Source organism: Argiope bruennichi, chromosome 1, assembly GCF_947563725.1.
Source record: "Argiope bruennichi chromosome 1, qqArgBrue1.1, whole genome shotgun sequence".
Classification (NCBI taxonomy): Eukaryota; Metazoa; Arthropoda; class Arachnida; order Araneae; family Araneidae; genus Argiope; species Argiope bruennichi.
The window spans coordinates 84,378,467-84,508,461 of NC_079151.1; the positions used below are offsets into that span (position 1 = coordinate 84,378,467).

Here is a 129,995-nt window from a genome sequence, read left to right on the forward strand (position 1 = left end):
TTTTATTTATTCTTAAGCAATAGAATTTTAGCAAATAATTTTACATCTAAGATTCGATTCTCTCTGTATAATCTTAAGACTTAAAAACTTTTATTTCAGGATTCGATCTTTCGTGTCACATTTATCAAGCTTACATAAATTATTCAGGGGTTTTCTTAACTTCTAAAGCTATAAATATTTTTAACTATGCATGCGCAGTATTTGGCATAGAATAACTAATCAAATCTTTCCTCTACAGATATAAAATCTCATTAAACCTTAAAATAGATAATAATTTCAATAAAATTCTTACTATGTTTATTTTTATAGCTTAATACCGAATTTTTAGTTTATTTATTTTTAATGCAATGTGATAACTCATTGCCACGTTTAATTTCAGAGTAATGTTTTTGAGGAATTTTTTAATACAGTAATTTTTTTTATAAAACTTTAATCAGATTTTTCTTTCTCTCTCTCCTTTCTTTCTTTTCTTTTCCTTTTTAATAATTGTGCCATGGATTACCAAGTTATTTTCTTAAATTTAACTCGATGTTTCCAATTATTTGAAATAATTCTTTAATACATTGCATGTCACGTGTAATTCTTTTCAAATAATACTCATTCTTTCTGGTGAACACCATTTTATTTTCGGACACATTTTTTGTGCCACTTCATGTAGACTATTACAGATTAGGACACCTTTCACAATTGGTGCCACGTCCAGTTCACAGAATCGTTCTTACACACTCACTACGTTCAGACACATAAAAAGAATTAACAGAACTTTGTACTCGACAGATACGCCATCTATCGGTGTGAAGCTGTAACACCACGAAACGCTTATGTGCGACACGGTAATATTTCTCAGACGCGTCGCACACATATGCAGGACGGGCATTTTCATCTTCTTACGCTACATCGCAATATACTGAGCACTATAACAATGTATTTCATAAGGGCGTTTGATATTATTGTGTAGGAACATACCTTTTAATCACGGGATGTAAAATAATAAAAAAACGTTTTCGATATCCCTCATAAACAAGCGGCATCGAAATAAACTAAAAACTGATAAAACTCAAATAAGTTAACTAAAACATGTTTGATGTAAATAAAATGAGATTTACAAAATATAAACACGCATGTACCACTGGGAAATATTACCAATTCAACCATGTGTTAAAAACAATGCATCTTTAAAATTGTTTTTGAAAGTATCGTTTGTAAGTGCAAAGCTAATATTATGGGCTGAAGAAATTTGTCGTTTCTCCCTTGATTTTTCTTATACCAATTTACAGTGAAATAAATTCGTTCCAGCCTCAACAATATTTAATTAATATATATAATCTCTATTCGCCTCTCTGACTCTTCCTCTTCCATCAAACAAGCTTTTTTTTTCTTTTGTCAATAATTTATATCATGGCATTTTAATTATTAATGAAATTAAATCCGGATTTTTCTCATTCAATTTAGTGTATAGTAATTTTAAACTATCTACTATTAGGCATTTCAGAACACTAATTGTTTGATTGTTTTTTGCTGTTTTATAAATATGATCTAGAGAAATATATGATGAATTTGAAATAAAGTTGTTTACAAATTTAAGTTTATATATTTCATATATTAGTCATAAGTTATACATTTTGAAATATGTTGTAGGTTTTTAAGTACTGTATTTTTAATGTATTTCAAATTTAATAATTAAACAAATTATATCACACTAATCATCTTTGACGACCAGACCAAATTATTTTTGAGGATTGAAAACGATTTATATGGAATGTTTAGTTTTAATTTTAGCGTGTTATTTAATACGATTTAGACATGAATTTAATTAAATCAATCTATTACAAATGACTGGTTGACATAAAAATTGTATATACTACGAAATAAAAGTGGAACTAAAAATTCTACTTTGAAAGTATCGCCTAAGAAGGCAAATTTAATCTTAATTTTAACCCTTACAAAAGCACCTTATTGAGTGTTTTGATCAGCGAGTTTAAATTTCCTCATAACACTGTTTCAAATAGAAAACAAAATAAATTTTAAAAAAAGATATTAAAAATTTTAAAAAAATTGTACGAAAATGAAATTGATATCATTAAAAAGAAAAAAAATTGAGGTAAAACAACCAGCTTCTCGTGAATATGGGAAAAATTTCAGCCAAAATCTATCAAAACTCGCCAAATAAGCTACAAAAAAATTTAAAGGAAAGGAGATTGACATATTTGGTGACTTATTGCCTTAAAAAAGTTATAACATAGCACCATAAGCCACCATACATCCGATTCTCCTTCCTGTACGGCTATTTCTTTTAATTATAAGATAATGCAAAACCATTTTTATAAGATAATAGATTTGGAAGATATGAATATGAATTTCCACAGGAAAGTCAAAGCGATTATCAACCTGGTGACGATAAAGCCTATTTTCGGCCTCAATTCAACTTTATTTGACGCTTGTTTTTATTGCCTTAATTTCTTTTACATTTTATTTTCTCTGAATGAAAGGGTTTTTGGACACACGGCAAGCCTACAGCTGAAAAATTCTAATAATATCTTGCCGGTCCATTAATTATTTAAGCTAAGGGTTTGATGGTTGGGTTGACGGGGCGCCTAGCCCTGGCAGGGGCTTATCCCCGGTAAGGAGAGAGTTCACAGTGTTTTGCTGTCTATACTTTGCCGTAGCCGTCTTCGACGAGATTTGGAGATGGCGAGTGTCAGGACTCATTGTGATTGTCTGATATTAGGGTGAGGGTGCGGGGGTACGCTGCCATTTGGCTTAGTAAGTTTTTACTGCATGTGAGCTAGAATTGGCTATTGAGATACTGTTTAATTTGAGTTTGAAATAATAAAAGTTAGGAAGAAAAACTAGAGGCCTGAGATAAAATAAAGTAGTATATTACGGGGTCTTCTAGAGTTTGTAAATGGTTTATATTTAGGGGTTTTAGCTATTGCTTCATTTTCATTCTTATCCATGTTTTTAAAGAAGTTAGTGGCTAGCTTTTTAATAAATTTTTTAAGAGGGGGATAGTCTAGGCATAAGTACATATTTGTATTGGGCATGTAGTATTTCATATTGCAGAAATTTCTTATTAAGTTATTTTACTGGCGTTCTATAAGTCTAAGATTAGTCTTGGCAGCATATCCCCACACAGGGCAGGCAAAAGTTAACACTGGACGCAAGTAGGCAGAATAAAAAAAGCATTTTATTTTGTCTACTCATTTTGGAGTTTCGAGAAATTAAGGGATAAAATTTACGAGTTAGATCTCCAAACTTTTTAGCTGTTTAAATAAAGTGGGGTTTCCAAGTTAATTTACTGTCTAGAATAACGTCTAAATATTTGCATTCCTTAGACCACGGGACAATTTGATTTTTAATTCTAACTGGCTGGAAATTCTTTTTACAGTTATTTTTATTAAAAACTATAGCTTCAGTTTTACTAGCATTTATTTCAATTTTCCATTCGACGAACCAGTCCTCAACAGATTTAATATGTTGGTTTAAAGCTATGGTAATGAAATTTTGATTTTTGTTTCTAGCTAGTATTGCAGTGTCATCAGCGTACATGCACAACATAGTGTTAAATTGCTTGGGGATATCATTAATAAACAAGGAAAATAAAATTGGTCCTAGTTTAGATCCTTGAGGTACACCTGCAAGAATAGGTTTTACTTCAGAAAATTCATTGTTTATTTTGATTTTGAAGGATCTGTAACTAAGGTAACAAATTATAATTTTGATTAGGTGTGGGGGTATGTTGTAATTAATTAGCTTGTAAATGAAGCCATCTTGCCAAACTCTGTCAAAAGCTTTCTGAATGTCAAGGAAAACCGCTGCAGTTTTTTGTTTATTTTCAAAACCTTCCTCAATGAATTCTACTGCTCTAATTAATTGGTAGGTTGTAAATAGGTTACGGCGAAATCCAAATTGTTCAGGTATTAGTATATTATGTTCTTCTAGGTAATTATTTAATCTATTGAGAATTATCTGTTCAGCAATTTTGCTGACAAAGGGGAGTAGGGATATGGGTCTATAACTGCAAGAATCAGTTGGGTCTTTTCCTGGTTTTAATATGGGGATAACTGCAGCTGTTTTCCATAACATGGGAAAATGTAATAATTTGAGAATGCTATGAATTATATTAATTAAAAATTTTAGGTAGTTGTTCGGAAGTGTGTTTAACATTTTGTTGTTAATACTGTCAAGGCCAGGGGCTTTTTTGATATTAAGTTTTTTAATATGATCCTTTAATTCATCAGTTGAAGGAGGGAGAATATCAATAAACTTTTGTGGCAGTGAGTCGAAAAAGCTTTTGACTGTATTATTTACATTATGTTCTGTGGTGAAATTGCTCAATTCATTAAGCTGAAATTGTTTCTCAAGGCTAGCTGCCAGGCAGTTCGCTTTTTCTTTATCAGTTATTGCAATACTAGCAGGGCCTTTAAGGGCCGGAATTTTTTGTTTTTTACTTTTAAAAGTTTTGACAAGTTTCCAGATTGATCCGTCTTCTGTGTTAATACTAATTAATTTGTTTATAAATTCATTGTTTTGAATTTTATTGTTAAGTTTTTCAATTTTCTTATTAAGTTGGTTCATTAGTCTCTTGAAGACTGGGTCTCTAATTTTTTTGAAAATTTTTCCTGGCAAAGTTCCTGTCCCTGATTAGGTCTCTAATTTTAGGATCAATAAAATTTTGACTATTTATAAAAGGGGTGGTGGCTAGATTTTTTTGCGTTAATAATTTGCGATTCGAAGATGTTTACAAAATGGTCAAGTTTATTTGGGTTTGTAAATTCATCAATGTTTGGGGTTTTTGATTGACTGAGGGTTAATTTAAAATTATTCCAGTTTGTTTTATATTTATTAAGATTATTGGGAAGGGAATATTTAAAGAAAAAATTTAGTAAGATGGGATTATGGTCAGAGCTAAGTTCAGGTAAGGAGTACCCAATTTCATATGGGTACAGGAAGTCTTTAATTAAGATGAGGTCTATTGTATTGGCTGACTGAGGTCCAAATCTAGTGGGGGTGGACGGTGCTATAATGTCTAATCCAGCCTGAAGGGCGAATGATTTTAGGGAATTACCTTTTGGGCAGTTACGCTTACAATCCCAGCTAACGTGGTGAGCGTTAAAGTCTCCGCAAATTATTTGATTAGGTCCTGTTTGCATCAGGTTTTCGATGTCGAAAATAAAATTGGAATTATCTGCACTAGGGGGATATAAATAGAGATTAGGGTTATTGGATCTTAATTTTTAAAATTTAGTTTTACCACGCTAGCTTCTACATGTTGTAGTAAAGGTAGGGGAACCTCACTGTCAGCTAAACCGTTTTTAATTAAAATTGCAGTAAGGCCGCCGGCATGGTTAGCTCTGTAACTGTAATATGAGAAATAGTTTGCCAGGAAAATTTTTCTTTGTGGTCTAAGGTGGGTTTCTTGCAGTAGGATAACATCGGGGTTATACTTATTTATAAAATTACAAAGGTCAATTATTTTATTGTTAATGCCATTTGCGTTCCAGTAGACTATGCGAAGGCTATTGCAGGAGAAAATTAGTTAATGACAGGTTGGGTTATCGAATGCCTTCATGACTACATACAGTTTTTCCATAAGTGTTTGCGGTTTTTAGTTTTTTAACCTGTGAGAAGAGTAACGGTACTCGGTCGTTAGCTTTTTAAGTTCTTTCATTGCTTCTATAATGTCAGCGAAATCATTGCCTTCTAAAACGGTGTTGTTGGTTTGTTTGTGACCATAGGTTTGTGGCGTCAGCTCTGGTGGGCTTGTGTCGTAAGGGTGTAATCGAAGCGCCATTTCACGATGGCTTGTGTTTTTAAAAAGACCTGCAAAACTGACATTTGACCTGATCATAGTTTGGTTTTTGTGAGAATAATTGTCCCTATTTTTTCTCGCAGACTGAATTTTTGGGAAGGCCTCGCAGCCGCGGTAAGATGCTATGCGTCCTCGTTTGCCGCTTAAGCGAAGTGTTGAATTAAGTGCTGCCTTTTAACGTTCACTGAAGCAGTCTGAAAAGTTTGAATGACACTTTATTTAAATTTCCCTGTTGCTATTCGGCAATAAGTAGTAATATATGCCACGTACGTCAGCGTTATATATAAATTTGTTTTGGTCATGCACTTACACAGTTGTTCAGTAAATAGAGCTAAATCATGAAATTTTCATGCTTTCTTTGTCAATGGAACAACCAAGATAGAAAATAAATTAAATTAATAAGGAATGTCAAGTTATTAAAAAATTCGATCTTGCAATCAAAAGTACTGAAAAATCTGGTTATTCTCAGAGTTAAAAAGTATAGTGTAAAGTGGTTCAGTGTTAAAAGTAAAGCGTCTCAATGTTAATTCATAAACGGTGTTAATGCTTATGAAACAATTTATCAACTCATTGTCAAAAGAAGAAAACTCCAGATACCTAAATGACCCACAAACCGACCAAGAAAGAAGGATCGTGAATCCAGGGGTCCGAGGCAAGAAGAGACGGGGAGAAATCTGTGAATGTGCGGGTGGTCCATATGATCGTACTCTCCTCTGGGACTCGACGGCTTTGGAGAACAGTTTTTAATTTTATCGAAAGCAAGACTGAAAGAATGCGCATTTGCAGCATTAAATGCCAAGAGAAAGAAAATTCTCAGATGAAAATGGGAATAAATTAAAGAAAATATTGATACATTTTCAAAAATGTATTTCACTAGCTTTAATGGGAATAACAGAAGCGAAAACTACAAATATATAATAGGGAAAAAAAATTAAAAATTTTAAGATATAATATGAGTTTTCAGTCATTTTCTCCGTTGGGGCACCATTATTCTCCAAAAAAATTAGACGCAATATAAGATTTTAAAAAAGGATGTTAAAAATATAGTGTAGAAAAAAATGCGTTAAAATCCTCTTCTAAAAAGAAGAGGTTTTTGAAGGAAAGGAAAAAACGTTATTGTAAGGACTTTTTAATCTTTCACGTATATCTATTTTTCATTTCATAATTATTTGAACTATAAAATTAATGTCTACAATACGGATTAATGAACTAAGTTAAAAATTTCGTGATTTTATTTTTTCCCCTTTTAGAATATGCAATCTCTTTTAATTAAAAAAAATCCTATCCGACAAAAAAAATGATATTGTTTTTTTAAAAAAAATTTATTTAGACTTTTTTTTTTAGTTTTTTTATGTATGTATAGTTATATACAATTAGAAAAGGTTAAAAAATGATACATAAAAAATAGAATTGTTAAAATATATTTTTAATTTAATATTTAAACCATTTATCTTGTCCTTTTGCGTTCTTCACACTTCGACATTCAGCTATGAATATAATTTAAAATAGAATTTAAAAAATTGTTGAAACCTGTCATAAAGTATCTTGTTTTTATTGAAAAAATGTCATTTGCATTTTAAAACACGCAAAACTGTTTTCGATGATAGATTCCTCCCCCCCCCACCATTTCTAAAGAGTTTTTCAAAATAAGCTTACAGCAGCGAACTCGTTAATATTAGATCATCACTCTGTCTTCTCACTGTATATTGTTACGCAGAAGATTATATGATAGTGCAATTTGAATGCGAAATTCTCATTACGGAGAGCACATTAATTTCTTAATCAGTCAAAATACCGAAAAGCACTTAAAATTGATAATTGATAAAATTTTCAATAATTAATATATTAATTATTGAAAAATATATTAATATTATTTACAAATAACCAATGCAGTGCAAAATTGTTTTTAACGATAATTACTAACAAAGGACTCATTTTTAAGAAATCGTATAATTTCTAATTATAATTTTAATTGATATTCGGGAAAATGCCACGAAATGCATATTTTTTAGCATCCAAAGTATACCTGAGTCAAATTTGGTAGCTATGGGTGTAGCGGTCTGTAGATAGACACTGTTTTTTATTCGTGATTAAGATAAGTCTTTTTTTATTTTATTTCAATATTTATAAACAAAATATCTTACAGCAAATTATTTAATTATTTAAAAATTTATTAGCTAAAAATATTTTTTAAAAGGCGCTAAGTTTAAATAAAAAAATTAAAGGATGATACAATAATACATTTAATTCATATTTTATTTATTACAAAGAATTAACCATAGTTAAACAAAAATAACGAATATAAATTTCATTGATATACAATATAAAAAGGTGCAAAACATTTTAAGTTACCTCCAAAACATGATTTAAAGTACATGAATGACTAGAAACTAAATCAATACAAACTTCTACAAAGACTATAGTAAAATAAGAAACTTAATACCAAATAATACAGCTGTAAACACAAATTTCTAAATTAAGTATGGTCAAAATAAGAAGCATTTAAAAAAATGAAAAACTTGGACGGAATAATTAAGCATTTAGAATATATGATATACAATGCCATTTCAGAAGTACATATTTTCAATTCGAGGAGATGAGACTTAATGGATGATTTTTTTTTTTTTTTTTTCCACTATGAACATTTTCATTCGTGCTCTTTCATCGCTTTGATTCCATCTTTTTATAGATTTTATTTTGTTGATGTTCTCCTTGCATATACAATATAATTTTAAAAATGTATGCACAGTAAAACGATTTTCTCGAATTTTTGTTTAAATATAACATTATATCATTGATTTCTTGTATAACACAAGTAGCCATTTATTTGCATTTTCTAAGGCCAATAATTTAATTTTAGATATAAAAAAATTCTTTTGATTTGGTAAAGGAAATCTAACAGGGCCAACTGTATTGATTCTTTAATTTATTCGAAAAATTCAAGTGATTTTCTTTGGCTATCTTGGACAATAAAAATTAGAATCTGTAAAATTAAGTACTAAACATAAATGATAAATAGAATCTTACAAAATCTTAAGTATAGAAGAATTTATTCTTATAAGCATGAAAATATTTAAGACATATTAAAGTTTTTGAAATGCCTGACAAAATTCGATGACTTTAATATAAGAATTTTATGACTTTAATAATATAAGAATGGCTTTGTATTTATTAAAATTACACTGTTTAAAATTTGAGCATTAATTTTGCACACAAGACTCAGAAAAAAATGAGATGCTGCTTACTGGACTAGTATTTGATATCCTACGATAAAAATTATATTAAACATTCATCGCAATTTTATTTAAAGAAAACTGTTGGTTTCTAACACACATTAGATGATGCAATAGATAAAAAGCAACTCCTGTGTTTCAGAGTTTATTGCAATTTTCAAAACACTCTTTTTTCGGTTACATTAATTTGACACTTCAAAATCAGTTGCTGTTGACAAAATTGGTGACTAATCTGTTCACTTCTTGAGACAAAAGAAGCCAAAAACATAAATATACATATTAAAAAGAGATTTATTAGTGCATCGGTAGAATTACTGATAATATCGATTAACACTCTTCAGCTACTAATCGAAAATACAATTTATCTAGACAGTTTTTTTTCCCCCAATCTATAACTCTAAAATAATGGAAGTAATATCTTCAATAAAAAAAAAATCGTTGAATTCATTTAGGCTCAATATAAAAAAAATTTAAACACATAAAAAAATTTATATTTTATAACATTAATTATTTATAATACAGGAAAAAGTATTCAAAAGAAGTTATTTAATTGAGAGTACTACATAAGATTAACAGTAAATTAGAACTGCATTAAATAAGTTTTTCTCCAGTTTCTTTGCAGGTTAATGAAGATTAGTTTAAAAATCGTCAATAGCTCTGCAGCTGTCCAAAAAGTAAATATTTTCTTGGCTTCCTTGAAAACTAATTTCCATTTTAAGTAAAACAAAAAAATTAATGTTTAACAATCTACTGAGCTCATGCAATGTGTCATTGGTTTGAATTTAGCAAGTTCTGATATCTCTACTGAACTATACAGTAGCATCTGCATGCTAACTGCATCAATGGTAACATGCTTGGTCAACACTGCATAAAGCAAATTCTAAGAAATTATGTCATCTAAATGTAACGACATTTCGTTCAAACAAGTTTTCTTAATAAAACATTAAAATTTTCATCAGTTTTATTATTACAAAATTTTATATTTTGTTGGACGGTCATTGAAAATTCAACATTTGTCTTCTATAATTATCTATTATTATCAAATTAATTCCTACAAGGTGATATGTATATAATCAATTGCAACCATAATAATATATTGCAATCTGTCTATGTATTCATAACAAAATAGCGTTTTCTGAAAACTAATTTCGAATAGCTCACAAACTAATCCAAAAAAAACTACAATTTCAATTGAGCGAGATAAGGGAATTCTTGCGTATACCTCCTACACTGTAAATAATAAAACCATAACAAAATAATCTTGATGACTTTCATATGGCTCTCAAATATTTGCTTTTCTATTATGAAAAGTTAAAATCATAATAAATATATAGAAAAATGCTTTCAAAAAATAACATGACTGTGTGTGTGTGTATTTATATATATACATTTGTAAACTTTCTTTGTGTTGCTTTTTCAATAACCACTTTACATTCAATGGTCATTATGACTAGAGATGCTTCATATATTTCCATAGATCATAAGTCAATGCTGCCTTTTTTTTTAACCCTTTCTAAGGCCATGGGAAGTATACTTCTCACCAAATTTATCAATCTTTGTATGAAATTATGTAGGTTGGCATAAGTTCTGACACATTTTTTTTAGTAAGTCAGAAACTTAGATGCTTCAGTTCTTTATCTCGGACAATAATAAATTAATCAAATTAAATTTATCTAATAAGCTAAATGAATCCCTTTTCTTATTCTAATTTCAAGCCTAAAAATATTTTAACATAATATGACTAGAAAAAAATGGCCCTTTAAAGGGTTAAACAGAAAATGACTGTTATTATGAACGTGACTTTCGATGATTAAAAAAATCATTAATGCAATTCATTTTCATAAAATCTGTAATGGAAAAAAAAACTTAAATATAACGTTTAGCAATGAATTTTAAGACTTCAGTAATAGGCACGAAAAGTTCTCATCATACAAAGAAGTATAATTTTGAGAATTTCCGCAGGAAATCGTATTAGCGGCATTCTAAAAGATATTTACATATTAGACTGATTACATATTTATGTGATCCTAATTGAATTTTTGGAAGCAAAAATTCCTATTTGAATTATTATCTAGAGAAGAATCATTTTATTTAAGAAGTAACGAAGGGGAAAAAGCAAAAGGCCAAACAGAGAATTCCAGAAGCAAAGTCTGAAATCAACACAGGAGTTTCTTATTGCTACATAAAATTTCTAGGAAAACTTAAAGAATAATTTCATAAATTAATACTTTTGATCACCTCACTACTAATAAAAATTCATAAATGTAATAATAATAAGCTTTTCTGTAAATCAAAAGTGTAAAAAAATTCTTGGTTAAAGAAAACTGGCATATTTTTCATTCACTTTTCTATATTATTCCTGTTCAGTGAAGAAACATTTGAATCCTCTTCATCAAAATTTTCAGGTGGAACTTTTTCGACTTCAATCAGATCAGATGATGATATCTCTGATAGGCACATTGGACAGGTTTTGTCGACTGTCAAAGACCTAAAAATGAAATAGTTTTATAACCAAAAACTTGTTTACTACATTTTGAAAATAATATTTATTATAACAAGAATTTCTTACCTAGAAAATTCAGCCAACATTCCAGGAAAATGGCATTTGGGACATAAGGCAATATCACTTCGAACAATATGGTGTCCCTACAAAGTAATCAAGTATTACTATTATTAGAAATCACTAATACATTAAGTGCCAAGCCTAATTGGACATTTTTTAAACTTGCGTTATCCAATTTAACGATATGTTCATAAGGATTTCTGCGTTTGTGATAAAACTGAATGTAATACATCATAAAGCCTCTAGTTCATTGAATTTTTGGTACATAGTTGTCCCAGCTGTAATTCTTTTAGAAATGCTTCAATGGTTCGTACAATGTCTGCTGCATGATTTGACTGTGGTTCACACCAACTATCTAACTGTACAGAAATATTTATCTAATTAGTTGATGTATGTTTGTAGTAAAGAGATAACAAATATTGTGTCATCTAATTAGATAGAATATCAGGATAAATCATGACAATCAGCATAATGTTTGCTGATATTTTGGGGGGAAAGAGGATAACAAACAATACTTAGATACATTCTTTTATACTTCCCAAGTTATTAAAGTTCTATTAACAGAAGAATAAAACTATATATCGCCAATCACCAATGACTGTTGTGACTTGAATGAAAAATGACTCTCAGTCATTTGACAGTCAGTCAGTCAGAATGAAACATTACTCTCAGTGAGTGACGCTGTCTAAAAGGAAAGTACAGTGTCAGTCACAAGTGATTAACATCGCACTTAATGAATATAACTGCGACATAATCAAAATTCAAGAATGTAAAGATTTTTTTAAACGTATGCAATGAGAGTACTTATTTTAATTCATTCGCATTCTAAAAATAATTATTTTTTAATTACATAAAATCATATTTCATTTCAACTTTTCAGAAGCAGGATGGTTTTTATAGGATTGCTATAAAACATACAAACCCAAAACGCATCCTTATATGCTATCAGCAAATTCCTTTACGAAACTGTTTAAGCTCAAAATGTAGTCTCTTTTCCCTGCTTTCTAAATTCCCTTCAGACTGCGATTCCCGCTAGTCGTAACTCATGTAAAGAAATTTTAATAGTGGACAAAAATTAAATTAATTTAGTATCATCATAAAGAATGAATTGAAATGTCAAATTTGAACCAGACTATAACATTCCATATCAGTGATAGAACTTAACAGTTTTCTTTTGCAAGAATGAATTCCTACAGATATTTTCACAAAATTAGTGGATAGCCGTCATCAATGTAGCAAAAAATTATCCATTTCATATAATTAATACATCTGGAGGATAAGAAAAACAAAAAGATGCCTAGATGCATATCAAATTATATAATGCTACAACTCTAATGTTTGCACCAATTATGTTATAAAATGTTATTTATGATATCTAATTTAGTGACATCTCCATTATGTACTTAATTTATTAGTAAGCAGATATAATTAGCACATTTCTAAACATCATACAATTCAAAGATTCATATTTAAAAAATACCATTCTTTAGTAAACCGTTTTTCATTCAGTTTACCTTAAAAAACAGTTGAAATAAAGTTTCTTTCAATGTCAGTATGTTTTTGAGTCTTAATGATATTCAATTGGAATTATTATATAACCAATACTATATTTTGGTTTTGAAACTTTGAAAGAGTATGTTATTCTTTATGCATATGCATTAAAAATTATTTGCTACAAATATTATTATTTCGAATTTTAACAAAATATTTAATATGCCAAATGTTCTGTAAGTTTTATATAGTTTGGCTAAAAACTTGCTTGTTATAAGTAAAAAACTACATTCATGTAATCATATGTAAATACTCCATACAGCAAATAAAGAGATTAGTGAGTTACAAACTATTATCAACTATCTGTGAAATGGAATGAGTGCAAAACGTTTTCTTCTATGCCTCAGGTCAAATCTTCCCAATACATTACGAGTTCAAAAATATCTTGACCTGAATCTATCTATCTTTTATAGATAGATTCTATAAAGATAGATAGATGTCTATCTTTTATATCCCTTATCTAAATATCTATCTTTTACCTGAATCAGCTCGTCTAGCCTTTCCATAAAAATTTCAAAATGTCTAGATACTTTTGATTGCATAGTGTATTAGCTAATTGGTACAACCTATTTACAATAATCATTAAACAGCAGACTTTTTTTTTATCCCAACTTAGCGTAAAAAATTATTTTAGATAGTAATAATTACTAAAAAAATTCATATTGGACTTTCTCTATTATTTTTACTTACCTCTCATATTAATAAAAATAACAAAGTAATAAATAACATCTCTCATCTAAAAGAGATATTTGTAACTTAGTATACTATTATTTGTATAATAAAGAAAAGGACATTGAACTTACAAATGCCATATAAATATATATTTAATAATAAAAAATGCAGCTCAACAAAGCGATTATCGAAAAATTTAGACCTTCAGATTAGACATTTCCAATTAGGTGTATTTTAGAGTGCATTTCGTGGTTCTGTATCATTTACTTCAATATAATCTTTATCTTATCCTAAAAATTAAACTATTATCCTCATAGTGATGGCAGTCTTATTGACATTTCCCCATCAAAAGGGATTAGTTTTTAGCTTTGTAATATGCACATGCAGTTACTGCTTATTTAAACAAATAAAATTTTAGGAAAATTGAAAAGCAAATGGGAAGTCCTCTATTGTTTTTTGTGATAAAATTGTATTAGAAATTATCTACATTAATTATCTAATTTATATTGCTACTAACATACCGTAATAATACAATATGGTAAATTGTATTTGCAGTGTTCACAATATAAAGTAGTTTGAGGCACTTCAGCATCACAGTAAGGACAGGGCATATTTAGCTCCTCCTCTTCTATCTTCTGATGCTTCCTGCAATAATATTGCATTTGAAATGATTGAAAAAAATAACATTTAAGTATACTCTTGAGAACTGTGGAAATGATTTTTAAAAGCAAAGAATATAAACAAATTTAAGATATGGATAATAACATTAATCTGTAAAAAAAAAAATGACAGATATTATAACAAAGATAATATTTGATTTCATAGAATAAATCTTCAAAAATAAGATCAATTATTTCCCATTTATAAATACAGATTATTCAGAATGAGAAATAAAAATTTAATTTTAATTAATTGAATTTAGACACAATATAAATGTTAGCAACTCATTAGACTGATGATATTTACACAAAAATAATTTATGACAAAAAAAATTCATTTGAAATTTTTCCAGTTTTTCTTCTATCCTAAAAAATATCAAATAATTTTAAATTCAAAATCTTAATTTTCCACTAACGAACAAAAATGGTGAAACACATATTTTAACAGCTATTTTGTTTCTTTTTTCAAAACTAAAATTTCAAAATCTCTACAAATTTGTGATGCAATCTTAGATAGTGTAGTTCGAAGAACTAAGAAAACTAATTGTTGACTATACTAATAATATTATTTGATATAGTAAAAAATCAACTAACTACTTTACTATAATAATATTACTCAATAATGCTATGGAAGGTTTAACAAAATGAATCTAAATTAAGAATAAGCAGACCAAAAAAATTGGTGAATGAATGCAAGTTATTATAAAACTCAATAAGGACATTATTTTACAACCTGTGGTAGGTCAAATAGCACTAAGTTTACCACAAGCTTAACTTGCCCATCATTGATTTAAACCCTTAATACAATACTCATTCTCATTTAAAAAAATAAAAATTTCATATTAATGCTAAAGCCAACAATTTAGTAAATTTATTTTCCAGATTAATAATTTATTTTTGTCTTCTATACAGAAAATAGGCATATTAGTCTTTAAAGTATGTTAAAAACCATATTACAAACAGCTTACTTCTCAAAGCCAAGGAAAAATTTAACTAACCTTACAACATTTTCAATCTTCTTTTTATATTTTGGATCGAGTTTCGATCTGTATTCCGGTCTCATCAGCATCACAGCCGCTTTATGAGCAGATATGTACAGACCAGCCTTTTGGCACTCGAACACAGTGGTGGTTAAAATCTGGACATCATCTGTGAAAAGCAAATAACAATTTTTAAAAATGCTGCTTGGGATGATAAATGATGTTAGCAGTATATTATCAATACAAATATATTAGTAAAAATAATGCAAACTGTATGTAGAACGATATTTTAAAAATGTTAGTATATCAAATGTTAGTGAATTATTTTTTAGAAAGTTCTGATCAGAAAATATTGATAATGGCAATACAAAGTAACAAATAATATAAAATAATGAAAATATTTTTGGAAGGTACTAATAGTTGTTAATCATTTATAGTTAAATTCTAATACGTGGTAGCTTTGCTACAAAATGTGCAGATTAGTTTGAGGTAAAGTCTTATAATTAAAAAAAATACTTTAATACCATATTTCTAAAAACATACCTATAAAAATATAGACAATTAACCATTCTGCAAAATATTATTGTACTAAAAAATGTATAAAAATTATTAATATCACAAATTAATAAAAAAAAAGCATTTTAAAAATCAGAAACATGTATGTCCTGAGTTATAGTGTAATGTATGCTTTCAAAATTTTGAATAATATTCACTAAATGAAGTATTATACTTCTTATAATCATTCATTAGTCATCCAAAAAACTGTTTACTTACGGCGTGGAAATTTGTTCAGATTATTTGAAACTCTGATGAGCATTCTAGCACTTTTCATATGATCTCCCCTTTGCATATGCAACTGAAAAATTAACATTTATAAAACAACCCAGCTAAAAAGCAAAAAATACCAGAAAACTGAAAAGAATTAAAGTAAAATTCCAAGTGAAAGTCACCTTAGCAAGACTGTAACTGTGTAGTAGCATTAAACTGTGGGACATTCCAATTGGAATCTGCATACCTTTTTCCTTTAATTTTGCATACATGCCGAGTAACAGCAGTTTTGCCTTCTTATATGTACCTGTATAGCAATAATTCACAGTGAGCAAACTATATTTTATCTTAAATACATTATTATAATTAAAACTGTTAGGTAACAGTCAACAGTTGTAAACTAATCTTTTACAATTGAAAATTACTTATCAGCATGTATAATGGTAGAACAGAAAGTTTTAAAAGATATCCACTTTTTCTAGATGGAGATACTAGAACTTATCTCATTTGTTATTTAATCATTGATATATTGTGCATAAGAGAAATATGAATGATTATCAAGTTATAATAAAACAGTGCCATAAATATTTTGCCTTTTAATTATGCTAAGCAATGAAATTTTTCCATGTAGAAATAAGATTTTTTTTTCAGATTATCAATTATCTCCATTTTCCTCACACATTACAAAAAAATGTACATTTCTCATTTGCAGCTTTTAGTAAAAACTAATTATGATGAACGATTATTTGTTAAAATTAACTCCAGTTTTTAGTAAAATAAGAAATTGTTAAAGATTACAACAATTCAACAAATAATTCATCATAAAATTATACCCGAGTTTTGTTCTGCATTTGCCATGATGACAGCTATCCTAGCTGCTTCTTTAATCTGTCCTAAAGAAATGTAAAGATGATAGATGTGTTGTAGATCCTAAATTTAAAAAAAAAAAAAATCATGCTTATGAAGACTAAAATTTTTAATCAAGCACAACAATACATTATTAAAATGCATAAAAATATAAATATAGGCTTCTCATCAAATCCATTAAAAATGACATTTTATGATATTTATTAGTAATACAAATTGAAAAGAATTTTTTAGCACAAAAAAATAAAATATTGATACATCTATCTTGACAAAATCATTTGTCATTAAGCTTCAAAGAGACATATTAAACGCAAAACCTATTGTTTCTCACATAAAATAAATGTTTCATATTGAAATGAGATTAATTATGTATCTCTGCAGCTTTAAAGTCAGAAATTCATCAACCTTCTTTCTTTCACAATTAGCAGCACTACAGATGTCCAAATAGTGATAGATCGCTTATTGTTCGATTGTTTTCTAACTAGTCCTCCAGGTGGTTTCTTAAATAGGCAAAGATGCCAACTGTTTAGGAATTCTATAACCTTAGAATATCAGAAGGTAACAATTTTTTTTCCTCAGTAATTTGCAAGGACCATACATTCAAATACAAATTAAAATCAAGTAGCATTCAGATTTTATATTATTATTATATTTTTCTTTCATGTTTTCAAATTCTAATGCAAATTTGTCCTTTCTTATAGTTAGGTGATAGCGACCAGAAATCAACAATTTTGGAAATCTTTGTATTTAAGTATTTTGAGTATATTATAAACACTTCGCATTTTTTGTAAAATTGTTTAATATCACTTTTAAATGTGAGATAATGAAGTCATTTTTCTTGCAGGTGGCATGCAATTAAATGTTTAAATATTTCAATTTATTGTAGTATTTATTTCTTAAACTTACATTAATATTAAATTAAAATCAATAATAAATATCTGATTTTGGAAATTTGAAAAAGAAAAAAAATTTCCAAAACTTTGACTAAGAGCTCCTACAGAACGTAATGTAGTCCTGCTAATCATGTATGTTTCCCTTAATACAAATTACTAGTTTTGGATATCTTTATTACTGAACACCCAGTATACAAGATGGTCAAAATTAAAACATCCATACTCTGTAAAGGCTCAAAATTGTTGAACATACTATTCAAAACATGGGGAAATGGATTACGTAAAAAAAAAAAAAAAGTTCCAGAAACACCGATAGATGGCGCTTCACAACAAAAAATATGTTGAACAGACTCAAAATACACATCTGTAGTACATTTTATTCGAACGTATCAAATATTCAATCACAAGAAAATTATCGATGTAAGGGAAACTGCTCAATATGGTTCCCTTCTTCTAGATGGAAAATCTGCATTCAGCTTTCAGCTGGTCAGCTTTTTCAACTATGGATCATAATTAGTCGATTGAGATGCTTCTCACATGCAGAGTGATACTATCTTTCAAGATTTTTTTTAAGTGTCCCCAAAGCCAAAAATCACAAGGAATAAGATGTGTAGAACGAGATGGTTAGGTTGCTGAAAATGTGCCAAATGTTGCCGAAGAAACTGCTGCACAAGAGTCCAATGTGTGGAGGTGCTTCATCTTATATAAAAGTAATTGAATCAAGACATTGGCGCTGTTGCATTAGTTGTACAGCAAAATTTTAGAGAATGTTTTGGTACCTCCTGGCCCTTTGCGTAAATTCTCAAGTCGACGAAATTCGCGAGGTGAGCTGCAACATTTCTTCTGCTTCATAAAACTAATTCACAAGAAAAGCGCGAAGCCATGTTAAGATTGACATTTTTCCAGATTTATCCTTTTTATGCCTATAACAATAGCAGCAAACCAAGGTTTTATGTAAATTTTTATGCTTAGAGTGCTAAATAGCAGTTACAATGACAGTTTTGGTTCCTTCACTCTTTTTATCTTTTTTTTTTCTTTCATATCAGCAATAGAAATTAGAAAGAAAAAATTCCATACCTCATGAGTGTTGTGTGTGTGTGTGTGTGTGTGTGTGTGTGTGTATGTGTGTGTGTGTGTGTGTGTGTGTGTGTGTGTGTGTGTGTGTGTGTGTGTGTGTGATTACTTGTCTTTTTAGCATATTTTCTGTTGTACAGCGCCATCTATAGGTATTTCTGTAACTGTTTCCCCATGTCTTGAATAGTATGTTCAACAATTTTGGAGCCTTTATACTGAGTAGTTCGCTGTATAGAGTTCAAAGTATGGGTGTTTTAATTTTGACCACCTTGTATAAGACTCAAAACTGATCATGTTTGAAAATTGTCATTAATATTTTAAAGATAATCCACGTTAACATTCCATAACACAATGAGCAATTATTTTTTATCCTCATATATACATTAGTGATTTTTTCTCCTTGTTAGTATATGTACCCAAGGTTACACAATGGATCAGTTGGAGGTTTGTGAAAGTAAGTAATGGTGGAAAATGTAAAAAAAGACTAATATAAAATAATTAAGGGGAAAAATAAAAAAATAAAAAATCTAGAAATTTGCTTCTTTCTTCAAGCAACTTGCTAACTTTCACTTCTTCAAACAAGAAATGAAAGTTATGCAAATCCAAAAATTATTGAAATGAAAAACTGTAGAGAATAACTTTGTAACAAGATAAACATTTCAGAATTCCTTTCATAATGGAAGCAAACTACACGGAATTCATCAGTGAAAGTTTTACCGTGCACGAAGTAATATAGATAGTATACTAATTAAAGGATGATACTAATTAAAATGAAAAATTCACATTTCACTATTTCTGTCTATTTAAAAATATACCTTCTGTTGAAGTTTTAATAGTTTAAAAAAAAAGGAGGAGGAGACTAACCTTCACTGTTCCATCTGTTTCTCCCATTATATGGGAAACTAGTTGTTTGGTTATTTGTTCATCTTGGGCTTCGCCAGCTGCTTGAATAGCAAGCTCAATAGCTTTGTCTTCATCTTGACCAGATACATCTAGAAGAAGTTTCACAGCCTGAAAGTTGATAAATTACCTACATTAAATTTATTAATAAGATTAAACTTTTATGTACAGCAAAAATGAATAAACAAAACACATGTGCTAATCTTTAGTTACGAACCTTCTTATACCTCTGAGCAAGCATAAAATACTTTCCAGCAAGTAGATAATTTCGTTTTGACTCGTAGTAAACAGCAATGTTGATGAAATCAGATGGATCTCTGTCATTACCGATGGCATCAGCGTACACTTCCATATTATCTGTCTCTTGTGCCATTTGTAAAGCTTCATTAAGACAATTTGATATTACCAAGAATTTAATAGCAGAAGCACTATCATTATGATGCTGAAAAAACCTGAAAAAATCATTCATTTCAAATCAGAAAACGTTTCAAGTATCTCCATACTTTGGTTATCAATAATGGAAGAAATCTCTGGATAAAATATATTATTTACAATGGAATCGATTTCAATTTTAATGCAATAATGAAAAATATTGTAATAAAATATAAATAAAAATCTGTATAAAAAAATCAATTGTCCTCATAGTAAAGATGCTTTTTTAATTGCATGTTATAATACATTTTTTTTAATAATCAAAGAAAAAATAACAATGTTTTGCTTACTTTTTAATTAATTAAAGTTTCACAAAATAGTCCTAAACAGTACATATCACATCCCAAAATATATTTATATCAAATTTCATAGTGCTAGCAGTTTGCTTTGCATAATGCCAAACACATATATTCTCCTTTATTAGTAGTAGAGAAGTAATGTATATTGAGAATAGCTTTTTTAAGCAAATTATATCCCTTTTTAGATAGTTTTAAATAGAAGACAATATGAAACATAAGCTTCACAAACAATTTATAGTTTAAAACCTCATAAAAGTGGCAAAAATTATAAAAAAATAATAATGCTATTAAGTAAGCAAATCAAATAATTTAAACAAGAAAACTTATTGCACAAAATAAAACTAATTAAATACTTATCATACACATTCTGAAAATAAATATGGGAAAAACAAATCTTACATTGCAACCATCCGTGCCCCTTCGACAGAGTTGGAGTTTTTCACTATCCTTACAGCTGAATCAGGATCTCCTAAGTGGTCCAAATAAATCCTATAACATTTAAAATTATAAAATAAAAACAAATAACTACATATTAAAGCAGCTATTCTTCTCTTGGCATTAGTGATACTAAAACTTGCCTTATTGCATCTGCATATTCAAATGCATTTTCATATGCTTGTGCAGCTTCTGCATAATTACTGTCCCCTTCTTGGGCTTTAGCATACTGTGCAAGGATTTTGGGGGAAGAAATATTAGGTAGAAGTTCCTTAACCTTCCTCCTGCAAAGAAAAAAAATCAAAAATAAATATGAAAATTGCTGATCTTGTTTATATTAACATTTAAAGAATATTTCAAAATGGTTAAAATATCTACCTTCAAAAAACATTATAAAGATGCACTCAGTTTTTTTAAGCAATTTTTTTTTAAAGTTAAAGCTATGAGATCTAAATCTGGAATACACATAAATAAAAACACTGTTTTTACAAATTAAGTAACAAATTATACAAACATTGTAATGATTAAATAATTTTTATTATTGACACATATGCTAAAAATTTCTTCAACTTATCAATGCTGATTAATTTTTTTTAAGTATGTAAAAAGAAATTTTTCTAAACTTCTCAGATATCAATTATTTAAATGAAGGCTGAAAATTGAAATTTTCAAGCATATTCCATCGGCATACCTAACATTATGTAGCTAAGCAAAGAAATAAAGTTCTAATTTTTGAAGTCAATTTAAAAAAAGAATTTTCTTTAATTAAAAGTAAACAAAAAAATCTTTAAACTTTAAATCTTTAAAAATCTGTAAATCTTAAACTTAATAACACTTATTTCACATTTATAATTACACAATTCAGCTACACATAAAGTCCAAAAGCGTGAAGCTAAAATTGGCTAATTAAAGAAAATTTGGAGAAATAAACTTATCAAATATAATGAGAAATATCTCAAAAAAAATCCAAATAAGTTTTTTTTAAATAAAAATTAGAACTATCAATGAACAAAATTATGTCTTCATTTTGTATAAATTACCAACGAAAGGATTACAATCAAATACAAAAAAATTTAAAATCTTTGATTAAACTACAGTTGTAATATGAGTAATTTTAAAAATATATAATGTTATATGGCCAAAGCAAGATTACATTTTCTGAAGAACTGACAAGAAATACACTGGTTGCTCAAAATAATTAAGGGATATTGTGAGTTCAGTATGAAACAACTATATAAAAGACAACTTTTTTTAACAAAATTGAAAAAGAAAAGGTTTAAAAGGAAATTTATAATGTTTACAAAGTTGGGAATATGTAAAAAAAAAAATTTCTGTGACGTAGAAAACTACGTATTTTAAATTAGCAATGAACAGCACCCTGCGGCATTCCTTCAGTATGAGGAGATTTTTAAAAATTGATACGTGTTGAATGTTTTATAATAGTGAATGCTATGTTTCAGCAACATGACTAGATGAATCGGTATCTTGGAGGGTAATTAGTCGTTTATAGGCTGCCCTAATACAATCCGTTGTAGCGCAAGCTTTAGCAGTTTCTCAAAGGGATATTCCCGACTATGGAATCGGTTTTTGGAAACTGCAAGTGTTCACCGAAGATCAGGACAAGGTCGTACGCCTGCGACAACACAAAATGAAGATCAACCGCCAAAAGAAACCGCACTATGAATGCCACTTTGTTGCAACAGCACCTTCAGAGCACTATTGGTACTAGAGTTTCGACTCCTACTATCCGAAACCGACTCCGTAATGTGGTTTTTTTTTATGCTACAACGGATCTATGGTTCTATGGTTTGTGTTTCGTTAATAAAATCCCACCGTGCTGCCCGCAGAAGGTGGACACAAGAATATCTCAGATGAAGACGAGATGAGTGGAGCAATGTATTCTTCACGGACAAGTCCCACTTTAGTGTACAACCTGATAATAGTCGGATTCTCATATGGAAAGAACCTGGACCTCGGAATAATCCTGCATTTGTGCATGAAAGTGTTCGATTTAGTGGAAGCAGGGGTGATATTCTGAGCCCGTATTTGTATTAATGGCAGCGCCGACCTGTACATTATCAGAAATAGAGCACTAATGGCTCAGCAATATAGGAATGACATTCTCAGACCTGTTGCAGTCTATTGCGCTGCTGCAATCGGGAATGAATTCATTCTTGTGGATGATAACACTAGGCCACATCGTACTCAGCTGGTGAACAATCTTCTTCGTGACGAAGGAATTCTTCGAATGGATTGGCCAGCATATTCCTTCAGATATGAACCCAATATAACACATTCGGAACATTCTTGGGAGAAGGATTGCTAGTCGCTCATCATCTCTAGAAACAATACTGCAGCTGGATAGCTTTCTTCTGAAGGAATGGAAACGAATACCCCAGTTCCTTATTGATAACCTCATTGAGTAGATGCCTCGTAGGTGTGCAACATTGCTTTCGGTCAGGAGAAACCATACACCTAATTAAAACTCATTTCTATCCACGAAATCACATTTTTTTGTTTGTTTGTATATTATGCACAAATTGTACTTTTTTTATTTTAACTCTAAATATCATCAATAAAATTTAATTATCTGGTGCTTCTTTCCCTTTCCTCATACCTTACAACATCTATACATAATAAATTAGTCATGAAAACATTTCCTCATTTGCGAAGAAACAGCGGAGTGCTGAACTGCTGTGAGCATCGAGTCCTGCTGTCTACCGTGGAAGCAGCATCGTATCTTTTGTGTAGTAGCCAGTTGTGAGAAGTAGTGAGTCGGCAGCTAAAGCGAGAAGAGACAGCGAGAAGTTCAGCTGTTTCGGAGAGACCGTAGAGAGAAGCTCCGAGGATCCCCTCTCCTGCTGGATTCTGTCTGGCCGCTTTGTGTGCTGTGGACAATTACTACGTGTGGGCTACTGTCGTCTGTAGTGTGCTACTGTGTGCAGTCCTGTGTTCGCCTCTGCTGTAAATATGTGTCGTCTGTGTACTCGTCGTCTTTGTATTAGTGTCTTCATGTAAATAAACGTCGTTGTTTTCTACTGAGGCCTGCTGATTGTGTTATCACACCATACACCCACTATCAAAAGAACCCTGCAGTGAGGAAAATCCGTAACAGTATTAAGCTTTTTCCCACAAAAAGACTTATTTCTAAAGATTTGTAAATTAGATACATTCATTAAAATTTGCAAAACAAATTTGGCTTCATTTTTATTCAAACATCAACATATTTTTAGTCTTCTTTATTCATCGATAATCTGTAGACACCACATGTTTGAATTCATGTATTAATAAGTCTCAAATATTACATCGGACATATTTGAGACAATTATGCCCTCAATTAATCTAAAACATGACACTTATTTCTTTTAGTACAAAACGAATATACAAATATTATTTTCAAATTACATAAGTATTTTCAGAAATCTATAATAATAGCAACATTTTTAAGAACGCAATTGTTCATCATTTATTTATTCATGCAATTGCTAATTATTCTTGTATTAAAAAATATGTACATATCTAAAAAAATATTAAATTTATTTCATTTAACTTCTTGTTTCTCTCGCCACATTCAGCAAGTTCCTTTACTTCATTGTTAATTACACAATTGTTAATTTAGTAATAATGATCAATCTTATTTCACCTGTTATTATATACGATATGACGTTTTTATAGTTATTTTTGTTACTGTTGTTAACAAAGTGTAATTGTTTAAATTTCAACAAAGGTGCAAAATACGAACAGTCGAAATGAAGAAACAATGAATCTGTTACGGTCTATTAAACGTCATTCTGATCGTTGTGCGTTATTGAGAAATTTACTGAGAAATGCTTGGTGATAGTTTTAATTTTATTGATGAGGCTATGGCCATCATAGCATTAATCTTCTGGAGGATTTGGGAAATTATGAAACATTTCTATTTTTCCGGTTTACCAACTGTTGAAGATCTGTTTTAAGATCTCGATTTGGATCTTTATGTCGATATTTCACCTTATCGGCATGAAATAAGAGTAGAATCCATCCCAACGGTTCACTCTTATATGGTATTTAAGATCTGCGAAGCATTGGAATTGCCTGCTGAACTAGCAATCCAATAGTAGAATCTTACGCAATCTATCAATCATCAAATGTTACGATTTACCAATACGACTGGCTCCTTTTAGAACACCACAGGTAGAATCATTTGAAATCCACAAATTCTGCTTGCCCTTAGGTATACCTGCCGAATATAAATTAAGGCAAACCTAAAATTAATGCCAGAACTCTATTCGATTGCCGACGTTCTTTCAGAAATTTTTTTCTGGAAGAAAAAATGTATTCAGCCTTCCGATGTTTTTCGAGAAAAATGTCTTCGACTGCCTGAAGCTTTTTGGGGAAAAAATAAATACAGTACACTCCCGAGTATCCGACCTAATGTGGCAGAAGGACTAGTCGGATAACAAAAAAGCTGGATAGGTCGGAATTCTATGAATTCCTTTCTTTGCCAACCAATACCAGATGACAAAGTTTTTATCCAAAACTCACTGTTATAATACGTATTTTCTCAATTCTTATTGAGTACTAAGCCCGCCATTAATCTCAATATGAATGCAGCCGCGGCCCTGTGAATCATAGAAGCCGTTGCCGGTAATGTGTCGAGTTAAAATAGAAGGCTCTATACTGGTAGTTCATGTATGTTTCTATACTGCACAGCATGTTTCAAGAATTTATTAGAGAAAAGGTAAGTTAAAGGATATCAACAGTTCACATTTTAACATAAATTCTGTAATGCCTAACTTATATGCAGGAAACGTAAACATTAAAGTAAATCGTAGGCCTAATTCTTAAGAAAATTGGTTCAAGCTGATTTTATTTTTCACTGATAAATGATTACACAGATATGAAACGGTAAACCTAAAATAAGTAAAAAATTACAGTTTTTAGGTTTTGAAAAAGTTTTTAATAAATGACTTAATAGACGCCTTGCCTTCCTCATTTAATACGGTTAAAGAAAACTAAGCCGGATAGTACGGAAGCGGGATAGTCGCGAACCGGATACTTTAGAGTGTACTGCAAATAAATAAGAATGTCTTCGGCTTCGAGCTGATTTTTTCTTAAAAGACTTCAATTGCCTTATGCTCCTTGAGAAAATTAGTCTTATGATGCTTAATATTCCTTCAGAAAGAAAAAAAATTCTTCTTCTTATCGATATTATTTTTTAAAAAAAGCGGGAGGGGCTATCATCACTTTCTGCTATTTTGGAATCATGAATGCTATAGGTTGAGGGAAGGGTTGGTGGGAGAGGAACGAGAGTAGCCACCTCCATGTGCAATGGAGCATTAGAACTACATCAGCTAAAAGGCCATTCAAGCGTGAAAAAAATAAAGAATTATTTATTTAATGTCTTATTAATTTAATGGAAAGCCATACATTTATATTTCTGTTAATTTTTTTCTTTTAAAGTTTTTATTTTAATATCACATATCTTCACTATACATGGGAGAACGAATGTAGTGCATGTATTTATAGTAGCAAAAGCTGTAGTATTCTAAAATATTTGTAATAAAATTATTATTTTTCTTTACATTGGACATGGACGAAGGGATGTAAAATCACATCATAGAATCATGTGGGATTGTATATTTCACTCCTGCTTAGAACTTATATTCAATGATTTTATTAACATTGTGATAAATAAACAATTTATAATTAAATGCTCTGTTTCAACTCAGTCAACAGGGTCAGTCTTCCAAAATTCATAAAATTGTATAGAGAACTTCATGAAAGGATGGTTATTTGTTTCTGAGGGTAGAGAGAAATAGCAAGCTAAACCAGTCTGAAATTCAAATATGTGCGGAGGACACCCTGAAAAATTTCAGCTTTATTTCAGAAAGCAGAGGTTAAAAGGAGAATAACTAACATATGTAGCCACTATAGGTGTTTCATGATGAAATGACGTGTTTTGGCTAACTTTGGTCGTTTATATTTTGACAATAAGTATTAATTGGAAAAGATTTGCAATTATTTTCAGTTTAATAAATTACATAAAAATTTAATGAATATTTCATACCAGTTCTTCAATTTTATGTACAAAGTAGCAGCATTATCAACAAATCCACCTTTTTCATACAGCATTGCAGCATCAGATATTACCTATATTAAAAACATAAATAACTTTACAATTTTTATCTCACTATTGTATGTGAAATCAATAACATGATGTTAGAGATCTAATTTTAGAAGAAATAATAAAATGTATCGAACTTATTAGTTTGATAAACTAATCAATTCTAACAAAATTATTAAAATAAGTGTAATAAAAACCTTCATTTCCTCTAAAATATTTGCACATTCTTGATACAAAACAGGCTCGTTTAATTCTTCTGCTATTCCTATTCCTCTGAAAATAAAATTATAGTTGTAATACATATTTCATATTTATAATTAAAAATTATAAGATATGGTGTAACTCAAAAACAAAATCATTCTTAAAAAAACGACAAAACTTATTGGATTTTTGAATATGTAAATCAATTATTACATTTAGAACAATATGTTTTTCAAATAATTTATATAAAATATCAGCTATTAAATAGTGAGATTTTATACAATATAAGCAACATGTCACTGTTATTAATTATAAGAAAAATACTAACCATGATTACTATATGCAGGCAATGGCCAATGCAGTCAGGAAAAGCAGAATAAGTATATTTAAGTATATACATGAGTTGTTTTGCTGACAATTTTATTATAAAAATCAAATCAACTATTACAGAATCGCATATACTTATTGATATAATCCAATTTATATTCAAGTACTTAAAAAAATAAACGATTTAGATATAAAACATGACTGAAATCCTTAATTCAAAAATGAATAAATGCAACAAGTTTGTTAAAATAACAACAACAAAAAAATATGTTGCTTTTACCTTCTATAATCACCAGATCTAATTGAAGTTCTAGCAATACCAGCCTTACAAACATTAATATGGCGCCTCACCTACAAGGAAGTAAAATTCATATTCTTTTTAATAGGTGTCATTTATGATTCACAAATACACAAAATGTATCACAATATTAGATATCCTTTTAATTTTAAATTGATTTTTTTAATCAACAATCATTTACTAAATCTTTTGTACTATTTATTCTGCAAACTATTATTATTATTATTATTATTGTAAATGTAATAGACATAGGTTTGGACTGCTTATGTTTATGTGCTTCTATTATATGATATAATATAATGATATGATAAATTTTTATGTGATGATATGATAAATTTTTAACTGAATGTAGCCAACTATTGTATCAATAAGCAGGCAAATCAATTTCTAATGAGGCTTCTAAATCAGCAAATTATGTTGTTCTCACCATTTAAAATGACTTCGCTTTGGACTAAATTAAATAGGGTGATGTACAACTTTTCAAAAATATAAAAATCGATCCTTTCAGCCCTTTCAATATCAATACTTAACAGAAGTAAGATTAAACTTGGATAAACTTCCATCTATTTTGATTCTCTAATCATAACAAGAAATTAATTTTTTGAATTTGCTTGAGAATAATTTATTGGTATTTAGATATTTCGATTATACAATATAGAGAATTAATGAAAGAAAGATGAAATAAAGTTTAAATTAATTACATGTTGGCACAGCATTTTTATTTAATGCAGAAAATAATAATCTGTAACATAGAAGTTAAAGTGAAGCCAGAGTTAAAGTGATTAAGAAATTATTTTTAGAATATAGGTTAATTAGAAATTATTACACATATATAAAGAATATCCTGATATAACAACTTTTAGAGGCAGAAAATTCATGCAGAATAAACATTTATTATAACCTCAATAACCTAGAATACAGATTTAAACACAATATTGTAATAGATTTTGTACACAATATTGTAATTAAATCAGTTAGTATTATTTTCACTGTATTACAGTCACTATAAAACAATTTATCATTTGTAGAACATCTTTTAATATAGTACACCCTTTCTCAATAGTACCAGAGTAGAAATCAACTAGACTCATACTGCCATTATGAAAACTTTATATAAGCTAATAAAATTCAGTTCTTTTATTGCTGCTAATCACAGCCAATCAAGGCCAATTGGGTGATATGAGATTAATTTTGTTTTGTCTTTTAAATATATGTTTTAATGTCCAATATTATATTAAATATTAAATTAATAGTTTGAATCAAAGTTCAAGAATATATATTATAAGCAAAAAACTGCTCACTTATAAAAAGATCATAATGTGTAGAAACTTAAGCACAGTAACTAATAAATCAAATCTTGCAATATAACAAGATTAGAAATAAATTTTTTCTCTCATTTTAAGCAAATTTCCAATGTGGCAAAAAATCTTTGTATTTATACATACCAAATACTCATCACTAGATTCAATCTGCAAACCTTTTTCATAGTTATTAAGAGCAGCAGTTATATCTCCTCTAAAGGAAAAGAATACATAAAAATATATAGATATATAAAATTGCCTTAAACTAAAATTCATTTTAACTTCAAGAACAAAACAAAAGGCAATTTAAAAATTTCATATACATACGTGAATTCAAGTTGTTCAGCATATTCTTTTGAAATCAGAGGAACTTCTAATGGACTCAAAGTTGTGGCTAATTTCAAGGCAGAATCCCATTGAAAAAGATTTTTCCTCATTTCTAAAGCTGCAGAAGGCTTAGATGAAGATAAATATAAACTTTGAGCCAGTTCATAATTCTTAAAAAAGAATTCAGCTATATGACCAGCAAGAAGCTTTGTATCCTCTACCTCCTAAATAGACATTTAACAGTTGCAAAAATTATACTTTAACAGAAAGCATTAGATTTTTACAAATAGAAAAATTTATATGATAAAGAATAATAGAATACAGTCAAAATAAAACATTGTCAAATTAAAATAATAATATAATTAAATCATCTTACTTTTATTTCTTCAAGTATCATAACCTTACTTCCAGCACCAAGTTTTTGAAAAATTCTATAGGCTGAAACAGGAAATAAAATTTTTATATGAAAATATCTCAACAAGTAAAATGAAAAATGAAACCTAAATTAAAATAATTTCACCTGCTTCTATGTCTAAACTATAAAGAGCAGCTTTAGCCAATTCATTCCAATGTTTTTCAGACTTCATCAATGAAGACAAAGCATAAGCTTGATCAAATCTAATAATACAAAATATAAAAAGATGCAATGTTAAACTTTGAAATAATACAAGAAATCTGAAAATAATAATGATGATAATATTTACCTTTGCAATCTTATAGCAGTCTTGAAATTGCTATCAAGCTGGAAAACAAAGAAAAAATATGGAATTTGTGGCAAAGTATATTTCTAGCTTATCACATCATCATAAAACTTCCATTGATAAGAGACAATTTATAAAAACTATTTTAATGATGCTTAATGCATTTGAATCATTAAGTCAGCCAGCTGGATTGCTTTGATAATTATAGTTATTATAATAGCCCACATCTCATATACTCATATTTGTAGGGGGTATAAATAAATGTATACTGTAAGTAAAATTTAGAATTCTAGTAAAAATCTATCAATGTTAATGTTAGCTATCAATGCTATTCTTAATTCTATCATTGTTATGGGAGCAAAGCTCATTTATTTGGTGAGCAAGACATGCATCAAATTATACAAATCATAACATTATTAGGGTTACCAATAAATATTTGGTTATTGTGATAAAAATCATATATCATGCACAAACGGTCTCTCTCTCTAAAAAAAATCATAAGTGAAATAAATAAATGAAAAGAATCATTCAATAAGGAAAAATTTCAATAACAATATAGTAAGAGAGCAGATTCAAATCATTTTTATATGATCAAATATTTTTTTTTCTTTTTACTGAATAAATAGGTTTACAGTAAAAATAAATTTCTTTGGTTCAAAATGGAACAAATTTTCAATTACTGTATAAAAAGTAAAATTCTTAATGTTCATAAAACGTTTCCACAACTTGAGGAATCTATAAGTAATTGTACATTTGCAGATTTATATTTTTGTTGGAAATGTACAGAGCATAAAATGAATATATTAGTGTTTCTTGTGCTTCAATATGCAGCATTTATTATTCAACGTTTTTTAATAAACTTCTACAGAAATACCAGTTAATTTAATATTTTGTGTATACTGATTTTTTAAAGAAAACAATCTAAATACATAAAGGACTCCTAAAATAACCATATCATCTTCTCAACTATAGAATTTCAAGCGGAAAATGAGGATTCAAAAATAAATATTTCAGTACTATCAATTCTCAAATACCAAAACATTCCCCATTTTCGCACATATGCTATTAGGGATTTATTTTACCAAAATAGAGGCGAGATGAAAGAAATAGCATCTAATAGGTCAGAAATCAAGGTTAAGGCCTAACAAAAAATCTGAAAATGTGCACATCTTTCTGCATATCAATGCTTTGCAGAGTTAAATCATTAGAAAGAATTAATTTCAGGATTCTGAAATGAACAGAATCTAAATGTATGATTAACTTTAAAAAAAGGCATATTTTCAAAACAAACATTTATAGAACAAAGGCCAAGAGACAAAATACTTGATTAGGGTCTTGTGCATATCCATAAACATCTAATTGATGACCAGGAACTGGCATAACAGATGTTTTGCCTGTTGGAGTAAGAAATGTGATCTCTTCTTCTACTAGTAGAGCAGGGTATAAATCATTTCTTGGAAAAGAATGAAGGTGCTCAACCTTGCTTCCTGATAATGAAGAAAACATCACATAAATGTTCTTTAGTTGCCATTCAAAAAAGTATTTTTTGGCTGAAAATTTTCTTACCTTCAACACTATCACAGATATAAATGAATGTATTTGCTTTTGCATCATCAAAAGCAATAAAAACTCCCTAAAGGTGAACAAAAATAAATATTTTTAATGGATGTGTTTTATTATAGTTCACTTAAAAAAAAGCAAAGATAAAAATTTATTCCAAATTCAATATTGTATCGATTATATAATTTTTCTGAGATAATTTGCTCAATATAAAAAAATACAGTATTAAAAAAACTTGATCATTGAATATATATATTTTTTAAAAATTTGAAAAATTTGTAAAAATAAAAAAAAACTTGGTAATTTTATACAATATTTTGAATTAAAGTCATCAAAAAACTAAAATATGTACTTTATATTTTTATTTTGTGATTTACAGAGAAATACGAGATAACCATAATGTTTAAGATGCAAATCTATCCATACGAAAAAAAGCCTATTTCTAACAATCAACAAAACTTAAGCCCATGCTTATCTCTAATAACTTAGAAATTAATTGTTAGGACACAATTAAAGTGATATATAGCATAGTTTTCCATATAACAATAAATATTTGTTTCATTTCAATTATACTTATTTGTGTATGATATCATTCAGGTACATTGCTGAAATTTAGATACATTTAGATGTTTTACATATATATGAAAAACATGCAATCTTTAATCCATTACAGTCCACTGGACATCACAGTGATGAAATATTCACTGTCCAGTACCACTGGACATATTTCATTGACATAAGGGTTCTTCCTAAATTTCTTTTATATTTCACTTCACCCAACTGCTATATTTATAATCTTTGATAAATTTTAAAACTCATTTGCCAACTCTAATAAAATCAATGGACCTTAGAGAGTTAAGAAAACTTCAGTAAATAAAAAAGAATTGAATCCAAAATTTAATATACAAAATCACTTATTAAATACCAAAAAGAATCAGATAAATTATTTTTTATACACTAGTGTTTCTAATTAATCTCAGTTTTATACATGTGCAACATTCAAATTCAGTATTTTAATACAATTTAATATCAAATTAATTATCAGTTTGGAATTACAAACAGAAATATTATTTATTAAAAGAATTAAAAAAGAACTTTACAATATTACCTTATATAATGTACTGTGATTCCATAAAATATGAGTAACATTGGATGAAAAATTAGGGACAATCAGCATGGTGGAATCTAACTGCAAAATTTCAAGAATATTAAATTATTGCAATTTGTAAAACACAATCAGTAATTTTTTTTTTTAATTTTTGCTCAAGTAAGCATTTTAAAAAATCAATTTGTCTCTATTACATAATAATATTCTGAAGACTTTCTCTTCCTTTGATTAGTAATAGAAGTACTGTGCATTTCAATAACAGTGAAATTTAATAACCCTCTCAGAAAGATATCAATCTGTTTCCAACAATTGTTAAACGTTATTAAGAAAATAAAATGGCATAGTTAACAAGAAATTTTGCAAGCTAATGAAGACTAGGCAAATTTCAGATTGCAAACACAAATGGTATAAAAAACAATAATTAAAAAAACCTAAAAGTAATTTTGTAATCTTCAATTTTTTTAAATTTAGTTTTAATTCTATAGATAGGGATGTTAGGATATTTATGTCTGCCTTCATTAACTTGGTTAAATGCATACTAAAGATGCATTTTTTATAGATAAAAATCTCTTAAAGAATACATTCCCACTCTATTCACAAATAAATTAAGTAAAAATAAATGTTATTGTTAAAAAAATATTATTATTATAGAATATAAATATAGATACAGTATGCACTAAGTGGCCAAATTATTATGACAACTTCACATTTATATATAAATTGGCTAAAACTTCATGTTGTTACAGCTAGAGGATGAGATAACTTAAAAAATGAAATGTAGGACAAATGAAACATCAATTGCAGTGTTTTAATTGCTAAGAAATGGGGGTAAAACACAATTTAACTTAGTTTGAATGCAGGATAATTGCAAGTGCACAAAGCGTCAAAACCAGTATCAGTAAAACGACTGCACTTGTGAAGTGTTCGAGAGCTGTAATTATTAATGTTTACAGAGAATACAAGCAAAAAGTCAGATCTAAATGTCCGACTTGTGGCCATTATAGACTGTAGTTAACTGTTAGTACTAATATAGATTTAAGGAAAAAATTAAATCTACCTTTATTCATAATTTAGTATTAAAATATACATGCAAATGCTCGATTAGAAAAGAGATTTGCCAGAGTTGTCAAATCAAACAAACGAACTACAGTAAGTCAAATTGCAGACAATCTTGATCTTGCAAAGATCTCTGAATTAATTATTTACCAAACATAACATCGCATAGGTGATGGAAGCCGATGACTTGTTCAAAAACCTCTACTTGAACAAAAGCAGATATCACCAGTTCACAAAAGGACTGGACAGTAGATGACAGGAGAAGGGTTAAGTGGTGCAACAGATTGCATTTTCAATTGCAGTGACAGGGTGTGAAAATGGAGAAAACAATACAAAAGCATGGCCCCAACTGCATTGTCACAATATTTTAAGCTAGTAAATTAAATATTATGATTTGGTGGATGTTTTCTAGGCATTGTATGGGTACTTAAATTACTGTGTAACAATGTCTGAATGTCCAAGGGTATTAAATTCTCATTGTAGATCAAGTACATCCTTTCATGTTAATAGAGTTATCTGCTGGGGATGGATATTTCAGCAGGACAATACTTCCTGTCATAAAGCTGGTATTGTCAACAGATGATTCGAAAAGCAAGACAGTGACTTAATCTCACTTAAATGCCCTGCACAATCACCAGACCTCAATCCATTTGAGAATCTGTAGGATGAGATCAATGGAGCATTAGGCAGTTGGATTTAATACCATCAAATTTTCAAGAATTGGAAAGTGCAGTTCATCAAGTATGGTATAGAATTCCTCACAGTACCTATCAACATCTCATACAGCCCATGCAGCATTAAAAGCAAAAGGTGGTCCAATATTGTGTAGAGGGAATGGTCATAATAATTTGTTCATACAGTGTATATGAAAAGAACATCAATTTTTCTTTCTAACACACTGTGATATCAGCAATTAAATGTGGCTCATTTATAATACCAATCAAGAAAATTTTCTTTATTTTCATATTCTAATATGTATTTCAAATTTTATTTTTTACTGTGCTATTTATACTGTGCTTATTCTATGCTTAATAACTTTATTAACTTAGTAAATATTTTTTTTTCTGCTAAGTAATTTCCAAAACGCATATTGCATCTTATTATATGTTTTATGTATAAAAGTACCATAAATGATTTTAAACAAATAATTCAAATTCTAGAATGTAAATAAATGTCCTTACCGGATTGCAGATGAAAGCAGCACCTTTGGAATCAATTATAAGAATCCGTGTCCCAGAGAAATCAGGTTGCAGATCCTTAATTCCTGTGTTTTGAGGATGTTGAGTAGATACACAAAATTCCCACTCCAATAATGAAAAAAGGTGAATCATTCCAGTCTTGAAAAATACAATTTTCAATTCAAATACTGAAGAGACAGCATACATAATATTTATTGAAATATGATATTTTTTATATATATGCTATTATTTTTCAACTTCCAATATATTATTATAAAAAAGATAAGAAAAGAGAACAAACTAAATTTACTATCAAAAGGTATGTACAAACATGGTTGCTTTACAACATAATTGCTGTGAAGATTTAGATCTTTATGATATTAGTGAATTAGGTTCTGATCTCCTCTTTGAAGAACATTGAAACCAGTAGTATGAGATGGGTCAAAATGTTCTTTTGAAGTTCATTAAGCTTTGAGGAGCTTTCAAAGCTCCTCTAGAAGTTTTGATCTTCAAGCTAATTCTTCAATTTATGAAAGAAATGCAAATCTTTTGGAACTAAGGTGTGTCCTTAATGAAGAGAAAGAAGGATCCAAGTCTGTTATGAAAGAAGATCTTGTTCAACAAGTTGATTAAATGATTAGAAAAAAACAGAAGATGGTGAATCAAAAGCAATGAGTAGGCTGATCAGCATACCGAAATTCCTGCACCATATTCTTTCCTTGAAAGAAAATTTAAAGAACTTCCAAATTAATAAGGAGCTTTAAAGGAACACTAAGGTCTATCTCATATTGCTAATAGAAAAAGAGGATCCCATATCTAGTCCACCAACAAGACAAAGGCCAGCATGTTCATGTTGATTATGTTGAAAAGTAACCATGTTTGTAGAACTTTTGGTAATAAATTTATTTCATTTCTCTATTTTAGATTCTTTTTCTTATGATACATCAGAGTATTAGGAAAAATGTACTCGCAATACAATAATTGCATTAAATCACACAGATTTTTCTCTGTAAGTGGTTAATACATTTTTTTTAAAAATGGCATTAACGTGAAAAAATTTGATATAAAAACTTCTTTGGAGTTTAATTTTATTTAAAATATTATAACATATATAATTACATACATATACATTTGTTCATTTACATACACTATACATGAACAAATTTAATTATGCTTAGAGAATTCATTTGCATTATATTTTAACAATTATCATGTCTCTTAAAATATCTTAAAAGAATCAATTGAAAAAGAAAAAATTCCTCACATCAGTTCCAAATATCAGAAAATCATTGGTTAAGGCATGGCAAGTAATAACTGTATTTCTTTGGTCAGGATCAGGAAATATTCTTGATTCTCTCTCCATGCAAGGCATATTGGGTTCATCTATCTATTTAAATAGATATTTGAGATGTTTAACTGAAATATTCAATATTAAATGGTCCGAATAGCAAAGAAACAGAATTTCAATATCATATGTATTTATTTTTCAATGATTTCTCTTAATTTTTATACCTCTGATTTATTTAGTATACATATACACTGAATTCCTTAAATCATCATTTGCTTTATTCTGTAATATTTAAAAATAGATTTTTTGGTACGAAGCTTATAAAAGTACGAGAAAGAAATAGTAAAGTAGTTGAAATAGGGTTAGTGCTATTTTTTAGTGACCTTATTTTTTTCAAACAATTACAACTTCATTATCTTTGAACTTCAAAAAAATATATGCATTTAAAACTTTGAAATGTGAAAAAAAAAATTATTAAAAAATTCTTATTTTAATTTTCTTGAAAATTATCATACTTAAGACTGCATGAAATTTCATTGAATTCAGGTAAATTAGTAATAAGTCTTCAAATGGAAAAGTATAGAAATTATTCTTAAGTCAAATTAAAAAGAACATTGATTGAATAGCACCAATTCTTGATATCATCACCTCTTGTAACAGAAAATAATCCTTAAAATAAAAATATTGTAAATGAATGTTCAATTATTATTGTTGTTGTTATACATAAAAGTATTACAAACCATATGAAGTTGTATCTTGCCATCAATTAAAGCAGAAGCATAGTCACTGTTCAAATACAAACTTCTTACTGTACTCAAATATTCTCTATCAGATAAAAACTCAGCCCCTAAAATAGAAATCCAGTATATAGATATAACAGCAACTGTAAATAACATAATCATTAAAAATATTACATAATACATTAAATTGCTACTTTGTTTACAAATTCCTAATAATGAAAAATTAGTACCTGTGTCATTGAGAGTATAAAACCAGGCTCTGTTATTCATTCCAACTGCAAGATGAAAAGGCCCTAAAGCTATAAATTTTGGTTCAATGTCTATTTTAAGTTTTGTAACATTATCCTGAAAAGAAAATGTACAGGTTAAAGATTTTTTTACGTATAATTTCACAAAAATAAAAACAATTACATTCTTAAGAATTAAAGGTATTTTAGAAGTCCAAAGACTAAAAAACAATTATTACTTGAAATGAACAATGATTAATAATATTAGTTTAATAATAGTAAAGAGAGTGCTTCATTTAATTGTTTATAAAGGCAAACAGAAATTATTAATTAAAAATCTTTTTGAAGGAAAATAAATGCAGATTAAATTACAATAAGATGCACAGTTGCTCTTCTAAAAGTAATTAGAAATCTCTGAAAGTCGTGCCAAATCTCCTCCGTAAAAGATAATTAAATATTTGAATAAAATAATACAAAAGAAATAAATGGTAATTAATTAAAATTCTACTTCAGTAAAATCTTTTTCTATAAATCAGGCAAAAAAATCATAGGTACTAATTATTTTTCATGATTTCCTTTAAATTTTTTGATAGTGTGCAATTTTTGTAACCTACTAATTTGCAATGTGTTTCAAACAAAATAGGAGTAAATTATAATCATTAATTTTCATATTACATTAATACTATGCTATAACTACTGAACATTTGAGAAAATATTTACATGTGATATAAAGGTTTAAAAGAAATGCTTTTCTAGATATATATCTTATTATCCAACATGACTAGCAAAGTAAAATAATCACTATAAGATGTAACAATTTATTAAAGATGAAAAAATATTGTAAAAGAGGGAATTTCGTTTGATAAAAATATAATTCCATAGTTCTATTAACATTTTTTAATAATGAGGTAAAATTCATTGTCATCTGAGTGCAAGTAAAAAATTGCTCCATTTGATAAAAACAATTCTCCTTCATTATCATCAAGTGTAATTGGAATATATCACTAAAACTTTTGTGCAGAGTGCGTTTTAACTTTTAATTTAAACAGAGTGAAACACCAGAAGCAAAATTTTACCATTTACCTTTTTTCTAGCAGAATAAATGGAAACTTCATATAATGAACTGAGATGGGCTAACTTTTGACTAAAAACAGAACCCAAAACAGGTAGCTTAGTCAAGTATACATGCAGATTTCCCTCACTCCCAGCCAAAGCCAATAACTGGCCATCATCACTCCACTGAATTCCATCAATATATTGTTCATCATCAACAGTAATCATGTGTAGCATTTCTTGCAAATTTCGAATGTCATAAGTTTTTATTCTACAGAATGGAAATAAATCAAAGTAACTAAAAACCACTACAAATTAACTCCATTGTCAAAGTGTTTTTCAACAGAATTCTATATAATTTTTTATTCAAAATATATGTGATTTGATAAATGGAAGCATCATACAGAGATATATTTTTTATTATTAACCAGATCACATCTAAAGCAGCAATGAATAAACATGTTCCAAATTTTGAAACATTAAATAATTCAACCATTAAACAAATAAAAATTTCAAAAACATAAAAAAAATTTGCACATTATTTTTATTATTTATGATCCAATAAAATACATTTTAGAATACATAGTTTTAAAAAATCTTTAAAGAATTGATGCTTTATAACTTACTTATTATCATCACCACATCCAATAACTTTTTTTTCTGAAGCACAATAGGCCATATAAGTAAGATTATTTTTGAAACACTGCACATGACACATTTCCTAGAAATAATATCAAATAAATGAAAAATTACTTACTTGGGATAACTTAAATCGAAGTATTCACTAATTTCAAATCTCAAAAGCACTGAATGACAATGAACTTTTTTTTTCTTTTAAGTTGTTTAACTTGCATTTACACTTTATGTACTAAAATTTATCCCTGTTAATCATATATCTCTAATAATCTTTCTAAATTATTTTAAAACTGCATCAATTAATTTGTTTATTTAGGTTTATTTTTAGCAAAGAGAAAAAAATGAAAATATTTTATAAGCCAACTCTAAAATGGCTATGAATTAGAAAATTTTCACTTTATAACTTCTTTTAATATCATTCTGAAATTAAAGTTAGGGGGGGGGAGAGAATGGAAAAAAAGCATATATTTGTTGAATATGATAGTTTAAAAGAAAACAACATAAATAAAATACTAATTTTTCAGACATTTGTTATTAAGGGAATATACATAAACGTTCTTTATACTATGAGTATTTTTCCTATAATCCCAAAAGCAATCACAATGATTTTTTTCCACAAATTAAAAGCAATAGGAAATTTAAAGCAACTTTTCCGAAATTTAAAAGATATAAATTAAATGATAGTTCTATATTTTTTATCAAAATTATTGATAGAATACAATAATAATCAATAATAAATACTCAATACATTAATAACATGAAAATCAAAACAGTATTAAATACAAGTAATAAAAAATATGATTCTACTATATCATATTGCCATTATGATACAATAAGTGAAATAGCATTGTAGGATATTTTTTCACAAATTTACCAAATCTTCTAGAGAAAGTATGATTAAACTACAAGATGAACAGAACATGTGATAATCATTATTTATTAAACAGACTATTTTAAAGCATTAACATTTTTAATAAAAATATGTGGATATAAACATAATTTTTAAAAATATGTATTGTAAAAAGTACTATAATCTCTTAAAACTACAGTACTATCATCTCTTCAATCATTAAAACATTATAATATGCAAATACTTTGGTAACAGCAAAAAAATTAATCAATGTTGAAAAACATAATTAAATTGAATTATAATTAAATACTAATAAAATATTAAAATTTAATAAAAAAATATTTGTTATAAAGAGAGGAACTATTACTTGTCCTATTTCTTTGAGTAGTGTGGAAAGAACAATAAAAAATCCAGAAGAAAATCCTAAGAGAATGTATCCTTCACCATGCCTAAATAAAGATTTTTTTTCAAATCAATATTTAAATCTAAACATTAAATTTTTTTCTAAATGGAAAATATTTTAAAACAAATTTTAGAAAATTTTGATTTTTATGCAATAATATTTTTAAAAAATGATAAAATCTTGTTAAATTTTTAATTTATCAAAAATTTTATTAAAATTACAAAACATTCACAGACTGTTACCTCAAAAAAAAAGCTAAATTCAGTATACTAAGTTCAAGGACCTGCTTTACAGAGCCAAGAGATATATACATACATATATGTATGCATTTGCTTTTATTATTATTAAAGAAATTGCATTTAGCCTTAATATAATGCTAAAAAGTATGATACACAAACCAAATCTTTAGAAATTAAAAAGAAAAATTTATCTCTACATTTTTTTTTTAAATATTGAATAAAAAATATTCACCAATAATAATCTACTACACTTCCATATTTTTCTTGAAAAGACAATACAATTGGATCTTCAGGATCATGAATATTAAGGAGGAAAAGTGCTTTTCTGTTCAAAATCAAGCTCACCTAAAATAGACATAAAAATATTATTCTTAAAAATACATTTCTAAACGAATTTAAATTCTATGATCATAACTCAAAATTAATCTTTACCTAAAATATCAGATAAATAAATGAAGTGCGATGTAAGAGAACATTTTCAGTTATCAAATCTTCAATTTATCACATTTTGCTTCAATTTATAACAAAAACACATGACAAAATTCTGTTATTCTCAACAAAAACTAAATAAATTATTCCAACCAAAACACATTATAACTAAGGAGAAAAAATTATTCAACGTACAGTGGTTTCTCCACCTCCTGGTGCATCTTGCTTCATAGAAGAGAACTGAACTTGTGAAGGTTCTCCTTTCAAAGTTGTCCGGAACATGGTATCTCCATCAGCATTACTCAATGTAAAAGTCTTGTCACTTGCAACAAGAGCTAAATAATTTTGCTGACTCCATGCTCCATAGGTTATCTGCTTGTTATGCTTGCCCAAAATTGAAATTTTTCTTTAAAAAAATATATAAATAAACAAATTATAGCACATAAAAAAGACTCAAGATTAGAAAATTGAACGAACAAATTTTTAATGATTCATCAAATATGCCATTAACCATTTCATCATTGTAATAGTTTTTCTTTTGTTATTAAAATGAAATAAGTATGAAAAAAATGGATCATAATGATGGAAAATAGATCAATTTGATATGAATCATTTAAAAGAAAATTATATACCTTTAATTCAAAAAAAAAAGAGAGAAAAGAAATATGCATTTCATATTTAGCATGTGATTATGAAATGTGAAAAAAAAATGAAGTCTTCCTAATATCTTTTTTTTAATGTGTCAAAAGTCCAGTTTTTCAAAGATTTAAATACTTTTTAACTGTAAAATTGTAAGTATATTTCTAGTCAAGTAATCATTGCAATGAATTTTGTTTTTTAAATACTGAATTAATTTATCAATAATATATGAAAAATAACTTTATTAAATAAAATATAACAGTTGGAGTATATAAATGGATATTTTTAAATAATAATAATATCTCACATTATAGTAATATAAATTATTTTTCTATATAAAAACAAAATTATTATCATAATTTGTCCTGAATAAAATACAATAAAGCTGGTGCAAGATGAAAATAAAACCTTGAACTTAACTCATAAGCAATATTTTAACTTACTTTCAGACATTTAATTTCACAAAAAAACAGAAAATCAAATTAGTAGCTTATAATTCCTTAGGTAACAATAATAACAAGTGATAAAAAAACATTTTTAAAAGCACTTACTTTGATGTCCGATAGCTATATATCAGCAAGTTTCCTTTAATAGTACCAACAGCAAGCAAAGGTGCACTTTTTGACCAAACTATTAAAGTCATTGGATCTCTAAAATTCATGAAAATACTTTGTAACATAGATAATGTTGAAAACGATTCAACACACTAATATTTAATTTACAGAAAATATTTATTTATATACATAAAATACAGGAATATTAGTTATAATTCTTAAGTATGGATTCATCATATTCTAGGATTTGAAAGCATAAGAAATTTCACATTCTAGTGCTCGTTGGATATAGATTGGTCAAAGTATCTGCTCATAATCAATCTGAAATACTGACATCCAGTCACAGTTTTGGTCAAAAAAAGTGAGCAATTTTGGAATTCTATTTTCACAGAAAATAAAAACCCAGAATCACATCTGGTCATTTAAGTTTCAGCATTCCCTACATATTTAGAAAAGAAATCCCATCTGCAAAAGCCAGATGATGCAATATGTCAGAAACAGAATTATGAATGTAAAAGATTAGCATTAATTATATGGCTCTTCAAATTAAAAGAAAAAATGATATTCTAGAATTGCTTCTTCAAAAAATTGGTTAGATCATTATAATATGTTTATTTAAAGTGATTTACTTTTTAATAACTCATTAGCATTAATTTATATTCACAAGAAGCTACAATACTTTTTTCCTATGAATTAATTTATTAATTCCCTATAAATCAATAATCTCTTCTGTAATACAAATATCTTGAATAATATAAACATTTTACATATTATAGAATTTATCAGTGATAATAGAAATCTTTTCTATTATCAATGATAACAAAATAAGTTTATTTAAATTTTAAAACAATATTTGTCACCTATTTAATTACCTGGTATTCATTGATTATTTCCTTTTTTGATAACTTATTTTTTAAATTTTACATGAAATTGATAGTATAAAAAGCTAAAATGTATATCTCAACCAGCATGAGTTTCAGAGATTCTTTTAAACTAAAGTTTCAAAGGAAAATAAAAACAATATTAATATGGAAAATTTCCAAAAATCCGGATGATCAATGGGTATAGTATAATGCAAGTATGGTGAAACAGTCCAACAGGTTCAATAACACAGAACAAAGTTTATTCAACACAAAAACATGAATACATAGAAAACAAAACACAGCTGAAACATTCACAAGAACAACACCACAATAACAGCAAATAAGTAGAAATCAGTAATAGACAATAATAACAGCACAAAATGCTCAGAGAGAATTCTACAGGAAGAGAGATTCCACATAACTATTCAAGCTTATCCATCATCTACTATTCTTTATTATTTATCTGTCTATCCTGAGCTCCACAACTAATACAATGTTCGACTCCTCCGCACATGAATCAATATTGCTTCAATACTTGACTTCAAGACAACTAGGCACACATTTCAATGTTGCTCAGTATTTGCTTGACAATTAGCCATATCTCAAAATATTATTAATACAGAAAATTTTCAATATCCAGAAAATCAATAGATGCAATGTAAATGGATATATGGTGAAAATCAAATGATTCACAAAGCACAGATTCCAGACTTTTTATAATTTCCATAACAGGACAACGAAGATTGTAAAAAGATCATCTTAATTTGTGTGCATCTTAATGTATCGATCACCAAAATTGTTGCTATTTTTGGAATCTTTGATTTTGTTGCCAATGTTGTTAAATTGTCAACAAGTAGTCAACTTATCAACATTTTAACATTAATTCGTCATTCATTCAATATTCATAAAAGATATGTAAAACTGTCTTCCTTTACAGAAGACCCACTGTGCTGGGAAGCAACCTCACAAATTCTTAACAATATGCAACAATGAAGAGTTTTGAATATATGATTCAAATAAGCAAAAAAGTAAAAACTTCCTACAAAAAATGTACATGTAGATCTAAATACTGAAACATGATATTTTTACAAATTAGTTTGTAATCATTAAAGGAAGAGAAATATTAAAATGCATCCAAATAGCAACTATTCAAACTCAATAAAACAAAATTATTGCAAAATGCATACATTTCATTACTCAAAACAGATAATACTTGATTTTAAAAATTTTAAATAATTATTTACAAAAGAAGTTTTCAATTTGTAAGTTGTTCATAAAATATACAATTTATTTACTTTATAAAATTAAAAGCATTATTTGAAATATATATTACAAAATGTAAAGAGAAATATGAATGTAGAATACCTTAATCCAGAATCAACATGTGAAACTGTTCTTGTATTTGAATCCCATAATAACAAAGTATTTGAATGCTCACAAATGATGCTAAGGATTTGGCCATCTTTGTCCCATGACATTCCATTACAGATCCTAAAATTCATATAAACAATCTTAGATTATTTACAAAATTATTAATGAAGGTAATAAATTAACAATAATTTCTCATTAAACATATAAATTGAATGTTCATTAAACAATAGTTTTATTCCAAAAGGATCATAATACATCCAAAATAATAGAAAGGGAGAACTATTCAATTAATTAATAAAAATCCTAGAGATTACAATTATCACATGAAATTTTTATGTAAATAATTTCATAACAACCTCAAATAATATAAATCACATTCAAAACAGATATCTAAAAAATTTTTAATAAAACTTCTTTACAAGAGGCATTTTTTAATTTCATCACAAATTGCAAAATATATGTCCATATTTACTATTAAAGTTGCTCTTAGGATGTAACCTTCAAATAATAATATAACAGAAATAGAATTATTTTTTTTTTTCTGTACCTGTTACTTATCCTATAAACAAAAGAAATTTTAAAAGAAAATTCTTTCAAGAAAATAAAAAGCCATAAGGATATTACATTATTTCATTTTATTTCTAATTAGCTAAATAAATATTATTTTCCAATTTGTTTTTTAAATATTTGAAAATTGAGTTGAAATCTTAAGAGAATAACATGCCAGGCAAATATTTTTGATTTAAAATTTTGAGAAACATTTCTAAATAGATTATTTTTTTTTTTTTTTGGACTTGTCAATTATAAGTTATATAAATCATTAAAATAATTTTTCTTTGGTCATATATTAGTTATAGAATATCAAAAATCTTACCCAGGTAAGGATAACTCATGCTGTTTTTCACCATGTCTATCATAAATATTCACTGCTTGATCTAACCTAAAATTTCAAAGATACTTTTAATTAAAATTTCCTAAAGAGTAAAATGGACAATAGTTAATAAATAGAAAAACTTGCCCTGTTGAAACCAAAAAATTCCCTGACATAGATTGCCACAAAAACAGCGTAGGACCAGAACTAACACCTCTTCTAGGGATTGTAAATACTCTCTATAAAAAAAAAACAAGAAAAAAGATTATTTACTTCTTTTGAGTATTAAATAAAACAATAAGTATCATATGTATTAAATATGTCAAAAGCAGTTTTAGACAGTTCTAGTGATATAATGTTAAGCAATATTTTAGGAATCAAATACTAAAAATATCTCTGTTTTCTAAAGCAAAAATTATTTATCTTTAAGAGAGATTTACAGAGAGAAAAATCTAGGTAAAATTTACTAATAATTTAATATTTTATTGACAAAAAAATATAGATTATGAATACAAAATTTTAGATGATTTTAATAGAAAAGTTATAAAAGGACAATATTTGTTTATTCCATATTTTATAAATCCATATAAGTTTTTTATTATTAGATACTTTAATAATAAAATTTGAAAAGTTACCTTCATTTTGAATACTTTTTTGATATGTCTTTTTCTCTAAAACTGTACGATAAGATTTAAAAACTTCGAACAATCTGATGATATCACTACTATCATAAAAGCATCGAAAACAGAGAAATGAGAAAAGGTTCTACAAAAAAATATGTGCATTCAGAGAATTTAAGTCCATTCATAATCGGTGTAAAATTATGTTTGAAATGCATCTTAAATTTCACAGTAATCAATTAACAATCATCACTTAAATAATTTTATGATAATTAATAATTCATTTTTAAAATTCACTTCTTAAAATTTTAAAGAATTTCAAATTAAAAAAAAATCTATATTTTTTTATTAAATAATAAAATATATATTACAAGCCAGAGCGAAAGTTTACTGATTTATATTACTTCGAAATTTAATTTGAAACTTGAAAATATGAGGTTGGAATGTTTAATTCGAAACCTAAGTTGTAGTTGAAGAATGTTTTTACTGCCTTCGAAACTTAATTTAATCGGCACATCAGTTTGTTTGTTTATATCAGAGAAAGTGTCACAATTGCAGTCACAGTTAATTATTCTTCCCAAATTTATCAAACTTCTACGGACATATTTACAGTTATTTAGACATGCAAAAAATGCAATTTTTCTCAATAAATTATTAGAAATACTATTTAAGGTTTTCAAAAAAATTAAAATAAAAAAAAATTTTATTCCTACCTTTCGATTTTACATGTGCATTTTTTTACTCTACGTAATGTCAATAGATGGCGCTACAATGTCCCCGCTCTTCTGTTCATAGTTCATACAGCCGTTCAAGCATGAAAAAATATTCCCTAATTATACATAATTGTATATAATTAATGAAAAATTATATTATTTAGTTAAGTTATAAAATTATGTCAACCTTTACTTTAACGTCCTCTAAATTTATATGTACGAATTAAATTTAAAAGACAATATATATATATATAATTAATTAATTTCATATTACTTTATATTAATAAAAAGTAATTAGTTAATGTTTAATAATTATGGTTTATGAAAGAAATAAAGTATCAATTAGTATATAGATTATAATCAAATACGTAGAGTACTTAATTTTAATTCATACTAACTTTTTGTTAAGCTTAAAATGATAATATGGATCACTTTAATAAGTATTAATGTAAGGAAATTCAAACAATCAATAACACCTTCATTTTTGTTAAATTATAATAAATTTCACAAAGATTTCAATTTAGCAACTATCACGAAAATTTAAATTAATTATTCAAGGTTTTTACATTTACGAATTTTTTTCAAATTGTTCAAGAAAAATCTCTTACAAAACCTTACTTTCTTTGAAGATAATATAAAGAAGTTATATAGCTTGCTTTTATTTTAGATAGGAAGTTTGTTTTCAAAAATTACTTCAATACCTCACCAGTAAATTCTGCACAAAAGTGAATTTAATAATTTCAGTTAATGACGAAATTTATCATTTTCATAAAATAACAGGGTTCTTTCCCTTCAAACAAATCTTACATCTCATCTTCCTCTATGCTTCTTCTATTTGGGACTTTACTGCTAAAGCACCTCTAATAAAAGCTCAAATTATGCAAAATAAATTATTCAGGATTGTCGCAAGCGCACCATTGTTCATATGCAAAGATGTTCTCCATATGGATTTTAAAATACCAAAGCTCGAATAACACATTAATGAATTCCCTAGGAAATTTCTCAACCAATTATGCAATAGTAAAAAAAAAAAGGCCAATTTTTTTCACATCTTTGAAAAATTTCCATATCCTATTGCTAAAGGGGGCCTTTCACCTTTTAGATCATGTTAAAAAATTTCTCAGTACTTTTACATAATTTTACCTGCATCTCTTAAGTCATCATCGTGTCTAGCTACATACCTATTTTGCTTCTCACTACTTCACTGCTAATACTGGCGCAAAATGTTCTTAATGATTTTATTACATTTATCTGAGTAAAAGTACATCGTAACTAAGATTCAATTAAATATCCCACAATGGTATAATTTAAAAAATTAAAACAGAAAAAAGTTCTTGTTACTTCAGCTAGAATCCAAAAATTTTAGTTTACCCTGGTAGAATTCTCGAATAAATTTTGTCTTTTTGAACTATGATCAGAAAATGAAAATATTCTCAGCTTATGAACTCTTTTTTCAAACTTCGACGCCACATAGCCTGGCCTCTATTGACACAAAATATTCAAATGCTGTCTTCAGGATGCTGTACTATACATCATTCAGAATATCGAGTAATGCTGTGCAATAAATATAGTGCAATATCTTGTGCTAATAGTACAATACATAGCGTACAATATATTGTGCTAATAGTAAAGAGAAAGAGTTAAATACATTTTTCGTTTCCCTGTTATCGCACAATTTAAATTTTATTTTAAGAACAATATAAAGATTGATTAAATAAACTTAAAACACATGTTTAAAGTTAGAAACTTTAAACATTTTTTTTCTTCCTCTTTCGTTTTCAAATCATACTAATCCTCGTCCACTTAATCGTCTTCTTTCAGCTTTTTTTGAAATTATATATGGAAATATCGATTTAATTTCCCTAACAAATTCCTCATTTTTCGAATATGATTTTTCAATAGTAATTCCGGAGTTTTCTTACTAATAAATTGTACCTTATATGACTGTTCAGGAACAATCCATATCAATAATATATGGATTCATAATTTCAGCTTTTGACATATTATGACAAGAGCGATACACCTATCTTTAGTAGTTTTGTGCCTTTCATATGTGTGTGTGTGTGTGCGAGTCTGTGTACAAAGATTTTCCGATCATATTATATCAGATATTTTAAAATGCGATACAAATTATAATAAGCTTAGAAAATTCTCGCAAAAAAATGTATAGAACCATATTAGATCGAAATAACTCTATAAAACTAGTTTTTAAATCTTAAATAGAAGTTGGAATATTAAAATTGGAAATTGTATTTTTTCTTGACAAAATGTTTCTCTTTTAATACTTTTTGTGTTGAGTCAGCCTTAAAATTTTAAAGAAAATCAATCTTTATTTGATAAGTTTTCAGAGTTTGGTTTAAGTGATCCTTTGCTTATAATAATAAATTTAAGGTAAACTTTAAGTTTTTAGGCTGGAAGTATATTTTCATATATTCTTTCCATTTATAATTCCTCAGATGATGAATATATTCTTTTTAATAGAACAAAATAAATAGAAAACGATTTTTCACCCTTCAGTGTAACATCTACAATCTAAGAAATACATGTCCAGTCAGTCTGTTTACGTAAACCAGTGCTGTGAAGATAGATTGTGGCATTTTTAAATAATGCGGCAATAACATTTCATATAATTCTTATTGCTTATAAGTTATATTTATTTCATATTAAGTCATTTAAAAACACAATTTAAATCATCTCAAAAATGTAATCAATCTTATAAACTTAATAAAATCAAAACGAGTTCTTGAGATTGTTATCATACGAGAGCAACCTCCGACCTTCAGAACCTATTAGCACAAGATATTGTACTATATCTCCATGATGTTGTGCGCCATACTGAATGCCGGCCAACATCGTGTAAATATCGTAATTATATTTTGGAGTATTTTGTGCTAATCGGGAAGCTTGAGGAGTACCTAAATTATTGTCATTGAGACAGAGCGGAGGAAGAGAAATGAAGGTGAATCATTATGGCCACCATCGGCTATGTGGGACTTCGATTACCTCCCGTCATAGAAGTAGAGGTAACTCGACCTATTAGCCTTAATGTACCAATAGGAGAAACGAGAATATGTCTCTATACCCGAAACTTGCTGATCCCGATCTGAGATGCCCCGAATGGAATCTCAAAATTTATATGTGAAAATACATCCATATTTTGTAAAAATCTAGAATAATGCATATTTTTAAAAAATGGTACTCTTTTAATTTGAGATTTCGAAATAAATATAATGTCCCATTATAAGGATCATGACAAAATTCATTGAAGAATGAGGCACAGTGATGAACTATATGGCTATTGCCATATATAAGGTATTGCCATAAATTATTCAAACCTCTTTCTTTTTATCATAAATATTGCAACGTGCAGTGCCTTCGCTTAAAAATTAGAAGAATTCGATTTCCTGTTTAAATTGTTTTTAAGAGACTAGAGAATGATCGCTTAGAGAGAGAGAGAGAGACGAACGAATCTGAAGAGGACTTTGTATTTTATGTTAACTAAATAATATGCTTAATATTTTTAAATTGTTATTTTCTGATGTGCACAATGGAATAAAATCAATGATTTGAATTAAAAAATGTGGGCTTTTGATTGTGTAGTTTTGTTCATACGTCACAGCGAGTTCAATAGTAAATTGCCACTGTTACTATTAGGTGATAATTCTCTTTCCGAAGATATGTTATATTATTCCATTTTTTGAAAAACCATCTACACATGATTTTGCAATGTATATTTATCAAGTAACTACGTATTATGCAAGGCCAGTCCAAATGAAAGAGGGGAATGATTTAAAGCTGATTGGTGGGCGAAACACATTTCATACAGTAAAACAATGCTTTATTGTATTTTACTAATTATTGCATCGTATAGTAAAGACATGGTATGTATGAAAATTATATATAATTAAATTATTTTTATAAAGTTAATCTTTTAATTACACAAAAAAATCGTTAACAAATCAAAAAACAGATATAATTACTTTATAAATTTATAAATATTGCGCTTTGTTAGAATAAGATGACAATTTATTTCATTTTCTCGCATGTTTTATTGCGAATTTATCATAATTTTTTTGAGGATCTTTTGGGTTTGTTAGGTAAAATGTCTAAGGAAATTAATCATTCTTGACTAACGAATGGATGTGAGATAAGTTTGTATTGTTTTCCGTCTTAAGAAAGGCCTTTCGGCTGCTGTGGCGATGATTGTTAAGAGCAATATAATTTTCAAAACAGTAGCCAGATTTAGATATAATTAAAAAAAATTTAATATTGTAATATTAATTGAGTTTGTTGACCAATTTGTTCACCTATACGATTGACATTTTAGGTTGCTAAATTATTATTTTTTAAAAAATTTTACTTCTTTATTTGATGCGACTAAACACATAAATACAACTGAATCAGTTTAAAAGAAATTTAAAACTGTACATATTAAGAAATAAAAGTGGAAATAAAAATCCTACTAATGATTGTCAAAAGCATGCGATTAAATATTTTGATGGACGAGTTTAAAATTCCATCATATCATTTAAAAACATTTTTACAGAAGGCGTATAAAATTAAATTAAAATATATTATTAAAATTGTTGGAAAAAATTGTGTGGAAATGGAAATGATATCATTAGAAGGGTAATTATCTTCTCTCCTCTGACTGATTGGACTTTTCGGTAGCATCATGAACAATCTACAGAGCATTTCGAATGATATTTATAACTTCAATCGAAGCGTAGAGTTCATTTCAGCTGTAAAAATGGTCAATGAAAGAACAATTTGAAAATCATATGAGGTTCCACTTATAGCCACTTCCTTCTAGTAAAGGCAACAACCGAAGAATAAGAGTCGTATAGCTCAAGAGCTCCGTTTAATTTCTACATATGGTCTCTGGTTAGGCCAGGGTATCGCTTGCATGAGATTGACAGTGAGGCATTTTATGTTTTTTTTAGTTAAGATAAAGCAATGAGGCTCAATTTACAACAATATGTCATATATTCTTTGTTTTCCGCAATTTTATGTGTTAATGCATGTGGGTGTGATGGGTTTTAATGCATCAGTCCACTTGGATTAGCTTAATCTTTTTATTCTTGAATAATAAATGATGATTCTGGTGAATTTTACAACTGAGAATTCAATGATGAAGGAATTTAAATTACATGAAGATGGACAGTTGATGTTTAAAGGATCTTTCCCACCTACGCGTGGTACACTGGCATTTGCAGAGGAATTCTTCAACGCAAGAATTCCAGTTCGGCCCTTTTTCAGAGTATCATGTCTTCTCGATTTCCGGTCGCACCCTTCTCGGCGGACGTCCGTTCTTTCCTCCAGTCTAGTGAACTCTGCTCTCCGACTGCTGTCTATCACAGGAAGAACGCAGAGCGCCCTCTCGTGGTGTTAATTTACCACATGTATAAAGGAATTGTAGTGTTCAAAAATAAAATTTCTATAATGTTATTGTTCTAGAGACCTCTTAGATCCAAATTGAGCATAAAGGTTCAATTGAATGAAATACTTACAATTTTAAACTGGCTTAGACCACTGTAACTTTAATCCTCCCAATTATAGAGCATATTTCTGCTCCGTTTTATTTATAAATAATGTTTTTATATTTATTTAGACAAGCAATAAGTGCTATATCGGTATAAAAACAGATATTTGATACTTATTTTTTTTTTATTTTCTCGTTTAGGATGTATACAAAAAGGAAATATAATAATCTTAAAAATTCGACCTTGAGATTTTGATGAATCTTTGCATTTCGAACCTGCCTAAATCTAAAAATGACATTTTCGGAATTGCGCTTGTCTGTGAACAACATATTTCAAAATGCTTTGAACAAAGTGGATAAAAGTTGATATGTGATCTTTACATAAAATATGTAGACAATTTTAACAAATTTTAAACGGAATACAATTTCAAGAAATTTGTTTGTCTAAGTAAGGTATAAATCGGATAGTTGCAAAACTTAAACTAAATCTTTATCTAAAACGTAGCGTTTCAGATAAATGATCCCTCTTGATTCCTAATTTTTATGTGGAATGTATGTATGATAAAATCTTTATTAGGAAATTAAAGAAAAAAGTAGCTTAATAGAAATCAGTTCTGCTGATTATTTAAAAAAGAATTTGATTATATGAAAAAGAATTTGATTAAAAGATTGCTTTGATTATTGATTATTCTCCTAGAATTGATAAAGATCCATTTATAAAAAATCAAAATGCCGAAGATTTAGTAAATTAGCATTCATTATGGGATTCATTCTGATACTTTGTTGTGGTATAAGTGTTAAAAATTAAATACTTCTCTTCTCTAAATATTTCTGTTTACGGAAATCGATATTTTAATGAAGATATTCCCCTGTATTTTTCTCTCCAGATATTGAATAGCTTTTTGAAATTTCAATTTTTTTTTCAATCAAAACAATTTTTGTATTCAATCATGATGACAGATGAAGTTATTGGGATTATATGCAAAGTTACTGTAAAAAAATAATTTATAGTAATTCTCTCTCTTTGTAAAAATTATAAATATGGAAAATTCAATTTATTCAAATCCTATTTCAAACGATTTTTTAATTAATTTTCAACAATTTAGCCATTTTAAAAAGAAAAGACGCTTAATAATACTCAATTTGATTGAAATAAAATACTGGTAGAACTCATAGAAAAAATGAAGATAAAACAAAACACTTTGTCATGAACCAGAATAAATTGGAAGTGAGTTTTAAAATTTAAGCCACCTTATCCATTAGATGATTCTATAGTTTGTGGAGGGGTAGATTATGTAGAATACGACAATGAATAGAGTAACGGCTTACAAACATACTTTGAGTGTCCCTCCATTTTGGAGCTCTACTAACACTCAATGAACCACGCTTTTTCACAACAGTAAACAATATTTTTGTCCTCATACTATGACAACTGTGTTCCCATCAAATCCATGATTTCAATAATTGTAAAACCATCAAATCGCTTAGTTGTAATTTTATTCAAAACTAGCTAGTGGCAAATAAAAAAAAAAACCCAATTTCTTTTTTTTATATTCGTTTGCGAGTTATTGATTTTTTAAGTTGTTCTGGAAGACTATAAAGAAGAAATACAGTAAAGTATTTAATTAAGAATTGAGGTGTGGCTTAACGTGGACTTTTATTTTTCAAAATTATTCTATATTGGTATAAAAGCTGCAGTCCATACTTAGAACCATGCTATTTAATTTTTTTGATATTAATAATTTATAAGATAAATTAGAAGAATTGAATATTTGATTTCATCTACTAATTGCATGTAGAAATAATTTCTGTAGTATTTACCACGTACCGTGCTATTTAATCTTTTAATTTTTTTTTATCTGCCAGTTACAAAAATAAAAGTAATCTATTTTTAAATTAATCAAGAGCAAATTATAAAATCCATTTCCATAGCATCTTAAATGAAAGTCAAGGCAGGCCGACAAATGGCCATAATTCTCTCACTGCAAAATCTCATTAGCACAAACTGAAAGATCGAGAGTTTAAGACCAGATTCTACAAAAGATCTACTATGTATTAGGAAAGAATTTTTCATGGATCAAATATTACCCTTTGGTGTGGTGTGGACGCTTAGAAAGATTGGTATCAATTTAAGTATAGCATCCGCGGTTCTAAAACTTGAGATAGTTCAGAAATTACTCTAGTGTAGTTTCGTAAATCCAATATAATGTTCAAAAATTTTATACATTTTCAACTGATTATATAACGGCCAAAAATATATCGTCAAAATACACAAATGAGCTTGTTAAATTTTTTTTCTCTAGTGAATCCAGTATTGGAAACAATATGCTTGACTCCAAAAGTGGAAATATTAAATAATAATATCTTGGACAAAATTGAAATTAGAATTTTTATTCATCAAATTGTTTTTTTAAAAAATGCTATGATTTTTAATATTAATTTTGTAAGAATCTGAATAAAGTGTTATTTCATAAGAGTCTGAAAGAAAAGAAAAAGTTATTGCCATCCCGTAAATGTTTTATGCTACCCGCTTAGGTCAAAATTTATTTCTTTAGTGGCACTTCTACAGAGGATCCTCTAACAGTTCTTGTTGCAATGTTGTACAAGTTTGTTGTTACGAAAATCTTAGTAATTACATGCTTTCATTTCTGTAAAGTGTTGTTCTTCTGTTTAATTATGTTGCATTTCTGTTTTTTCAAAAGAAACGAACTGTTGTAAACGTGAAATGGAAACGTTCGCAGCCAAAATTTAAAAAAGTAGTAATAAAATCCTTCTGAATTTTTTTTTTTTTTTTGAGAAAAAAATTGCTTTAAAATATGTTCTTTTAAGATATGAGCTTCTGGCGCGAAATTAAGAAATTCAAAAGAATGAACAGCTGTTAATCTGATTTTGATAAGAAATCTTTATAGAGAGGTAGACACACAAACACTTTCGCATTTATTATTGAAATTCTTTTTCAAAATTGAACAAATCATACTTGTAACGCAAATATCTAAAGTGAATTAAGTGTTGAGCGCGTACAATAATAAGAGTAAAATCAACCATGCGGCATGCTTCAGACAGGAAGCTGCAGACTTGTACCCTTCTTTGCCACAATCCGGCGCCTTACTGCAGCAGTATCTACACTCCCTCGTCTGGATGCCATATCCTTTCTCAGTGCACGTTTCTTGGCAGTCGGTCTCGCACGTCCTCTGGAGTTGCACGAAAACTCCATTGATTCTGGTAATCACTCCCTGCAGGCAGAGAAGAAAAATAATTCATTCATGCGAATGATGCATTATATAAAGTTTATGAACTTAATTCTACAAAATTATTTCCTTCTTAAGGGAAGAGAAAAGTTCCAACTTTTAAAAATGGCCATTTCTCAGAGAGAAAGAAAAATTAAAAGGAACAAACCACTTTTCTTCTCAAAAGATATTTACAGAAACTTCTATTTCAAAAAATATGTATGATATGAAATACATGTAATATTATCCAATATATCATAATAATATTCAACTAAGGTATGTCAGGATTATATGACTATTTGCGGTTTGAGATCTAATTCAACTTTTACAATTCGAAAGAGTGGTCTCCAGAAATTTTCTTGTTTATTCCCTAATAAAAGTTTTATCTCTCCTCCCCTGGGATTGAAATTGTAGACATTGGAAAAGGCCATGCACACCACATGAGTACTCATGTCTTATTATCTTCCAAATCAGAAATGAGACGGGAGAAAAAAAGAAAGGGATGACATCCTGTAAATGGTCACAGTTGCGCTTGAGTATTTTCTGCTTCGTAATATACTAAAATAAATCAAATATGCATTTTGGGCACTTTTTCTATCCCAACTAAAACCAAAATTTTATTCAGGATTACAATTTTAGTAATAAATCACGTACATCAAGAGTAACAGATGACTTAATAAATCGTATACTAAATTTCATCTATCTAGGTCATTGAGTGTTTCAGTTACCACTTCAAGATACATGAAAATATACATAATGACAGATGGCCATTGAAAGATTTGGTTCGACTTTTGATAGGATCTTCCCTTTAAATGTTAAAACTGCACACTAAATTTCATTCGTTTAACTCTTTTCATTTTTGGTCTTACTTACTTTTATTTAGATAGACAAACATAGACGGAATGGCGTTCAAAAATTTGAAGAGAATCTACATATTTGATGTAAAAGTCATGCGCCTCATTTCATCTGTTTAGCTGAAATTGTTTTTGAATTATCAAGTTCACAAACAGGCATATACCAATAATACGTTTTTGTACTCATCGAGATCTTAAATGTATAAATTTTTCAAAATCTAGAGTTCGCATATTTTGATGATTATAATTTTTGTTTTTCATATACGAAAAAATAAAAAGGTATGCATGATTATATATATGCAATATTATTTTGGTTGAAGCAGAGTGCAGGTTTGAAGACATAGACGAGACGTTGTATTTTTAATTCTCTTTAATATCCATCTCGAGAAAGCAATTTATTTACAAGCAGACGCAGCGCGACCCAAAAGCAGAAGTAAGAAAAAAGCGCGAAAAAAATGATCACAAGTCTTATATAACATAAGATTTCTGGCCACGCGCCAATGGAATACATGTTTTGACCTTTGATAAGGGCAAATAAAGTATCACTTTCATTTGATACGTAGTACTGGTGGCGCATTAGTTTTACAGAGGAATTAATTAAACCGAAAGTGGAATTGGATCACGAAATAAGAGAATATTTTTAGAATGAAGTTACTATGGGCTAAATTAAGATAAAATCTTGGAAATTAATTAAATTGAAATTAGAATTAAACTATCATACATATATATGTTGGTATCTCTTTTAAAAAGATGTGTGTTAACACTCTAATTAAGGCATTTAAGAGTAACTGAATCACTTAGAAGTTTCAGCGTTCATTCAAGCATTTTTCAAAAAACGGTCTCTTTAGTATAAAAAAGAACTTATGAATATGCCCCAACAGTGCAATCAAGGCAATTAATCTAATAATAATCTTTCCTGTGGATAAGGAAATTTATATTGTTTGTTTTCTTTTCCAGTGGTTTCAGAAATCTACGTTGCTTACTTTCCAAAATGGTAAGTTATATTTTGTTTCCGTAATTTACCATGTTAAGGAATAGTTAATTAATTGCTGAAATGTAATACAATAACGAATTTGTTAGGATTCTAAATGCTCTTCAATAAGAGGAATTTTTTTTTTCAAAAAAAAAATTATGGTTTTTTCCAAAAATTACAAGAAATTACAAGATAAGCATTAGTCAGTAGTAAAAGTCATTAATGACTATGATACCTACAAACTAATATTCCTTAAAAGTTCAAATGTAAAATTAAATATTTTTTTCAAAAATTTAAAGATGCTAGGAATTTTTAATAATTACGGGTTTTTTTTTAATATTATTTTTATTTTCTCGTATATGAAATTTAGAGAAAGTATTGCAATAGTCAAAAAATTCAAACTCGAATTCACAACCAAAGATTTCGAAGCATTCCCGTATTTCAGACCTCTTTGAGTCCGAAAAACACTTTTTAACATTACGCCTGTCTATTTATCCGTCTGTTTGTGACAAAGTTAACTCAAAAACGCTTTGAGCCTAATGGATGAAATTTGGTATATGGTTTCTACATCAATTTAGTAATTGGTCTTGTAGATTTCCATCACATTTTGAGTGAAATACGTTCAGGGGTGTCTCTCTGTCTGGCTGTAAAAATATAAGTTAACACAATAACTAAAAATCGAAGAGAGATAAATGTATAAAATTTGGCACTTAGAGTTTGTATCTAAAGTGTATCTAATCTATCTAATTTTTGTATCTAATCTATCACAATTAGAACCAAATATTCCAAGGAGTTGACTTTCTGTCAATCTGCATTTTCACAAGCTTGCAGATTCAATAACTCAAAATCGCAGTGACTTAATTGTTTTCAAATTTGATAAGTGATTTTCTAATTATTATTATAGTTATGTGTCAAGTTTTATTTTAAAAAAACAAACGTGTATAAAGCATAAATTCGACTCTCGTGTACTATTAACGCATGCTAGAGATTAATCGCAGATAAAAATAGCCAAGGATCACACGATCGATTCAGTAAAAATCCTAACTTTTCGCCAAAGTTCAATATTTTATAACTATTGTTCACCAATGCCATGCTAGGTATTCGGGACCTTACCAAAGATCCAAAATTTTAAGGGGGATGAGAGGGCTAATACATTTATTAGCATAGTGTGCGAGAAAGTTTGGGGGAGACAATTCTCGCTGGTTTAACGATTATCAAAACAATCGAAATTGTTACCAAGTCAAAAATCTATAGGACAGACTGTTTGAGCTAGAACTACAAATTTGCTACAAATATACTATGAAAGATGGGTATTTGAAGCTCGGCCCAATTTTTAAAAAATTTTAATTAGAATCTTAATACACTAAAAATTAAAAATTGAAATTTTAATATTTTTCCCCAATAATTTCCAAAATTAATACTGAAACTGACTTCTAAGTCATTTTAAATTCAAATATTATCTTTTAATCATATCGATTCGGATGTTGCGGGATTTTTTCATTTTGAACATTTTTTTAAAAGGATTTTGAAGCAATATTTGCAAAAATATTTTTCCTTATTACAGTGAAGTTCAAATTACTTTCCTTGTTTTTTTTTAAAATAAATAATCGAGTTATTTTCTTGGATTGTTGAAAACTAAGTAAGAAAGAAACTTTCTTATCGGTGCACACAAGACAGTTCAGAAAAGGAGTGAAATTACAGAAGCAAGGAAGATAGTTTTCAGTTAGAAGACATTATTTTAGAACAGTCACGTTTTCACTGACACGTGACGTCATGGAAATTTTATGAATTAACACAGGATAAACAGAATAGATTTCAAGCTATTAAAATACCCTGGTTTAATATCTATCGAAATTTGAAATCTAAAAATTCTTTGCTAAAGGAACCTAAATATTATATTATGAATAAAAGAATAAATTAAAATCAAAATCAATCAATATATCTGGTAAAACAACTGACCTTCAAAGACTGATGGCTTCATTTTAAGAATCATCGTGTTATCTTCAGGTATTTTAATTATAGTTAATAACAATTATTATTTTTCGGTTTCTCAGACTTTGAATTAAAATATATTCAATGGCAACTGAAACTTATGGCATGAGTGAAGAATCCATTCAGTTAAGTAACCCTTATTATGTTTCTAATATTAACCACCTTTGGCGGTCAATTTTTCAACAAATAATTTTTTTCCATGGAATATTTATGTAAAATAGGAGATTTTATATTATTGTGGGAAGCGCTGACAGATCTCGTATCCCGTATGGCGCCATGTTGCGTCACGTCATTAATCATGTGATGCTTTCCCGCCATTATTGGCAGACGAGAGTTGGGCAGTGAGACTGCAAGACGTGCAGCTCACGATCATGTATCTTTTATGTTCTATGTAGTAATGTTTTGTCTTTTCTCCTTTAATCTTAATAAATATATTTCAAATATTAATGCTGGTCGTTGCCTTTTCCCACATTTTTGGGGGCTCGGCCTTTCTCGTGAATACCCCTAGCAAATCCCGCCAAATTGTTGAAAAGCTGTGGACGTTAGTACAATTTAAGACGTTAAATTGATGCTAAAAATTTTGATAAGAGTGGATTTTTGCCGTGGATATTTTACTGGACTGGTGAATGGACGTTAGTGCACGTTTTGGATGCATATGATTCAAGTGAAAACGTTAAAGATTCAATTACTTCGTGTTCTTGTGCAACTGTGCTGACATATATTGGCTGCTTTTAAAAAAAGGAACATTTAAGAGTGAATAATTCGACTGCTCCCAACTAGGTAGGCGCAATTTTTTCCCAAGTTTTTAATTTATAGTAAGTTACTTTATTCCATTCTGCCTTTAAATTTTAATCCTGAGTGAATGTGCATTAGTTCTGTTTTAATTCATTACAATGTCTTTAACACTAGGCGATATTCAATTAATCGCTAACTCCCTTAAATATGCAAAAACTAATTCAGTAAAATTGCTTAACTCTGTGTTAGGTTACAGTAATTTTGACCATTCTTCTCGAAAAAGTATGAGAAATTTTGAAAGATTTGAAAATTTAGATGTAGAAAAACATAAACAAGAGTTGTTGAATAATTTTTCTTTATCTGAATTTATCTCCGTTTCTAATTTATTACACTTAGAAGTAACTGAGACCGACAAAGATGCTTTGTGTGAAAATATTTTTAAAGCCCTAACAAATTTAAATGAATTTCAGAACTCGCTAAATACTAGTTTTTTATCGGAAACAGAAGAAAAACCTTTATCTCCTCAACAGATTTCTGAAACCGAAAGTTCATCAAGTAATGGGGGTAATAACTCTTTCTTCCCCATCCCCGTAACTTCAGACGAAACATTAATAAATACCAGTCAGACATTAATTACTGGCGCCAAAAGGGAATCACTCGAAAATGATCCCTCGAATAAACAAACGATGAATGAAATAAACCTTCAGTTTTGTTTTTTATTACGCGATCTCTGTGGTAGTTGTAGAAACTTCACAGGAAATGATTCCTATTCGATTAAAAGTTTTTTTATGATGTTGAAGAGAACTTTTCTCTTTTTCCTTCTTTAAGCGAACAACAAAAATTAATCTTTGTAAAGAGATTAGTTTCCGGCGCAGCTAAATCTTTTTTATTCTCTCAAAGAAATCTAAATTCCTATCATGCTTTTAAAAGTGCATTAATTAATGAATTTTCCGATAAAGTAACTTCGATTGAAATACATAAACAACTAGAAAGACGTAAAATGCGCTCGAATGAAACTTTTATGCAATATTTTATTGCCATGCGTGAAATTGCGAATCAGTCTGAAACCCTTATTGATGAATTTTCTGTTATTCAATACACAATAAATGGGATACAGGGTTCCCCTTCTGATAAAATTATTCTTTACAGTGCAAAATGTTATTCTGAGTTTAAAGAAAAATTACGAATTTTCGAAACTATCGTAAGTGCATTGAACGCAAATAATTCAAAGATGTCGTATTCTAGATATGCTAATGACGGCCAAAGACGTGATACAATACATAAAATCCCTGTCCAACAAAGAGAATCAAAATCGAATCTTAGTAATCCGACTAACAGTAAGACGCGTTGTTTTAACTGTAACAATTTTGGACATATCTCAAAGTCTTGCCCTAATCGTAATCGTGGTCCTAAATGTCTTTCTTGTAATCTTTTCGGACATAAATCTTCCGATTGTCACCGTACTACTCGGAATGACAGTTCTACCCCACGTGATAATGTCAACACTTTACATTTATTGCATTCTCCGTCGAATATGCATAAAGAGGTTGTTATTCTTAATAATACACTTTCCGGATTAGTCGATACTGGTAGTTTTTCGACACTTCTCAAACATTCTGCATGGATTAAACTAGGATCGCCGCCATTGACGAAAAACAAGATGACACTAACTGGATTCGGTTTTTCCCAAACTAAAATAATAGGTTCCTTTGAATCTGAAATTATTATTGACAAACAAAGTTTTCCTGTTTTTATTTCTGTGGTACCTAATAATTGTACTACTTATGACCTAATAATAGGTTGCGACGTAATAAATCAGGCAAATTTGACAATTAAACCTGACGGTGTTGTATTTTCCAAAATTTCTAAATCTGATGATCCTGTTGAAACTGACAGTTTTATAATGGCTATTTCTGCCGAAACTCCCACGTTTGATATAGGTCCGAATATTTCTAAACAAACTCGCAATGAGGTTGAACAGATTTTGTTAGCCTATAAACCTAACAAAACTAAAACCACGAACATCGCACTTGATATAACGCTTACTGACGATGAGCCAATTTTCCACACTCCTCGACGTTTACCCTTTGCCGAACGTGATATAGTAAATGCGCAGATAGACGAGTGGTTAAAAAATGGAATTATAGAACCATGTTCTTCACCCTATGCTAGTCAAGTTGCGTAGTTCGTAAGAAAGATGGAAAACATAGTCTGTATAGATTATAGAAAATTAAATCGTAAATTAGTTAAAGACCATTATCCACTACCATTAATTGATGTCATTTTAGATCGTCTTCAAAATGCTAAAATTTTCAGTACTCTCGATTTGCGTAACGGATTTTTTCATGTGCCGGTAAAAGAAAAAAGTCGTTGTTACACCAGTTTCGTCACAAATACAGGTCAATTTCAATTCCGTTATATGCCATTCGGTTTAAGTTCATGTCCTCCTGTCTTTATGCGATACATAAATGCCGTTTTTCGTGATCTTATTGCAAAAGGCATTGTCCTCCCGTATATGGATGACATCGTCATTCCCGCAAATAATGAATCTGAGGCTCTCGAACGCCTTAACACTGTTCTAAAAGTAGCTCGCGATTATGGACTAGATATAAACTTTAAAAAATGTCAATTTTTGTATAGTCAGATTGAATTTTTGGGTCACGTAGTAGAACACGGCAAATTGCTCCCTTCACCCTCCAAAACTAAAGCCGTTCTTAATTATCCTGAGTTAAAAAATGCAAAAGACGTACAACGTTTTCTAGGTCTTACGGGATACTTTAGAAAATTTATTCCCTCATACTCTACTATAGCAAAATCACTTAGTGATCTTCTTCGTAAGGACAGCCCCTTTCTATTTCAAGCTCAGCAAAAAACTGCGTTTTTACGCTTAAAACAGTTACTTTCTGATTAGTTCTGATTCTGAACAGTTACTTACTTCTGACCCGTTTTAACTATTTTTAATCAAGGCAGTCCCATTGAAATTCATACAGACGCGTCAATTGATGGCTTGGGGGCAGTCCTACTACAAAAATCCAAAGATGATAACAAATTCCATCCAGTGTATTATATGTCCAAGAAAACGTCTGACAGCGAAAGAAAATACACCAGCTATGAACTGGAGGTACTCGCCAATGTAGAAGCTCTTAAAAAATTCCGAATTTACATCCTCGGATCACATTTTAAAATTATCACTGACTGTAATGCATTCGTCAAAACGTTAAATAAAAAAGAAATGAATTCCCGCATTTCGCGATGGGCATTATACCTTCAGGATTTTGACTACGAAATAGAGAATCGAACCGGTTCAAAGATGACTCATGTCGACACTCTTAGCCGAAGCCCATGCTGCATGATCATTCAAGACTGTGTCAATCTTCACATTTTCAAAGCTCAACAGACAGATGAGCATATTACAGCTGGACTTCCTAGATCAAACGGTCAGGTAGAAAGACTTGATTCTACTATCATATCTGTACTCTCCAAGCTATCCATAGAAAACTCTGAGAAATGGTATAGCCATGTTGCTTCCGTTCAGCAAATTATTAATTCTACATTTCAACGAAGTATCAATTCTACTCCATTCGAAATTCTGTTTGGAACTAAAATGAAATCTGAGCATGATATAAAAATCCTCGAAATCGTCAACGAAGAGATCCAGTCTGCATTTCTCCAACAGCGTGATGAGCTCCGTAAAGATGCAAAACAACAAATCCTCAAAATCCAAGAAGAAAATCGCCGTACCTACAATCTGCGTAGGAAACATGCTCAAAAATTTCAATTGAATGATCTCGTCGCAATCAAGCGCAGTCAATTTGGCCCTGGTCTGAAATTGAAACAAAAATTTCTCGGACCATATAAAGTAATCAAAATTAAAGCAAACGACACATACGATGTTGAAAAGTGTGATTTCTTCGATGGACCATCAAAAACTTCAACTTGTGCAGAATATATGAAACCATGGTCCAGCAATATAGAACATATCACTTGAATTGTGTTTCAAAAGAAAACACTGACCATTACTTAAAGAAAAAGAGAACTATTTGCCTTCTTTTTGTGTGTATATTTGGACGATATAGACCTTGATTTTTTTTCTCTGTTTATTTTGTGTTATTATATTTTTATGTGTTCAACACTAATATTATTTTTATTTTTAGTTAGTTATTCGATATTTCCAGTGCACGCTATTGTATTGCTATATACTTATGCTGTCACGGATGGTATGACTATTTTATTTGTTTTATCTTGTGAATATTTCAATTTTACATATTATTATTTTCCTGTATTTGCTGTTTGTTTTATATATTTACTTCAATGTACTGTATACCATAAGGCGAGGTCGCCTATCCTGTCATGATGGCCGATGTGGGAAGCGCTGACAGATCTCGTATCCCGTATGGCGCCATGTTGCGTCACGTCATTAATCATGTGATGCTTTCCCGCCATTATTGGCAGACAAGAGTTGGGCAGTGAGACTGCAAGACGTGCAGCTCACGATCATGTATCTTTTATGTTCTATGTAGTAATGTTTTGTCTTTTCTCCTTTAATCTTAATAAATATATTTCAAATATTAATGCTGGTCGTTGCCTTTTCCCACATTATATATGCTATTTTACATGTAAGTGTAAGTTTCTGAATACCACGCAGTTTCCCCTGCATTCGAATCAAACATAGCAATGAGAATTATGCCATTCGCAAGTAATGAGGTTGATTAAACTTCAAGCATGTTACTAACCGGAATTACCACTCATTATGGACTTAAAAATTTTTTATCTTGAAACCTAGAGAAAAATGCAAAAGGAAAAAAACGCAGTATAGGATTTAGGTTTTTTTTTTTTTTTTCTTATTTATAATTAATTTATTAATTGATTATCGATCACCTTTACTATTATTTAAAAAATCTTTCTTGAAATTCTTCTAATTAGCTTATTTACTATATATAGAATAACTTTTGAAGAAAAGAGAAGGTTAATAAATCTTTTCAGTTATCCACATTCCTATCAGCCAGAAAATAAATAAAAACTCCTAAAAGCACAATAACAAAATGAATGATTATAAAAATGGAAAGTACTGAAAGTGAGAATTTAAAGACCGGTGGGCAAGACCGGTGGGTAGTTGAATTTCATATATTCAAACTATTAATTTAACATCATGTTTTCCTTTGTCGGTTACTTTCATTGCCTTTTTGTTTCCAATTTAATACTTCTGGTAATTAGATAAAGCTGATAGAATTCCCATTGTTTTCAGTTGGTCTATAAGAAAAATAGGAATATATTTTTCTGAATTTGTAATATTGTTTCCCTGCGCAGTTACTTACATTGTAAAAAAGAATTTTATTGAGGGTTCTAAAAGATGTCGGGTCAGTGATTTCTGGGCTTGGCGATTTTGGCGACAAAAACAAAAGTTCCTGAAACTGATTAAATTTTGACAATACTACGTTGAGAAGTGAATTTATAAAAGCTTTATAGCAGCTTCATTACCTTGTCACGGAATTACAAAATGAGTAATCAATCACTTGAGTTGAGCTCAAGTGAATAGTTGGGAGAATTGTCTTTGAGCGTTTTGTACATTTACGATTGTTTATTAATGCTTGCTTACTATTGTTTATTGCAAGAGCTGTTTTGTGTACATTTCATCTGCGTTTCGCGCCAGTGAATTCATTCTTTTGTGTAGAAAAGGGCGCTTTTATTCATTATATGTACTCTATTTACTGTGCACCCGTCTGACGAATTATGGATTTTCCTCAATAATATAAGAAAAACTTCTAAGAAGCAGAACTTATGGATATAGGAAATCTATTCTTACTATAGTTATGTCCTCCGTAATAAATAAATATCTTTCCAATGCGATTTTTAATAAATAGGCAAAGGGTAACTTTTATGGCAGGAAACATGAGAAGAATTCGTCTTCATGCTAAATCTGAAATTACATATACAATAAGAATGTGCCTATATAATGTATGTGATTTTATAACACTTTTAATCATATTAACGATGGAAACATCAACATACACAATGACATAGTTTTGCTAATAAAATAACGTTATTAACATTCGTAATCTCTATTAATAATGAAGGGTAATCTGTGGATGCAGGTGTTCTATACGACAAGCTATTTGATTTATGTTTACTAAATTTGGCAAAATAAATTTTTGAGAGTGGAAATGCATACCTCAAATATATATATATATATTAAATTTCAATAAGAGTTTCAATTGATTAAAACTGTTGGCATTTTTTCGATATAATTTTGTAAATATAGCACAAAATTGGTGCTAATATATTGCAAATATCCATTTCGCATTTTTTTTTTCCTTCGATACTTTAAAATATATTTTTGCGCTATTTTCAATAATAATTCAATGTCATTTCAACAATGCTAAAATTAATTTCAAACACATTTATTTCATCAAATATTTAATGACAAGTTTTATACATTGTTGAAAGCCAATGAAGATCATATTTATTATTTGCTTTATATATGGGATATGAGAGAATAATATTACATTACTACGAGAGACAATGTGCAGTATGAAGATATGCTATCCAGACAGTTTACGTTTTTAATGTTACTATGTTGGGGCTCGGCTCTAATAAAGTTTATGTGCACAATAAACAATATTGGGCAATCATTATAACATAAATTTAAGTTCTTTCCTAATTTCAAGCTTAAAAATATTTAAAAGAATCATGGACATCAAGTTATACGTAAGAGATTTATTTGAAATTAAACACAATTAAATATCCATCTGTCCGGGCCAAACATCCTCCCGCTGGTTTGGTGTAGTGTTGAGAGGGGGGAGCCTGCTCAGGTGTCGTCCTTGTCATCTGACTGTGGTTCAAAATTACGAGGTCCGTCCCAAAATTGCCCTAGTGTTGCTTTAAAACTGGGCGTTAATATAACTAAGCTAAACTAAACCCGGCTAACAGCTGATGGAAGATTGCTAGTAATTGGATGCATGAAATAATACTTTTTTTATCATTATTTTGTTACAGCTACAATATTGGTTATAAATGAAGCAAAATTTTAGAGTTATTGACATTTAAATAAACTATTCAATTATTAAATGGCAGTCACGAATACCGATGAGTAGTTTCACAGGCGAGAAGGAAAAAAAAAAGACGCAAATCGAATATGTAATGAGTTTCATAATAAGCTAATGATGAAACTCTGGCAGATGTTTTCAAATAAGCCTCACCAAGCGTGTTTCATTAAGGCGAATATTATTCATATTTTTTCATTATTACCAAACAATACGCAAGCTTCTGGAAACATCGATCGTGGTTTATTGTTTCAATTTTGAGCCTACGCATATATAAACAACAAACAAGTAGTTATGAAGCTGATGAAAAATAGGGAGAGTATTACTTGCTGGATATTACATACTAGGGTCATAAAAAATTAAAATTTTGGAAGAAATAATGTATAATCAATTTTAATCATTAAATTCTGCTTTTTCCTTTTATATGCAATCTATTATTTATTGTACACGTTTAGAATCAATTTTTTTAAATCAAAACTACGGTCGATTTCTTCACCCCCCCCCCCTTTATTTTCTCCAAAATCACAAGTGGTTTTTTATAAATCAAGTAATTTGTTTATACATCTGGTTGTTATCGAAACCCATGGACTTTATTCTGTCAAAGGAATAACAATCCTTTATATTTATCTAATCTAAATAAGATACGCAATGATTTCCATATTTTTTTAATATGTAAGCAGCAGCTTCATTAAAAAAATAATATGTGCATGATATTCCATTCTTTAAATCAATGCCGATTGATTAATTATCGATTGCCAAAAAAAACTTTTCATTCGAAATACTTTCTCTTTAATATGATAAATTATGTTTTTGTGCTTGTATATAATTCTGAAAATAATTTCAACCACTTATTTCTCTTATTCATTTGCATTTAATTCAATATCTCTTCACCATTTTTTCCATATTTCGTTAAAAGTAACTTTTCTCGTTATATTTTTCAGCTTTTTGCATTAACTTTATTAAGGATCTTTTAGTAGCTCTTTTTATTGTTCAGAAATTTTTAAAATGTTTCCAGGCAACTCATATTCACCCCACCCCACACCTTATTTTTTTCTTACGAAATTATTGATTTTCTTCGAAACTTTACCGTCAGATAAATAAGAATATATGTTTTATTGTATAATAATCTTAATGCAGAATATTTAGCTTAAAATCTTGCCCATGCTCAATTTATAAATAATATCGTAAAATGTAATTAATATTTTAAAATTAATTTAACCGTTACTTTCAGTGTGAAAACAGAATATTTAACTTTAATGAATATTCATTAGTTACGTTAAAAATACCCATTTAAAAAGAAAAATATGAAACCTTAAATGTATTGTTTTATTAGCTTCAGGAATCTTTTATAATAAAGTAAAAAGGATATATAGGTCAAAAACATTTACTATTTCATAGGGTTTTTTTTATCAGTAATTACATTCAAATTTTTAAAGATAATAAAGCATTTTGAAATGCAAAATACAGAATTGTGCTTTTAAACTACTAATTCAAATTTATATTCACAAGCACTATTTTTTATATACGTCGTATTATATTTTATACTGAACATATTGAATGTTTTTATCATATTTCGGTAGATATTTTTAGATCGGATTTCTTAATTTAAATCGAATAGGAAGCACAGGGGGTGAGGAGGAAGGTAATTTATGATTCAAAATTAGGCTTAGTAGGTCTCTTATTGATTATTTTTGGTATAAATTATAGTTGTCAAACTTCATTCATCTAGCTCTTAACATTTTTTAGTTTTGTTACATACAGACATACATACACAGAATCAAATTTCGTTCAAACTTGTTACACTTTCGAAATGTCATTACTATTTTTATTACCTTAGTTACAATTATACACTACTGAAAGTGTGGTTAAAATTCGCCTCTACATGTTCACACAATTTGACATGAGAAATGAGAGATAGCAAGGAAAAAGTATTTTAAAAAGTGTCGATTAAAAAAAGTTGATATTAAAAAAACATGTAGTAAATCTCCTTTATCTCACATTTTAAATTTTAATATGTATAAATACAGAGTGCCTACTTAGGTTCTGAACCTTCAATATCACTCTTATTGAAACACAGATAGGAAATTATTTTAATCATAAAAATGCCTGATGTCACGTACGAAGCGAAGAAATTAGTTACAACGCTAGCTAATGCCAAAAATCGAAATTTGCATTTTTATTCCAAAAATGATACCAGATACAGAAAAAAAGTCAAATGCAAAACTAAAGCATTAACGATTAAATATATTCATGCACATTTAAGCAGAAAAAAAAAAACTGAAAGCGTTTATTTGCTTGACTGTATTTTCCAAAGAAGCGGTATGTCAAAACTCGGAAGAAAGGCACACTTACTTGTCAGATTCATTTATTTTTCCAGACTAAGTACTTTCCTTCAGCCTCAATACATATCTCAAATTTAAAATGGAATTTCTGTTGTATACTGTGGAATATGAAAGTTAGTACGTTGGCATAAGCATGAGAAATCAAGTAATACTGCAGGAAATTGCTGGAAATAAAGTCCCAAAAAAGTCCAAAATATCCAATCAAGTTATACTGCAGTGTTTCTGCAGGAAAAAAAAGTCCAACAGGGTCAGACTATAAGGGGATGTAAAACATTTTACGCAACCAGTCCCCTACTTCATAAAATACAGTAACAATCAGCAAGTTTCAAATATAATTGCTCTCCAAACATTAATCTAATAACATATTTGATATCCAATTTCTTTTTGCATTCTCATGAACATTCTTCGGAAATTAAAATCATCTGCAATGCCCAATATAATAAAATTTTGCCATAATCACAAGATCTGAAATGGATAGCTCCTCCTTCCATGTAAATATCGCTTTACTACAGTTACTAACTAACAGAAAGCAAGATGACCTTCTATACTTATTTGCATAACATAAGAAATTGGTGTGATTCATATACTACCTAGGTTAAAAAGAGTTTCAAGACTTGACAGAGGATTTTGCAAAATTCGAAGGCTATCTACAGGGTGTCCCAAAAAAATGTATACACATTTTAGCAGCTGATAACTAAGTTATTTCTTCTTTCTTTACAAACTGAACCCATTGAACCGAGTGATGGCAGACAGACTTGAATTTGAAGAAAGGAAATTTATTCTAAAATGCTACTGGGAGTATGAAAATGTAGTATCTTTTAGAATCTTTTACATGTTGAAAATTATTCGCATTATAATAAACCCCAAATTTACAATTATTTAAAGTGTGTATACATTTTTTTGGGACACCCTGTTTTCATGACGTTACAGCTTTGTAAAACTGCAAACAAATGTACTTTTAATACTAACTATGTTAAATGTACATTTGTCTAAAAGTTTATTTTCGTTAATTGTTTATTTTTACAGCTCCGTTACATATAAGATGCCAATATTTTGCCTAGATAGTTACAATGCCGGGTTTTTTTACAGGCGATTTCCAGATTGCACCATGGTTCCAAATTTCATTATACGTAAAATATAAAGATTTCATCAAGATGGTTAGCAATTTCTTGTCGAGAATGCGTATTTTTTGGTGATTTATAGCGAGAGCTGTAAAAATAAATAATTACCACCTTTTCGCATTAAATAATTAATGCTTTACAACTTCGTAATTGACCTTCTCAGATATCCCATAGAGTTTCCGAGATAGAAACTTCACATTTTATTTCTAGGTGACCTTGAAAAAGATCTCATTTCATAGCGCTTAGGCACTTTACTACACCAAAATACAATTTGTATGGTTATGGATATCCTCTTCTGAAGATTAAGGCTCTGAAAATGGCTCAGGATTTTAATTGGCACTCCGTTGATGAATGAAAAAAGGCCGCACGTTGATATAGAACTGTATTTTGGAATATTTTCTTTTACTTAATGGACTGTAATTATACAGGCAATGCAAAATATTTGTAATATTTCCTTAAAGTACGTGATATTTCATTGTAAATGAATATCGGTCACTCAGATTCAATAAATCTGCTATTGCCCAATAGGAATTGGTTGAAAGAATCAGTCACATCAGTCAATTTTGGGAGTCTAAATAAGAAGGGTTTACTTAATACTTCTATTTAGATTAGAATCAATTTCTTTTATACATATGAATACGATATATGCAATAGCATGTAAATGTAGAAGATGTTCAATCGTCTTACTTTGCAAAATGTAGAACCGCCGCTACACTCAGTCACCTTGCTATTCAATTCATTGGGGAAAACACAGGAATGATTTTGAGAGAAGGGCTCTTTGCGGAAATCTACGTTGCATGTGTAACATTTGACTGAAAAAAAACGTGGAAAACATGAATGGATGACGAGGTTCAATTCTTACAGATTTTTGAAACGATATGAATCTATATAAAGTGAATAATCGTCTTATATTTGCATTGGAAAATTAAAAATATATCCTTTAAAAAACTTACGTTCTTCGAAATTAAGAAAGAGAAATCTAAATTAAATAAAACTATATATGAAAAAAAGAAAGAAATTTCTGCAGACTGCTGAATTTCACATTATAAAAGACAATGATAGTAAATCTCACTCTTTTTCTTGATAAGTCCAATAATTATTATTGTATATAAATTTTGTTTATTATTTATATATTAAGTTTATGATACAATAAGTTAATATGTAAGTTATTAATTTTAGGTGAAAGAAGTGATTTTTAACTGCAATTATACTTCGAGCTAATTAATAATAAAATCTCAGAGAATGCTTTTGGAAAATACTTTTATGGTTTTGTTTCAAAACGAATTATTGCTGTAAAAAGCCTCAGAAATTCGAATCACGCTCAAGGAATTATGATGATACCTGAGTAGCCATCTCTCTTTGGATTTTCATATTATATCAACGTGAAGACGTGTTTTATCTTCGATTTATTACAAGGTATACCAAGCCCATATCCACGGCTGATATTTCGTGAAATTGGGTTCAGTTTCTTGGAATATAAACTTTGCCCTGAAGGTGCACTTCCAATTTCACAATTTGTTTTCACATTGCAGTCGTAGTAAAGGATAAGATATTTAAAACGATAGCCGACGTTGCCATATCTCAAACTTATGACAGGTCATTTCGAAGTCAACAGTTACCATAGACCAATTTCATGAAATTAATTTTTTAACGATTGACTTTTAGAATAACTTCATAAGTTATTTTAATAAGGAAAGGTAACTTCTACTTGCCATATGAAAATTAGAGCATTATAAAGGCCAAAGGTTGAATGTATTTCAGAAAATACAAATTGCTTCAAAATATATTCTGCTACTATGAAAAAAAAAATGTTTAATTTTACCTACCGTTATCGATTTTTCTTTGAATTAACATGCTTACTTTTAAAGGATTGTATCGCCATGGTACGCTTAATATGATATTTCAAATTATGCATAATTTCAGAGAAGAGAGGTAATTTTTAGTGAGACTGTAGTTTCAAAAACAGAGAATTCCAAATTCAAATCCAATTTACCAGATACCCGCTATTTATGTGGACTTGGTGCACATAAAACCTGACGTCTAGGGTCGAAAGTCCGGTTCGTTTGGTGCTTTAGGGAGAGAGGCGTCAACTCAGTTGCCGCTATCAACATCTGTTTGCAGGTGAAATTACGATGTCCACTTCAAAAAAGGTCTCTTGTTATTTCAAAATGGGATCTTATTATAAACTAATTAAACATCATTTCGATACTAAGTTTACTGATTATTAGATGCAGCGACATATCCTAAAACCAAGTTTACTTCAGATATCTGCTAAAAAAGATGATTTGTTGGCAAAATTGTGAAGAAATTTTATAGTAGAACACACTATTCTTTAATATTTTCTTCTCATCTGGTATCAACCAATATAATATCAGAAAAATTGAAAATAATGGATACATATGAGAAGTCAATAGGGCGCAGAATCTCCAGCAATAAGGCTCCTAAACCATCCATTGAATACATCTATCGATTTATGTGATGGCTACATGCTGCTAGAACTTTGTCAAATCCTGAAAATCAAAAATTCGATTACCATTCCTTCATATTTTGCTCATGGGGACGATGAAAATTTCCTGGTCTTCAGTGAAATATGTACTTAAAATCTAATTTACTGAATCTACCTTACCAAAGCTATGTAAACATTTTACTACTCTTTTATTTAAATTACCTTTTCAGACCATTTTCACATTCAATCCTCCTTTGTTACGACTTGCAATGGAGTATAAATAATACTCACTTAATAATACTATTTTCTATCAAGAGGCCAATCTTTACCTTCAGCAGTAAAAACTCATTTGTTACGACTTGCAGTGGAATATAAATAATACTCAATTAATAATACTATTTTCTATCAAAAGACCAATCTTCACCCTCAGCGGCAACACAGAATCTTCTCTGCGCTGCTGGGAATATGTACAGTTGAAGCTAAACTCCGACTTGCAAACAGACATTTAAAATATATACTCCACGTCTGTGTTGGAATCTCTTTGCAACATTCTCTTTCCTCTACTCTACATAGAGGAGAAATAATGCTCAATTAAGAATAATTTTTTTCCGTCAACAGATCAATTTTCACTTTCTACAGCAAAGCAAAATCCTCTCTGAACTGCTGGAAAAATGTAGGTTAAAGTTAATCAATTTGCAAATATTTAAAAGCATATGTTTCGGAGACATGTATTTTGGCTGATTTAATATTTAAATGAAAATTATTTTCCTGCAGGACATTTTAAAAGAAAAGGGGTGAATTTATAAATTAAGAGAGGGCGAAATTCAGCAAAAACTTCAGGATAATATATCTGTCTGAAATCATATTTAACTCACCAGTTTTTTTTAACATTATGCTATTTAAAGCAGGAGATACGAGTATATGATTATTTTTGCTGAAATTATATAAGAATCCCTTCTCCCCATCCTACATATGAAACTGCTTAACTATTGATTTGATTACAGCATGTTAATTACAACTTGAGCCATCCCGTAAATTTGTCAGACTAACATGAATTATATACCTAAAAAACAATAAGATGAAATTTTTGAATATGTATCCAAACTTTTTTACTTCATTAAACAAAAAACTACTAAAAGCAGGGGGGGGGGCGGGGGAAGCTTCAAAAACTAACATTTACTGTGAATCTATACAGTCTATGTATCGAATCTGCAGTCAAACTCGATCGCACCATTGATCATTCATTCGTTTAGATGAAAGAAGTCGGTAGATGAAGTGTTTCAACCGACAAAAAAGAGCCAAAATGTTAAGAAAGATTCTGACATTCTTGGAGCCTTATACTAGCGAAATTGGCTGCAATAAATCTTAATGATGTAAGAGTGATTTTTATAAATATATCTTCGAATCTGACATTGAACCCCTATTGAAAGCCAATACTTGGACAAAGGCCATATATTTTTTAGGGGTGGGGTGACTACACTGCCCTGCATAAGAAATATTTGCCGGAACAGTGATCGTCTAATATCTCTATCAACCAAACAATGTACCAGACTCTTTCTCAAAACATAAAGATGGTATCCGACTCCTATACTTCATAAAGGCAGGTAATTCACTTAATGTTAAAATAATAATATATTAACATCTAACCTAAGACTAAATTTAATGTATAAAAGGCTCAAAGTAAAGAGAATTTTCAATACAACATCAAAAATTATTCTTCTGATTAGAAAAAGAAGTGATTAGATATCTACGTCTCTACAGTTTCTGTGTATTTTTGGCGGAAAGAAAAAGCGAAATATTTTCTTTTAGTTCTATTTGAGGGGTCTATACTGAAACGATACTTTATGTATGAATTTCTTAAAGAAATTTCTTTCAATATAAACTTAAAGGAGCATTTTTGAGATTGAAACCCATTCTTTAAACAAAAACTATTTTGTTACGTTTTAGAATCCAGTCTTTTCCAATAAATTTACCTAATGTTTTGATACATTCAAGGAAACATGATATATGAGAAATTTAAATTTTTTCCATGAAATCAAAGCAATATCTCTTGAATTTGTATTTATATTTGGAAGCTAATCACGATTTAAATAATTTAATTCGAATCTCTACAATCATCTCAAACACAAAACGAAATAATTCTTCATTCTTTTTTAAAAACATAGAAAGGATTTTTTTTTTGGTAAATTCTGTTACAATAAAATGTGTAATAATTGAATGCCGGGTCATTTATTCCTTATTTACTTATTGGTTTAGGAGGATGTTTAATATAACAGAAATCAAATTTGCACATTTGCCTTTCTCTGCTCCTAACCACTTAAAGGCGCTCTTCTGTATAATGTATGATTCAGATTTTTCAATCGTTATGTATTAGGTGTCTTTTAAAAGCTTATTTATTGCATATGTAAATTTCAAATGATATATTATAATTTAGACAAAATAATTAACGCAAAATAATAATTTCAATTTTTTCTTAACCATTTTAAATAAAGTTAGAACATGAAATCATTTTTGGTTAATGATTTTCTTTTATTTATTAATAACTAACTTCCAACTCTTATAAATAAGATGTCAGAGCGTAAAAACACCAATTACACCAAAATTCTACTTTACAATTGCAAAACCTTCATGCATAATGATTTCTACGTGATTAAAAATTTAGGTCGCACAATACAGGCTTCTTAACTTTTTCTACACATGGTAATTTTTTCAGTATGAAAAAATTTTCGCCGCTGTATTTCTGACAAAAAAAATTATTCTCTTACGGCTTCAAAGCAAGGAAATAAATAAAAAAGTACAGTATTAATTAAGGATAATTAAAATTAAATTCAAGTCAAATAAGTTAAGAAACCAATTTTACGAAATTCTTTTAAATCAAAATTATTTTCGTAACTTTTTGGGCTTATAAATGCTAAAGAATCTGAAAGAAGGAAACCATACGGAATTTTTTGCATTTACTAAATTTTTTATACGCCCCCACTTTGTATAGCGACTAACATTTTAAGAAGTCCTGTTCTGAAAATACCGTCATTCAGAAAGAATATCTACGGAATTTTTAATCCAAGTTTATAAATAAAAAATCAATTATAATCATCATATGTGGAGTCAGCAAAGTAATATGGAAGTAATGACAGTATTGGATCTTTTGGACACATTCTTTTAATATATCAAATATGAAACTTATCATCCGTTCAGTTTCAATCGTGATTCATTCGATACACTGGCTAGATACAACGGACAAAAGAAGGCATTATTGTGAGCTCTTTTTTTAATAATGTTCATTAAAAAAATTCGTGGCAAATAGTAATATTCAAGTATATGATTTACGAATAATTTAAAATTTATTAATAGAAGAATACTTTTTTTAAAAATTGGATACTATCCATCAACGCGACCTAAATGAAAAGTATAGTTTCAGTAATCGATGTTTTACAAGCCGTTTAATATGCTGAGCTATACCTCAAAATAAGTCGTTTGATATTTAAAGTTAAGTTAACTTCAAAAATTGCATAGAATATTTCCATAACACAATAATTAATTTTGTATTCATGCACCTTTTCGATTTTTTCCATAATTTTTTTACGAAAATAGCTCTTGAAATGTACTTATTGAAATAGAATTTAATTACATTAATTTATCCAGCTAAATCTGTCAGCCACTAATTCTAACGATCTAAGTTTATGACACAAATTACAGGTTCTTTCTTTATTTTTTCATAAATACCTAATTATATTCTCCATGCAAATGGTCAATTTTAAAAGTAAAGAACTAGAATAAAATTACAAAGTATTTTTGAATGAGATTTTGCTTCAGTAATATGTGAATGATTTATAGAAATAGTGAGACATGCTTTCAATAATATCATGTTAACGTAAGCAGCAGATTTTCAATATTTTGAAAATTTATAATTAGGTCTTTTAATTCCATAAGTATTTATAAAACTCATCAAACATTATTTGTGAAATGTATTTCAAAAACAAATAAAACATTCAAAGATATAAAATATATTTTTAAATACTATATTTAGTTTCCACGCAAATCTAAGATAATTAAATTTATTTAAAATCCAAGTTCGTATGAATTGGATCAACGGATACATATTTAAAAAAATCAAATCAAATCAGTTTACCTGCAACTGCAGTTTGCTCAAAATCCAGAAGTGACAGCAAAACCCAGACCGAAAGTAAAACCTTTTGCATTTTTGAGAGTAAAATCACATTCAATGATGACTAAATGTCAAGGGGATTTCCACAGTTATTTTGAAGTAACAACTCAAGAGGAAATTAATAATTCCTGGTCTCAAAGGCTAACTTTTACACCACAACAAGTGTTCCACCTGTAAAGAGTCCCTACAAGATCTCGTGACATTACCTTCTGCGTCAGGGGGTGGCTATAAAGGTGTCAAGAAGCTAGGGTGTGTCGGTCGTTGGAAAACGTGCAGAGTAATTAAAGAAGCAAAGTTCAAAAGAGTTCCTTTCGTTATTGATCCGAAAAGGGAGGTTTTCGCTTCTCGTTTGGTAGAGATGAAAAAGGTTTGAATGCTGTCTATAGAAGTAACAAATTCTTACAAAAAAGAAATGAGAAATGTATATTTATTATTGAATTGTTAAATGTAAATGGGACCATGTCTCATTTTTTCCAAGTTTTCAGGACACAAACAAAGCATAAGATTTCTCTAATTGCATGTTGTAAAATGAGGCAATGTTTTAAATTTGTTTAAAAATAGATAGAGAGAATTATCATACAAACATATCCCTTTTCATAACTATGCATGTTAAATTTATCTATAAATAAATTCCCTGTGATAGATATTGTGAAAAATTTGATATAAATACACAAAATTAGTTTAAAGATCAAATGCTGAATTTCATTTGTCTAGCTCAAGGTGACTTTAAGTTTACCGAAATCACAAAAAGATACAATTTAAAAAAAATATGTTTTTGGAATTTAGGGAAGCCTAAAACGAAGAGTTCAACAAAGTCACGAGTTGAAATTTTTTTGACGATTGCAATACTTTTTTTTGCAAATATATATATATATATATATATATATATATATATATATATATATATATATATATATATATATATATACATAGACATTAAACAATCAGTCTTTCATTAATATGAAATGCTTCTAACATTGCTGAAAGCATGAGAATAATTTAAGAAATTAATTTATTTTTATATTTTTTATTTATTTTTATAATTTTTTTATGTTTTGGGCTAAGACGACTAACCGATATGATTAAATAATGGGGGGGGGGGGCAACTTGGTAAACTAAGTAACTGCCTAGGGCCAAAAGTAGGTCGATCAAAAAATTTTATTTGATTCGTTACCAAATAAATAAGTGAATAAAATTCTATGTATAATAAAATATTATATACATAGAATATTTTTAACATTGGCCAAACCTAATTGGTCAAATTCTTATATATTTTATTATATTCATCAAATTATTAAAACATTTATAAATACTAAGTATCTGTATCATTAATATTGTGAGCAAATGTAGTTGCCGGATAATCTGGATAAAAAACAAATACGTGGTCACAAAATTAATAATACAAAAATTTTAACAAAATATATCATTAACATATTAGAAATGTATTGAAATGTGAAACAAAACTGGTCATCTTATCAAATGAGGGATCTTACAATGTGCATGATCTGGGGCTCCAAAATATCTAATTTAGCCATTATATTAAAGATAAAAGAAATTGTATGAAATTGAGGAACTTTAGTCATTTTTATCACCATTTTATCCAAAGAAAAATAGTACTATGTATTCTAATCACAATTTTTCTCATGCACTAAAATATAAGAACATCTATTCTGTAATATCTGAATTATAAAATTTTTTTGTCCGAATCGCACCTTAGAAATCAAAAATTATTTGAGAAAACTAAATAAAAAAAGTTTTTTAAAACCAATTTCGATAAGGAGCCGCCCTTTTTTCGGTAAGCAATTATGGTGAAGTACTGGAGCCATTAAGAACATTCTGGTCTGCTGCCAGCCAGGATTGTAGAAAACTAATAAAAAAAAAAAAACATTTTCTCCTCACTTTACTGAAAGCAATTAAATATAACATATCCTAAGTGTTTACAACAATTTTGAGAACGAAATCAATGATTATTAGCACGCACTTTTGAAATGGTATATAATTTATGGTCAGACTCACTTGTCAGCAAATATTGTTGCATTAAAATCAATTGCTAAAATGAAAATGTTTGGAAAGCAACAAAGATGAATGATGTATTTTTATACACCATATTATATTTGAGGAAAGAACAACAATGTTAGAAAATGAATAAAATGTAGAAATGTTTCATCGTTGCTTCCATTTTTTTAATTTCAAAACTGTAACAAAAACTTCTAAATTTCAATAAAAGTATGCTTTACTATAAAACTTTCTCAAAATGTAAAACTTAGTACCTTTTGCGATCATTAGGTTTGACTAAATTGTGTTTAATTTCCATTAAAAAATTTTATGAAAAACTTTTATGTTCACAATTTTCTGAGAAAAGTAAATTCAAGCATCAAAACGTGATAGACAAAAGAAGAGTGTTATTTTGATATATTATACATGTTCTAATTATTGTAAAATAAACGTTCCTAGAGGAGTCAAATCACATGTCAACAGAGTGCTTTTAAAAACGTAATTATAATCTATCTCCTATTTAGTTGCACGTTGCCTTTCGCAATACTGTAACTTCACTTTCTTATTCCGCTTATAAACTTCTCAAATAACAAACAGAGTATTTCAACAATAGAAAAAAATGACAATAGAATGCGACTTGATGACATAAAAAACGGTTTAAATTTCATTGAAACAATGAAGTATATTGTTCAAAACAATGCATTAAAAATTGACAAAATTCAAAAAAATTATGCAACAAATAAATTAGTATCATTAAGGAGATAATTATTTTTAATTTCAAAACGGTGTAAAAAAACTTTTTGTGCAACAATATTTTCAGAAATTATCGCGAAAGCTTGAATCTTGATGAATTTTTAATTAATTAAAATTTCAAAAACTCCTTCAATCTACACATTACAACCTTCCAAGTATATCTACGCCTGAGTCTATAATTCCAAGTCAAATGATCTACCATTTGATATACATTATCCTTTATTATTAATAGATATAGAAATGTAATATCACTAGTTTCTAATAATAGAGGAAAATTTTAACAGAACTCAATTTTTTTAACTCAATTTTAACAGAAACAATGAAACAGCTCACCCTGTTTTTTAAGGTAACAGGAAGCAATAGTATAATGCAATAAATAATTCTTACACTAGGACATAAGAATGTTTCTCTTTAATCAATTTGTTATCGTGAGAGACATAATGAAGATAGATGGTTTGAATATCTTTAGAAAAATAAAAAGTGATTATGTAAAATGGATAGAGCTGTAAAATAAATTTCAAACCACCGTTTTTTTTAAATTTCTAATTTATTAAATTGCGCCTAAGTATGGATATGAGATTGTACAGATGGCGTTTATAAAGCCATGAGAAAATCTTTAAAAGTAGTTTAGCACACAAAAATAGATCATTTTTGTTTTTAAAAAGTCCAAAATGCAGAAGGCCTTTCTATAAGTTCTTGGAATGTAGGGAATGCATGATGAATATAAAAAAATTATCAATGTATATATCTTTGACTATCATAATATTCAAGGAAGTGAAATGAAATTGTCAGATATATTCTTTAAAATGATATGAAAAAGCAACATAATAAGTTCCTTCTGTTTTAGCTACAATAACAGTCTTGGTTACAATCATGAAATTTCAGAAATTTCAAATTGCAATCCTTTGTTTGTATTTTGGAAAGCAATCTTGAAATGATGAAAACAGTTTGAATTTCATTGCAAAAATTAAATTCTTGTTGATTATTAGCCAATAAAAGTATTTTTAAAAATTGTCAAAATTCAATCAAATTCATATTATTAAAAAAAATTTAATTTTAAAATTGTGTAGGAATAATTTTTGCGGTAATATTTTTAGTAATTGCGGAAAAGCGCTAAAACGTAGTTTAATTTTTCGTTAACAAATTTAATAAAGATTTTTTAAAGAAAATCCTTTCTTTGTGTATATTTCTCTATCCACCATCTCAGGTATATTTCTAATAAACTTCATAGCTGCTGATCAAACCATCTGTCCTATAGACCATTCTCTTTTATTATCATTTGTGACATAATGGTAACAAAATTTCTTTATCAAAAAAAAAATTTGCTTTTCTCAAAAAAAAGTTTAACAAAACAAAACTCTCTTTCAAATTATAGCAATAAAATGCCAATTATTTACTTATATAATATAAAGTATTTTCTATGGAGCAATTTTTCTAAAATTATGTTGAATTGGTAAATTATAAATTAATCAGTAGACGATTAAAATAAATGGCATATCAGTTTCGTATTTCTAAAAGAATCGATGATCTGGGATTGATAAATCATCCTGTACACTATTTCTGTTATAAACATCCCTTTTTTCTCAATTTATACGAAACTTATAACGACAAATAAGAAATCAGTGAAAATGATTTTTATCGAATTCCGACCGGCAACTTAACTTAATTTTTACCGGCAACTTTAACTTAACCGGCAACTTAATTTTTCTTTAAAAACTCAATTGAAACATACTGTTACTCAACATGCATCAGAAATAAGCAAAATGTTATAATTTGTCATTAATATCAACAACTCTTAAGGGCAAAAACTTCAAAGCATTGTATTTACTAAATTTTGTATTTACTCGTGGACAACTTTATATATCTTCTCAATAGCACCAAACAATATTTTCCTATTAATTGCCAAAAATGATAAGCATAAAATTCACGTTCATTGAATTCTGAGTTCAAATATTGCATGCAAATAAGTATTGTAAATTGTAAATTTTTTCGCATTAATAAACTATTTTATCAATTTGTATTATTTATATTTTATTTACTAAAGGCTCAATCACAACAATTCAACAAAAGAATAAAATATAAATTTAAGGGAAATTGTATCGCAAGTGTTTACTGGTACTAAAACAGGTACAATGAATTTCTTTGTTTGGTGGCAATTGCAAAAAATTTATGAACGGCATGAAACTAAATTTCTTAAACAAACTGTCAAAAGAATAAAATAAAGAATTCTGAAAAAAAAGCCTCAAAAAAAATCCAACTGAAAAAGAAAAAAAATCGCAATGAAAGTCAACGATAGGAGAGATTTTGGAGGTGTGAAATTGAAAATACTGAAATCAATAATCAAAACAAACGCACAGAAAAAGGATTATGCAAAATTTCATTGATGTTCGAGTGATAAAAAAAATGCATGCACAAAAATAAATGTTATGCATAATAAAAGTCACAGAAAATATTCTTTATTAATCAATATTACAATTAAATTTTTTATGCACTGATCTTACATTTGTGTGTAAGACAATCGACAATTTTTTAACATATGTTATTTTATGCCTTTACATACGAAATTAGCTTTCATTCCATTCTCTAGTTTTAGATAGCAGATGATTCAATTCAAAAGAAGTTATATCAAAACTATCCTGTACAAAAATGCGTTTACAAGAGACCAACTATAGCGCGCAATAATTGTCTTCCTGCTGTTGTCCCGGATTGCCTTTATGTAAACAATTGAGATAGCATTGTAGGGACAATGGCAATTAGTTATTCCGACAGTTTAACTGTTTTCTACTGTCCCATCGGGGGTCATGTGATCTTTGAGACAGGCGTGACATTCTACTGCAAAGCAATAGTTGGCTTTATGTCAATGCTACTTAATGGTTAACTCCAAAATATAATAAAAGCGCTACATAAAAAAACGTAAAGTTTTTACAGTTCTGCTTTTACTTTATACATTTTTACAAATATTTTCAAAAGATAAAAAGATCTCTATTAGCTTCTTTGAAAAAAAAAAGAGGCTTCTCGAAAAGGATTTTTTATTGAATTTTATTGAATACATCAACCAAATGCATTGGATTGAAAATTTTTGATTTAATATAATTTATATTTGTGCTCTTAACTATAAAAAACAAAAAAAAAATGCTAAATAAATATATTCTGAGAATTTTTTCTCGTAAAATCAGAAGAAATTTTATTAAGAAAACTATTCTATAAAGAATAAAATATAAAAATGTAGATTTTAATGAAATTCGAAAAAGTTAAACAGAATTGAAACAGAATTTTATTTTTTTTACTATGCTTCATACTCATAGTAGAATTTCTACAAAATAAAGAATAAATAAAAACCCTGGATTGAAACTCTAGCGTTTTATTTTAGCACTCTCTATTAACCATTCCATTGGTCGCAATCATTTTCATCCTTTAATGATAGCAATGTATTCATGAGTATAAAATACACTATATGATACAATCAATGATTTCAATAATTTTCTGTTTTTAATTATTGTATGACTCCGCTTTTACACTTTTCAAGAAATAATAGGATCACAGAAAACCTTTATCTACATTGGAAAAAACGCTCACGAAGAACTAAGTAAACATTCACAAATGCAAATTGTTAGTGTATGGAGTATTTTGTTCATATTCTCAACACTTTCTTGAAATAAATATTCAATATAAATTAATTGCTGATGCTACTCTGTCTTTATACTTATGTTTATTCAAGGGTTAGCAGAAGGGTTTTTAAAATATTGCATGGAATATTCTTTCAATTTAATTATTTTGGAAATATGATAAAGGAAATAGGTACAATAAATAATCTTTTTTTGTCCGAAATTTTTAAGTTTTAATAACTAGTATTGTATTTACAATACTAATAAACATTTATCCCAGACAAACACAATGATTACTGTTCCTTAATTGAAATGTATAACCCCCCAAAAAAAGATTTCTTTTTTCATCTCTTATTCCTAATTAGCCAGTTTTGGCCACCAGCTGACTAGCTAGGAATAACTGTTGTGTTTAAATTCAATTAAATCTCTTACGTATAAGATGTTCATGATACTATCAACAAAATATTTTTAAGCATCAAATTGTGACAGACATTAAAGCGGTATTATTAATAGTCTTACGCTTTTTCCCGTTTATTTTTTGCATGAGCTTTCCTACTGAGATCGAGTCCCATGGCATCATAGAGCCGTTAAAAACTAAAGTTTCTGGGTAAAAAGTTTCAAATTGTACGTTGTCGTTTATGTTAACGTAATTTCATTTTCTGATTGCTCATTATATTTCATTTCTGATTTATTTTCTTTTGAGAAAAAATAAGTAGCCGAATCGTTTATCATTAGTTTTCAACTATGGAAGAAAATCACGAAATTAAATGTATTATGAAACTATGAAAATGGTTTGAATTTCATTTCAATAATGAAATCTATAGTTGAAAATTAAACCTTTTTTTTTTATTCCAAAAAAACCCTGACTATTCAAGTTTTAGATGGTGTAAAAATTTTCTTTATGCTGTAAGATTTCTGGAAGGTATTACCGTAAAATGTCAAATTTTCCCTTAATTTTTAAGTAATTAAAATTCTAATTAATATTCAAAAATATTCCCACATATTCTTATTCTCCAAACCATACTAAATTTGGTAGTTCTATGTCAAACGATTTATCTTATATAGTGCAGACACTTATACTTTCTCCTTTATTGTTGGTAGAGTTATCGGATGTTTATTTTTCAAATTCATTAAGATCCGAAATTATTTAAACAAATCTCCCTGGACATGAATCCATAATCACTTGAAGCATTTCTTGTTGTTTACTATGCACATATTTTATTATTTATGTGGTATTATGTAAATAGAGAAAGGATAAGATTATAAACATAAACTTGAGGATTAAATGCATTGAAAACATAATTAATTTGAAAGAATCAACAAAAAAATCCTGTAAGGATAGGCAAAAAGTTAAATACTGGAGCATAAAAGTGAGATCTTACTGTATAATACTTAGTTCTGAAGAAAATGCAAATCCATATTTCGAAATAAAAATCCAAATTGTAATGATTTAACATCAGGAAGACGGCTTTTTCCGTATACTTAAACTATGAGCGGTAATTTCGGTCACTTTTTTTTAAATGACCAAAAAAAAAAAAAACACTTTCTCGAGATTTTCTTCATTTTCTTCATTCAAGTTTTTTAAATATATTATTTCGTTGTTAAATTTTACATTTTCTTCATATTTCTTTCCTTAGTATGCTACCAGAATGATGCTATCGTGTAAAGGAATTTTGCTTGTATGTAGTCCTTTTTTTCCGTTGAATAACTTAGTTCCTACTTTTTTTTGTACGTTTCAATGTACCAGCAGGGTTAAATCCTTTATTTTCTTAAGGTTTTGGTTAATTTTGACGATGAAACAAAATTATCAGTTATAATGTTTTTCTCAATTATATGGAATAGTTTGTCAAATAACATGCTGAATGTTTGCCAACGGTTTCATTAATGTATTTACTTCCAGTTTCCCCATAAAGATTAAAAGTTATTTTTAAAAAATCTTTGAAGCGAACATCAAGTGTTATACAATAATCTCGAATTGATATGTTTTTTATGTGGTTAAATTAACATTAATTTTAACTCTATAGTATGCAGTACCTTGGGCTAAGGACCTTGGAATAGGTACTCATTTTCGATTACCTTCTTACTTGCTTTATAATACAGCAAAAAAAAAAATTCAATTGTTTAATGGACAAACAAGAAATCAGAGAATAAGCAAGGAAAATTTGACCATCTGAAATTCATTTGTAGTCAAATTAATTATTCCTCTATTTCTACTGTTAAAACTAGAATAAAATAGCAAATGGTCAACATATTAGGCAGGCAAATTTGTTAAATATTGCGATTAATGGAGGGTAAAAGTAAAAACATAACATCACACTTACCTGGCAATATTTCGAAACAGAACTGCAAGTGGTCCTTTCATTATCTTTTACTGGAAACAAGCAGGAATTGTTTTGCTCGAAAGTCTGACTTCGAAAATCTACATTGCAAGTGTAGCAGTCAACTGCAAATAGATAAAAAAAAAAGTACAATCTAAATTAAAAGGAATATATAATCCTTAACCAAAAGTAAATGATAAAGAAAAACATATTAGAACTTTCATGATTTAGTAAGGAAACCAGGGACTATTTGTAACATGCATTTTACGCACAAATGTTTAAATTTTTTAATTATAATTTTCGCTAAATATGATTTTTATTGACGGGTCCTATTACATCAACATAGTTAGCACCCACCCGAAAAGAGTTAACTGTTTTCGGTTCCACCGTTTTCAGTAGAAGAGAGCTATGAACATTTTAGACAGATAATGAGGAAAAAATATATCGTAAAATTTAATTTAAGATAAGATAATTGAATTTTTTAAAAATATTTTTATTTATTTATTTTGCGTGTGTATTAATTTTTTAAAAAACTACTTTAATTTTTTTAATTGTAATAATTTTAAATAATCAACAAAAATGTCCGAAGCTACAGGATGGGACAAATTGTAATAAAATCCCGATGAAAGTTATAATGGATTATAAATTGCGAAATTTATCTTGATTTGCGTTTGATTTATGTAATTGAATTTTCTACTTTATATATTAACATGAATCCTCAAAGATCATACCTTCCCCTAATGATTCATCTAGGAAATAATCTAAAAAAAGACTCAGTTACTAATAAAATGAAATCTCCCTTCCTAACTGGCCGGCCAGAAAAAGAAGATATGGAAAAGAACATTGCTGCATAATTAATAAAACGGAAACAAGGAAGAAAAGGAAAATGAAAAATTTAAGAAACAAAAGGGCAAAAGATAAAATAAAGAAAAAGAATGATGGAAAAAAAAAGAATTAACATATGGAAAAAAATAAAAAAGAGAAATGGTTTTGACTTAACTTGCACAAATGCGTGCAACAGTTCTGACAGTATAGTATACTAACATTGATGGTATATCATGCTAACATCCTGTTTTAAAGCAATGTTCGGGTAGCTTTGCCTACCATATAATTTTAAACAGCATTCAAATAATGACAACAGCGTTTAAGCTGGCATTCTGTTTTTAAGCGTGAAAGCTATACCAACGATGATATGTTTGAATACAGATTTAGTCCACACCATACCACTTTATATGGCGGTTCTTCGGTAAAATCAGGTTTTGAACTAGAGACTTTTCAAGCCTGCAGACAAAGCATTAAAAATAGATCATCGCAACCACATTTCTCCTGAAGGAAAATGGACTCAATGCTTAATTTGCAATATTTAGATACAAAATGTGTGCGATAGGAAACAGTGTATCATTTGCTCGCGTTAACTCCTATTCTTATTTAGACTGACTTTTAAGTTGATAGGTTAAATAACTTTCTCTACGCTAGCCGCCTTTAGTGATCAACTTGTTCGCACAGATTATTGACTTTTTGGATTGTTAAATATTAATGTAGAGTGCATAGTTTTAAAATTTCGCCTTGTTATTAGCTAAGACCGAAGAACACGAATTTAATTGACTAAGTAAAAATAAACTATAATGCATGCAAATTTAAAGGTGTATATATTATGAAATAAAATGGAAGTAGAAATCCTACTTCGGAATTAATGTCCAAATAAAAGTGTCTGTTTTTTATCTTAATTTTAACATTGGTAGAAGCAGTCGATTGAATGCTTTAATAGAAGATTTCCAACTTCACTACATTAAAGTTATAATTTGAATATTACATTTAATACATTTATAAAAAATATTTAAAAAACATAACACAGAAATGAAACTGATATTATTTAGAGGATAATTTTTCAAATTTTTAAGATGGTACAAAAATTAATTTGTGAGAAAAGAGTTTTGGAAGCTGTGGTCTTCAATTTCCATTGGTAAGTCATGGCGATTACCCATCTTGAAACAGTTAAGCTTCTTTTCGATTCCAGTTAAACTTTATTTGACATCTATTTCTTGATTTCTTTTCCATCTTCTCTCCTTTGAGTGAATAGAGGTTTTGGTCAGTTTTATAACTTGTAAGTAAGTTTCTTAAAAATTATTTCCAGTGTTAAAGTCAACAAAATTCTTAAATTTTTTTATGCTTACAATGAATGAACAGTTAAGTTACAAAAAAACGGTTATAATTAAAAAAATCACAAATACTTTTAAAAATATGAGCATCTCTCCAAAAATTGTTTCAGTTAGTCATGATCTCCCTTAATACTGAATTCTTATAACAATTTGTAAACGCCAGCAGTAATACACATAAAGCGTTCACATAATGAGTCATATTATCTGAAAATATTATTAGGACATCGAATAGCAATGGGCACTACTGCTGCTTCTGCTCTTTATCTTTTTTTTTTTTATCATTATTGTTGTTAAAAATGCTCATAAAAAGATTTAAAGAAGTTATGTTAACGATCTAATATTTGTAAATATAATTTTAGACACTAAAAGTATTTAAAAAGTCAAAAGGAAATTGCTGGTTTGAAATTAATATTCCAAATTATTTAACATATCTGAAGAGGAATTTGAGTGAAAAATTTTTGCTTTGCATTAATGATTAAAAAGTGGACTAAATCCTTATAAAGTAAAGCCACCCGAGGATATAAGACATTATATAAAATTAACAAACAATGAATTATGATAAATTTAATAACAATTAATGATGAATCAACGATATATAAAGTAACCGTCATTAAGTCCCATATAATATATGTACATTATAATTTGAAAACAGTAATTTGTGGAGTTAACTTCAATAAAAAGGGATATCTAAAAAAAGCTCTTGTGGCAGATTTCTATACTTTAGCTAAAGTATATGTTAACTATACTATATATATATATACTATATACTATACTTTAGCTAAGAGCTAAATGAAAATGTTAACGAGGATATGAAAAAGACTGCCCTGAAATGTTTAATGCTAAACCCTTATGTTGAAAAATTAACCAGCCATTGTTAAAAAAGGATAGTTTCTAAACGATATAGAAAGCAAAGATACAGAACTAGAATGCTAAAATAATTTTCTAAATCAAATGCATTTGAATTTCAAGAATTACATATAGATTGTAATATATTTAGTAAAGCAAATAATTCAATGCTGACTACCAATAAAGTAAATTACAATATGTAAAAATTTATTCACAAGTTATATTCTTAGAAAGGAAATATAAGTTTCAATTTGATTCTTTCTGAGCGGAAAAATTGAAGAATTCATATCAACTGAAAAGACAGAGTGTCGCCAGAGGCATACTTTCATAAAATGCGCCTGATATAAATACTAACCCAGCACGCCCCTCTCCTTTAAACTATATTCTATATATTACGTCTCCCTTCCTCTGAGGTTTATACCCGTGAATATTAAGATTGAAATTGAAATAAAATATGGATATCATGGTATCCGACAGCGTTGGAAACACGCTGAATTTCCAGCTTTCCTTCCCTCCTTTAAAAAAAAAAAATTACTCTTTATTTTTGTGGATTATAATTTTCTATTTCCATAACCGCTTAATATGTACTAGGAAAAAATGCTATAAGGATTATAATATATTTTGTCTGAAACAAAATCAAACAGAAAGCAACATTTCCTGCCTTTTTGTATAGTGTGATTTTTTTGAAACAATTATAATGTGTTGAAAAAAGAGCAAGGAGTTGGAGCTCTTCTTCAAAAACTTTAAAAAAAATGTTCAAAAAAAAAGTGGAAGAGGAAAACTGACCAATCGCTACATCGATAAAATGGAAAACTGCTACAGAATTATAATTCGTAGCAGCAAAAGCAATGTAAAAAATATACAAGTGCCAGTACTTTTTCATTGCTGCATCATCAATGTCGAACAAGTATCAGCGAGTAAATGTTTTAGGTAAATCATTCTATGATAAAGTGGTAGGATCGCCAACATAAAATAAAAATAAGTAGGCCTAATTTTAAGAGAATATACTGGCAACAATTATTATACAAGTGTCTACACAGAAAAATACAAAACACAAATGAAAACTTTTGTGACATCTTATGGAATTCTGAAATAGCACTTTCTAGATTTAAAACAAATGCAGCTAGGATCATTTATACATTTGCTTTAGTTTGATTGTGGTTTGGGATATGTGAAACGCAAAGATAGAACCTGGGACCTTGTGGTTCGCAATCCAGTAACTAAATCATCATGCAAAAGTAATGGCCTGTGCAGAGTAGTTGTTAACTGGTTTATATGCTATTCACCATTTGTTATAAATTTATAATAGTTGTTTCAAACAGTCTAAAATTGATAATTGGAAGTTAAATGGATTGACATTAATTGAAAATGAGCTAATTACCGATACCAAAAACCATTCTCTACGAAAAATAAAAACTCGACAAAAAAAACTCTGTGCACAACAAAATCAGAAAAGTTGGTGAAATAAAAAAAAAGCATTCTGGCATTGTGAGATATTTTAAACTTCTCTGATCATAAGAACAATGTCTTTTGATTAAAGGAAATCTTCAGCTGTAATTTTCTCAAAACTTTATTATTTCTAAAAATCTATCTCTCATTGATAATTCAAAACATAATAGAAAAGAATAATAAAACAGATAATTGCCTGAAAGTTTCAATATTAACTTCAAATGATATGAGTAATGAAATGATTTGGTGAAATGAGTTGGTCAAAAGTTTTGTTTGGTGAAATACTTTTTTCATTTATAAGTGTTTACAGCAAACTTCCATTGTAAATTCATGAGAAAATTGCATATTTCCAACAATTTCCCAGTAATTTACTTGTGTTTCGAATTATTGTCCATTGTAATTTGCATTGAGGGAAAATTAAAATTGTGTCATTACAATCTGGCATAAGATATAAACTTTTTTGATCAAATTTCTTTAAAATTTACAACAAATTTTTCTGCTTAAGGAAATATTACATTTATAGTATTTTCGTTTATAATTGACAATGTATCTAAAAAATTTTAAAAATATATCTAAATATGTAACAAAAAATATACCTACAATCTATCTAAAGTTTTTAAAAAGTCCAATTTTTTTAAATTTAATTTAGAACTTATATGATTAGCACTCTGCAGAACTAAACTTAATTTCATTTTGTCGACGGATTATAATTTAGCTCCTGAACTTATATAATTTTTGGTACTATGAAAGCATTAATTGCTATAAACAACAAAGAAATAAGTTAGAAAATACCAAAAAGATGCGAATGCCCTGTTATTACTATTTAGAAAGAAAAAAATTGCATATATAAGTTATAAAATAAATTAAAATGTTTAAATTTTTTAACTAAATTTTGATTCATTAACAGAATAAAAATTTTCTACATGTTTTGCAGCTAATGAAGTTAATGATTTAACTGTTAAAATAAGTTGAGCTGAAAGACTTTCTAAAATCATAAGAATTAATAATATTCCTACTACCGAAAGTATAGGGTGTGCAAAGTATATATTGATGGATAATTATATTTTTTGTAATTTTATGCCAGACAACAAACACAGACACTTTCTTTTAATATAAGTAGAGATAATGAAACATTAATTTTTAAATGATGGAATGTTTTTTTATCTAAAAAGAATCATAGAGGCATAATGTTTTAAAAAGAAAATTTTAAAAATTCATTAAAAAATTTTTCAGGAAATCTTACTGAATTTTATCAGTTAATATATTTGATCATTTAAAAAAGGTTTGGATAAAAAAAATCGAGCATATCTTTTTATTCGCTTCATTAGAAATATGTAAAGCAAATATACATTTCCTTGATTTCATACTTAAACAATTAAGATGAAATATATATGCTTTATCCAACTGAAAATAAGCCGCTGAAATGAAAAATAATGAAAAATTATATTTAGAGAGAATAGCAGAAATTTAATTTAAATTATAAATTTTCACAAACAATTAATTTTTTTTTCTTCTCAGTAAAGGTAGGAAAGAGTAAAAAGGTTTAAAACTCATATTAAATTTGCAGCGAAATAGTTTGACATCGGTATGTGGAATAATAAGACCTAGTTTACCTAATTGAAGGGATGGCAAAGCATGCACACAGAAAATAAGGAGAAACGGTTATCCCTGAGTGACTTAATCTAAATTAAGCATCAATACGTGAAAGTATATTTTGTGTGATTAACGGAAATGTAAATGTAAAAAAATACTTTAATGATATAATTGAGTCTTATTTGAAATCTCAGCTTTAATAGTTTTCAGACCAAACCTTTACACAACAGTAAGAGTAGTATCCATATTATAAATATCTGTAAAAAAAAGAAGTTTCGAGAAAATTAAATTTCAATGTTAAAATGGCAAGGAAACAACTCATATTTTATTATTAATATTAATATTCCTCAATTAATATTCCTTAAATAAATAGGCTACTTATTAATAAACAATTGACTGCAGAGCAAAATCCAAGAAAAAATTAATTCAAGTTTGGTATAATAATAGGTGTTGTATGTCATATTGTTTAAAGAATGTATTAATCCGTATAAAGATGTTCTAATTACATAACTTATAATAAAACTCTTCAAATTAAGTTTTAATCGACAAGGCGAGAAATATTGTGAATATCAAGTTTTCTATGTGTTTCAATTATCATTTTTAACTGCTATTTCATTAAAACTTTCTTTACAAAAATTATTGTTTTGCCTAATTTCATTCATCTAGCTATTTGCAGTTTTGAGTGTTCATGATCATGAACAACAAACTTCCTATAAATGAATTGCGTTGCAATTTGTTCTAGTTCTAACGTATTTGAACTAATTGAAAAACATATTATCGTTTTTCAGTTATCGTATTTATAGACAAATATAATTTATCAATGTTTTTTGCGGGTTAAGAGAAATCTATAACTTGAAAAATCATAAAAGCTTGAGGTTTGTTTGTTTGTTTTAATATTGAATTTTTGACGATTTTAATACCTTCTCTTTGTATAAAAACAAAAATCAAATTGAAATCGTTAAAAATTCGAACAAAAATAACAAATAAAACAAAAAGAATGCTTTTCTAATTTCTTTTCTTTTTTTTTTTTTTTCCTTTAAAAAAAAAAAAAACAATTCAATAAAAATCAATTCAAGCATTAATGTTTTACGTTTTCAGTTTCCTACAAATTTTAATAGGTTTTCGATATTAACTTCTTGATTTTAAGAAATGATAAAAAATGAACATTGTGATTTTTTTAAAGTGTTCTGAGCTATAATTAGATGTAATAATATCCCTTACAACCCAAAAACCTACATTATTTTGTGCTTAATCAAAGCTTTCCTCTCGTATAATCAATATTGCTTCCGAATTCCGACTGTAAAATTAGGTTTCCATGACTTCTTTCCGTGTCCATAAATCAGGAAAGAGAGGCAACGCCCAACTGGAGGAAAGAGAAAAAAACTAATAGTGAAAATCTATTTTAGTGTGCTCCTTGAAATCGCCAAAGACGCCAAACCACTAGTTACAAGAAGCAAAATAGCTACAAAAACAAAGCAATACAATGTAAATAGTCACTGAAGGGTTAGCAGCGAAACTATTCAGTTTGATTGTTGCCAAATTGGCGTCAGAGCACATTAGAATATATTTCACTCAAATAATTATGTATTTTTCTTGCATTAATGAGCTTCCATCTAGACTTCGCATGAATAAAAGCAGAATTTAAAACCGTATAAGATTTATAAAAGCTGAAATCAAATTTTTAAAACCTTTGAAAATTTTGATTCGGCAATAAATAAATATATATATATATATATATATATATATATATATATATATATATATATATATATATATATATATATATATATATATATATATATATATATATATATATATATATATATATATAAATTAAGAATATAACGATTAATTTAGAATACAATTAGAAACTTTATTTTTTAAATCAATAGCTTTCAAATAAGGTTATATTAATATTTTAGGTAATATCTAACGTAATAACAATTCCTCAAACTCTTAAGCTAGAATTATCTTTACTAATCATAATGATTTGAAAAAGAATCGTGGAGTTCTCTGACATTTTTTATTCTTCCTAATTTCCAATTTTTATCTTTTGTCAATATTTCTTTGTCCAAGCCATGATGAGTACGGGGCAGCGAAACAAATAGGAAGACACAATGTGGAAAAATCAAGCGTAATAAAGTATTCTAAAATTGTATAGTTCCAGGAAAAAATTTGCCGTGTTATATTTGCCGAAAGACGTGTCATATTAAAAGTTACAAATATGAAACTATGGGCGAATTCTTTAAAAATTTTAGTTTAAATTGTAATTACTTAAAGCATAAATTAATACTTCTCCTCTATAACTAATGAGCTTAACGAAAATATAATCACACAAACATGATGTTCACAGTATTTTAAAATTCAAAAGCTAAGCTTCAGTATATAAGCTAAGTCTCATATGAAATGAATCAGTAGTTCTTAATCGTCTCATTATTTGATAAATAAATATACGTGAAATTTCAAGCACATTCGGATATCGCCGTCCAAATTCCTTTGAAGTTTCTGTATTATATTTATTGCATATATTGTAGAATAAATCATTGCTAATTCAATTTCTCAGTTTGCAGATTCCACAGATTTCCGAAAATGTGTCTTTCCAACTAAGGGTGGTTTAAAACGTGGAGATACGTTGAAATCTCGTGTTCGAATTTTTTGACGATTACTATACTTTCTCTATATTACGTATACAGGAAAGTAATTATTTATTATCTTTAGAAAGTTCCGAATCCGTTTCATTACTTAAAATTATTAAAAGATATTGATAAATATCACTTATGTTAATAAATACAAAAGCTCTAATTCCTTTATTCTTTAAAAAAGGACTGAATGCTAAAAATAGAAATACCGATAAATCATTTCATATGATATTATTAATTTCCGTTTCCATTTTTTTATTAATTCTTATCATGTAATATCGCGTCATTTGAACTTTTTTTACATAATACATTTTTTATACATATTTCTCTTAATAAACTAATGAAACGGAGAAATGTACTAATAAATAGTTAATGAGTTCATCTTATTTTAGATTATCTATAAATAAATGTACCATTATTTTTTATATTCAGAGTTTTAAAAATTTTGCACTCAACTGATCCTCAAAAAAAAGTTCTAGCCTAGAACCGTCTAAAACTACTTTATAAAGTTACAATAATTTGCTTCTAAATACGCCACAAATGAAATTGAAATATTTTTAAGGTATAAAATAATATTATACAAAAAGCTTAGAAAATATTTTTGGAGTATCAGATTAGTAGAATAGCTGCCATTTAGAGATTCCGTCTGTAGTGTCAGACTATAAGAATAAGCGTTGTTTTCTATCAAAAACAATTTATTTGGCTATTTATAAAAGCAAAAATTTGAAGAACTGACTTTCTAAGTTTGTATTTATTACAATAATATCACATGAAATCAATCAATCGTGAAACAAAATATCTATAAATAATGATAAAATCAGTATTTAAAATATAAGACTAGATATTGAAAAAAAATTCATTACAAGACAGAATTTTGAAGATATAACTGATAATTTCATAATTGTTATTCGTTCAATCTGATTTCATTATACTCTTTTTTCAATTTTGTTGTTCTAAATAGAAAACTATTTTAGTATTGCTCATTGTTGTTTTCATATTTCTCATTTTGTTTTTCTTGCTCATTGTTGTTTTCATATTTCTCATTTTATTTTTCTTGCTCATTGCTGTTTTCCAATTTCCAGTAGGTATAGAAAAGCGAATTTAATTATTCCAAAACGGCATTCTTATAATTAATGAGAGTTAATTATATTGAATGCTATTGAATTGGAAGCAGCACGGCTCAATCAAGAAATGGAAAGACTGTTTTCAAGTTGTTTGAGTCGGGTTTCAAAAAAATGTTTTATGAAAATTTTATTATAATAAAGATTACCTACCTTCCACCTACCTATTTTCATCAAAAGAATGAAAATCTTCTTTTGGGTCAGGCATTCTAAAACTGTGACTTACGCTCTCTAAGTGGTGTAGCACAAAAAAATTGGAATCATGAAAATATTCACATTTTTTCTTTCTTTAAGATTTAGCAGTTTTAAGAAAAATATTTACGAAAATTATCTTGCTTTAAAACAATTTAATATGAATTTTTCTTTACAGTTAGTTTTAAAAGAATTTCTTTTCAATTATCGTTAATTTTTTTTTCATTTACTTACTTATTTTCCTACAGTACAAAGGAAGAATTTTTAAATCAAAAATAGAATGGCATATGCAAGACATTTAAAAACCTCAGTTTTAATTTACAAAATAATGGTGTTATTTCAATAATTTACAAAACTGCAAATACTGATAAAATAATCAAGGACTAAAATATCATAGGTATCATCAAATTTAAAAACCTTTGTCATTGAAAATATTAATAATAATTTCAGAAAGAAACATAAAGACAAACCTTATGGATCAAAATAACTTCATCTTTCAGAAAAATGCAAACAGGATTTAAGTATGACAAAGGTTCATAGACTGTTCACTATTTATGAATTTTGTCATGTGACATACATGATGAAGAATCATTCAAAAGGCTCTTAAGACTGATGGATCTAGAATGAATGATTTAGTACGCAATTATTTCTAAGGTAGTAGGTATTAACTAAAAAAAATTTCAATTTTTTTTAATTTAGATTTTTAATTAAAAATTATAAAATATCTTTTTTTTATAATTTCGACTTATATTACCTCACAAAAAGATCCTTACAAACTGTAAAATACAAAAACTAAGCTTTTCACTTTTATTCACATAAAAATATCTTTTTCGATCTACATGAATGTAAAAAAAAAATTTTAAGTAAATTTTGTACTTATACTTTCCACTCTTCCTACTTTTATATGCACGTAAGTTGCGGGAATTTTTTGTTTGTACGTTATATGTGCTATATAATTAAGATTTAGACAACTTGGCATGTACATACTTTGGAGGGTGGAAATGCGCACTTCGAAGAATTTTTTTTTATTTTTCAATTTTTATTAAAATTTTAATTAATTAAAAAAATTAGCAAAATTTAGCTCTTTTTTTCCAATAATTTTTGAAAATATTATTGAGCAAATATAAATTTTATACCGCTTCAAAATTTAAAAAATTGTCTTTTTAATGATACTAATTTAATAGACACAGAAACTTTTTGTGAGTTTTGCCATTTTTTTTTAAAAATATGTTTTTTTCTCTTATTTGCAAAAAAAGATTATACTGTTGCCCTGATAATTAAGCCGCTTTCATGGTTTCCCCAAATATTTAATTGCACGTTTTCTGTCACTGTTGAAAATTAAATAAAAAGGATATTTCTTAATATTCGCGCAGTTTACAAGACGAATGAAAAAGTAAAGTTATTATACCACGAAATTTAGAAAATAGAAGAAGTGATATTTATGTTTTTAATAGCGTTATAACGTCTCCATTAGAAAGGTTCTTGTACACAATGAAGAGAACATATGTAAGATAATTAAAACAACATAGCTTTAATACACGACGATTTGGCGGTGTCATGGACTTGAAAATATATCTAAATCATTTAATTGGAATTAAATACAATCAGTTTTTCAAACGAACCAGATGATCCCTAAAGGTGACTAGGTTAAAAATAAATAGTAATGGTACAGCGAGAGTAAGTAGCGTCAGAGACAAAAGATTCTTCCTCCGAGTAAATATTCGGTTCTGAAAACTGAGAAACATTTGACAGTTTTTGAAAAAAAAAATTACATTTATTTCCCTATTGTATTCCTGAACGCAATAAAGCCAAAAATTTTATAACACAGTGAAGACATTTAAAAACAGCCTTTTGCACGTGAAACAGAATAAAACATTCATCTTCATTAAAGAAAATAACAACTATGTGTTTAGGTTATTGCTTTTTAAACTGCAAGTAATAATATTGCGTGGAAAGTAAAAAAATTTCATGTATTTTTTTTTTCAGATTCTTTAACATTTATGAATAAAATATTTAAGAAAATCGTCTTGATATGAAAAAATCGATACCCATAAAGATGAATATTTACTTGTCTTTTATGATGCAAATTTTCAATTTTTGGCCAAATTTGATAAAATTTGGCTTTTTACGATATTGTAAACTTCTCGATAACCGAAAGGTAATTAAAAATGTAACATGTTTTCAGTGTTTTTCAATTATATTTTCCAAAAATATTATCTCAAAAAAGGGTTTTTACACAATATTAAAACTGAAATTACCTTTTTAATGATACCAATTTCATTTCCGTAAATTTTTTTCCTCAATTTTTATAAATTCTTTTTAATTTTATTTGATATAAATGTGTAACAAGGTTATTGTTACGAGGAAATTCAAACTTATTTCATTTCAAACTTCAAATTTATTGTTTCAACGAACAATGAAATAATGATGTATATTAGTGAGTGTTAAAATTAGAATGAAAAATTTCTTTCTTTGTGCTCCAACTTCGAGGAAAGATTTTCACTTCAGCTTTTATTTCGTAAAATATACATGTTTTAAAATTGTGCAAGGCCAGTAATTTTAATAGACAGATTCCCATTTAATTCATGTTTATCAAATAACAAGATAAAATTTTAAGTAAGTATATTCCATAGTAATGGTTTACAGCTAAAAAAGTCAATAATCTTTGCGTAACAAGATGGAAGTTTAAAATAAACCATGCTTAATCACTATTTTTACTGCATTTATTTTCAGCTATTAGTATTTTATGTTTTTTTTTCTTTCTCATTTTCCTATTTTTATTGCCAAATTAATCCTTGTAAAAGTGCTTAAGCAATGCACGTTTCGGGACATCCTCCTCCCCTCTCCAAATTCTAATGTCAGTTAATTTTTTTTTATAAATTTTAGCTCGAGATTTATACAAATAATCTTTAAGCAATAAAAAGGTGAAATGAAATAACAAAACATCCGATCGCAGGCTATTTGCATGAGAATTGATTTTACTTATATATATATAAGATTGAAAATTCGTTTGCAATGTTGAACCGTATACGATTTCACATCCCTTGACGGATTCAAACAAAATTTGGCACACGCATTCTTTATCACCTAGAAAGATTAACGGTTTATTAAAAAAATTCTAAAGCCTTTTAAAAAAATATGAAATGGGGGTCGAAAAATTTTATATTTTTCAGCAAAATCTTTGAAAACTGCTCCACACAAAACATATTTGTACGTCATCTTAAAATTCAAAATATTAGCTTTATTATGACATTGATTTCATTGTTTCATTAAACCTGCTTTACTATTAAATCACATATATCATTCATGCGCTTTTGCCAAAGTAAATGTAAAGTTACTTTCTACAAAGATTTTTTTTTACCTTTAATTGGTAGAGTAAAAGCAAACAATTTAATATTAAAATTTAATAAAAGTTTAATTTGTCATTAAAAACTGAACACTATCTTTTAAAATTGTTGCAATTTCTTTAACTGCTTGGTACAATTTTGTCTTATATTTTAAGTTTTTAATACATCCAGCAGACATATCATGCCTTTTTTTCACTATTTATTTTGTTAGAATTCATTAAATTAAATTTTATTGACTTGGTGTCATTTTTTTTTCATTATTGTTTATTTTATCACAACATGTTTAAATTCATGCTTCTTAAAGTGTGTTAAGAAATATTCCCTTTTGACTTTTCATTTCCTAACTGCAGACTTTTGGTCTTTCTTTAATTTCTTGATAACCTAGATTTAAGGATTTTTTCCTCTCTTTTTTCTTGATAACCATTGTTACTCTATCAGCAGGCTCGAAATCTAAGCATTAAATTTTGAATATTTAATTAAAAATGATGAAAATTTGAATAAAAAGCTCCTGAAAGAGAACTATAAACTCGGAACCTAAAACTTGTACCAAATCAAAAAATATGTCCGAAAAAATAAATGAATACAACCAAAATTGCTTCCTAAATAAATGTTTATTTATATATGCATTGGCATCCCTCAAGATTCACGCTGTATTTTACTCCATAAAAACTATTTTCTTGCACATCATCTGATTTTTAATTACTGAAATTTTCTTTTTAATATCAGCCTATATTAGAACATGTACTTATATTAATTCATGAAGCATTAAATCACAGACCAATTATTTGACACCAAAGAGCTATTAGAATGCCTTTTCTTGGCATTATTACTTACTCAAATTTATATTTATTCTCTTAAAAAAAAGAGTATGAATCTAGAAGTTTAATGTTTCTCCATCGACCAATTATCTATACTTATAATAAAGCTCAATGTGTGTGTGTGTGTGTGTGTGTGTGTGTGTGTGTGTGTGTGTGTGTGTGTGTGTGTGTGTGTGTGTGTGTGTGTGTGTGTGTGTGTGTGTGTTGGCGCTCTACAGGCCAGACCGTTTGACATACAGCTACCAAATTTGGTACATGTATACCTTGGAGGTTGGGAATGTGCACCTGGGGTTTCTTTTTTCGAATTTTTAAGTAGAATTTTAATTATTAATTAAAAACTAACTTTCCCGCCAAAAAAATCTTCCATTTTCCCCACCGCCAACTTTTCCGCCAAAAAAATCTTCCATTATCCCCAGCGCCAAACGAGAAAGGCTTCAGTTTTTTTTTTTCCCAACAGTAATGAGGCTAGGGTTAAAATTTTTCGGCGGATTATTTCAATCGCTTCTGTTTATTTTCTTAATGTTTGATGCATTTAAAATGAAACATTGTTAATGAATCAATCTTTCAGATTCATTCTAAAGTACTTTTGAATTAAAATAAAACAGAATAAAGGAAATTAAAAATGTCTAATCCGCATAGCGTTACCCCAACTGGCGTAGAAAAAATCACGTATTTGCGTTACGTAACCGGCGAAGAAAATTCACGCATGCGCATTCTGTTCTGATTGTTGCCATGACAACGTTATCAATGGATGATTTAAATTATTTTTGGGTTAGTTGCATGCTTTTGTAAGTAAATTGTATTTATGTTAGTTATATATTTTTTGTATATGCTTATAGTTTTAAGTAAATCGTTTTTTAAGTAGTTTTTTTAAAACCTGTTTTCAACCGTTTATTTTAAACGATTCGTTTTATTTTCTTAGTGTTTGATGCATTTAAATTTAAACATTGTTAATGAATCGATCTGCTCATAATGAATCTAAGAAAATTTTGTTGACCAACTCTTGAGATATTACATAAATTTAAAAAGATATTCTTTAGTGCCCATAAAGTTTAAACGCTGAGTGACTCTATTTTCAGTAATCAGATTATAAAAAAATGCTTTGTTTCAGTAAAAAATATTATTATATTAATTGAAGATAAATTCTTTCCACTTTAATTTAAAGCATAAATTCTACGGGTGCTAACAGAAAATGAGAGAGATACATATTACGTTATGACTGAAGGCCTTTATAATATTATGAATGAATTATATGATAATCAAAATTTGAAGTTTTAAAATATTTTGATGAAGAAGCTATTAAAGTAGAAATTGCATAAAATATTTAATTATTAAAATTTTAACGAACATTAAGATTGGCGAACCGGCTGGTCGCCAAAGGCGGCTAGTATATTAATAATCCCAAACAATCTTTACATATGTGTTTCAAATTTAAGACTAAAAATTTTTGTTATCCGTGTAAAAATTTTTGTTAATTAGACTAGTAATTAGTTATAATTGAAGGTCTTAAAAAGTTCTTAAATGAATGAATGTAAAAGTACATATTATGTAAATATATAATATATAGTTATGGTGTAAATGTATTTGTGCTTTTCTTTCTCTATCTTCAGATAATAGATAAATGCAAGCGAAGCCGCGGGTAAGTGATTATTATCTTGTATATAAAATATGTTTACACTTTGTACGAATTTTAAGTAAGATGATAAGAAAATTGCTAGAATTTGTAACGCAATCCAAATAGCTTCAAGCAATAGTTCAATTCAAACAGTGATTCAAAGTTTGCTCGAACTGCTGGCATGTGAATCAGTTAACCGATTGAAAAAAGAGAGACCAATCACAAGGAAAATTTGAAAACATGAAAAAAAAAATCTTAAGATTTATGTTCTGAAATTTAAATGTTATTTGAATTTTATTTAAATGAATTCAAAAACATGGACCAGTACAGGAATTTCAAGTATTTTATTTGGTGCAGCAAATGCAAAAAAAATAAAATTGCCTGAAAAATACACATAAAAAAACTCCTAATGTCTCTGGATCTCTAACCAACTACCTAATATGTCTGATTGACAATTCGGCACTTCCTAATATGGTGATGCAATAGAATTTCTATCTTACAGTTTGCTCGAAATACCGGATGGAGAATATTTAACAAGTCAGTTCTTAATTTATGAATAAAAATTTTGTATTAAAATATTTCGATTGTATGAAAAAAAGGAAAATAAAAAACACCAAGTATTCGTGTTTAAAATTTTCCTTTTTTCAATAAATTATAAAAGCTTGATTATCCATAAATATTACACATAAAAATATCACAAATATTATCGAAGTTCGAAAAAATACTACTTTTATATGTCTTAAAAATAGGTCAAATAATGAATATAAAGCAATTTATGTAGTGAAATCATTATGCCTTTTATGCAAGGAAATGCCCATGATTTTCATTGGAAAGATTCGCAATTTTCTGATAAATTAATTCAATTTTTATGACAAAAAAAACTTATCAATCATGTTCCATACCTGCTTCTGTTGCGTGCAAGGCACAACAAAGTATCACCAAAACAGTACACAAAGAAACAGATTTTTTCATCATTCCTTCAAAGACTTTCCGTCTATCGAAAGTTCATCGGTGCATTCACGTCGGAGAATAGAGAGGACAAGCAAATACTCACGATCCAAGTCAGCTGAATCGCTGCCATTACTCAGAAGCATATAAAAAAGATTAGGGTTTCTACAAAAGGTGTCTCTCGTCCGTGGGACATCCAGTGGCTGTAGCAGATGTCGTGCCAGTGTCACTGGATCTAACAAAAGAAAGAATATTTAATGACGGTGCTGGAAATCATGGGTGTGTCCTCCTTCTTGAAGAGAAGCGTGCACATATCACAGCTGCCAAAGAAAGTGGAATTTCGCAAAAGAATTCTTTAATTATTGATCCTTCCGACCTCATAACATGAATGTTCAGGAATTCAGTTCACGTATCACTGGCATGGTAAAGAAGCTCTCTCAGGGGCGGACAGCACGCGAATTTTTCACGTTGTTTTGTTTAAAGAGGAGGCGAAAAGAGTCTCTCGTGGGAAAAGTTGTCTTATTATCTGCGGGAACTACTAAAATAATTGAAAATGTACGCGCTTTCACATTTATTATGGAAGTATATCCATGCCATTATACAAATTAGGCCAGAAAATTAAAGTTAGTATTCTAGCTCTTGATGCAATTTTTTTTTTTTCCCAAAAGAAATATTTCGTTTTCGGTGGACACAAATACTGCCATTCCATTTTCACTTTTGTTTCAGCCAAAAAGTAGTTGCCATAAAGAAATCGAGATCCCTGCAGGGTACCCACTAAATAAGGGGGCACTCGAAAAACAAGAATTAATTTTAATGTAATTAATTTTTCTATTCCTGCAATAGACAGCGTTCAATAAATAATAAGTATAGATGACTTTTACAGGAAGCAGAAATTGACAATTATTTTGAATATGTAAACCAAAAAAAATCGATTAAAGAGCTTTTTGATTGTGAGTTTTATGAAAATAATTTTTTGTAACAATTAAAATGCCTTGGTTTAGATCGACGTCTCAGACTTACTGTCATGTCATTTGTCTAGATTTAATTAGAAAAAAGTTAGTTCCACTTTTTCGTTGGGTCCAAGTCCTTTAAATTACTGGGGATTTAAAAGGTTGAAGTAAATGCTAAACAGCACACAACTTTAGACTTTCTTAAAGCCATAATGAAAGAGATTAGTTTGTATCATTATAAACAGTTCATTGGTATAAAATTATTTAGAATTAAAATTTCATTTATGATATTCATTATGCTGGTGTGATTATCATTTTCTGTTTTGTATCTGTAAAATAAAATGAGTCAATATTTGTTACAGCCACTTTTAATAATATTACCATTAAAAATATTTTTCTTCTTTTAATTGAATATTTTTGGATGAAAATTTTGTTTAGATGCTATATACAGTTTACATCATTTAAACAATGTGCTTTTAAATTAAATGATTTTTTCAAAAACAATTAGGAAATAGATTGCAATAGATTAGGAAATAGATTGCAATAGATTAGGAAATAGATTGCAATAGATTAATAAATGCATTACATACCATTTTGAAAGTTGTTCATATTTTTAATTAATAACTTGACTATAAAATTTTCCTTTCAAATATCTCTGGCGGTAATCATGGGAGGATGCAGAAGATTAACTGATTCACAAAAAGGAAAAAGGAAAAATCAAAATTAAAAAAAAAGGAAATGATCAAAAATCTTTTTTCTGGGAGGGGGGGTTAGGGGAGTGTGATAAAAAAATAAACTCAATTTTCTTATTTATTGTTTTTTAAACCGAACTTTTAAAAACAGATTGCTCTATTTAATGACTTTCCTTAGTTTTTTTGCAATGAGCATCTATATGACAGCACTCTATGCTTTGGGTTTATTTTGCACGTTTCATTTTATTGGCGCTTGTTTTTATTTCATTTCTCAGTATGCATACCAAATTCAATCCTTACAGCTCATTGGTGTCTTGAATTAACATGTTTCAGAGACAAACAAATAAACAATTTCAAAATTGGTTATCTCCCCACTCAGGATCATCTAAAACATGAAAATTCATCAAAATCTCTCGGTTGAATATTTTAACAATTATAGTATCTTCTCTTTCTAAACTTCAAATACAAGGAAAGGGTATTATCCCCAATGTCCATACCTCCATCTATAATGATCAATCACTTGTTTTTCCAATAAAGCTTTTTTAAAGTTGCAATATGTTTTTAAGAATATAAAGACATTTCACTTTTCTATAAAAAATATGAAAAGATAAGTTTCACTTTATAAAGTACTAGCCTCCTTTGGCAACCAGCCGGTTCGCCAGTCTTAATGCAGATTTTAATAATTAAATATTTTATGTAATTTCTACTCTAATAGCTTCTTCATCTAAATATTTTAAAACTTCAGATTTTGATAGTCATATAATTCACTCATAGTATTATAAAAGCCTTCAGCCATAAAGTAATATGTATCTCTCTAATTTTCTGTTAGCTCCCGTAGAATTTATGCTTTAAATAAAAATGGAAATGATGAATCTGCAATTAATATAATAATATTTTTTACTAAAACAAAGCATTTTTTTTAATAATATGATTACTGAAAACAGAGTCACTGAGCATTTAAAACTTATGGGCACTAAAGAATATCTTTCTTAATTTATGTAATATCTCAAGAATTTGTCAACAAAATTTTCTCAGATTCATCATGAGCAAATCGATTCATTAACAATGTTTAATTTTAAATGCATCAAACACTCAGAAAATAAACATAATCGTTTAAAATAATCGGTCGGAAACAGATTAAAAAAAACTACTTAAAAACCGATATGCTTAAAACTATAAGCATATACAAAAAAATATATAACTAACATAAATACAATTTAATTACAAAAGCACACAACTAACCTAAAAATAATTTAAATCAAGTCAACTTCCGTTGAAACTTTTTGTCAACGATCAGAACACAAGGCGCATGCGTGAATTTTCAACGCCAATTATGGTAACGCAAATACCTGAATTTTTTTACGCCAATTGGGGTTACGCTATGCAGATTAGAAATTTTTAATTTCCTTTATTCTGTTTTAATTCAAAAGTACTTCAGAAGGGATCTGAAAGATCGATTAATTAACAATGTTTAATTTTAAATGCATCAAACATTAAGAAAATAAACAGAATCGTTTGAAATAAAAATCTTAAGCCTAGCCTGATTAGCGTGGGAAAAAAACTGAAGCCTTACTGATTTGGCGGTGGGGAAAATGAAGATTTTTTTGGCGGTAAAGTTAGTTTTTAATTAATAATTAAAATTCTAATTAAAAATTCAAAAAAAGGGACTCCAGGTGCACATTCCCGACCTCCAAGGTATACATGTACCAAATTTGGTAGCTATAGATCAAACGGTCTGGCCTGTAGAGCGCCAACACACACACACATTGAGCTTTATATAAGTATAGATTGATATGAAATATGTTCAACTAGTCGTGCCACATTCTTAATATAGAGCAACGATTGTGAAATGAAATTGAAAAGATGGTTGTAGAAATAAATTGAATAAATGTATTTATTGTTTTAGAATTATTCAGACCTGCAGATTCTTTTTTTACTTTCTAGTATACGAAGTATACAAACGGAAATTATTGCAATTATTAAAAAATACGAATTCGAGATTTTGACTGATATCCACGTTATAGACCCCACCCTGAATCAGAAAAACGCATTTTTGGAATTATATGTGTCTGTCTGTGAACACGATAACTAAAAAACGTTTTTAATGCGAAAACATCTATTTTTTTATTTAACTTTTTGCCCGAAATTACACATTACTGTCTATGTATAAGAATAAAAGTGGTGGTCAGAAAACAACTTTTAAAATTTTTTGTAATTACCTTGGTAAGTCAGCCATCTAACTCTCTGACCCGCCACGAAGGCACACGGATTTAAACCATAAAAACTGAATGACCGGACCGCCGCAACAGCAACATTGGTGGGAACTGTGGTTGAGTCCTAAGAGCCGTCACCGGCCACGGTACAACCCTCCCCAAAGGAAGTACGTCCCATCATCGATGGGAGGAGTCAGATCCCCCACCTATTAGTGTACCCTCCAGGGTGGCGAGATCCAACCACTATGCCGGAAGCATCTCATCCTCATTTCGAGGTGCTCCCCCGGAGGAGAATTACCTTGGTAAAGAATACAACAAAGTTAAAATTCTACACTTTCAATTTCATGATAAGTTTCAAAAATCGCATAAATTTATAAAATAATCTTTCGCATTATCACTGATTTTAATTATCGAGAATTGGATTTTATAAATATAAGTTTTCAGCAATGAAATATCTGGATATATACTCGTTCTCGATATATGTTCGTATAGATAACTATTCAAATATCTTGTCAGCTCAATTAGATCCAAATTAAAAATAATTAACATTTTTTTAACAATGATCAATAAGGTTTGAAATATTTTTTTTAAATTTCCGAAAGTATAATAAAAAATTTAGAAGCCCTTAAACTTGACATTTTGCTTAATTACAGGTAAGTTTTTCTAGAGCAACAACGATATAAAAGAAATGAGATGTTCGCATTTGTGTACAAATGAGTTCAAAGCTCTTATTTATAGAGAAAGTTCATGTACATAAGTGCATGAAAGAATTCATTGTCTAAACGTTTATTGATTTGCAGCAGCGAGGGACCAATATTGTAGATCTGGATTCGAAAAATTCGACCCGCGAGATTAAGGTTAGAATTTCTAATAACCTTAAAGTAACTGCTGTTAAGCAAAAAATTATTTTTGAATGCAAATCTTATTCATCTCTGATATATGCAGAAAATAAATCGGCAAAATGTCATGACAATAATCAATAAGATATTGGTCCGTCTTTTCAATCCGAGAAGTGAAAATAAATCCTTAAGACCAACCTTCAAATGCGTGGCCTGAATCCAAATTCCGTTTTATCTGCTCCAATCACGTAAGCGAGATTTGCTTTCCGTTTGAATCAAGCAATTACAATAAGCCTATTCATCCTTTTTATTGGGATTTTTTAAAAGCATAAGCAATCGATTATTTCCTCTCAAATGCATCATTAGTGTTTCAAACCTTAAAAGGAGTCATAAAGATAGTATAATCAATTTGACTAACATTTTTTTAATGCAGAAAAATTTTCCAATTAGTACCAAAGCTTTCAACAAGTAAAACTAAAAAAAAAAATGGATCGATTTTTCTTTGCTAATTTTTTTCCCCTCCAACACGCATTCACTTCCGAGAACTCTCTTGCACGGTGTAAGAAAAAAAATATATATAAAATAAAACTCGGGTATCCATTAGCCAAAGTGAAAATATACTACTATCATGGTTTCGGAAGAAAAAAATGTTTTCGGGCACACCCGCTTGGGATCACTCTTATTCCCTACCCGAACACCATAACTATCATTAGATCGGTTCCAAACATTTTTGTTCGAAATGTTTGATCATATCTATTTATTGATTCATTTTCGCCTGAGTACGGCCGAGTTAGACTTTAGCTCATAAGCGAGCCAGCATGGAAGGTGTTCCAAAATTCTTTTGTGCGTTGTTTATCCTTGGATACTTCTATAAAACTTGCAATGGATGTAAGTGTTTAACTATTGTGGTGATTAGCACTATAATTAAACGTTCCCGTATTTTACAATACGATACGTATTTATCATTTTTGTGATTGATGCTTTTTCTGGTACTTAACTTATTAGTGCTACAATAGTCACCATATCATTCGATTAAAATATTTCTTTCTGAAATAATAGCTCTAAAACTCATGTATTTAATATTTATTTCGTGAAAATCATTCTAAAGTCGTTTTAAAATTTAAAATAATCGTTTTCTTTTGATACAAAAATCTAGAATTTACTGTAAATGTTCTGCTCAATAGATTAAAAGTGTGCCTAAAATAAACCCTTTAAATTGTGCCAAGAGCAATATTTAAGATAGGAATTTGCGCTTTCAATTGTGTTGCATAATGTGAATTCAAAAAAAAAAAAAAAAGAATTTCGAGCCCCTAATCCGAAATAATATAGAGTGATAACGTTTTAGAGTAGATTTGTTTGCCGTTATTATTTTTTTAATTTACTCTTAATTATAGCATTGATAATGTGAAGACAAAAAAAATGCCTATATAATTATCACAAACCGCTTGTCTACAATAGAATAACAAAAACAATGACAGATTTTATTAAAAAATATGCTTTGAATATATTTTTTTTAATTTCATTAAAGTTAGTGAAAATTTGAATCACTGAAAATTAAAGCTTTTGAATTTTAAAATGATGTAAAAATGATGTCTGTTCAACTATACGTTCCAAACTTATTGAGGAAAATGTAAAAATTTTAAATAATTTTCGATTAAAAATCTAATTATCTTTAAATCTTTCTTAACGAGCATCTCTTACCAAAAAAGCAACTATTTGCTAAATTTAGTAAATTTCAAACAAACGATAATATTTTAGACGATGTTTTCACTATATATATTGCAGTTTATAGATAGTATGGCAGGCTATAAACATTATTTTCCTGATATTTAAAATGTATATTATCATAATTATAACAAAAAAAAACTCATATTTTCCAAATGAGTGAAATAAAAATCCTTAGTATTAATATACAGCACAAAATTTGAGAAAAAACATTAGTTTACATTAAATCTGAAATTTGTTAAATGAAAATTTACTTTATGACATTTAAGTTTTAAATTATATTTACCTGACTACATCAGTTTTATTTTGCTTATTTATTTATATGCCAATAATTCAAACATTTTACATTACTGGCTATTTTAATATCCATTTATTACCTAAAAAAATTGTGTTGTCAGATCGTTGATATACAGAATTTTCAAATGAGAATCAAGGCCCCGAGCAAGGATGTTTAAAATAATTTTGGATTCACGAAAACTTTTGTTTCCTATTCTTCATCATTTAAAAATTTTTGATTTAAATAATAAGAATTTCAAAATGAATTCTCGTTTATACATCTCTAACAGTTATTTACTATCCAAATTTCCAGACAAAATTTTTAAAAATTCCAAAGATTTAGGTAACGAATTTTTTTTCGTTGTCTTATCGAGGGGTAGGCAAGTAAGAAACCTGAGTTTATACTACTGCTCAACATTTCTCCATCATAAATAGTTTTACCAAGAGGGATAAAAGTTCTGCTTTTTTTTTCAGTAAGTTGCAGGCAATAAAGAAAAAAATATGTGGAAAATATGTAGAATCAGAATAAATACGTGAAATCGAGGGAATAGTTGCATAATACCGCACATAAATTTGTAAATAAAATTAAAATATTAAGACTATTAGCTTTATAAACAAATTCACTTATTAAATATCCTATCATTTTATACGAACTAATATCTTTTGCATTATTTACTTCTGAGGGAAAAATAATGCTATTTTTTCATCATCCTTCAATTAGTATGGAAATCATTCAAATGTTCTTCGCAATTTGTTAATATATTTTCAGATTGCTTAATTTTGACTAATTTTGATTACTTTTCTTATTATTCTGCCTCAGCATATTTTATATTAGTCATCTTAAGTGACCAACTAGTTCACTAGAATCATTGCAATCAAAAAAATTTTAATAAAAGCTATTATATGTGGATATGTTTTTAATGACTTCTTGAAATGAGTAATTTTAAATTTCAAATTTTGATAAGTATGTAATTTGTACTATTTTAGAAGTCTTGTACCTAATCTATTCATTATGCAACGAACCTGCTTAATTCCCTTTACCTGTCCTCTCACTTAAAATTTGAACTTAAATCTGAAACTGAAAATGATTGGACTATCTCAATAGCTTGCTAATTGAATTGGAACGTCCTTATAAAAAAAGTGAAATAATTCAGATCAGAATTTTTTTATATAATAGAGAAAATGTTTCATAATTTTTCAATTATCATAGAGAATCTTTATCTAAATCTTTATCTATTTTGCACTATATTCAATAAAAACATATAGTGCAAAAATATAGTGCTAAATATAGTAAAAATATAGTGCAAAATTTAAGAGAGCAAAACTTCAAGTTTAAAGAATGATATATTTTTATGTATCCAATTATATTACAAAATATATTATTTTTAAAATGTGCAAATTAGAAAAAAATCTTTACCTCTTTTTGAAATTAAACTTTATCTGCAATTACCACAAAATGCAGAAACTTTTATTAAAACGGTACATTAATAAAACAATCTTCATACCTTGACTATCAACAAAGGAAAAGAAATCATGCATAAAATATTTGGTGTAGTAATGAAAACTATTTGAATTTCATTACGGCAATGAAAATGTATGTCGTATACTTAAAAGTCTTGTGTATAGCTAAAAATGGAATTTATAAGACATTGAAACAAAAAATATAGCATTTAACTATAGGAAATGAACTAATATAACTTTTAGAATCAACTAATTTTTAGAAATATAAAATTTTAAATCAGTGATTCATTTCTAAAAAAATTTCACATCAAAAATTAGATAATGCTATTGATTTTAAAAATTTATTGAAATCATAATTTTGACAGTTATAACAATAAATTTTCTCTTAAATGGATATTTAATAGCGTAGGAAAAAAATTCTAAAATCGGCATTAATCAAATTTTATTAGACCTATTTCTGTTTTTTCTTATATAATATTCAGCTAATGCTTTTTTTTCTTCCATAAAGAAGTATCGCTTGCAAATTTATATTTATCTTCATCAAAATAAAACTTAGTTTAATTTTGCTTTTATGTTAATCATGTGTCTGTGAAAACCGTAGGAATTCGAAATAAAAATAATTCTTACATGTACGCTATCCATTCTAATCATGGGCCAATAGTCAATTTTTAAATCCTTCGATTCCATATTAAAAGATCCTTTAAAAATCATATAAAAATTTCGTTTTTTATTTGAATCAATAAATCGATTGTTGGAAAAAATACCAAAGTCTAAATTATTATGCAGTCTTCCTGTCTCATTAATTACATTTAGTAAAATATTCTTGACACACTAATATTTTAAACAAAAAATGTTTCACTTTTCTGGAATTAAAATAGTCCGAGCTATAAAAATTAGAATTTAATTAATTTTAACTAATCAACCACGTCTCAAGCAAGCACTAACGCGAAATTGACAAATCTTCCTCGAAATAGCTTTAAGTCATTTAAATTAGTGATTAAGTTTTATAACTCTGTCAGTTTTAATCGCAAACGAGTGGAACTTTTTTTATTTAAAATGTTATTGGGTCTAGAATATTTTGCTAATATAACTAGTAAAACCAAGGTGTTTTAAAATTTTAAATTCCTTAATCTTTCTTTAGCAATAAATTTATTGACTCAAATAATATTAAATGTAATTTTTAAGGATAATGGAAGCATTTTTTCCCCATTTAGAAATATATACCTAACTCTAACGGCTTAGAAATCAGCTGCTTAGGCATGAGAATAGACATCTGCATGTAAAAGAGAGGTGATAAATAAAAATTAAAATGACAGAAAAAAAGTATTGAATAGTCCATCACAGAATACAATATTTCATAACATATCATATCATAAATATGCTTTTTAAAATTTTCTAAATGACTTGAATACAGCATAATTTTCCTGGTTCAAAATTTTATCACATGACTCTTGGTTCAGTACCTGAAACACTTTTTCATCTTTCAAACAGAAAAAAAATCAGTTATTTGTTTTAAATTCATATGAACATTTGCAAATTCAATATTTTACTTCTGGCTAAAAAAAATTATTGTTGGATTATGAATGGATTTAAAAATTCTGATTATCTTGGTTTCCATTCACTTCTATTCATTTCCATTCTTGGAATAAACAAAAAAAATCACTAAATCAAAAGTATTTTTATAGAGAGGGCAATATCAAAGTATAATGTTGCTAGATTAACAAACCCTTTTTTTTTCTATTAAAGAGGTTTTCATTGCGAATGCAAAGAAAGAAAAGCATTATGCAGGAAATTTCCCATTTACCTTCTTATATAACACAGTAAAAAAAAAATTTTAATTTTTTTGCATTTAAAATTTAAAATTTTTTTCTTCTTTCCATTTTATGATTTTTATCACAAAGATTAAAATTAAAGAAGGGGTTTCTTTAAGACTAATTATAAAAAAATATTTTAATTAGTGAAATAAAAGCTAATCCATATACATCTCAAAAATTTTAATAAACCAGCGGGGATAGTCTACCCGAAACTTTCTCATATGCTCTTTACTAAGAATGATAACTCCTCGAATAAAATTGTGGACCTTGTGAAAAACCGTGAATACCACGAATGCTTAGATATTTATTTCGAGAATTTCGGACATGAAGTATTTGCACTTCATCATATAGTGTAGTCTGAGCGACTTTTTTCAGGCAATTGAAGCCAAAATTTAGCATAAAACTGTAGTTATACACAATATCACGTGTCAAACTTCATTTATTTTTAAGTTATTATACTGGCATGCAGTACAGACCAGCAAATAGTCAATCATGTGACAGTTTTGGTCTAAAATTTAACAAAGAGCCTACACTTTAGAGGCTGAAACTGTGTACTAAATTTCATTTAACTAAGCTGTTGCATCTTTTAACTATCGCGTTTACGTACATGGAAAAGTACAGATTGATAGATGGTTAATACCATCACATATTTGGCTCAAAGTTCGATTTAGATCTACTCTTTAAATGTTAAATATGTAGATCAAATTTTATTTAAGTAGCTCTTTAAGTTTCATAATTATTGTTTTACTTTGTATTCAAACAGGCCAAACAAACTTCCTCAAAATTTGTTCTTACGTTCAAAATTTGACAGCAAATTTGGTGTAACGGGAATATAAAAAATTTCATCCGTCAAGATCAAAGTGTTTTTGATTTATCACATTCACAGACAGATACAAATAATATTATAAATGTGTTTTTTGTACTCGAGAATGCATGAAATGCGCAATCAAAAACTCGAGTTCTCTTGACGGCTGCAATATTTTCTCTTTGTATACTTTCGTATACAAGAAGGTCAAAAGAAGGTCAATGAAACAGATTGTTACCGTTAAATAAAAAATTCATTGGTACCCTGTTACAAGTAGGATTCAATATGTCGTCTTTAATGAATTCTATGACTAACATTTTACATATTCATCTCATGTTAAGAGCAATTGGATTTTTCAAAGTCAATAAAATGTCAAAGTGCCCATAATATGCGAAATTATAAATCTTGCACTAAACATCATATAGCAAAAATTACCAAAATGATCAGGGAGCATTATAGCAGAAATTGTTCCGATTATTTAATTCTCTTGAATAAGCTGACATGAATCATTTTAAGTATGAGAGTAAGCTCTATCTCTACTAATAGCAGAATATCTGTCGGTTTGAGCCATATAGAAACTACATAGCTTTAGGCTTAGAGTTGCCAAATTGATACAAATATAATTTGAAGGATGAGAAAGAGCTGTCTGCAACAATTTTCTTCAAACATTTAGAATTTTATTCATTTTAAAATTAAGCAAAATATTAAATGTTTTTCATCGATAACGTCCATGAATATTATTACACATAAAATGATTTTCGATTAAACTGGTTTTAAAAACGAGTTCTTAAAATTCAAACATCATCGTCTCAATGCTATCAATTTAATTTTCATAAAGTAATGTATTTAATTTTGAAGATTTTTTTATAAATATTTTTATTCAATATTTACAAAAATACTTTTCATTGTTGCAATGAAATTCAAACTGTTTTCTTTGTTTCAACAGATCATTTATAGTATGTTTTTCATCTGCTGTTAAAAGATCAGTAATAAATAGTCTACTTATTTCAATGGCTTAGTAATTTTTTTACTTTTATTTCATCAATTTTTTTTAGAATTTACAAACAAAATTTTCTATGATATTAAATTTATTACGAAATCTATTCGATAAATTAAATTATTATACATGCTATTCTTTAATTTCTTTCAACATGCTTTTATCCATTTATTATATTATTGGACATATTCATATAATATTCGAATAGAACAAATATAATAAACAGGTATAACATTTGAATAGAACAAGTGCAAGGATAATACTGAAAGAGAAACATGGTTGGAATATCTATTCCAAATATAGCTTAAAAATACTTTTGGAAGAACCATGAATGCCAGCATGAGAGTTGTAATTCAACAGCAACTAAGTATTCACAATCAACAAACTAGCTGCCAAACTTTATAAGCATAAAATGTCCAACAGCATTGTCACATCTTCACAAATTGAGATATATTCAGAATGTTGAGATATATCGTGGCGATATCGTACAATATATAAATATCGAAGGCGACTAATAAACGATAAGTGTCGTTCCGTGCAATAATTACGCATAAAAATTACATCTTAGATATTGTTGTAAGAGTACAACGCAATTTCATTGCTATTTCATAAAGAAAATCTTACTTATGTGGTTCTGCTTTTAAAAAGTTCTAATTTTTGATTAGAAAATTTCTTTTCGTAATCACAACATGGTCATATCTGGTATTAAAACAAACTCTTTCCAAGTTTAGAAATTACATTTTTGCAAATTCATTTTGAAAACAAAATTATTTTTTTAAGTTTTATTACAATTTGTAAACAAAGATATATTAAAGTTGAGATGAAAATTGTTCTTATCTTTACATTTTTTTTCTTTTAGTAAGTTGTTACACCTGCACAGTAGATTTCCGTTCTGAAGCATTTTCTGTTAACAATACTTGCATTTTTCCAAAAGATCATGACGACCTCGCTCATTGCAGTCACAACAGCAAATTTTGTAAGGTAAGATAGAATGTGACCATAATTCTTTTTTTAATTTACAGAGTGGCAATGAAATCCAATTACTCCCATGAAAATTATAAAAAATGCATATGTTTGATAAGTCCGACATCAAATACATATTATAACTGCAATTGCTGATAAGATTATTAATCAAAGGATAAATTCCTCTATTCCAAAGAGAGCATTACATTTTGGTAATGATTTAAAGCCAAGCCACCATTGCAGTTATAAATTTGGAAGCATCGTTGCTCTCAGTCCTTCAATGTAAGCATGGATTCAATTTGATTGATATAAAATTGGCTTATTTTGAAAGTTTTGGCTTTATTTCATGAACATAAAAACTCAATAAGAATGATATATAGGGGAGATAGAAACAAGTTGTAACATTTTTTTTTAGAAAAAAAGTTTATATTTTTTAATTTATTCTCGATTACATGATTTTAACTACTTATTATTCATTTATTGTATGCATAAAAAACATTCAACCATTTTGCTGATTTCAGACCAGAAACATTTTTTTCAAAATTAGTCGACTGTTACAATTTTTCCCGATACGGGAGAATTTTAACAATCGTGGAGCAAGTTGTATCTATAAAAACAAAACTATTTTAAATTATTTTTCCTTTGTAATTCTTTTATTAATTAAAGCACATAAAATGTCTAGTAATTGCTTTCACTTAGCATAATGATAACAAATAATATCAAGTTGATTACAATAAGATAAAGAAAAATTATTTAATCAAACGACATAGAAATCAGCTTCATCAGAATTGTAATGAATGCAAACAAATTGTAAACTACTTTCTATCGTACATATTTTGTATCCACATTTTTTTTAATTAAGCATTGGGTCCATTTTTCTTCATCACAATTGGGGTTTGTAATACCTTGGATTCCATGCCTTGTTTGGAATCTGATTTCACCAAAGAACCGCCGTGTATATGGATTTAATGTGTATTAAATCCGTCGGACATCAAGGTCTTTCTCATAAAGTGGCACGGAAGGGTAACAGGGTGTCAACTCGGGCGCTATCCTAGTTGCCTGATCATTGTTCAAAATTACATTATCTGTCCCAAGATAGCCCTATTGTTGCTTCTAAATGGGATACTAAAATATGCCATCAAGATTGTTGTACCCATCTCCATAAGCTAGAGGGAAATCATTTTTTTCTTAAACCTGTATGTTAATTCAAAATCCTTTTCTGCTCTTTTTTCTCGCCCCCCCCTCCCATTATTTTCTCATTCGTATTTTTCTTTCTTTTAAATCTTTCCCTTTCTCTTATTCTTTATTATTGTTATTATTTCTTATTAATTACATAATCATTTTCTTTTTCTTTTTCTTCTTTATCATGAGAATGAGTTGAGAAATTCTTTGTCCATTTTTTAAAAATTTAGCCCTTTTTTAACTCTTTCCAAAGTGAATCCTTAGAGATAAATCTGATCTTTGAGGATGCATGATAATATTTAAATTAAAAGGTCTAAATACGTAAATCAAATACAAATGAAGAGAAATTTTGCAAATTTTTATCCGTTACAACTCGACCTATCACAAATGTTTGGATATTTTTGTTGGTTTAAAAAAACCGTTGCAATTAGGGAAAAAAAATTAAATCGCCTTTTTGACATAATATATAGACAAAGTAAATAAGTAAAAAGAGTTTTAAGAACAAAAAATTAACTTACCTTAAATCAAAATTTAATAAATATTCTTTTTCTGCATTTATTAGCTAAAATAGGACGCATATTCACAATTTATGAATAACAGTTTCGGTAGGACACTGCCTGTGTTGACGTAATAGGACCCATCATAAGAATCATATTTAAAAATTAAGTTTTTTAAAAACCACAGCATAATGTGCGTGTTACAACTAGTCCTTGGCTCCACAATTATTAAAATACAAGTAACAGTTATGTAAACACCATTTTCACAAACAAATTTGCTTTATAATAGTAATTAATCCATCATTTACAAGATGCATCATGGGGAGGAAGGAGGTACCTTAAGTAAAGTCAAAAGTCATCCAATTATTATGTCTGATTTCTTTATTTTTTTCAATCAATATGATAAAAAAATAGTTTCATGAAGTCATTTGCGATATTGAGCTCAAGGTTCCCAGGTTCACTTTCAATTATACGCAGATAATAATTTGATTCATTGTTAAAATTATTTGTTACACTGGAGACAGCATATTTTACATAAATAATGCCTGGATTTCATTTGACTAAACTGTAGATAATATAACAAGTAGAGGAAATTTTCCCGTATAACGTACTCATGTAAAATAAGAATCAATGAGCACTTCTAACTACTGAATTCAAAGTAAATATTATTTACGTCATATATAAAGATTTTATTCCGTAGAAAGTCTAGTGGTTGAGTGCTCCCTGAATATCCATTTGTAATAATTTTGCACATATATATGTAAATAATTATTTATTTACCTAATATACAATAATACAATTAATTTATAATAATATACTCTGAATAGCCATTTGTAGTAACATAACAGAAGATCTTACATGGAGTTTTAATGAACATCAAGTTTCGTGACTGAGTGCCCGTTGAATGTCCGTCTGATGATAAATGAAGTCTGTGGCCAAAATCCATATAAAATCTCAGAAATAATTAACTTTAAGCAAAAGCGGAGACAAACTCAGAATTAATTCGCGATATTTTCAGTACATCACAAAAAAAACTGGTCATTTGATTCGGAAAATGATAAGAACACCATTTTCAACCATGGTGAATATCACGTGGAAGTACGTCACATTACTCCTTGCAGTAACTGCATCTGAATTTGAATGGGATGTGGTGATGTCACTATATAATACCACGCGTCTCTCCATTCGGGAGTTAAAACTAACGGTAGTGGTCTCCTACAACTTTCTCTCACACTCTCCAATAAGGATCTTACTTCCCTTACCCTGGCATAAAATTGTGAGCCTTCAGTAAGGCCATGAATGCTCAACACCTTCTAAAGAAAAAAGACGTCACAACGATTTCTAACGTCAGTTGTCAGTTAACGTTCTAATTGTTAATTTCTAACGCTATTAACAATTGGATAAAAGCTGGAAGGCAGATACAATTTGAATGCTGCAATTTTACAGTGTGTTTTCTTGAAGAGGTGTTGGAAAGCCATGAATGACTTTGACGAACAATAGTAACGAAATATCGATTTTTGGCGTGAATCTCACATTTTTACTAAAACTATCATGCGAATACCTATTTTAGGCACCTTTTCTTTCGATCAACTGAAACCAAAATTTGACCCAAAACTGCAACTGTAGTCACAAAGTTACATACCGAATTTCATTGATATAAATCATTACGTTTATGAATTATTGTATTTATATGCATGTGAAAGCATACATCGACAGATGGTCAATTTTTTAACAGATTTCATTCAAAATTTGACATCCTCGTTTTAGATGCTAACCCTGCACACCAAATTTTCTTTATCTAGCTCATTACATTTTGTAATTATCGAGTTCGCTTGTATTTTAAGAACGAAGCAGACATATTTTCTCCAAAACGGATTTCGTTTAAAATTTATATAAATCTAGAAATTTGGTATGAAATCCATACATCAAATTTCCATCTTTCTAGCTTTCGTATTCCTAGACGGTCATATTCCCAAAAAATAAGTTTTTCTAACTCAGGGAGATCTGAAATGAGAAAATTCATCAAAATCTCGAATTCGAACTTTTTGCAATTACACTAGGTACTTTCTTTATACTTCGTTTATGAGAAAGTAAAAGTATTTTAATTATAATTGTGATATTGCTGTCTATAGTTTTTCACTTCTATTGTAGGCTATAGTCACCCGAGTGGGAGGCGTCTTCGTAATGTTGCAGAGGAGCTGCTCAACGGATTGTCTAGATTCTTGTACGGAGAAAGGATACGGGGTACGCATCCAAGACTGCACCATTTGCTGCACGAAAGAGAACGACTGCGGTGCCACGGCGCTTATGAAGAAGAAATGACTAGAGAAGAAATTTAGCGAATCCCCTTCACGAAACCGCGGACAGCAGCATTTCACAAGTGCATTATTATTATTACTCGTGCTCAAAATATGTTTTTAAATTCACACACAGCATGGCATATATCAAAGGACAGAAGAACTATTTTGTACATGAAATTATAAATTCTAGACTATAAGTCTGTTACTGTATCACATTTTAAAGTTGAAAGTTAATCAAAATTTTAAAAAAAAAAAAAAATGCTTCCCATATATTTTAGTGTATATTTTCATATTTGTTATTTTCTCAAATTCTTTGAAGAATTAAAAGCTGAAAAATAAAATATGAAAATCGTCAATGAAATCAATATTTTCGTTTATCCTCAATTAAAGAATTATATATATATATATATATATATATATATATATATATATATATATATATATATATATATTGTAATGATATTTTAAACTCTTAATTTAAACCAAATTGATTTCCAAAGCTTTATCTTAATTTAGCCCATAGTAATTTCATTCTCTTATTTCCCGATACAATTCCACTTTCTGTTTAATTAATTCAACTGAAACTGTGTAAAAATTACTGCGCAATCACTTCTACGTATCAAATGAAAGTGATCCCTTCGTTGCCCTTGACAAATGTCAACACGTGTATTGAATTGGCGCGTGGCCAGAAATCCCATGTCATATAAGACTAGTGATCATTTGTTTCGTTCCTTCCTCCTTCTTTCTTACTTCTGCTTTTGTGCCGCGCTGAGCCTTCTTGTAAATAAATCGTGCCTGTCTCCGGGAAGAGAATAAAACGAAATTAAAAATACAAAGTCTCTTCCCTGCTTGTCAAACCTGCTGCTTCAACCAAAATAATGTGTTACATGTTACATATACATGTTACTACTCAACTTAATTTCGACGTGCCTTGTACCACCTCAACCAAGCAGTGTGGTTGGATTATATAATCAAAGGCTTATAGGCAGCAGCACCACCATAACAACCAAGAAAATATGTTTCCTTACGGATGGTATGTATAGAAATAACAGTCCTGGATGCTCGTTGGAACTCCTGGAGTATGAGGGCCATGGGTTTGGTGCGGTTTCTCTAAATTTCTTTAAACAACACTCGTCGGTTTCTAGCTATTAGTTTCGTTGGTATGCCGGGTCTAAGTACATTCCGAAAAATACCACTTACCTTCTACTTCTTAATCACAAAAGCCATTGCCGATTTTGGAATGCTTAACTCACTAGATATGTCCCTTAAGGATCGGTCGTTTCTATAATATCCGACAATTACGCTTTTCTCGAAGTCAGACAGCTCTGAATTTCGTGGCATCCTGCATGCGAAACAAAATTTTCATCATAGGACGGACCTGGTTAGCTAACATTTCTCTATACTTCTCCCCAGTGATCCTTCCATTCAGGGTTACAATTAGTCTAGCAGAAAACCACGACATGGCTGCCCATATCATAACAGATCCACCTCCATGTTTGAAAATTGGAAGGACACAATCATGATCATACGCTTATGCAGGTGTTCTCCAAACATGCACCCGTCCTGTTGTGGGGAGAAGTTTGAAACACGATTCGTCAGGCCATATTATTTCCTTCCACTTATCAATCGACCAGGTTTAATGAGTGTGACACCACTGTAGACGACATTTACTATTAACATCTGTGACAAATTGCTGCTCTGCCATAAATATTCTGTTTATGAAAGTGCCTATGTTATGAAGGTGCCTTCTGTTTATGAAGGTTTGTGAAGGTGTCTATTATGAATATGACTGCCTTCTAACTATAATCACTGACACTGGAGAATACAGGTGGGTATTGAGCTCCGCGGTCACTTTTGCTGCAGTTATTCGCTTTTTAGACATTACTATCCGCTTCAATACCTGTCGATCTATTTCACTGAGCTTCTCTTTCCGTCCACTATTTTTCTTTGCCGAGCTTATCTTGTCGCGCTGTATGCTGTAATGACTTTAGACACCGTACCTCTAGAAACGCCTAAAAGTTGGGATGTTTCGGTCACACTTGCTCCAGCTAGACGAACTCTTACAATTTGGCCCCTTTGAAAATCTGAGAGGTTCGATATTTTACGCTTTTGAAAAAAATCCAAGAATTACAGAACTTTAATAAATCTAAGACATACTACCAGAATATATGCAGTGCTATTTATAAAAAAACTGGTGGCTGTTATTATATTTTAATGCTTACGAAGCGCATTTAAAAAATATCACTTTTACTCACAGGTGTTTCCATTATTTTGATAACCACCTGTGTGTGTATATATATATATATATATACACACACATTCCTTACTAAAACTATTTGAAGACAAGTATCCTAAATTTAATTTGGATTTTAGATAATTTTTGCACCAATATTTAACGTACAATGATTAAAATTATTATATTTATAAATAAAACAGGAAGTTAGATGACAAATTTCAAAGTCACTAATTTTACTTTGTATTTAGTTATTTATCTTTATTTTCTTTGCTTTAAAATTAGTCATCTCCCCTTGAAACCAACGAGACAACAACTAATAATTTCATAAATATGTTTTTAATGATTTTATTGTTAATTTATCACTAAAGAAATTTATCAATCACCACTTACTATTTGTTTATAGCATAATTAAAATGTCCTCGAAACTTTTTTCAGTGCCTTCCATTCCTTTATTTTTTATAGACAGTTAAACAGTTTTCATCAGTCAAATGACATTATCCCCAAATACATGACAAGCATCTTAAAGCAGCTTCATTTACTCAATGTTTAGTGATACGCGGTCGACTGATGTTAAGGTTTCAGGTTCTAAACCTGATTTCACGAAGCAACCGTCGTGTACGCAGGTCTGGTATACGTTAAATTCGTCGGAGCCAAACGTCCTCTCTTGGGTGTGGAGCGGAAGTTTGGAGGGGGCAGGTGCTCTCTCAGATATCGTCCTCGTCATGTGACCGTAGTTCAAAATTACGAATTTCGTCCCAAAATTGCCCTAGTGTTGCTTTAAAACGGTAACCTTTAAATGGTTGATATAACGGCACGAAATCTGCATTTAAATCTAACAAGGCATCCAGAGAATAGATGCAGTTTAAAAACTTATAGCAAGAAGAAAATTTGTAGGCCGGGATAGCCTGGTTGGTAGGGAGTTGGACTCGCATCACTTAGGTAGTGAATTTGAACCCTGCCTGTCGAGGACTCTCCATGTATAAAGCGGCTGGTGCACGTATAAATCTGTCGTGGTCTCAAAAGTCCTCCAAGTCGTGACAATACCACTGGGGGGTACTGGTTCAAAGGTGATCGTTCTCTGATTCAGGTCTAAATTACAATCTGTGGACGAGTGAATGAAATGTATGAATGAAGTCCGCCCCGTGAAAAGGGTTGTGATACATAAGTAGCTAAGTCATACTCTTGGCCTTGATGACACTACTGAATGAAGAGACGTTAAAACATTCGGCAAAAAATCACTGACTTCGTCAGCGGGCTTGTCTATGACAAGTGCCATAAGAAACAACAATAGAAAATTTGCAAGATTCCATTTTTAAAAATTAATTAATGGATTTATATATCAAAAAAAAAATCCTTGTCAGCTACCTGGAAGGAAATGGTAGATTTCGTTTGTCCCTAGATAAAAAGAAAATTTACTCTCACCGCCTTTTTCCTGTTTAATTTTAAAAGAGTTGGAGCTATGAAAATGAAGGAGTGTGTAAGATGTGTAATTCATGAGAGTTTTCCAGCAAGCTCTCAGAGGTAAGAAAATATAAAAGAAAACCTTGCATTTTCTTATGAACCTTTGATCCTTCGGTCTGAAACAATGTAGCACGATATTGTTTCTGTTGTCTTTATGCTGCTTTTAAAAAATTTCCCAATGAAGTGCAGATTGAAAAAAAAAAAATGAATATCACCACAACGAAGCAAACAAAACAATGCAAAGTTTTGTCTTTAAAGATACTTAAAAATATATTTTGAAAATTATTAAAATTAGACGAACAACTGTACAGAAAAAAATAACCATATTGCTGGGAAGTTAATTTTTTTTAATTTTAAAATGATATTAAAAAAACATTTAAATGTTCCGAAGTAATTTAGAAAAAAATGTTAAAATTTCAATCTATTTTAATTAAATTTCTACTTAGAAGTTTAATTTTCGTATGTAAAATTTTAAATAAATTTTTTAAAGTTAATTTTAGTGATTACCTATTCCCCAAGAAGCTGTATTTGGTAGCTTTAGATTCAGCGGTCTGTCCTGTAGAACATTTTAAATGATTTGTGCTTCGTGCATGTCGCATAACGATCCACTATGCAATTTAGAGACAGCATCCAATATCTATAGAGCCCAAAGTGGTCTATATATTTATTTTAACATTCTGCCCATAAACCCGCAAATTTGCCCTCGGTATACATTCCACTAATGAAAAATAAACACATTTTTTTTTCATTTATTATATTTCTAGATGGTAAAAAAAAAAAAAAAAAAAAAAAATTGTCTCGCAATATACAAGTAATTTTAAAGGACTTAGCGCAAAGTTGCATTTAAAGCTTTCCTTCAGTTTGGAGAATGATAAAGCCATTAGAGGAAATGGCTGCGAAATAAGCAATATATTGATCATGAGAGACGCATTCCATCCAAAATGTGAGATTTATTTATTAGTTTTCTGTAATATCTGCAGTTTTTTTATTTCAAACTGTCCAAAACAATAATCCCATGTATTTTTTAAGGAATTTATAGAAAACAGATTTTGTTTAAAGATCCCATCCTTTGTTATCTTTATTGGTAACTAATCGCTTCAGATGGCCAACTGATTAGCCGGTAATATTGGCTATACAGTACACTCTCGGGTATCCGACCTAATGTTGCAGAAGTACTGGCCGGATAAAAAAAAAAGCCGGATAGACAAGAATTATATGAATTCGTTTGCCCACCAAATCAGAAGACAAAGTTTTTTTTAGCAAATTTCATTGTTATAATACGTATTTTCTCACTTATTGTGTTCTATGCCCTCCATTTATCTTAAGCCACGTAGAATGTGAACGCAGCCGCGAACCGATATAACATAGAAGCAGTTGCCGGTAACCTGTCGAGTTAAAACAGGAGACTCTGTACTGGTAGTTTATATATGTTTATATACTGCACTGCAAGTTTCAAGAATAGGGGGAAAAGTAAAGCATACAAACTTTTCACATTTTAACATAAATTCTGCAATGCCTAACTTAAATGTAGGAAACATTAACGTAAATCGTAGGCCTAAGTTTTAAGAAAATTAGTTTAAACTGGTTTTATTTTTCACTGATAAATGATTATACAGTTATGAAAAGGAAACTCTAAGATGAGAGTCAAAACTTAAAGTTTTTAGATTTTTAAAAAGTCCTTAATAGACATCCTTATTAGATGCCTTGCTTTCCAAATTAAATTGCGATAAAAGAAAACTAGGCCGGATAGTCACGAACCGGATACTCGGGAGTGTATTTTATTTGATTTCAGAATAAATCATATCCAACTGGTTATTATATTAACGCTTTTTAAATCATAGAATAGATTTTTTTTTGCTTATAATTTCCATCATAAGCAAGATATAATTTCCATTTTCTGATTAACAGGGGTTTCAATGAATGAAAATAAATGTGATCTTTCGGGCTTATTTAAATATAATCTGGTGCCACAGTATTTTCCCCGTCTTCTATTGATACTCCAAATAAGAAAAACTGGGGAAGTTAGTTTCATTATAAGTACTTTCCATTCATTATTTTATCCTGAGTCTCGATAATATCAATCTATATGTTTCGGTAATATCAATAATAAACATCTCTCAAATATTCATGATTCGATTTTCAAGAATATAGTTTCCAATAAATTGTGAATTATTTGAAAAATGACTCTTTTCTGAAGCATATAAACATCCAATAACTTTCACCCTACCATCCACGAAATAACTGTGATGAAAGAACATCTAAGTGATTAAGAAATTAAAGCTACTCTCTAAATGATTAAGAGATTAACGAATTTCTTAAATTTTCAAACATTTTCAATACCATCAGATAAGCAGGAGAGCCAAGAACAAGAAAGAAAAAAACTCCTGACCATCGTTAACGCTCTACTACAAGCAGACTCAAGTTCAACAACTATCCTTACACGTCCATAGTCTGAATGCAGCAACCTGATTGGCCCTTCACTCAATAAAAATTTTCTGACAAAAATGGCAAATTAAAAAATGTTGATAAAAAATTATCCACAGAAAGAAAATTTTACATTTACAGAATAGAAGATATATCATCTCTGTATAAAAAATAGGATATGTTCACAAAATATATAGTATAGCACTATAAAACATTGCTTCTAAGCTAACTGGCATTTTTTATTAAATAAATAAGTATTTAAAATTTGATTTTAGAATAACAGCTTAATAAATTTAAGTACAAAGTATTAATTACAGTTAACACATCTGGAATATCAATACAGCATATAAATTTGCATGTTATATTGAGTTTTGTATTGTGTATATAGAAATTTTATTCATATAAATAATAGTGAAAATTGTGTCCAAAATAGTTATTTAGCATGCATGCTGGGGGCGGGGATCTGGCTTAAAAATCACGTATGCAAACCATTCAATATCAAAACGAGCAAACAAATAGTATTCATATAATAGAATAATTGAAATTTAACAGAATATTTTACCCTTTATTAGATAAAAATAACTCCAAATAACAATTTCTACAAGCATTAAAGTTTGAGACAAAAATATTTTATTTATTATCACATGAAGATAAATTTCCTTTTTCAAGTTGACAAAGAAAAAAAGAATACATATTTTATACATTTAATTTCATAACATAACAGACAAATAACTTTGCTTAAAAGTACAAGAAAGCAGTAATTGTGCATATTTAATTTATCAGCCAGAAAAAAAAAAGAATTTATAAATATTAACATATAAGGCAACTTAACAAAGCTACCAAATTAGCAACCAAATATAACAAATCTCTCATAACCAATACTTAATCAGAATATTAAAATAATTGCACTTATGAAGGCATAAATTCATATTCGAAATTTAGGTTTATGAGACAAAAGAATAACTAATGGGCTAACAACATGAAAAATGTTGGATGTACAGCTTTGTCTGGATTATCAAATATATTCGATATTAATCTTTACTAGGCATTTGAAATCTTGTAAAAGTCTTGCAGTTTTCAGGCCCCAAAAATTTCCAGATTTTTAGTTTCACTTAATTTTTTCAATGTTTTCAGATTAATTTAATTTTGAGATTTCATTTGATTTGTTATAGTTGTGTCTTTAATTTGATACAAACTAAAAACATGCAAAGTTTAAACTTCAGAGAATTACATTTAGGCTTTTTTTTTTAGTATAATTTCAAATATGTTTAACTTCTTTTTTATTGGGGGGGGGGGAATGACTGGCTGACTTACAAGTCAACAACTAGGCAAATTTTGTATTAGAGTATTTAGATTACATTGAAAAAGTTTGTAGTGATTTTTTTCTTTTCATTTTGTTTAATCGCAATTTTTCTTTTTATTTGTAAGATTCAAAATTGAAAATTGTTTTTCTTAAAAATTATAGAATTAAATGTTTAATTATTTCAAATTGTGATATTTATTATATAAAAACTGCTTATACATTGATTAAATTAAAATCAATAAAAAATATCTACTAAAACAATAAAAATATCGGGGAGGTGAAAAGAGGGCCCAAAACTGGACCTAATTTGGTCCTGAACTTGTCCCACACCATTGTGATTCTGGGGACAATCTTCTTGTAAGCATACAAAGTTATATGCGATCCCATTAAGAAATATGAAACATTCCTATAAGACTATGTGTGATAATTTTAAATTATTTTATTTTGATTTTCTGAAGTATTAAATAAAATGTACTTTTTAAAAATTTTTAAGCTATTTTATTTTTGATAATAATTGGAGACAACAGATTAAAAAAATGACAAAAAGAGTTCATGTAGTGCAATTTCAAAAGATTACAACAGAAAACATATAATTACCAGAAATATATTCAATCATCCAAAAAATGTTCTTATTCATTTTCAAAAATTCCCCATTGTTGCCAAACATAAGAGACTCTACTGTACTATTACTGATATACATTTTAATAATTGAGCTCTTTTAACAGTTTTGTTAAAAAGAACTTAATATTACACTTTAAATATTTTAATACTTTTTGCAATTAAATCAAGCTTCAGAAAATTTGTCTCTACCCTTAATTTTATTGAAATAGAATAAAATAATGATAATGATTTAATAGAATAAAATAAATAATAATAGCTAAACAATGCATAATTTTCCATGTATATTTAAAATCAAAATCTAGTGATTTAAATATAAGTGATAGGTAAAAATCAAGCAATGGATAAAACACTTCATAAATTATACTTATATGTATAATCACATTTCATACTTATAAAATCAAAATGACTAGAAATAAAATGGTAACAAAAACTACTACAAATAAATTAATCAATATTTTTTTTAAAAATTAAAATTTTATGCACAAAAACACAAATAAAAATCACTGGCTTAAGGTGAAGGTGTTATAAAAAGAAACAAGAAAGAAAAACTTGCATAAAGTGTTAGGTAACAAATCTTTAATATTCAAAACTTTACTGGCCATTCATTATTCAAAGTAAATCACACCATTCACTATTGATGCATATTGCATAAACACTAGCAATGCAAAACAGATTAAACAAAAATTATATTAAATCAAACAAGATAAAATTGAACTTTTCAACGATATTCACTTTCTTTTATTTCACAGACAAATAAATAAAAACAAGAGAATGCAAAATATAAACAATCCAAAAAAGATATAAAAAAAACATTCCTAGATCATTTATAAAAAAAAACTAAATAAGATAAAAAGAAGCAACATAAATGTGTTTTTTTTTAATTCCAACTTTAAAAAAAATTGTAAAATTGTTCTGACAGCAATACTTAGATTATACAAACACACTTACATTTCAAGAACACATTAAAATTGACATTCAAAGAAGAAAATAGATATATATGAATACACTTTCCTTTTGCTTAAGATAAATAAAAATTAAATAGCATTTTTAATAAATAAATATTCAGATTCAATAAATAAAGAATGATATATTAAAATCAACAAATAAAAAAAATAATATCATAAGAAATTTAATTAAGCTCCATAGTTCAAAAAAGAAATCCTGTTTTAAATATTAAAAAACTCAATTTTTTAACTTTTTTATTTTTTATATTATCAACAAATTAATATGCTTTAAAGAAATGGCACAAGATTCACATGGCAAAAATTATAAATTTTAAATATTAAACTCTCGCAGGATAAAAAATAGAAATATAAAACCTTTGAAACATTATTTTCTTCATAACTAAAAAAATACAAGCAAAGAATACAAGTTCTTTTCAATTATTCAGAAAATAAAAATTATAACCTGCACAAACAATTATAGCTTTAATTAACTATATTTCCTACAATTCAAAATGACCAAATTCATCATTAAAATAACATTAAATTAATTTATAGTATTATCATATGTGCAAAATCTTTAGGGTTATAACAATCGAAAATTTCTGTAACATAAGAAATATAAGTACAAACTTAGGAAAGCAATCAATTATAATTCATAAAACATGCAAATTAATTGTCACACAGATTCATTTTTACTAATTATGCAACATAATAAAAAATAAATTAGTATATGCCTTTAATAATCTGTATTAGACTGATATGCTTTAATTATTAATAATAAATTATTATAAATTTATTGGAAATTAAACATTTTGCATTGTACTAAATTTTTTTAAATGCAGAGAAATGCAGTTTATGCATAGAAGATACACATTATATACACTATTTATACAATCAGAATTTTTAAGATCAGAAAGTACAAATATTCCACGGTTACAAAGTTTTTACATTTAACAGTCACTATCACAAATGGCAAAATTTATTTTTTTAAATGCAAAAAAGTACATAAATTCAAAACTTTTTAATAAATTCTGATTTTTTTAGGAATGGGATCTAGTTACAATCCAATAATAAATAGATTTCATCCTTTCTTTAAGAAACATTTAAAATATGTCATATTTGGCCTTAAATTATGCATAGAAACTTTCTTTTTACTACAAATTAATTAAAGTTTCCTGATGATATTTATGTTTTGAGAGCAATTCATATCCCCTTTCCTTTGGTAGGATACCTTTGAAATAAGAAATTGTTGATTTTACATTAAAAGGCTTTCTGACATAAAAGAGTATGCATGTTTATAACATCTGAAAATGCAGCATTATATATATATATGAAGAATATTTTGGTTGAAGCAGAATGCAGGTTTGAAGAGACAATTTACATTTTAAAATTAATTTTAATATCCATTCCGAGAAAGAATAATATTTACAAGCAGGCACGGACAAGGCAAGTCCACAACAGTGCGAAACAAAAGCAGAAGTAAGAAAAGGGGTGAAACAAATGATCACTAGCCTTATATAACAGGGGATTTCCAGCCATGTATAAATTGAATACTCGTTTGACCTTTGACAAGGGCAACGGAGGAATCATTTTCACTTGATACATAGAACTGATTGTGCAGTAATTTTTACACAGCTTCAGTTGAATTAAAAGTGGACTGACATCAAGAAATAAGAGAATGAAATTACTAAATTAAATAATTTAGTAATTTCATTATGGG

General features: G+C 28.5%; 3 protein-coding genes across 4 annotated transcripts; 1 reads left to right on the plus strand and 2 right to left on the minus strand.

Moving 5' to 3' along the window:
- Positions 1-8,124: 8,124 nt before the first annotated feature.
- LOC129968756 (WD repeat-containing protein 19-like) lies at positions 8,125-46,600 on the minus strand. The gene is made up of 37 exons (XM_056082979.1): positions 46,489-46,600; positions 46,100-46,229; positions 45,612-45,703; positions 45,468-45,533; positions 44,588-44,713; positions 42,357-42,455; positions 41,362-41,572; positions 40,970-41,082; positions 40,463-40,544; positions 39,236-39,330; positions 38,640-38,880; positions 37,560-37,674; positions 37,330-37,436; positions 36,566-36,688; positions 35,305-35,460; positions 33,068-33,148; positions 31,966-32,032; positions 31,723-31,886; positions 30,403-30,440; positions 30,219-30,316; positions 30,075-30,136; positions 29,699-29,922; positions 29,516-29,585; positions 28,053-28,123; positions 27,442-27,517; positions 27,188-27,270; positions 21,282-21,422; positions 21,103-21,192; positions 20,190-20,424; positions 19,937-20,083; positions 17,072-17,168; positions 16,421-16,545; positions 16,245-16,326; positions 15,489-15,639; positions 14,353-14,476; positions 11,615-11,691; positions 8,125-11,533 (listed from the first exon to the last, which is right to left on the minus strand). The coding sequence occupies exons 2-37, from the start codon at positions 46,103-46,105 to the stop codon at positions 11,386-11,388; spliced, it is 4,083 nt and encodes a 1,360-aa protein (XP_055938954.1). The 5' UTR covers positions 46,106-46,229; positions 46,489-46,600; the 3' UTR covers positions 8,125-11,385.
- An 8,603-nt stretch (positions 46,601-55,203) lies between these two features.
- LOC129970298 (uncharacterized) lies at positions 55,204-102,907 on the minus strand. Of its 2 annotated transcripts, none has more exons than XM_056084447.1 (3): positions 102,527-102,907; positions 85,849-85,970; positions 55,204-55,512 (listed from the first exon to the last, which is right to left on the minus strand). In XM_056084447.1, exons 1-3 carry the CDS (start codon positions 102,597-102,599, stop codon positions 55,282-55,284), a joined length of 426 nt encoding a protein of 141 aa, XP_055940422.1. In that variant the 5' UTR covers positions 102,600-102,907; the 3' UTR covers positions 55,204-55,281. The 2 variants fall into 2 exon arrangements, with proteins under 2 accessions (XP_055940422.1, XP_055940423.1); XM_056084448.1 differs by lacking the exons at positions 85,849-85,970; positions 102,527-102,907 and adding exons at positions 71,251-71,375; positions 77,139-77,413.
- A 5,128-nt stretch (positions 102,908-108,035) lies between these two features.
- Positions 108,036-119,547, plus strand: LOC129980268 (uncharacterized). Its single transcript, XM_056090785.1, has 3 exons — positions 108,036-108,154; positions 115,204-115,325; positions 119,138-119,547. The coding sequence occupies exons 1-3, from the start codon at positions 108,085-108,087 to the stop codon at positions 119,306-119,308; spliced, it is 363 nt and encodes a 120-aa protein (XP_055946760.1). The 5' UTR covers positions 108,036-108,084; the 3' UTR covers positions 119,309-119,547.
- The last annotated feature ends 10,448 nt before the right edge of the window (positions 119,548-129,995 follow it).

Excerpts from the sequence above, each read along its gene's own strand:
- LOC129968756 (XM_056082979.1), bottom strand. Across the intron at positions 30,441-31,722 it reads ATGCACAAGACCCTAATCAA|CTTGATAGCAATTTCAAGAC; the intron begins GTATTTTGTCTC and ends TTTGTTTTCCAG. Across the intron at positions 30,317-30,402 it reads ACTGCTATAAGATTGCAAAG|ATTTGATCAAGCTTATGCTT; the intron begins GTAAATATTATC and ends TTGTATTATTAG.
- LOC129970298 (XM_056084447.1), bottom strand. The coding sequence starts at position 102,599 with ATGATGAAAAAATCTGTTTCTTTGTGTACTGTTTTGGTGATACTTTGT. Across the intron at positions 85,971-102,526 it reads CTTGCACGCAACAGAAGCAG|TTGACTGCTACACTTGCAAT; the intron begins GTATGGAACATG and ends ATCTATTTGCAG. Across the intron at positions 55,513-85,848 it reads CTGTTTCGAAATATTGCCAG|GGAGTGATTACCAGAATCAA; the intron begins GTAAGTGTGATG and ends CTCTGCCTGCAG.
- LOC129980268 (XM_056090785.1), top strand. The coding sequence starts at position 108,085 with ATGGAAGGTGTTCCAAAATTCTTTTGTGCGTTGTTTATCCTTGGATAC. Across the intron at positions 108,155-115,203 it reads CTATAAAACTTGCAATGGAT|TAAGTTGTTACACCTGCACA; the intron begins GTAAGTGTTTAA and ends TTTTTCTTTTAG. Across the intron at positions 115,326-119,137 it reads ACAACAGCAAATTTTGTAAG|GCTATAGTCACCCGAGTGGG; the intron begins GTAAGATAGAAT and ends CTTCTATTGTAG.